The sequence below is a fragment of the Tetrao urogallus genome (assembly GCF_951394365.1).
Source record: "Tetrao urogallus genome assembly, chromosome: 5".
NCBI lineage: Eukaryota > Metazoa > Chordata > Aves > Galliformes > Phasianidae > Tetrao > Tetrao urogallus.
The window spans coordinates 50058830-50203008 of NC_136818.1; the positions used below are offsets into that span (position 1 = coordinate 50058830).

The 144179-nt window shown below is 39.8% G+C and overlaps 3 protein-coding genes across 4 annotated transcripts; all 3 read right to left on the bottom strand.

The window, feature by feature from the left end:
• Positions 1-9598: 9598 nt before the first annotated feature.
• Positions 9599-12237, bottom strand: CYP26A1 (cytochrome P450 family 26 subfamily A member 1; the record flags this gene model as incomplete). Its single annotated transcript, XM_079535424.1, has 7 exons — positions 9599-9940; positions 10116-10268; positions 10469-10603; positions 10942-11091; positions 11223-11507; positions 11615-11839; positions 12049-12237. The coding sequence occupies 7 exons, from the start codon at positions 12235-12237 to the stop codon at positions 9599-9601; spliced, it is 1479 nt and encodes a 492-aa protein (XP_079391550.1).
• A 2950-nt stretch (positions 12238-15187) lies between these two features.
• On the bottom strand, positions 15188-20619 carry CYP26C1 (cytochrome P450 family 26 subfamily C member 1; the record flags this gene model as incomplete). Its single annotated transcript, XM_079536132.1, has 6 exons — positions 15188-15547; positions 15633-16115; positions 18266-18421; positions 19738-20013; positions 20127-20351; positions 20428-20619. 6 exons carry the CDS (start codon positions 20617-20619, stop codon positions 15188-15190), a joined length of 1692 nt encoding a protein of 563 aa, XP_079392258.1.
• Positions 20620-22271: 1652 nt separating this feature from the next.
• Positions 22272-103991, bottom strand: EXOC6 (exocyst complex component 6; the record flags this gene model as incomplete). 2 transcript variants are annotated; one of them, XM_079536177.1, is made up of 22 exons in its annotated part: positions 22272-22404; positions 23142-23254; positions 44590-44663; positions 52810-52951; positions 62799-62978; positions 66285-66419; positions 68083-68194; positions 69395-69504; positions 70438-70543; positions 71640-71737; positions 72410-72481; positions 73801-73921; positions 74284-74330; positions 74424-74507; positions 75266-75334; positions 76250-76405; positions 77213-77417; positions 84986-85031; positions 85930-86020; positions 86122-86169; positions 87479-87650; positions 103909-103991. In XM_079536177.1, the coding sequence occupies 22 exons, from the start codon at positions 103989-103991 to the stop codon at positions 22272-22274; spliced, it is 2397 nt and encodes a 798-aa protein (XP_079392303.1). The 2 variants fall into 2 exon arrangements, with proteins under 2 accessions (XP_079392303.1, XP_079392304.1); XM_079536178.1 differs by lacking the exon at positions 103909-103991 and adding an exon at positions 22871-22882 and having other exon boundaries at positions 87479-87610.
• Positions 103992-144179: the final 40188 nt, after the last annotated feature.

The following is a 144179-nucleotide window of genomic DNA, read 5'->3' on the forward strand; positions in this document are numbered from 1 at the left end:
CCTCTCAGGGAATATGGAAACAGCCATCTTCCATATCAGTCGAGAAGATGTACCTGTAGGCAATCTTAGACACATTATCTTCCCCTTAGAGGTCACTGGTGATTTATTACAGCATATTTACTTCCCACCAGCCACATGGATTTGCTTCAATGAATCAGTAACACTCAATTTCTGACTAACAAAGTCTTACTCATATTCCAAATTGCTGGCCACAACAAAAACACTGTTAGCCTCTCAGGTAGGCTTACTGCTTATGAAGAATTAAATACTGAAGCCAGCATTTGTGAGATAGACAGAGATGGAATGAGAGAAAAAAAAAATGGGAAAGGATGAAAATGTAAGCTATTTCCAAGTCTTCAGACAGCAGAACTGAAGATGTGAGCTACAGCAATTCAGATTGCTACCAAAAGATAGCCCTCTGGAAAGTGGAAGAAATGCAACAGTGAATGATTTTTGGTGTAAAAGCCCGAGTTAAGTTATAATTTACTCTTTCAAATTATTTGACTGTGTTCAATACAGAATTAAAGCAAATTTGTACAGAAGCACAGAGACTGAATCAAATAAGCACACTTGGAGTACACGGTTGACACACACCTGCTGAAAGCTCAGTGTCTACCTATGAAAAATGCAACGTGGTATTTTTTTTTTTTCATGGCATATTTGAACACTCGAGAAAGTGAGGGCCCAAGCCCTCTCTCCACACAGCCAACAAGTGCTCAGCTTGCTCCAAGAAGACATGTTGAGTCCTGTCTGCTCTGTCCTTCCCAGAGTAGCTCCTGCCCTCTCCAAAGCCAGGCCCTTTAGTCACTGATGGCACACTGTAAGGCCTTTGCTCAAGGTGTGGTGTGTTGTGACTACCCCATCCAATCCATTAAGAAATGCCAAGGACTTGTGTAGACTGGTACCAGATCCCTCCTCAGCTGGGAAAAACAGAACAAAACAAAACAAAACAAAAACTACCAGAAATCTGGGAGGGGAGAAGTGCCCTGGGCAGCATAGGCACGGCTTAAGGGACTTCTGCCACGGTCTGTAGATCACACAAGTGTATGGTGGCACCCATTAACTGCTTTCCACCTAACAATGGCTCTTTCTCATCTCTGCCCATCTTCCCTGTCCCAGTTAAATGAGCTGTTTCCCAGACAAATAAAGGCTGAAGAGGCTGCCTTCAGCAGGGGTAGAAGGCTGGGGATTTGGATGGGAGCCTGGGGGCACTGCTGGGCCACCCATGGGTGACCAGGGGACAGGAAAGAGAAGCAGGAAAATGCTACAGGAAATAGAAAAGCAGGGAGCATGAGACAGTGTGAAACCCACATTCACCCTCTGCCCAGGGGTCTGTGGGAGCAGGGGGAAACCACTGGCAGCACAGCGCAGAGCCAGCCCTGGGGACAAGAGGACAGCAAAAGAGGCCCAGAAGCCAACATGAGGTGGGCCCTCACACCATCCCAAATCTGCTTCAGGAGCCACAAAGTCTGCAAGTGCCATGTTTCTGCTGTCCTCACTTGCTATTTCCTCAGTTTACCTGTGTAAAGGCACTGAGCAGGCAAGAGGGCAGCCTGACCCCACTCCTGCACCTTCCTTGCTCTGGCTGCAAGGGCAACACATCTGAGCTGGAAGATTCTTATGAAATCTTGGTGTCTTCTCCAGTCTTTGGGGAAAACAAGTCTCCCTCTCAGCCAGAGGGCTCGCGGGGATCATAGCATGAACCCCACAACAATGGCACTATTCCTTCACCTCAGGGTAGAGCTGTAGGATGTATGGTAGCAGTCTGACTTGTTGAGGATAGTGAGGCAAACTGCTCAGCTCTGTGGAAATGAGATGCAATTATATATCCTGCCCAGAACCATGGTACAAATCCTTTCCTTCCTTTCCTATGCTCACTACTGCTCCAATGCAGAGCCCAGCTACACAGTGGGATCTTTTGGAGTGAAAGATAGCATCACACTAATAGTGTGGCCTCACACAACACTGCAAGGAAAATTCTGTTTTAACAGGAATAGCTCATATACTGGAACTAGAAAATAGATGTACTGATGTATTGTTGCAACCTACAGAGGGCAGAGAGCTTCAAGAAAATATATTTTGAAACATCTCAAGCGTAGACCTCCTCAGACGTAATTCTCTGCTGAAAGGATGAAGCTAAGAACATTACCGGCAGGCACCAAATCAGCCTTGCTCAGCTATCTCCTCTCCTGGTGCAGCTGCCAGTTATCTCACCACTACATATACACTGATGCTGCTGTGCACTGAGATGAGACCAGCTTGCTCATAGACTTAGCTCTGCTGGCAGGCTGTGGTAACACAGAAGCTAGCTGGAACAGGGCATGCTCAAGATAACCCTTGCGGGAGAGTTTGCAGCATGGTTTCACCATTTCTCTTCAAAGTGCACTCTCTTCTATATGTCCCTTCCCTATGACTTTTGCTTTCATAATGAATTTTGATGAGAGAAAAACAGGTGCAGCCCATGCCATTTATTTATTTAGAAGCAAATGCAACTTTCTAGGGGAACCAGGTAGATGCTTTAGAGTTATTGTAGGTCAGCTGCTTCCAGAATGAGTACATATACATTTATGCAGTCAATTAAAGGAAGGACTTGCCTTGAATGCACAACTGCATTTTCTCTTTTAGATATTCCAGACACTTTTGGTCTTATGCTGAAGTTAACATTATTTCCTTATATAATTCATACAGTAGACACAGGCAGAGAAAAAAAAAAAAGTTAATTTCTTAACTGTAGCTTTCCTCTTTTTATGTTTGCAATTTCAATTAACTGTTCTAAATAACTGACAACATGGAATATAAAACATTCCTGCAACAATGTAGGTCTAACAGCAATTACATTGATTTACTCTGGACCATGTTAAGTTCAGGGAGTAAGATAAAGAGACAAGAGTTTAAAACTTCTTTCACACTGATGTAATAAATTCAGTACATTGCTTTAAAGTTAGGGCAAAATAGCTGGTAACTGAGAGTCAGAAAAAACCCTTGTTTTGTTTTCCACTGTGATGGAAAACAATAGATTATGGGAAAGTTCTTCAGAAGGTGATCAGAGGAAAAGTTCACCAGCATCTATCATGGGCTGTGTCTCTGTGGCCTGCTGGGATAGGAGGGAGGGACATAAAGGTGTCAGCAGTTGAGCTGATACGGTAAATCACACTCGTGCTAGTAAAGTGCAATGGCAGTCTAGTGTAAATGCCTTTAGACTTCTATTTCTTTTTCCGAGGTTGTGCCCAGGACACGTCCCCGCTTTGTGACCTTATCCGTGGGGCAGTGGGTTGTGCAGTAGTTTCTCCTCTTTAGTTTACAAGGACTAATCCATTTGCAGGTTAATAAAAGGTGAAAAGAACAATCACCATGGAGCCACCAAAATAAACACATAATACCTCTGACTGAGTAAGGATTCTCATTTTTCCTCACCCAGCATGCTCTGCCCATGTTCTCTCTCTACTTCTGAATGCTCTGATAGTAAGTGCATACAAAAAACTATTAAAAAAAAAAAAAAATTGCCACTGTGAAAAACAGGAGAACAGTCATTCCATAAAATGCGGATAGTTCCACTTTGTGGGCATGTAACTTGTCTCTGTGAAATGTACTTCTTTCTGTCCAGTCCTGTGGTTAGAATTTGTAATTATTTCTTGAGATGCTGGCTAATAATTAGTGTCCTTAAGTGATCAGCACTCTCCCACTTCCAGCTACAGGAAAGATTCCCTCAGAAATGACACAAACCAGAGCTGTTCCATTTCATAAATGAGCAAAAAGGTCACAACTTGATGTTACAATCTGTTGATAAGACTAATGAACTTTTTAACTGTGAGATTTATAATGCATGCAGCAGCTTGCTACAGCGCTGTACATGGCATCAGTACCATTAATAATATATATTTACTGTAACAACAACCAAGAATGCAAGAAGTCAGGACAAGAAGGATGACACCAGAGTAGAAATCACCTGTGCACTTGCAGCCCGGGCAATGGAGCAGGACTGTACACTGGGGTCACTTGCATCCCTGTGTGCAGAGTGCCTTTCCCTTTGTTTCCATCCTGTCTCTTTCCATTCCTCTGGAAGTTCAGACTAATTCACAAAGAGGAGGCTATTGCCAGGGTCTGAGGCTGGTTTCCAATTACTCTGCAATCCCCAGACTTCCAAGGGAAGCATATGAGAGAAGTGTGGTAGTTTACAAACTTGTAAGCAATAGGAAACAAAACAATTCCATTCAGTAGGCTGGCTCTGACATAGTAGCAGGGCATGCTCATTCCTCCTTCCTCTCTCCTGAGATACAGACAGGTTAATACAGGGAGGTCTTGTTACGAGATAAAGGCTATTAGAGCAAAGCATGCCACAGCCTTTTGCTTCTTTCAGTCAATTAAGTCAGTCAGCCAAGATCTACCATCATCTCTCTGCGAATTCAAATCTGATCCTGAAAAGATGCTTTTCCTGCTAAAATGTAAAAGATGCTTTTACATTTTACTGTAAAAGCAGCATATTTCTGAGATCCCAGACACATTAACCTAATGTTGACCTTATACATCAAATTAAAAAGCAGAAAATAAAGCCACGTTTCTGCTTTTCCCTCAAAATAATGTTTCCTGGAGAAAGCTATTTTATTTAAAGCAGCATTAACGAAGAGCTTTTTTTTTGGTGTAAGTGTCACATCTCCACACATCTTCCTGAACTGTCTCAGCTCTTCACTGTGGGCAGAACCCAACCATTGCAAACAGGGCCTGCCCTGCCTCCCGCCCCGATGTGTGCAAAGTGACTGCCTTTTGGTTACTTTTATCTCTTCAGAGATCCCGTGAGGGGCCCTCAGCTCTGGAATTTATTCCCCACTTTGCTCAAAAACAACCTCTCATAATCTTTGACCTTCTGCGTAAGCTGTGAGGCCCAAATCCAAGGACTTGTTTTGGGAAAGGCATACAAAAGGTTGGCATTTGTGGGTGTGGTAGGGAAAGCATGTTGTCAACAGCTGATTTAGCCCTTGGTTTATAATTTCCTCACATTGCGGCAGTTCTGCAGTATGGCAGTGTAAACTTAACCAGTAGAGACTTGAGCTTTCTTAAATGGTCATAAATTGAAAAACAAAAATGCATTGAAACCAACCGGTGTGTGAATGATTGTGCGTTTGTGAACAAAGTGACCTTGCAAACAAGTACATCATAAGTCACTTTTGCTAAAGGGATCCTTCTAGCCTTGCAAATCATGCAAGTTGTGCATGTATTCTCGGAGTACCATCAACATATGCAAGCTAAACGGAATTGTTGGGACTGCTGATAAAGGAGTGAATAGCGCTCTAATTAGCTGAAAATATGTAAAATACAGCCTTGGCAATGATGCAACTGAAAGGCTGGCAGCAAAAATCTATTAAAACAGCACTACTATGCCATACTACTAAAGTTCTCGTCTATCACCTTTAAATATTTTAATTTGAGATTCATTAAAAGCTGTCTCTGCTGCTCTTACTCTTTGGATATAAACGGATTTGTTAATATTTTATTTCGAACCCACCCACGAAGTTACGTTCATTTACATAACTTAATGAAAGCTGCATTATTCATTGAACTTCTCATATAACATTTTTCATAAGACATTATTAAACAAGTGAAGCAAGCTGGTCTAGTAATGAGCCTTCTCTAAACTTGCTGCCAGTTATGTTTCCTTTCTCCTAATCTATCACTCTAATGGTTGCAACTAATAAACTTTTCGAATCTTTGCTGCTAATCTGTATATGTTTTGCATTGCATGCTGGATGTATAACTTGACAGAGAATTTACAATACAAACCACCTGGCAAACAAAACTATCTGCATTAACAACGGCTATCCAAACCTAGCCACTCTTTTTTGTTATAATAGAGAAGACAACTACATGTGACTTAGTACATTTAAGCCATAAATGACATAACCCATTTGGGACTGGAGTGTATCCTACAAAGTAGTATGTCCCAAACACAGGATTTGTGACTACCCTTTATATTGCAGAAGCGTTACCAGAAATCAATAGAAGCATTACCAAGAAAGAATAGATTGAACTTTAACTTATGCGAATGTACAGCAGAGACATAGTATTGCACAGAAGAGACTGTTCCAACAAAGATCTGTGTAACAATTACAAGGTAAAAACTTTAGGAATGGGTGGCTTGCTTAATTTGGGACCAATCCAAAAGTAGCTGGATTTTCAAGAATCCTCAGCAGTGCAGCTCTTTGAGATACACAGCATTATTTGAGTGTTTGTAATTCACAAAAAAAGGAACATTGAAGTGCAGACTTAGAGGTCCATTTTCATGCACATTAATTTTTAACTGTACTGGGCCATACTCTTTCATCAGCACCCACATTGAAAACTAATACCAACATGCAGAATTAACACAGCACAGCAGCATTCTGTTTTCTAAGCTAATTAGATACAGATCTATAAAACCAGTTTAATAAACTTCCCATGCCCTTTAGGTAGGCAAGTGCTTCTTGAAAGCCAAGGTTGGAATATTTTACGTATTAGGAAGCATTTTTCTTGGTACCCTTCTAAAACTCATTCTAAATCACTAGCCAGATGAAAACATGAAAACACACAAACAATTAAATGGGGTAGAAAGAAAGGCAACTGTCTGTCAGTCTCATTTTGCAAGATCCAGGAAAAGACTCCTGTAGAAAAGTCAAAACAAACAAAAAATAAAAAACATTAGAAAAGTGCAAAACCTTAATGTCCCTTCAATGGGTGTTTTAATGAACCAGAACAGAAAGAAATCCTTTCTTGTCTTGTCTGCTGAAAGTAATATGACTGTTTTTAAATTCTACTAGGACAAAATGAAATAAATTTGATTAAACAATTAAAAAAATCAAGCAACACTGTTGTATTTCCACTGAAACTATAGTGTTTGTTTGCAATTTTTTTCCTTGCTCATATAACCATTTTCAAGTCAGCATTACCTGTCCTAGCCTGATCTGGAAATACTAATGCCTTTCAACCAGGAACTGATTTACCCAGTAGCATTCTTCAATGTCAGTTCACACCAAAGTCATTCTTTGATGTCATTTTATCCGAGGATAGCTATAACTACATGCTGTTAACAAGAACCACGCATCAAGCACTGCATGGAGGCTTCAGAAACTCTTAAGTGCTTGGCTGCTGCAACCTTAGCCCATAGCTGCCCAGCACTGCTGGGTGGTTAGAGCCATGTAACCATGGTAGAGCTCACCTGGGGCTGGGCTGCACACCCACCCTGCCACATACAGCTGCTCGGAGAGATTAGCAGGGCTGTAAAACCTGCTCAAGAAGTAGGGCAAATATTTTAGCAATTAGCCCACACTGAGCCCTGCATTACTGCAGCTACACTGCTACCAGTTTTGGGAGTTGCTTGTTGAAAGCTAGCTCCTGGATGCCTAAATTACACAGCAGTGACAGACCATTGAACTCCAAGGATGAATTATATGGGGGCAGTGCCTAACATGGGTTATGCTGTCATGATTTACAACAGCTGAGGATGTGCCCCCAGATGTTCAGACAAAATCAAATTAATTGTATGATCCTTTTTTTCTCCAAACATAGAATCCTTGCGACTCTGAATGAAAAATATAAAAGGAAACAGGGAAATGTATGGAAGATAATAGTCTTATACCATTAAATAGGTATGTATTCTCCAGAGACCACTAGATTCTCATTCTTTATGAAAACAAAGTGTAAACTAAAATAATGAAAGACCATTCAAGACATTCCCACATATGAAGAACTTTAGTTGAGAATAATAAAGCATTTCTAAAATATTAGCTCCTATCAGGATCTGCAGGATGTTGTCACATTAACAAGGACAACGTTAAAGAATACCAAAGCAAGAGATTTACTGTTCTCTAGACTTCTGGATCATCTCCAAATTGGGATCAGGGTTTGCAACTTTCTACTACTACACTGGTGATAAATGGGTCTTAAGCTGAGATCATTGATCAAATGCCTGAAGAGCATAATTGTACAGGACACTGGCACAGTGAAAATTATTTAACATTCTAACCTAAATACTGCCAAGAAGACCTAGGCACAATCTAAAATGAATGTCTCTTTCATTTTAAGACTACAGCAGCTATGCTCATCTTTAAATGGAAGTCATAAATAAGGTCTTGTATGAGAAGTTTGTGTTTGAAGCTAGCATTTTAAAAACGTATCAAATATATCATAGAAACATCTCCTAAAATAAACCCAAACCTCATAGGGGCAATCAAAAAGCTGCAGTGATTTTGATCAGCTTAACACCATCCAGAATTTTGACCTTGGGAGACCATAATGAAAAAGTGAGCTACAGAAGCAAAAGAAAAAAAAATTACATGTTTCTAGAAGTGATCATGACACCAAATTACATGAGTTTACTTTGTAGATGTTTATAGAGCTACCCAATGTTGTTTGACTTTTGAAGGAAGACTAATCGATGTAGTAATGGGGCAGTGGGGGTGGGGGGGGGGCAGGAAGGCAGAAAAAACCTTATGGTTAAGTCAAAACAGGGGTCATGCCCAGGGCATTTTATCTGCCCTGCTTACACAGCCCTAGGGAATTGCATCTCAACAGTTGATTCCCTGTTAATCAATTCACATTAGTGCCTGCCTTTTAGTTTTCACTTTGCTGAATTCCAGGAAAGAAGTTCTTAAACCAAATGCACACTCTATCTCTGACCTACGCAGAACTGTTGCATTTTAACAAGAAATCATAGCAGATTTTATTTGCTCTAACAGCTGATAAGAGACACCTTTGTAAGTAAAGGCTCATGGACTGCAGACTCAACATAGAACAAGAGCCAGTGCTCTGTTTATACAGGTCAGCAGTAACACAGGAGGAGAGAACCTTCATGGAGTTTTTTCTCCCTACCTGTTTTCTCCATTTCCAGATAAACACTCGTGTTACGTGCTGTTCTTCTGTTTCCCTTTACTTCCTTATTTACTATGTCTCAACATTATGATAAAGAGACGCATAGCAGTTACTGTCATATCACAGTGCTGAAACAGTTTACTGTGCACAAGTGAGAAGCACATGTGGGGCAAGAGGGTAGGGGAGAGGTGTGAGCATAAAAACAGCAAACAGCATATCCACAAAAGCAAGCCTGATTGATATTCAAACCCTTTAGACTCATTTATCTGGCTAAGCTACCCTCTAGTATGTAGGCAGATCTTCATACAGAGGATCTTCAAAAATAAACTTTATTATCAAACTTAAAATTCACACATTAGACATGAGGTCTAGACACAAATAATACTGAAAACCTCAAACCATAATGATTTAGATAATTTGGATGATAGCTACTTGCCGTTCCAAATGCCTTTGAGAATATTTCTGAATGCATACACCATGGTGAAATGTCTTGTCAAACATGTATCTGGCCAGCTTGCAGTAAGATTTTTAAATAGGGGAAAACTTATTTCTATAGAAATAAAATTATCTAATTATGAATCAGCGACCCATAATTGTAGTGCTTGGGGAAAAAAATCACAAGCCTTTTGAAATACTTAGACATAAATAACTACTGTACATTTACAAGTTTAAATATTTAAAGGCCTTCGTTACAATAAAAAGTTACTATGTACATATGAGATGTTATACAGAAATCCAGCCGGAGGGAAGCATTGAGCACTCAGATTTGGCCGTTGAAACCTATGAATTTGGCAGGCAGATTGTCCACAGGGTACACTATGGGGCCCGTTTTCATTGTAGGAGGTCCATTTAGCAGCTGCCAGTCACAGCTTCGCGCCAGCTCCACCGTAAATATTTTTAGAAGGACTTTTGCAAACTCTTTGCCTACGCAGCTCCTCAAGCCCCCACCAAAAGGAATGAAACTGAACCTAGAGGAGTCCTCCGGAGATGGAGACATGAAGCGGTCTGGGTTGAACTCGTCCTTGTCAGTAAAGAGATCGGCCACATCGTGGGTATCACAGATACTGTAAATAACGTTCCAGCCTTTGGGGATCTGGTATCCCTACCAAAAGAAGAGAGAGGAGACATGAAGCACATTGTTTTGTTAAGGAAGCTGAAGATTCAGCATGTGACATGCAGGTGCACCTTCTGATTCCCCCCACTCACTAAGGCAGGTACCTACAGAAGCACATTCATACTTGGCAGTGCTACGAGGAGCTGAGCCCAGCCCTACTTACATTCAGCTCAAGGGTCTTGAGTGCTATTCGGAATCCTCCAGGAACGGGAGGGCTCAGCCTGAGGGTCTCCTTGATAACACAGCCTGTGTACTTCAGCTGCTCCAAGACCTCCATGTCCAATTGCTTCTCTTGGTTGGGACCAGACAGTAACCCCTAGGTAGGAAGATGCTGCCATGACATTTATAGAACAGGCTCCAGGCACTGCAAGACAGCTGTCCCTCAGCTAATGGTATTTCCCTGCCCTCCTATAAGTAGGGAACCTCCTATGTCAAGGGGAACCCATCCTGGGACACCTCTCTGAGGCACCTTTCTACTGCCTGCTCATGGGAAGTGGCTGTGGAAAAGACACTCACCTTTACTTGCAGCTCCTTCCTCACTTTCTGCAGAACATCATGGTGGAGCCCCAGGAAGGCGATCAGCGATGTGGCAGCACTGGCAGTGGTTTCATGGCCCCCAAACAGCAGCTCTGTGGCAGACTCCTTCAGCTCCTTACTCGCAGGACAGGAGAGAGAAAATATGCCTTGAGTGTGGTATCCCCATTGGGCCCACTCCACCACCAATGCGGCTTGGTGATCTTAGGCTGGAGCGGGCACCCAGGAGCCAGAGTGGGAGGTGGTCCCCACAAGCACAACCCTACACCCCTCATCCAGCAGCCTGGCTGCATCCTCTATCCCCAGGACTCTCGTGCACTACACAGGCTGCTTTATGACCTGGCAAAGGAACAGCAACTCCTGCTCTCTGTTTTCAGTCCCGAAGATAAACATGCTGCTGACTGAGGGAGAGAAGCAGGGTGGGAAGAGATGGATTTGGATGGGGGGAACCTCACCTGCATATTGAGCTGCTCTCCATTACCCTGTGTGTGCTCCATCAGCAGCTGCAGCGCGTCCTTGTAACCACTCTCAGGCTCCTTGCGGGCCATCTTGGCACGGATGTTCTCCTCAATCTTGGCATGGATGATGTTGCGTGCCCTCAAGCCCTGTGCAAGCAGGGGGAGAGTGAGCTGGGACTTGTGCCACCCCAGCAACTTACGCCATGCTGCCAACTTACACCACACCGCCATCCCTCCCTGCTGCCCTGGGAGCACCCCTAGCTGGCCTGGAGTCTCACCCGGTAGAGCCCACTGAAAGGCACGTCGATGGGGAGGGAGAAGAGGTTGCGGATCATCTCCTCAAAGGCCTCCACCAGCTGCTGCTCGCTGTCAGGGCCGGCCTGGCGGGGCTGGAAGCCCAGCAGGATGCGCATGGCGATGCGGAACATGAGGCGCTTCACCTCAGGGTACACCAGCAGGCAGGGCCCGGCGCCCAGCCACTGTGCCAGGCAGGCACTCACCTCCTCTTGGATGACGGGCACATAGTGCTGCAGGGCGTCCCGGGAGAAGGCCCGCATGATCACCTGCCCAGGGGACAAGGAGGAGAAGGAGGAGTAGAGGAAGGGGATACAGGCTCAGCCACCACATGCAGGACAGCTGCCCCGTTCCCAGCCCGCCTTTGGGGCTGTACCTTTTTGCGGTGTTTGTGCTGCCCATTGTGGAGGTTGGAGAGGCAGCCTGAGCCCAGGATGGTGCGCACCGAGGCGGGCCACTGCACGGAGACCAGGCGGTGCTCACCCAGCAGGATGTGCCGCACGTTCTCGGCGCCCATCACCCGCACCGTGGGCCGCCCGAAGAGATGAGTCTTGTAGATGAAGCCGTATTTCCTGCGCTTCATCTGCAGGAATTTCCGCCGCTGGACAGGGAAGGGAAGTAAGTAAATTGAAAAAAAATAAATAAGTTTTAAATAAATAAATGGGGGTCAGGGGGGAGAGAAGACGAAAAAAAAAAAAAAAAAAAAAAAAAAAAGAGAAGAATGAGCTCATCCACACCTGAGCTCAGAAGCCCGGCGCAGCCCTGCTCAGCCTCGTCCCTTGCGGGGAGAGGGGAAGCTGCCCGCCTTACCTGCAGCACCATCTGCAACGTCTCCCCAAAGAAGGGGAGCCCCATGGTACCCGGGGGCAACGGCAGCGGGCAGCTGGGGTCGCGGCCGCTGGCGCAGTACAGGTCCCAGAGCCGAACGGCGGCCAGGAAGAGCAGCAGGGGCAGCAGGAAGGTGCACAGGGCGCTGGCGACCAGGGCGGAAAAGCCCATGGTGGGGCAGCGGGACAGCGGGACAGCGAGCCCGGTCCGGTCCGGCCCGGCCCCCCGGGAGCTCCGAGTGTGCAGCCCGGGCTCTCCGCGGGCCGTCTTTTATACCCTTCCCAGGTTGCTGCCCACCCTACCTTACCATCCGATAAATTAGTTCACCCAAAGTTCATCTTTAATTGCGGATTGCGGCCTGGCTCCTCCCCCCGAAATCTTTAACCGTTTGCTTTGCGCGGCACATCTCGCCCGCTGCAGACGGCCGCCGGGCAGACGGACGGGGTGCTGCGGGACCAATCGCCCCTTCGGATTTACCGCCGCGCTCCTTGGGGACCGGCAGCACCGAGGCGGAGACGTGCCCCGTCGCGGCGGCACGGAGCCTGCCGCCGGGAGGTACCCACGCTCGGGGCGCTCCCAGCCGCCGTGGGTCTCCGTCGCCGGCCCTCTCATCGCCCATCGGGACCCCTTGGTAGCCGGGCTGAGGGCTCCCCGGGCAGAGCCGCGTCGGCGGAGGTGGCTCCGCCGTCCTCCGGCTCACCTCGGAAGGCCCGGCTCGTGTTTCTGCCCGGTCTCGGAAGAAGGAACGGCGGGCAGCGCTCCGTCTCGGCCTCCCGATGCAGGTTCAACCGCGGGTCACCGACGGAAAGGGAGGTGAGCGCGGAAAGGGAACACCCTGCCCGCTGCGCTCGGCTCCGATCTCCGCTGCCCGCCCTCGCCCGGGGCTCGCCGGGGCTACCGCGGCCGGGGAGAGGCGCTCGGCACGGCCGTACCCGCCGGGCGGGCTATGCTCCCCTCCGGCGCAGCCCCGGGGTTCGACGTGCGGGAGTAGCGCGGCCCCGGGGCTGCAGGAGCTGACCCCGATGGGCTCCGCTGGGGCCCGTGCAGAATAAGCTCCGAAGGACGCGGCCGCCGGGCATTGCGGGGATGCGGAGGGAAGGATAAGGCTGCGGACCGCTCCGCAGCTACCAATAAACTATCGTGATCGCTTCCCTTTTATCCCTCCATTTTCCTATCCTTTTTACTTTTGCTTTCTTACTCCTACCACGACCTCAATAAACGCTGGAAGTTGCGTGTGTGTGTGTTTGTGTCTACAGGGGTGGTGGCGCTGGCGAGGCGTCATTTTAAATTAGTACTTTTCTGACGCTCGGCGCGCCGGACAGGACCTTCCCTCCCCCCCATGTGGCCGCCCGCCCCTCGCAGCCCCTGCCCGGGCGGACCCTCGGGGCAGCCCTGCGGCGCTCGGCCCGGAGCGGCGGCCGCGCCCTGACCCGGCGCTCTCCCCTCGCCGGGCGCTGACCCGCTCGTGACCTACAACACGGACCGTGACATCTGCGTGAACCCGGCCGGCAACCGCGCCAAGTTCACTGTCTGTCAAAATAACGAGATACGGTGGCCTGAGCACCGATAATTGCCGCAGGAAGGCTTTATTATCTCCCCAGCTGTGTATTCCGCAGCCATCGGCTCGAAAAGAATCAAATGGTAAAGAGTGAAAGGGATAATTAAAAACATCTTGGAAGGAGGTCAAGAAATTAACAGCCTAATATGAACAAACTTTGATTACAAGTAACAATTATTACACTTCATTTGTAAATGCTCATGTTTATCTGAAAACAAAATCAGTTTCAGGTCTTTTTTTTTTTAACTAGATCTACGTTACACATTTCAGTGGGTGACTGCGGGGCTCGTTAGCGCTCGGGGTAATTTTTAAGTGCGCTGATGGAGGAACCCCGGTGCTCCCATGGCTGGAGCCCACACGTCCCTCATGTCCCCCAGGTCACTGCCACACCGGCGGCCTCGCAGCAGTCACCCAGTTCCACCTGCAGCCACCACTTTCCTTCCGATAGCCAGGGAGACACACTTCTCAGGACAAGGTCAGGAGGGGCAGAGGCTCTGGTTCACAATGGGGTCGAGCTGCCAACAGCACTTAACTTAGTCCCGTGGTTCAACCTCTTCCAGATCTGACTCGCCACATTTGGGAGCCACATTTTTGCCCCAGGCAGTACTGCACCCCGCTGCATGCCTCAGCATAGATGTGTGATGGGGACCAGCCCAGGCAGGGTGGCTTTTAGCCTGGCACTGACACCAGACATTCTGGCACTCAAAATGTGCCACCTGAAAATGTGTCCCCAGCTCCTGGGCTCAACCCCAGGTACCACTGTAGTGCCCCAGAGCCACCAATCAGAGCTTACACATAGGGCAGTGCTAGGGCAGGGCTGAGGCAGGGTCACGGCTGCCCTGTGACAGCCACCATAGCACTATGCAGATGTCCTTCCACCATGTGCCAGCACCAGCAGGAGCACAGGATGTGCCCTCACTAAGCAGACCTGTTCAGAAATGAACATTTCCCAGACATTTATTCACGACAGGTCTGTGCCCCGTGCCAGGCTGCTCTCTGCATCCTGCAGGAACTTGGGATAAGGCTACATGTCAGGCCCCAGGCAGCAGTATGGCACTCAGGCACTGCACACACAGCCACTGGGTCAACAAATGTCTCATTTGTGGTGGCTCTAATAGGAAGTGAAGGAAAGAGATGAAATATTTACAATAGAAACCTCTTGACACAGTTATCCTACCTAGAGCTAATACTGTGAATTGGGCAGACCTAGCGTGTGTTTTCCTGCAGAGCCCTCGTCTTCCCTCTTTTCCACTTCTAGAAAGCTGTGCTGTGCAGGACAGAGTGTGCAGGACGGGGTGTGCAGGACGGGGTGTGCAGGATGCTCTTGCCTTTCCTTCACACACCCGTGAGAGAAAGCCCTGCGGCAGGAATGGGGCTTTGCTCCTGGGAATGTGTGTGGGGCTGGGCTGGTGGGGGTGAGGCTCCCCTTGGTGCTCAGGGCTCTGTGGGACCATTCCTAATGCACTGAGCATCAGAAAGGGGAAAAACAACAAGCCTTTGGGGCTTTGCTCTGTAGTACCTCAGCCATGACCACCGCCACCGGGCTGAGCTCAGCGTCCTGGCTCAGGCCTCACCGCCACGACGGGGCTGCAGGGGGTGGAAGAAGAGCTGCAGCCCGTCGACGGGGTGCACGATGGGCACGGTCTGCATGGCGGGGAAGGTCGGCGTGGCCAGTTCCCAGCGGGCCGTGGTGACCAGCTCGATGGCCAGCAGCTTCAGGATGGCCTGCGCCAGCTCCTTGCCGATGCAGCTCCGTGCCCCGCCACCAAAAGGGATGTAGTGGAAGCGGCCAGCAGCCTCTGGCTGGGTGACATTGAAGCGGTCAGGATCAAAGCCACCTGGGGGGCTCTGGTAGATGGCAGCCGTCTCATGCGTGTCACGGATGCTGTACATCACGCTCCAGCCCTTGGGGATCTGGTAACCCTGTGAGAGGAATAGAGGGGAGAGTTAGGGCCCAGCAGAAGCACCTGGGGGCAGCCCCCCTTCTCCCTTTTCCGCAGGCACTTACATCCAGCTCGAAGGTCTGTAGTGCAGTCCTGTACCCCCCAGAGACAGGCGGCAGTACCCGCAGCACCTCCTTGACCACGCAGTCCAGGTAGCGCAGGCGGCTCAGCTGCTCCAGGCTGATGTCCGAGGGGCAGCGGCAGCCCCGGGGCTGGGGGGTGCTCAAGGGGTGTGTGGGCTCCAGCGGGGCTGGGAGATGGGGGAAGCAGCCACCCCCCAGCTCTGTCTCCTCAATGGGGTCAGGCGGCTGGTTCTGGTCCTCATGAGCATCGCTGGCTGTGCTAAGGAGTTGCTGCTTGCCGTCCCTGCCTGCTGCTGGGTAGGGTGCCATGGGGCAGTTCTGCTGGTGTGGGTACAGCTCATGGGATGCCAGCTCCTGACGGATTTTTTCGATTGCTGAGGGGTGCTTTAGCAGCAGGAGGATGAGGGAGGTGCTGGCACTGGCCGTGGTGAAAAAAGCAGCAAATATGAGCTCAATGGCTGACTCCTGGCAGGGAAGGAAAGTGACAAGTTTGAATGCCACTTTGAGCTTGTTGTGATAGGATTTTCAGACTGTTCTCAGCTTTCACAGGTTTTGTCCCTGTGCAGAGAGCCCTACCTCTGCCTCCATTCTCTCCAGCCTGCACCCCCCCAGTGCTGGCAGGGATCTGTATGCGACATATCCATGCTCATCCACCTCCACACAGAGCAGACATCCACCTGCCTAGGAACTGATGCCAAAACAACTAAGCACACATCTTTTCCATTCTGGCTCTTCTCAGCTTCCTGCCCAAAATTTACAAACCTTAACAAGAATTTCAACATGCATTTTATCATAAAGGCTGAAGTTCACTTTAAGCATTATGTTTTTTACCTTCATCAGCACTTTCCCCTGCCTCCCCTGCAGCTTTTGCCTCTCTGGCCAGCCAGGAGCAATGAGGTTGCAAGTTTATGTACAGATCACACTGGCAGCTAAAATGGGCTCCATTCAATCCATCTTGTTGTAATTGACCATTTGCTTGTGTGGGAGGGGACTCAGACCAATGCTCAGAAGCAGAAAGTTAAGAGTTACTGGAGCTAGGTCTGGAGGGTGAGGCCAGAAGCACAGAGAAGGACACCTGATGTCTTAAGTCTCCTGGAGCCAATTCTGGTAAGGTCAAGAGTAATGAAGCAAAGATTTGCAACCATCACCAGCAACATAAGTTGTCTGGACTGCAGGCTTTTGCCAAAATGCAGCTTTCAAGGGCATCTTTCAGGTGAAATAACAGGTCCCTGCTGACCCCTGCACACCTCCTGCAGGCGGCAGCAGGAATCTTTACACCCACAAGACAGCAGACACAGATGAAAATAAATCTGTGAGTTCCACAGCTTGCAATTAAAAGCCAGGACATTACAATATAGCACAAGAAAATTAGAGCAGGCTCTGTATTTTGAAATAATAGCCCTTATGACTGCCTGCATCAGCCTCTGATGGTGCTGCCATGTAAATTGTGACACTGAGAAGCTTACTTTCTCTCCCTGTTTTTACAGTGCCAACACAACCGGTGACAGTGAGGCTGCGTTCTCCCACAGCTGCCTCAGTGTGTTCCAGTGCTGCAGCTCAACTGGGAGCCGGACCACTGAGCCGGGGACAGCCAGCCCCAGGTCACTGCCATGTCACCCCACACTGTCTTCAATATCTGTGTATTCCTGCTGTTGTCATCTCACCTGTCATCAGAGCCAGGGACACGATGAGAGGTCATGTAGTTATTCTTGTGCAATACACACATGAATACTCACAAAGTTCAATCCAGACTAACTGATCACATTTTGAGTCTGGGAATTAGTTTTAGTTATCTTGAAATAAACCAGTTCTAATTGCACCTAAGAACCTCTGTAATGTCTCCCAAACACTTCAGAATTTGGAGATTACACTTCTACAAAATATGTACGAAACATTTAGCATTGGATCACTATCCTTGAATATCTAAATAAACAGTAAAGCCATGTGTCCTGTATGTTTAAACTGCACCCATGCAAAACTGCTTCAAAACTTGCCACGTAGATGCAGTGTCATGTCCCTGCCTCACCTGGAATGACCTGGAGGTATGAATGATGCAGCACTAACGACAATTTTTTTTCCCTAGACCTTTGGCAAAGTGCTCTTCACCGCATTTTGTCCCAGTGAGGACTGCTGGGTTCATCCCTAAGTCACAGCAGTGAATCATATTGCATCACACAGTCCTCAAGCTCCTCAATGTAATTAATAAGGAGATGATAGGGTATGTCCCAGAACCCATCATTCCAGCCCAGAGCCCGTTTTGATGAGTTCTCTGGGCTCCCAGCCCTGAGGAATGGAGTGACATGATCTACAAGCACACTGCCCTGGGTGCAGCTCTATGTATTTCCAGGACAGCATCCTGGAGGTTATCGAGTGCACACTGATGTACAGAATCTGAGCACAGCCATGTAAGTCTACATGCCAGGTTTGTCTAAGCCAGGTTGAGGCCAGATGCCTGTGAAGAGGACAGGCAGAGAGGCATTTGTTTCCATTTTAGGCTCCAGCTCTGTTGTAAGGTAGAGCCCCACCAGCAGTCCTGCACAGCCCTCTCCTGCCACCCCTCCACCCCACGCTCACAGCCACCAGCTCAGGAGGGAACTGCGCGGGGCTGCGGTTACCTTCAGCTCCTGCATAGTGAACTCTTTGCCGTGCTCCTTGGCACTGTTTATTATGAAATCCAGAGCATCGCTGTGTTCTTCTGACATGGCTCGCTGCAGTTTCTCCTGTATGGCCCTCTCCATGAACTCATGCAGCATGTCCCGTGCTTTGATGCCCTGTGGGATGCAGACACGGGTCAGGAGAGCCTTGGGCACATCCCCCTCTCTGGAGAGGCTGGGGACTCCCACTGTGGTCATCTTTAATTCCAGAATCTGCAACAGCAAAGCGGAGTTAGCCCACTGCCAGGCCCCAGGGCCTTGCAGCAGGCAGCAGGTTGTGAGAACTGCTGAGGATTCATTGGCTTCCTGCTGTGAGTCAGTATAAGCCCTAGGAAAGGCTTTGGGATGAGTTGACAGCAGCAAACTTGTGGGACTGAATCCAGAGAGGTCTGCACCAGACAACTCCTGGCCTGGCCAGGTCCAATAGGAGCCTGTCCCATGGAGAGGGTGAGGTCACTTAATAAAGACGAGCCCTGGAAGCAAGGCACTGACAGTGACAAATGAGGGGATTTTCCAGATTGGGAACATGTTAATCACGCCTGGCTAATCTCTGGCTGTGCAGCAAAACCAACTGAGGAGCAATGTCCTTGCAGAGCAGGAATGGATGGAGGCAGGAGGCCTCCAGCAAAGCTAGAAGGAACAGGTGGTTGGGGGCAGAAATGGCCACAGCCAGCAGCTTGAAAGTAGTTACAAAGGAGAACCCAGACAGGAAGGACTTGAGTAAAGGAAAAGGGGCAGTGAGCAGGAGGAGGTGAAGAGATTGGTCTGGGGTCAGACTGGCCATGGCTGAGCTGAGGAGGCAGGAAGGGACAGGTGGGTGGTAGAAGCTCACGATGGTGACAGCGGGGGGTGGTGGGGAAGGTGATGGCAAGCAGAGTTCATAGAGGAAATGAGGTTGGGCAATGCCTTGATGGAAAAGGCAGGCAATTTGGGCTGTGGAACCCAAAGCCAGATGAGAAAGAGCAGATTGAAAAGGGACAGGTGGCAAGAATGGGCAGGGCAGCAGAGAATGAATGGAGACTATGAGAGGCAGAACGGGCTGTCCCACTGCCATGTTCCCCTCCAGCACTGCACCAGGCACCAAAAAGGGGTCTCCAATGCTCAGCCTGCCCAAAGTGCACAGGGAGGTTCCTCTGTGCCTGCTGCTCTCTGCTCACACACAGACCTCTGCCACAAGTGGGCTTGAACCCAGGAGGAATGCAGTTGGCACAGCAGCAGGCATTGGGTAAGCATAGTTGAGGAAAAGGCTCCAGCCATGCATGTGGCAACTCCATGCTGTACCAGAGTCTATGCAGGCAGGTGCTGGAGGCACCCAGCAGCGGGGTGGGCAGTGCCCTGGACTCATTGGGGTGCTCCTTGTCAGGCCTGAGGAAGGGATCTGTGCAGCCACAGCCTGGCCCAGCCACGGGCAGGAGCGGGGCAGGCAGCAGTACCTTGCGCAGCCCGCTGAAGGGCACATTGAGGGGCAGGGAGAAGAGGTTCTCCACCAGCTGTTCAAAGGTTTTGGCCAGGTCCTTGAACTGCTTTTCCTCCAGACGGAGTCCCAGCAGAATCCGAGCTGCAATGCGGAAAGTTAAGGTTTTAGCAGAGGAATAAACGGCGATGGAGCCCGGCTGCATGCACCAGCCCCGCAGCTCCCAGCTCACAACCTTCTGAATCCGTGGCAGGTAGCTTTCCAGGGCAGCTCGGCAGAACACTCTGGCCAGGATCTAGAAGCAGAAGGGGGGAAACAGAGGCAGGCGGTTAAAGCACGGGTCCTCCGCATGGTGCTGAGAGCTGAGCATGGGCAGGAGTTGCCCAGCCGCACACCCATGGGGCTCACCTTGCGGCGCTGGCGGTGCAGGTCGCCTGTAGAGCTGAGCAGGGTATGGGAGCCTAGGAGGATCTGGGTGCTCTGGGGCCACTGTGCGCTGACCAGTGTGTGCTCGCCCAGCAGGATCTTGCGGACGTTCTCAGCACCCGTCACCCGCACCACCGGGCGGCCCAGCAGGTGGGTCTTGAACACGTTGCCGTAGCGCTCCCGCCGGGAGCTGTGGAAGCGGGAGCCCTAGGGATGCGCCGTGAGTCAGCTCGGGGCTCCCGCCGGCCCCCGTCCCGTCCCATCCCGTCACCCCGCACCTCACCTGCAGCAGCCAATGCAGGGTCTCCCCGAAGAAAGGCCAGCCCATGGAGCCCTTGGGCAGCGGCAGGGCGTTGGTACGATCTCGGCTGAGGCTCCAGCGCAGCGCCCACAGGTGCCGACACAGGGCGAGCAGCAGCGCCAGGAACAGCAGCGCCAGGGCGGCCGCCGCGGTCCAGCAGAGCCCGGCCGGCATCCTCCCTCCTGCGGCGCACCGCGGGTCCCGCTCCCTGCCCCGCGCCGGGAGGGCGGGGAGCGGCGGCGGTGCCCGCCCCGGCGGTTGCCACGCGCGGGGCCGGGAAGGAGACGGCGAGCGGAAAGGCCCTCCCGGCTGCGGCTGCGGCTGCGGCTGCGGCCCGCCCGGCCCCGCTCGCCTCCTGCACCCGCTTCTCCCTTCGGCCACATTTATATAGATATTGGCCACTTAACGCCCGATCCACCTTCGCAGATGACGTCTGCCCTGCATATTTAAGCAGCGCAGCTAAGTGCGGTGATTGGAGCCGGAGAGCCGGGATTGATGGAAGGGGCGCGGGGCGATCGGGGGCGGCAGTGGCTGCTCCCTGCGGGCTGGCCCCTCGGGGGTCTCCCCCCACAGCCCGACCCGACCCGGCCCGGCCCGGCCCAGCCCAGCTTTCCCGTCTCAACCAGAACCGGGACGGTTCCCCGCTACGCCCCGCCGCCGCACGGCATCGCGGCCCGACCCCATAACGCCCCGGTCCCACTCCGCAGGCGCGGTCCCGCCGTCGCGCTCCGAGGTAAATGACCGGGAGCCGCGCGGCTCCCACCGAAGCGCAGGGCCGAGTGCGTGTAAACACATGAAATCAAAGGCAAACACGGGTAAGGTTTATATTACTGTATTTAGACGGTCAATAACTTAAAAATACAGCGAAATGTACATTATTTTTACATTTGGTTTGTATCTGTTAGACATTTTCCTCATGTCTAAAATTGCCAGGAGGTGACTGCACGGCGCCTGGCCTGGGCACTCCATGCTGGGATGGGGCGTTGGGACCAACAGAGGCAGCACAGAACCAACAGTGGCAAATCTATTCCCTACCCGCGCCCTGGGGAGAGCCCAGGATCTTAAAAAGTACGGTTAGAAATGGTCACCCTGAGGAACAGAACCCAGAAAGTCACATTATAAAGAACTCAAATGGTTATTTACAATCAGAAACTCAAGATTAAACTCTTTCAGAGAACAAAGCCTAGAAGTCCTAACACTAAATAAATACCAAGCCTAGCACTTGGGGAGTTCTTAAAGGTACCAAAAATCAGAAGATTTTCTCATACCTCCAGACTACACAATTCGGTAGATAAAATGATGTCCAATCACCTTAAGGCTACTATACATTTAATGCAGGAAAGTGACAGGCAGTACCTGAATGCGGGGATCTCAGCACTTAAAAAAAAAAAAAAGAAAGAAAGAAAAAAAAAAGAAAAAAGAAAGCAAAACAAAAAACCCAACACATTAAATTAGGATTCATCCTGAAACCAGCCATAAGGGATCACTTCTCAGATAATTCCTGCCCAGAGCAACACTGCAAACATCTTGTCTGCAGACACTTATAAATAATGTATTTACAGTTCAGCTGCCCCATGTTCAATGTGATAGAGCTGGTTTTATTGTACAGTCTCATTTTTCACCATTTGTTTACAATATACAAAATAGTTTTCGATCCGTTAAAAATTCGTACAAAGAACATTTGCTGAGGGCCCCACATCTCTGCCGTGGGCTGCGCTTTTCCTTTACCAGTCAAACAAATGTCCCAACTGAGAGCACTGCTGGGCAGAACGGGTGGCTCTGAAATACCTCTTGGTGGGGCAAGGGTCAGTTCTGCAGCAGCAGGCCTATGTGTGCTGGGACATGCCATTCACCAGGCTCCTGAGCTGCTTCACCACAGTCTCAATCAGCTTCTGCTTGTCACGATCGTTCTTCCTGAACTGAGCAAAAATGTTGTTCTTTTTGCTAGAGTCTCTCATTCTGGAGGAAAAAAAAAAGAGGGTGAGGGGAGGGAATGGTACTGACATGTTAGAAACACCATTTGAAAAGGGAAAACCTGACTACTAAAATAGGTTTCCTTTCTACTTCAATAGGTTTACTCTCGTTCCTTTTCTGATCTCTGTACTATAACAAACTGAAAGGTTACAAAGTCCATTATCTGTATGTTCTTAAATTAAACCTCCGGCACTCAGAGCTCGCAGTAACAAATATTACTTCCCAAATCACATTAGGCAAATCCCACTTCAGCGGTGCTGCCCCTACAGCTGCGTAAAGAGGGAGGAAAACAAAGATCCGAGTGGAACGGTGGCTCTGGGCCGAGCTCAGGCTGCACGAACCGCCCCCGAGCTCTACTACTGAGCTTCGTTATTGATGGATTTTAAAACGAAGTTCGGAAAACGTAATAAACTGAAGAAAAAATATTCGATAAGAGATAAGCGGTACATACCCTCTATGCACTCTGCAAAGCGCAGATCGTCACAGGGAGGAGAGAAAAGAGAACACCGTTAGAAAAGCCCTTCAAGCCCGCGCACGCTCCCATCCCATCGCCGCTTCCCCGCGTCTCCCGGCGCGGCAGCAGCTCCGGCTCCACAGCGGCTCCGCGGCTCCCGGCCCCCGGCAGCGCCGCAGCCGCCGGGAGGGCGGCCCCGTTCCCGGCTCCGCAGCCGCCCCGTCGGGGCCGGGCTGAGCCCCGCGGCCGGCACAGCGCATGCACTTACTTCTCCAGGAGCGTGAGGGCCGTGCTGGGGTTGACCCGCAGGTACTTGGAGGTGGCCTGCCCGTAGTCGGCCAGGTAGGTGGACCAGTCCCACACCATGAAGAGGTCCAAGAGCTGCGGGAGAAGAAGCGGTGAGCGGGCGGCAGCCGCCGGCCGCTCTCTCCCCGGGGCCCCCTCCTCGCCCTCCGCACGGCGGGAGGCGGCGGCTCGGGGCCAGGCCCAGCGGGGGATGCCGGCGGCCCCAGCCCGGGTGATTCGCCGCGGGGAGGGAGAAAGGGATCGCTGCTCCCGGCCACCTAAAGGAGAAGCTCAGGTAGTCTCAATTAAGTGAATTAAAGAACCCCCGCGCGGGACTCTCTGCGGTGACCGATCCCTACACCTCTGTCCCGAGCGCACTTTTGGATCGAAAAACTCAACTGCTTCAACGGTGAAAGAAGAAAAACCCTCCAAGTAGAGATAAGCACGCAGGGCCGGCCTTTCGCTCGCAGCCCAGGAGCCGCCGCTCGGCACCGCCGCCCGATGCCGGCCCGCAGCAGCAGCCGATGCCAACGGGGCACCGCCGCGTTCTCCCGCAGCCGGCGCCCGGCCTCCTCGTCCCGCGGCTGGAGGCTGCTCCGGGCTGCCCTGCGCCACAGCAGCACCGGTTTGCTGTTGGAAGGAACACCCCTCCCGTTCAGCATTTGCTTCTTCTGCCTGTAAGCCAGAGCAGGGCCGCTGCAGTAAGGATCCAAGCACCAAGCACTGCCCCCTCAAACTTGCATGCTTCCGTTCTCCTCTCCTTTCTGAACCTTTAAGTTATTTTCAAATAAAGTGTCTAATTTAATTATTTTCTAATTAATATATGTAATAAAATGCTTTCTGAACACAGAGTAACACTTCCTGTGGCACAGGTACTGCAAAGTCCTTTCAAATTCCTACAAAAACATTACAGACTTCAGCGACGTCCAGATTTTACATCTGAACATCTCACTTGGGTGAAAGGCATATAAAAAGCAGGAAGGCTGTTCCATTCTCTGCTGACTACACATCCACCATAGCTGTCAAGGTCGAATGCAATCAGTTCTTTCTCATAACTGCTTTCTCAGTATGGTCACCATCAATTTTCCTATTGATCTGTGGAGAATATGCTGTCAGTCACTAAGCAAACAGAGCTGGTGTGAGCTATCAGGCTCTGATAACCCAGGAATTAGCGGTATTTGTGAAGCCCCCGCCCTCACCACTGTGCGTTACCTATCCCTTACTACCTGTGCTGAGACAGCCAGCAGTGCCCAGTCCTCACAGAGGCTGTGCAGTAAACTCCAAACCATGATCAAAAGAGCAGAAAGTGGGACAGTTGGACAGACAACATGAGGGGAAGATAAAGCTGACAGCCACAGGCACACAGGCTACATAAACTGGAGACTTCATGTTTCCTCTCTCTCACAAAGAAGCAAACAGAACGCATGAATCAATTACCACCAACTACAGAGCCACTTGCCACTTGGGATCCACATGGAGAAGGTCTTTATAAAAGGACCACACTGATGTTCTTGCAGCAGCTGTGTTCAGTAAACCAAATTTGTAGGGGTAGGAAATATCCCCATTGCAGCACTGACACTGTGGTCTTCGTACCATCGGTGTTTGAGTCACTCAGTGACAGTGAGGGTGGAAGGTCAGACTTACCGACCAAACACAGTCTGGCACGTATGGCTCCAAAGGGGCTGCAGACACTGCAGAAGGTCGCAGGCTGCTGCTGTGCACAATTAGGTACGGTGGTTCAGTCCCCCTGACAGCCACAGTGCCATACTGTGGCACACTGCTGCACTAACGGCTCTGACAGCGGTACTGTACTGCAGGTGGGCAGGAACTGCTTGGTTCTCTCACGTCTGTGTTCCCCTGCATCTGATGTGATGCTCGGCAGCATACAGCCCATGTGGGCAGAAAGGCCTCTCTTAAGGTGGGATTGTCTCGAGCACACACACGAGCTGGAAGACAGCCCATCCATCCAAAGATGCTGACAAGTGTTTGGACTACTTCATATAATTCCAGCTGGCCTACCTAATCCTGTGGTAGTTATAGAGGGTAAAGATACCTTGATCTTTATGTACAAGACTCTTGAAAGATAACAGAAGAGCATGAAGATGCAATAAATAAATTTTTTTACCACATGCAAACTGAAAGCTGTGTGGAATTTATCATGAAAATTAACACTTGGCCATCTTCCTCAACAGAAGGAAAAAAACACCAAATTCTTCCCTGTATTTATGCTGTAATTTCACTTACAATAGATTTACATTGAAATGATCTTACGATGTGACAGGGACTGGGCGTGGGCAAAACCACAGGGAGAGGGAACTGCCTTTGGTGGTATTACAGCGTTCAAGGTGAAGGTATAATGGAAAGATTTTGTGGATTTGGCTCGATGTGCTGACATATTGCAGAGATGTAACATTGGGCAGATGTTAAATTCCACTGAAATAAAAGAAGGCTGTAAATCTATGATGTTTTAAAAACTGTGATTATTACTAATGCGAAAAAAAAAGTATTGAGGGCAAGTCTAACTGTAAAGGTATTAATTTTGCCAACATGTATCAGCTACAGTAACACAAAACAATTTGGGGATAAAAGGTGAGGTGAGCTTGTCACAAGGGCCTCTCCATTGGTCCTGTGATAGTTCTTGTTGTGGCAACCAAAATCAAGCTGTTAGAGGCCAAATGAAAGCAATCACTCCCTATTGCTATTTTATCCACTAAAACTGCTATTACTGTGACAATAACTGAAAACAGGATGTGCTGTCCAGCAAGCAGTATCCCATAATGGCATGCTCTGTAGTAAGAGCATCGGCAATAAATACATTTCTGCCTTAAAATAAGTCAAAATCCATGCTGTAGCACAGCACACTCACACTGCTGGCTGCTACTTCCTTGAGGTTAGAATGTGCACTGTTTGCACTTAAATTACAGTAAAAAATAACATTTTATTTTGTACATGCATCTCTTCATACTTAACATGTACAAGAAATCCTTCAAACAGGACAGAACCAAACCTTTCCCTCTGCTCTCAGGGGCAGGGCAGACCATGGGCTGTTAGCCAACCACCTGCTCACACCCAAGGATCCACCCATGTCAGAACCAACTTATACAGCTAAGACACGGTGAAGCACCTATTAAGGCAGATATAGGTGCTCTGCTACACAAGAACAAAGGTGCTCTTGTACTCTCTTTATCTTGTACTCTCTTTATCCCATAACAACCATGGAAAATAAGAATAAGCTAAGACAGGCAATGCTATACCTGATAATTTTATAATGAAGCAGAATATGTTTCCCTAGGAGCATGGGAATAGTTCTTAAAGCCTTTCTGACTGCAAGCAACTAACTAGAATTTGCAGATAAGTGTGCGCATTGGTGAATCATTACCAAGAAAGAAACACAGGAAAAGCTCTACCCACACTCAAATGCAGTGTCAATCGACTGTCCCCTGCTAACATTTACAAGTAGGCAGGCTGTACACCTATTCTAAAAGTGAGACAGAAGGGGAAATTTCACCCGGCATCTTGGGAACATCAGAGCTGATGATCCCAAGGACAACATCTTCTTTTCACTGCATATTAAAGTGCTGCCCTCTCCACTACATTATTAGCCATGTATACACAGATCTATACACCTCAACTTGAGGCCTTTTGTTGCCATGCTACACTTGAGTGATGCCCTACAAGCCTTGGATTTTCTAACTTTCTGTACTTGCCTAAGTGCTTCCTAAATACCTTTTTACAAGTCTAACATAAGCTTTCTCTGTTGGAAATAAATACCACCTCAAAAAAAAGGTGCTTATTCATACTTTTGCTTACATAAAAGTAATACTACATAATTTCTTATAATTCTATATAATCATATACTTTGTTTTACAACAGACAATGTTGCCTTTTTCTATAAAAATTGTTTTAAACACAATGATATTGTTGTAAAGGACACTAAATTACTTTTCAGTCAAAAGAGGTCTTACTTCAAGACTTTGATAACTACTGGCTTTGGTTAACACAACACAACACAATATTGATGCCACGTGGGAAAAAATGTCTTAAGATTTAAGGGGCAGAATTCAGGTTTCAAATGGGTTGCATCTATAATTCAAGTTCAGAACTCTTCCTTCCCCCAAGGTTTCTCCAGGGTGATAGGACCATCTTAGGGTAGAAATTAATGATAATCATTAGTCAGTAAAGTTTTGTTCTGTATCACCCGTACCCAAAGCCCTCAGTAGCTCACTCTTATTCCTGTATTTAGGCCATCTTGTAATTACATGAGAATTTTAGGCACTTGGTAACGGTCAGACTCACCCATCCGGCCCTTTCAGTCCTGTTTGAGCCTCTGTCACATCCTCAGATATCATACAGATGCCCTTTCCTTTTTACTGTGGGGCAACTGTCAGGAATAATCTTGGGAGATAATGCGACTTTGAGAGCCAGCTGTCCGCAGAGCCAACACCGCGGCAGAGATGGGAGATGACGATGAGGGCTTTGCAGGAGGAAATGGGGTCAGTGTCCATTCAAATTTTTTCTAGACAACACACAATGTTGTCTAATTTAAAGTTCTCAAGATAGCTTAGTATGAGATGGAGTGGTGCTGTTATCTCTTCTGAAGTGTCACGAGTGTCAGCAAGTAGCTCTGGCTGGGCAGCAAAGCACCCACGGATCAGGAGGTGGAGATAAAAATGAGAAGTTGTGCATCTAACATCCAGCTCACCTTCCTGTAAATTCCAATATTCCACCAAAAAAAGAGTAATTTTGAATTCAAAAAAATAATTCTGAAACACGTCACTGTTGGTTATGTCCTTCAGACTTCCTTTCCACACTCACAAGCGGAATATTTTGCATGCTGAGCAGCTTATTAACCCCTAATCACCCAGTTACTTCTGGACTCCACTGCATGTGTAATTACCTTCTCTCAGGTACAATTTGCCTGACAAAATGTCAGAACACTTGCAGCTTAGTTTGCTGATATTGATAAATGCTGTCTTTCCACAGCCCAGGGGCATAATGAACAGGAAAAAAAGGCACTTATGGAAACACACAGAAGTGGATTCATGCCAGCAGAGCTCCAGGCCGGGGCCACATCGCGGCCCTCTAAGTGCGAATGTGCATTCGGCCTGCTGGGATGGGGCAGCCACAAACCTGCCACCCACAGCAAGATTGCATGTGAATTTCAAATTAAGGGTGGGATTAGATCCGTCTGGGAAAAAAGTATCCCCCCCAAAACGACCGACAAATGAAAAAAGCAAGGGTGAAGCAACGCAGTGGAAGATGATATTGTAAAAGGCCATCATACGTGCTCAAGTAGAAGCAATACTACTGAGACTCTCCGGGAAAGGGGCGAAAAATCAAAAGCAGATCCGGACAAAATTCAGGAAAAGCAAAAAGGGCAGGATTGTTTTTTTTAACAGCTTTGCGGTATCCGTGGGCTCAGTTGCTCCTGATTTCTGCTCTATGGTGTTTTCAGGTTATGCACCCGCACACTATGGGGAGTGCAAAAAAAGAAATCCTTACCTGACCTCTGGATAACCCAAACAGGAGATTAGCCCATTTCCAAGCAAAGCAGGTTGTCACACTGTTAGGCCAATTGCTTCTATTGACACTTTGCATAAACATCTTACACAGGGTGATCAGAAAGGACTGTTATGCCATTAACGCTCTTTTTATTTTTTTATACCTAAGCCTTACAGAATAAAGGCCTTTCTGAGCAAGGGATAACAAAAGGGTCAAAAGGTCACAAACATTCTTTTAAGTAGGTAAAAATCTGGGAAGTTTGGATTCGTTGAAAAGTGCAAATTAGAACTTTTCTGCATTCTGCGGCATTCCAGCACCATCAGCTTTTTCTGATTTTACTTCTATCAAATTCGTTAATCTTCTTAATTGCGCATTTCTACTTTTACTTTTAAATACGCAAATGCTAAAAACTTAACTTCAGGAAATAGCAAGCTGTCTAATCTTCTCAGCTAATCGGTGATCTGAACAGATTTAGACAGTGCTGTTAAAATCCACACAGGGATCGGTGTGAAAATATAGAGAGCTTTTGCTGAAGTGGTACAACTGAGCAGTCTCCTAATGTACGGTTTGCACCTACAATTTACACTGCCTGAGGTTTGCACTGTGTACAGCAAAATATTCTATATTTTCCTTTGTTTTGTTTTTGCTTTGATCAGAGATGGAAACAATCTCCCTTTAATAGCATAAAAGCCACCTGCTGGGCATTGCAGACTACAACTAATTGGTAAATTCTTTGAAATTTAGATATAATGGATTTTGACCTCTTTAATTAAAAAAATCCCAAAGGTTCGAACACTGGTGAGCTCTGCTAGGAAAGCAGTGGTGCCAAGCATACGCAGCTGCAGGCTATGGCAAACCTCTTTAAGAGAGAATACTGAAATAACATTACACATTTTTCCTAGAGGATGCACAGCTTTTGACCTAGAAAAAAAAAGCCTCGTGACCATTGGCTAAGTAAGTCACTGAGATAAAATAATAGCAAGTATATTAATAATACTGTTAGTAGTGCTGGAATTGGGAGGGGACTTTTTCATTTTAGAGACAGTAAACTCACAGAAGCCATTCACAACCATCCCACTCCTCAAAATCCCTGCCAGGAGCTCACAATGTACCTACAGACACCTTCTATTCAGAAGAGCAAATGAGTTTGCTGACTGAAGAGAAAGCATGCCAATCAGAGTCCTTGTTTCATAATTTCTGACATAATGCTAACCTTTCAGTGGAGCTATAATCTCATCAGCTTGTGAACTCTGAGGCAACACTGTCTTCCTTTTGTTAAAACCCTTATTTATACTCTGCCCAGCAAAACGGGGCCATGGGCTACGGCTGGGACTCACTGCAGTAACATCACTATGAAACAAAGTCGCTTTCTTTTTAGAAAGACAAGCACACGTGAACATACATTCCACAGGTACACACTTATTTGCAACGAATTAACAAAACCCCTGCAGGAACAGTAAGATAACATGCCCACTAGTTCACAACATGCTATCTCCATTTATTAAAGCATGCGGCCCATGAAAACACTAGATTGGAACTAAAACGCAAAGGACCGAAGTCAGAGCGGCACAAAGACAAGCCTTGTTCGTGCTAAACATTCCCCGTTTGCAAAGGAACAACGGAAGTATTTAAGATACAGGTATCTAAGTCTGGCAAACAAGGAGAAAAGGCAGCGCCTGCGAACCGTGGGCTACCAGCGCACCAACCGAACGCAATTAGCACTCCATCAGTCGGTGCTCCTCACTGCTGACAAATACCTTGTTAGTCTGGTTAGCAAGTCTGCCTGCCACTTGCCAAAATATTTGGTTTTATTTACTCCTGGTGACTTATTTTGTGAACGTGGTGAATTTTAAAATCCCCCCTACCGATCACATAACTGGAATAACACACTCGGGTCTTGTATTTCAAAGTGTAAATTGATCTCTTGATCTGCGAATGTCTCCCTATAGTTCATGCTGCCCTTTTTCTGGATTGATAGAACAAATGCATTTTCAAAGCGATGGTATGGGGACTTAACTATGCAATTCCCATTAGTGTCAATGGGGGTCGCAGGCTAAATTCCTACGCGATGCTTTGAAAACTGAGCCCCGGATTTTCAAAGGAAGGATAGTTTGTGTTAGAAAGGCGGTGTCTTTCAGTTTTTAAGCCCACCGCGTTTCAACGCGCTTGCTTTCTCTGTCTTTCTTTTTCTAAGCACTAAGCACTCGGAAATTGTGCCTAAACTGGGTACACTTAAACATTCACAAGAATGAGGCAGTTTTATATCTAAACACTTACATCTGTTTCAAATTTATACGTGAAAATTGTATCTGTTGGGGTACAATCTTTGACACATTTGTAAGTGTGTAACAAGTAAACGCCGGGGCTATGACAGCTGGACCTCTGGGAATTGTTGTTATGCTAAGAAAAAAGAGAAGTTTCCTGTTTTTGAATATATCCTTTATAGCCTAAATTCTCCCCAAGGGCTTCCCTAAAACCTGGACCTTCAGGCACACTCTGAGATGCCTGGTCTTGTCATGTATGTAAGCCAAATGCATTCTGGATTTTTTGGCGCTGAAATGAATGTAGGCTTGCCTGCATACACTGCTGAGGCCACGTAAGCAAGCTTGTTGCTGTTATAACAAAAAAACCACTCCTGTCGTATAGCTTTAACAAATCTCATTAAGACATCAAGGAGCCAAAGCTGTAACTTGCAAAGAAAGTCACTGAAGTAGTCATTGAGGCAAATAGCCAAGCCCTATGCAACATACAATATCACAAAAAGTAATAGATACTCGAAGAACCTTTGCTTGATTACAGTGCAAATGTTTATTGTAAAGCTTGTTTCTCCTCATCATTAATGAGTAAGCTGGCCAGTAGCAAAAGAGCAAAACAGGCCAGAGTTTGAAAAGCAGAAGCCTGGCAGGCAGTCAGGCTCCAGAGGGCACAGCTCTGGCCAAATTGCTCCTGTCCATCCCATCAGCCTGTACACGCAGTCCCTTCAGACAAAGCATAATCTATGTCAGTGGCAGAATGTGCGTGGATTAAACACTGTGCATTATGCAGTGTTTGGGTTGGTCAACAGTTTTTTATTTTTGAGCTCCTGACGCAGAGGCACACTGGCAAATGGCATGCAGGGAGTCACAAGTGCAGCCCCAAAAACAGAGCTTCTGCCTCTGATCTAAGCAGGTATTGAAAATATCATTTTAGCTGTAAGAATCAAGAAGTCCTTAATATATCACAGTTGCTTTTACAGCTGTCGTTTTCATTTTGCTCCTGTTTTTTTCTTCCTTTTTTAAAATACGGGTGTGTAAGTAACACTTAAACACTGAAACTTACCGGGAATGCAATGAACTTGAGGTAATTTTTACATCACAGTTTAAAAAACACAAATCCTTTATTAGCAGTTTTTTCCAATAGCACGAGACTTATAACAGTCTTGTTTTCAACCATGTGCTCGTCTAGAATCACAAAACTTTGTGTAACTGCAATAAAATTTAAATATAGAACACCTGCCATGGTGTGTTCTGGAATTGAACTCTCTTGTCCCATCTGCCATATTTCCAATGCAGCAGTATCCACATGAGTAACTATTCACCAAAGCTCAGTACATATACTATGCTACGAAAACTCATTACTTGACAAATGCTGTTTAGAACTATTCTAAACTGCCCTTGTGTACATGCACATTTAATCTAAACCATCAAGCTGCTGTACTCTGGGACTAAACATCTGCAGCGTTCTGCTCAAGCATAATTGCAGCTGCAAGTTTAAATGTCAATCTGATTACTTTTAGGTTTGAAGGAAGGAGTTTCTACAGCCTGTGAATGCAAACGGATATCTACAGGAAGACAAGGAAGTATGGCACAGCTCCATGGCATCAGACCTGCAAAGATGAGCAACTTCAGCTCTTTGTATGAAACTGCAATTCACAAAACAGACCCAGGAAGCATCCAGTCTAGCTCCTCAGCTATTGACTGGTAGGACTGAGTGTTTCCTTTTCCCAGCTTTCAAGTCATCCCTTGTCGTGGACAAAAACACCAGATCAAATAGCATCTCAGGAAAATACTGAAATTACACTGTTGAGAATATTGAGGCTTTCAACCTGACAGGAGGCTATACATAGTTTATAGTATCTCTTGACTGCACAGCACTTGGTTTCAACAGAGTTCAGTCCTCTCTAGTGGGCACTGACAGAGGACACCTCTGCCATCCTCTGTTAGGCAGCCATCAAAGACTCCAGTATTTTACATCAGAGTTGATGTAATGTTCTAGTGTGGCTGTATTTGCTCTACCCTTGGTCCCCCTTCAAAGGCTGTGCCTCAGAACATGATCACAACATCCATGTTACATAGGGTCTACGTCTCAATATTAAAGAACATCTAGCACAGCAATGATAGTTGCAATTGTAAAAACACGTACAGCAGTAACACAAGTAGAAGTTTTAACCACATCTGAAATCTAAGACACCAGAGGCCAGAAAACAGCAACTTTTTTTCTTTGTTTGTTTGCATCAAAAAGAAAAAAAAAAATCCAATGCAATCTGTAAGGCACAGACACTTATAGATGTCCTCACCATGAGTTTACTGTAAACAGATAATTATTTCTTCCAAAGTAGTGCATTCAGGGTATGCCTGCACACCCACCCTTCATAGCAGATGAGGTTACATCCCTGAGGGAAAGCTATACTAGACCTGGGAACCACTGGACAAGGAATTTCACAATCAGTAGCTCAGGAATGTAAATATAGACAAGTTAAGAGCAAAGCCCAAACCACTGAAGTTTCCTATTCTTTCACAGACAACCTTCACTTTCTTTTTCAGCTACTACAAGTTTACCTCCACATTTATATCAGTCAAATGGCTCTAAATGCATTTTAACAAACACTGCAGTCCATATAAAATCACAGTATTTGTTGGGTTCTTTGTTTGTTTTGTTTTGCTTTTCTTGCCTAGATAATTTGGTTTAGCAAAGGTCTCTAAGCCTAGTAAGCTGCAGTAACAAGAAACCCGGATAACCCAGACTTTGTTTTTGTAGGCTATTTGTGAAAGATCTTGCTTTTCCTGATGCTATGTTTGCAAATGTTTTAGGAAAAATCCTTCCTGCTCAATGTCAATATTCCAATACTACTACTTTTCTAAGAAACATGCCTTCAAGAAATTATTCTTCCTAGAAGTCAATCTTTTTCCTTAGAATATGTTGTTTCTCATCACTTTTCAGGTGACAGTATTTCCTTAAAATGTCTCATCTGAAAAATTATTTTTACAATTGCTCTGGAAGAGAGAGAAAAAAATCCAAGCTATGTAATACACAATTCTTAGCAATTACTCTTTATTCCTTAGCTCCAATAGATCTTAATATACACAGAACCTTGATGGGTAGGTATGGCACAATTCAGCCTCAAATGTCTCCTGCAATTTGAAAAGCTCTTCCCCCGATTTTATTTGCCACTTTGAAATGTTATCCCTTTCTGGTGAGTAATCCTGTGCTAGATTCTTTTGCTTCTTAAATGAACATTATTCTCACCCTTTATTGACTGACCACATCTATTATCACATGTAAGCAGTGTTAATCCTCCAGTAATTAACACCCTTATTAAAGTAATTTTAACTCAAAGAAGTTTAAATCACATTATTGGTTTTATTTAATTAAGTTACAGAGACTGTTTTACATTGTCATTCGAGGTTTCAACCTGTGTCTTTTCAATCTACCAGATAGGCAGCCTTTCCCCATTACCTACATATTTCCATCTAGGAACTAGTCAAGGTTACTCTTTTCACAATTCACTTTTTAAGCCATACTGTGTGTCAACAGATGCAAGACTTACACATTACACTGAACTCATGACCATTCTCTAAACTACCATTTGGATACGTATTTCAGTGACATTATCAAATTTAGGATGAAATCTATACTTCCACAAGACTCAATATCCTTTAGTGCTTAAAATGAATGAGCAGCTTTTACTGTCTTCAGAGACACTAAACAAGAGCAAAGCTTTTTTGTTTAAAATTTAGGCTGGCAAAAAGAAAGGAGAATCTGAATGCACAGAATTGTTCAGCACATGCTACTTGCAAACGTTTGGCACTTTTCCTGTTGTCTAGAAAATGCGTCAGTTTTTAAACCAGCATTTTTTTGTGTGTCTACTGCATGTTCCTCTCTATGGGAAAGTATCTGGTAGCCTATGTGCTCTTACAGAGCTCAGGTAAACTGCTCAATTGACGTGTTTGACACAAGGTCAAAAGATGAAAACTGTCTTCTGGTTTAACTGCATCATGTTACACTGTGCCCTCTGGAGGAGCGTGGGCTAATTGTGTGCGCTCCTGGAACAATTCCTGGAGTCACGTTGTTGAAACCAGGAAAGCTTGCATTCTCCAGGTAATAAGGCAAGCTCATGTCTATGTGGACTCTATACATCGTTAACTGTGCACTGCAAGTCCTTTCTTTCCTCCAGTGAAAACACCTTTTCGAACTTCCATTGTTTAAAAAAATGTCTGTTCTTAATGGGTCTCAGCATAAAGCACAAAAATGATAAACACAGAAAGAAAAAAGGATGAGAACAATAAAGTGCCTTTATAGAGGCACAGCATTTTTTCTCTCTCTTTATTACATCCTTCATGCTATTTCTTCATTTTTTTCATCTTTTCATCTTCCAAAATCCATTCTTTCCTTTTTCCCATTTCTTTGCATTTCTGTTCTTATTTATTCTTCCCCTTCCCCTCCCCCCCCATCTTCACTCTATTATTGTGGAGTTCTCTAATTGTGCTGTTCTTTCACCAATAATACGTGGGGGGTAAATCCTCTCTGAGAGTTTTTATAGTTATTATTGAGGTGAAATATATATTATATTGCATAGTGTATTATATTGTATGATATATTATATTGTGAAGGCACTTTTGAAGACACAGTTATTTGTTCTAAGACACTATGGTCCAAATGAATATATAGTCATTTCTGAATGTATGGAAATGTATATTCCAAATGAACACTCTATCTATGTAAAGGTTTGTAAGCCTTGAATTGTGAAGGCATATAAAACAAAGAAACAGAAAAAAACCCTCCCTGCCTCCTTTCATTCATTGCTGTTGTTCTGAAGCAGAGAATTCCTTGGCTTCCTGGATTCCTTGTTGTATAAATTCTTGATTTTACAGAATTTTCAACTGTCCCTATAGTGACTCTCAAAGAATAGATGGATTATCTTTCTCATTTTACAGAAGAATCTGTTGCAAAATGAGAAACAAAAAAAAAAAGGGGGGGGGTAGGGAAGGGCAGGATATTCTATTCTGCCTTTTGCCTGTGCTGGACAGGGAATTTACAGAAGGGTTGGAATCTAAACATATTGATTGAAGCAACTAAAAACTGAGGGTAAAGCTGTAGGTTTAGGTGGCTACTAGTGCAGCCCAGTATGTACTACTAATAATGAGGATATTACCTGCTTAGCTAAGGCTGGAGCATGTAAACAATTTTGAGGCAGAAATTACTGATTACACTGAAGCAGCTAGCAGCTCCATGGCTCCTTGATGGGTGACTAGAGCTCATAGATGCTAAGAACACAAATAACAACCTGAAAAGCAACAATTTTCTTGTGTTGTTCATTTAACAATGCTCATTCATTAGTCATAGGAACCACATACCACCCACAGGATTCAGAGGAAGTCCTGTGGAGCTGGGGGCTCCCACACTGAACTCCATCCATCAGCTCAGAGCCATAGAAGGGCCCAGACACAATGGCAGAGATCCTGCAGCAACTGGCTGTCAGCAGAAAGACAACAGCTTGATATAATGTATTCCCAGACTCTAGGAAAGTCAGGCATTCAAATCTTGCTACAAGTAAAGCCTTCAGTTTGCATTTATAGCATTTCTGGTAGGACAAAGATAAAGGCAAGCTTGAGCTGGTGAGCAAAGCTGCCAGGAAAAAATGCCAGAGAAATGCTTCATTCCACTAAATAGCTTCCACTGCATGGAATCTACATCAGTGACTCAAATAAAGGATAAGCAAGGGTTAATAAATTCAATAGACAAATGGATCATTTTTTTATATTTCAAGTAAAAGATTGAGAAATTATCTGAAAGTGAGCCCAGTGACAACTTTCTACTAACAGGTATTTGTGCAAAAGAACAGAAAAGACTTCTAATGGAAATCTTTTTTTTACCTTTTTTCCAATGGAAAACCTTTTCCATATAAGGTTCATTTTTTTTGCTTTCTCTCATAACATCCTTGGAGATGCTGCAGACTAAAACTTGACTACTCCATAAGTAGTTTCCCAGAGACATAGCATGAAAGTTATTGAAGGAATCTAATATTTCATTTGAGCAAACAGAGGCTTTTTGGTGCTGGTATTACAGACAAGGCATAACTGGTATACGCACTTCAACTTCTGAGGATACAGCTATAGTGCCATTTATATCATAATCTCAGAGAGAATTCATCTGCAACTAAGGGATGAACTTTCTTGAACCAAAAGTTCTCCAGAGATATGGAGTATCATCATAATAACAGCTCTGTAGGTTTTGAATGGATTGATTCCTTCTAAACATTGTCTTGTGAAAGTATTATTGATTCTGAAAGATGATTAATTCTGACAGCTGGTACTTATCAGACAGGGACTCAGATATATCCATCTAAAGAGTCTTGACAAGGAACTTTTGATATCTGCCTTGATTAACTGCTCCAGTGAAGTTTTTATTAATTTATGTGATGGCAGTATTTACAAGCTGGAACTCCGCTGCACTGCTTATGAAAAATCAAGTGTTCCACCTGCACGTGGCAAAAAGATCAACAAAACCCTTTGCTATCTCAGCTCTAAAAACTGTACATTCGACTAACTACAGCAACCTTAAGCCTTGCTTAACATACTATCTGCTGCAAACATACTATTTCCTGGTCTCAACATCAAGCTTCATGAATTCTAACATTTTCTAAATGATTTCTTGGCAGCTCATCTAACCTGTGCGTATATCTGGTTTTGCAAGTGGACAACTTAGAGAACTGTGTCCCTTAAATGAACTAGGCCAAAGGAACAAGAAGGAATATTTTTTATTTTTGATAACTTACACAGTTACAGATACCTAGAGCATTCTTTACTGTCAGTTAGGAGATGCCATTTATTTTATGCATTGCAGACTTCAGTACATAGTCTTTAGTGCATATTCTTTTGCACTTTTTTTCTGGAGAAATTCTCTGCTATTTGACAGAGATGGAGTAGTGTATCTTGTAGCTAAACAGCCACTTGTACATTGTTTTAGTAAGGTAAGCTATTGATAGGTCTCCTGAAGGGAAGTAGTAGAATTCATACATTGAAATTTTAAAATCTATTTTCAGGTATGCTCCTCATGCCAGTAAGCCAGGATCTAGCATGAAAACTTGGTGCAGTATCAGTGTGTTATTTGCACTCCTCTGATTAAACAGGGGCATTCAGAAGCTGAACTGGATACAGACCATTTTGCAATGGATTTGATGAACGATTTAGTGTCCCAAAGAACACAGATGTAATAACTGGCACGTGTGCCTTTAGCTCCTGACAGCAATGGGGCAGGAATACCTACTGCCAGGAAACGACTGACTTGCCATTGTGCTTTGATTATCCAAATTCTTATCAAGATAGTGTATCTAAAGCTGTGCTTGGTGTTGACCCTCCCCACTGCTAATTTCTGTGCATTTGTTTCCAAAGCTTCCTAATTCTTACCAGCTGGCAAGTATAAATCCCATCCCAGTAATGAGCTGGCTTTTGTGTACAGAGCACTGATTGAGATCTTCCTCAAAGATATCTACACACACAATTTGCCCTACTGTGATTACCTACAGGCTTTGCAGAGCCTAGGCAAAAATTCAAAAGCAGGAGTTTCCTTTGGGAAATATAAATGCATACAAATTCTTATGTTTGTCAGACTAATTCTCATTTAATTGTAAGACTACAGTACTCAGAAAATGCACTGTGTATTCTCTCGCAAGCTGGATAACATATTTATCACACAGTCATATTCATAACTGTGTTATTTGGAACACAAGTATGTATATGCACGTTACCCAAGTATGACACAAATAGATGAAAAATTGAGCCATGCAGTGTCTCTGCACTGTTCAATGTGTGGACTAAAGTCCTCTTTCTTGCTTTAGTAGGGATCCAATTAATGGAGAAGAAGGCCAAGAAGACTTGCTTCCTTCTCCAGCAAAGCGAGGGTCTGAAATCCGGAGAGGTGCAGCTCCTGTTTTGTTGCTGTCTGAAACTTGAGCTCCTTTCTTTAGCTGAATAAGCAGCATTGCACTGAAAACTAGAGAAGTGCAAATCCCATTACATAGCACCCTGAGGCTGGGCTTCATGTTACAGATGTAACATGCTCCTCTGCTTGTTCAGAGAAGCTGGGGAGTGAAGGTGGGGGGAGAAAGGGATCAGTACGCATTGTGAAAGAGCCTCTGTGAAGATGAAAGTCTCAACAACAATTTCCCTCAGGAAGGGGAAGATGAAATATTCAATACTACCTGATAATTAAAAATTCAAACCACTGCCTTATGAAAGAGAGGCTTACTTTTATCTTTAAACCATGAGGATTTTAAAGTCTTATTCCTGCACATACAGTTAGTGACTTCTCCCTCCTGGAAAAACCTAATGGTTTCTCTGGTTAAGACTTGTGGAGCAGGGCCCAGGGGTAGCTAACTCATTTCAAAGCCAAGGCAATCTGCAGGAACAGGATGCCTGTAGAACCCATGCCCTAAAAGAATAATGGTAGACTCTTCTGGCAACAGCCTGCAACTTATTCTTTGACATCTACTGAAGGGCAGACAACCCAGTGGCTGAGATTGAAGTTCAGCAATCTGTTCCACATTTTCTACTCATGAGTCACTACTGAGTTTATCAGGACAGCTCTCACTGATGAATGAGAAGCAAATTTGGGTAACAGAAGAAAAGAAAGGTTATTAATAAGAATTTTCAGTTTGAAATAAACTTACATCTGTTGCATGCAGCTCTACTGTTCAGAAGTTTAGCAGTATTTCTTGCACACCAGAAAATGCATTACAAAGTAACTGGACAAACAGCCCAAGAAACTATTAATCCAGTTTCCATTGTGCTTTGCAAACAAAAGAAAATGCACTATGCTGTTAAATATGATATAAATTTTTAGAAGAAAAAGTGTATTGTGCATTGAAAATTACTTATGCTTATGGAAATGCATGCTTATTCACACACATATATAGAAGTCTGAGAAATGTATCTGCTAATGTTTCCACGGCACATTATTCTGTATATTAACTGCATTGATCACATTACAATTTTACATCTAATGTGTGCCTAATATTATCAGAACGTTAACATATACAGCTGAAAAATACTTCCCTCATCACCTCTGAGGAATTTAGGGACTGTAAACTACATTACCACATGGGTGGTGACTCCTGTGGTGGTTCCTCAACTTGGAACTTCCTAACCTGGTGGTTACCTACAACACCTGATTCTGCTTCATTTCAGATGGCTATTCTAAGTTGCAGGAACAGCACTGACAGCAACTAGGGAATACTAATGTCACCTCCTAAATTGCCAAGAGAAAACACAGTTATCTTCACACCCCTGCTGAAACAAGAAAATTTCACAGTCATCAAACTAGCCTAGTACTTGTCTGACATGAATCAGCAGAGGAAGACCTGTCTGAAACTGAAGTAATGGTCACGTTGGAGAGAAGCACGAGAAATCACTTGTGAAGTCTATGGTAAAAAAAAATAAAATGAAATCGGCAGCTTAGGCTGTAACTGTGCAGGCAATGATTTTATTTCAAGAACAGGCATTTATTTCCTCTCAGTTAGTTAAGAAGCATGAAATTTGCCCTGGGAAATTACAGCTACTGATACAACATACAACCGGATCTGTAAGGTTACTACGAGGTTATCATTATTGTCCACTGCACACTGCATGGGCTCTCCAAAGAGGAGCACACACATTCTAATATTGAGGCCTTCTCCCCACAGAGTTTAAATGTGCAGGACATCCAAGAAGCAGCTGCCTCACATTCCAGAACAGTAACGCTAATTTTTGGACACTAAAGAACAGAGCATAACTAGGACAAAACTAATTCATGGAGAAGGCAGAGACTAATTCAGGTAGGATGAACTAAGACTTTTTTACTTTCAAAAGTTAATTCCAATTGACCTAGGATCTGAAATGGTAGTAAAATCCCCGAAGTTCATTCCACTTCATTTTGGGCCAGTGCACTATTTACCCAGGCTCCCTATATAGTCAGTAGCAAGAGATTATCTTCAGAGAGCAATGCAGGTCACAGGTGAGCTGGGTCATCTTCACAAGATGCCAAAGAGCATTCTCTTTAAAGAGTCACATGCCACTTTGATAATCGCCTTGATGAGCTGGCTTGCTCCTCAATGCTTTAAGTAAGGGAGATGAAATGGTGCACCCAGGTATGACCTCAAGTCAAACCTCAAAACAAAAAGCATATGACACAATTACAGCTGTACAGAGATGTGTAAATGTGGACAGAAATGTTTATGTATATAAATTTTCTTAACAGCTGCTTGCTGCTTTAGTAGCTGCTAAATTAGCTGGAGCTTCAAGTTTTTGTATCATGGTCATTGGATTCTTAATTAGTAGAGGGGATTGTATATTAGTATTCTCTCTGCAGTAAACTTTAGGTAGCTCTCTAAGAAGTTTCTGTATGTTATTCTATGGTTCTATAGCCACTGCCCGTGTTAACAGGTCTGAAGTACAACACCTTCTTATCAGCACAGGGATGATACTACATAGTTACATATATCCTTTGGAGGATAATTCATAGGCCGTCATGCAATGACTTACATCTTAAGTCAATCACTTGCACAAAGCGGATTGTCTGAATGTGAAACTATCCTGGATTAATTTTTCTAGATTACATCATGTGACATATAAGTTCTTAAATTCCTCAGAAACTGTGCCCTGCTCCAAAAGGTTTCTGTTTTGTCTGCCAAAAATAAATAGCAGAATACAACCAAAACATTTAAATTAGAAAGAAGTCTATGCACGCAAAAGTCTTCCTCCAGGCAGAAGAAAATAGAATGGCGAACAAATGCACCTTTTGTGATTAGCCAACTGCATGGGATAAGTCATCTCTGTAAGATGCCGGGATACTGAAGTTATGGGAAGAGAACAAAAATCTTTATTGACCAGGATTTCTCCAGATTACTAAGCTTCTTTAAGGAACACATTAAGTATTTACGGAAGTGTAAGAGGAGACAGTATAAGAAGAAATAGCTGCTCAGAGAGGACGCTGGGAAGTGCCTGCCCCATTGCTATTCTCAGCTTCTTGCAACTTTCTGCAAATACTGTGTTTTTTGTTTTTTCAGAAGCAACTCTCTCATGTCAACTTTCTGTTTGCTCTTTTGCATTTGTGGGAAGAAGGAAGGAAGCCTTGCAGGGAACAACGTACTGTTCGTACATTGCCTTCAGGAACTGTTAGGATGAAAATTCTAATGGCAATTCTTTTCAAATCTGCTTCTCTCCCTGTAGTAATCATTCAAATGTAGCTCTTCCCTCTCTTTCTTCCAAGCTTGTTCCTCGTAAGTCGCTTTACCTCTTTAGGAAAATGTGCTACAATATCCTACTGCCCAATCCTCATTAATCTTACACATTGTCTTAGTACAACACAGAGAGAGTAAGCTGTTGTTGAGATAACTGGCTTCCATTAGCAAGCATGTGATTGGCAGGACGATAAAGTCTTTTCCCTTGCAGGTCAGCTGCTTTTTAAGAAGAGGGCAATCCTGCTGATCCATCTTTTAGTTACAGTCTCTCACTGAGTCCCAAATCTCTTGCCTTTTAGCTTTGATACGGTTCAAGCTTTCCCCCTTGTATCAGCCCCTACCTGTCATCAGCTCCTCTGTACCAAACAGCCAATATCAGGAGTTTGACCTCAGGGCACAGTCCGGGTGGGCAGGTAAAACCTGACCACTGGACCTACTTCCTTATCTTTCATATCCTGCAATTCATGAAGAAGTATCAAATTCAAACTAAAAAACAGAAGCATGACCTTTTATAAGAACTTTCTGAAAAAGGCTCTGTTGCTTTTCTAAGTATTCTTGAAAAGAACTGTCATCCACTCTATTAAGATAGAAATGGATCACAAATAAGAAAGAGATGGAAAACACTGCAAATGCTTATGAAATGCTAAGTGTTATTTTTAATGTGGTCTTGCAGTATCTAACCACTTTTGGTAAAACATGCAATGATATGGTAAAAACAAAACAAAACAAATATACCAGACCTGTTTATACGTACATGCTTAGATTGCAACCTACACTTTTGCTGTTTATAAAGCTTTCAAAATCAATACGATTTCCATGGGATATAGAGTGTTCTCTACAAAATGTTATTTGCATCAAGAGAATTCTAAATGTAAATTGCTAACATAAACTGACTGCTATCACAGGCAATATAATCCTTATTTACATGATATGCTCAACAGCTGGTACTTAATACATACAGAATATTATTTATTTCCCATAGCAAGTATGTGCATACCCTGCATGGCTGCATATGCTTCTGCATAGCTGGAAATCACATTTTCCCTTGGAACACACATAGGCTCCACAAAGATTTATAATGCTCTGGCAGATGAAAGAAATGATGCCAAAAATCTCTCAACATTCTTTCCCTTTAAGTAAATTGTCTTTGTACAAATTGGAATATGTTTAGTCAGTTCTAACACTGATAATAAAAGGAGAATAAAAGAGAAACCAAAAGAGGAAGGTCGTTAGTCAAGGCAAGATTTGTACTTTGCCAGACTTAAATCAAATGTTAAATTCAAATATGTTGAAGTCTGGTGCTCCTAATATTTAGGTATCTCATTAATGAATCTTATGGCCATGATCCTACATTCTTCTCAGACAGGCCAGGCTTATCCCGTTGTAGATATTCTTAGCAGAGCATAACATAATGAAAAATATAATGGGCAAATCGAGCTTTAAACTTTCTCATTTAAAAATATACTTAGTCCTTTCCAATTATCAGGAGAAATCGGAACACTGTTGCCAAGGGAACTTTCCCTTCTGAAATGCCTTTCTATTATCTTACTGTGAAAAAGAAACTACCATACTATTAAAAGCAAACATGTTCTTACTACATAGATAATTTTGCATTTCTACTCTTTTCTGATGACTATGACAGACACATAATGGTGCTGAAAAATCTTATCAGCATCTGCAGAAAGCTAAAGAGCCTCCTTGCGCAGCTAATGTTCCATTTCACTATTTAAATAACACTTTGTACTTGAAATTTTGTGAAACAAATTCTTTAAAATTTACTTCAAGTGTGAAAGGTTTATGAAAATGAATTACTATGGTTGGATATATTATCAGAATTTAGAGAGCAGGGAATAGAAATGACTACATGAAATTAAGATAAGTTAACTTTAGTCTGGAAAACATCCTTCCTTTAGACAAGAGCTGAGAAAAAGTGTTTTCAATAGCAAGGCACTTTAACTTAATTTTGGTATAGAATAAAGATCAGCTGGCTGGAATAAAGTGACTTTCTAACTGTTTAAAAGAATATGTACTAAGTAAAGGAAACATTAATACTATGCTTGATTCTACTCTCCAGGGAGTCATTCCCTAGAAAGGAACAATTGCTCAGAATGAAACAACAGTAACAGCACACCAGGGTAACGTGTACTCTTTCAAAACAACAACAAAAAAAAACAACAACAAAAAAAAAAAAGCATTGCAGGATCTTTACTAAACAGTCAGGACCAAAATTCAATGTTACATCCATGTAATAATACCACCAGTACAACGGTGCCCCCCAACACCACCTTGAAAAAATAGTTTTATACTAAGTAACACGGAGTAGTGCCACTAGTAACTGCTTTTCAAAACCAATTACATGGGAATGCTAAAACATGAAAGGTTCTCAAATTAAATAACTCCAGCATTGGTCAAAAGGGGAAATTAGTAGGATAAAAAACAACAACTAGTGTCTTACTTGTCTGAGGTCGATGAAAGCTAACTGCAGGGTGTCTCCCTGGAATCCTGGCACAGGCTCAGAACTAGCAAACACTGCAAGAAAAAGATCAAAATTATGGATGTATATTTTTTATAATCTAACATAAAAATTAGCACTATGCATTATAAATGATAGCTAGCATTAAAATGAAATCAGTTTGATGCAAGCACATTACAACTATTTAACCCACCCTAATTAAAAACAAAAGAACCAACAAACAAAGCGTTCCAAGAACAATGTCTTTAGGAAGACATTTAGGTTACAATTCTAAACCAGCAATAATCTTACAAACATTAAAGCCAACAACTTCACATTTTCAGCCTGAGGTGAGTGATTACTGAGATATTTTGAAATAACACCAATTCCATGGCTGTCAACATATTTTCAAACATCTGCTTTTGTTACAGCATCTGCTCTACAAAACACCACCTCTATCCAAACAGCAATAAAAGACAATAAGGTGAGAGCTTGTTAAATGTGTGGACGACAGGTGGAAAGCTCTAAGTGCCACAGTCAGAACAGAACTGAAATGTCTGTTCATGATAATGAACTTCTGCTCTTCTTGAACCCAAAAACAGACTGACAAAATTGGAAGGTAAAGCTATCAGCTAAGTAAAAAAAATAACACATATGTATGAAACAAACCAGCTATTTATTTAAGTTAGGAAACCTCAAAGATTTTCAAACCTAAAAATTAATGATTTTATTATTTATTTTATTTTCATATGCAATTTGAAGGCAATTAAAGAAAAGTCAATAATCTATAAAAGAAGGGTAACATCACAGATTTCTGTTATTATTAAGTGAAAATAGTAAAATTAGAAATTCATTAAAACTACAAATCCCCAAAGTAGTACATCATAGCTAAACTAATAATCAAGAAATATCAGAAAGCATTGATGCACTGTAAAGAAGTTCAATGCTTTCAGGAAAGAGAAAACAACAAAGCTTTCCATCATGCCCCCTCCTTTGTTCATGTCACAGAGAGCTATCAAATTAAGACTTCGGCAGTTTCCCACTTCCTTCTATGAAAATCACATGAACACAAGCTCAGCAAAATGTCCTGACATTTCAGGTGGCTTCAGGATGTACTCAAAAGAAGCACTGATGGGATGGAATTTTATAGCCGACATATTGAAAAGTATCCATGTCCAGGCACTGCCTTCTCTTAAACGTAAAGAAGTAAAAAGCTGTATGATGATAACATTTAAAAAGTTGGAGATCAGGCACAATATGGCACATGCTATGTAATCAGTAGTCTTATATATGATCAGAAGGCCTGCTCATGAACTCCATCCAGCCCTTCAGACAGCAGTACTTCAGTAGACTAATAACCAAAGTCAAGGAAGTCATTAACTGTGTGCAAAAAGATGAAAAGGAAACTATCATTGACTTACTGCTTCTCTTAACACAAGAAATAATGGACAATGAAATAAATGGAGAGAATATTACAAATCAAAATACTTTTTCATAGAACACAGTAAATTATGGGACTCATTCTCAAGACAGGTTGTGCGTAACAGAAATACAAATGAGAAACAAGTATAAATGTAAAAAATGTATATTTGTAATACAGGCTGCTCCACAACAATTAAACAGAATAGTCTGAATACACTGTTCATTAAATCCCTATGTACTGCTGGAAGATGGATCTGCAAAGGGAGGGGCCACTCAATAAACAGCTGGTGTTTTATGATCTCTAAATACTGTCACTGATCATTGCTAGGGACAGGATGCTTGGTTAAAGGGAGCCTTAGCCTCACTCAATTGGTAGTTCTCATGTTCTTATCCCAGTCGCACATTCATAAGGGACATTTACAGAAACACCCACTGCCTTATACATCCACTCACGTAAGACATTCTACTTCAAAAGAGTTGAAGAGAATTTTTCTTATGCTTATTGTCTTAAGCAATCAACAAACTAGATACTGCTCATGCAGCTAACATAGTTGGGAATTTACCCTAATATATTTAATAATGCAATATTTTTTTCACTAGAAAGCACCTACTACTCAGGTAGCTACAGAGCAAGCATGAAAGGCCTCAAACTAAACTACTGTCTATGCTCCATTCTCTTTAATTACAATTTTCTGTTATAAACTTATTTATGACACTGGGGGCATTCATGATAACAACAATATTTATTCTTATATTTGGGTCATTTTTGACAGGTGACTACAGCAGAATTTTCTTCATTATTAAAATTTCATGAGTTCAAAGGGCAAAAAGATAATCTGCTTATAGTAACAGTCAGACAGTCCCACTCCCTCAGCTCAGGGCTTTTAAGTTTTGCTAACAATTTTACAAAGCTAATTAAATATTTTCTACTGCACAGCATTTTAGGAAGATATTATAAGAACAGGATTAACATTCTTAATGTCTTTGTCCTAAGGGTCCTTTTCCAGATAGTAATGAAACATTGTCATATATAGATCTTTAAAAATATTTACCTCCTACATTCATGTTAATCTTAAAGAGGATTTGGAGGGGTAGGGGGCTACTTGTTTGTTTACCTTAGCATGCATAAAGACATTCAGGAATTTTACAATATCTGAGAGTGAAAATGCAAAGATCACCATCAAGACTATTGAATGCAATGGCAAACAACTAACTGCTTGGCAGTTTGAATTAGAAACTTCAATGCTTTCAGAAAAATAAGCTGAATATATGCATTAGATGAATCCGCTCTTCACAAAGATATTGCTATAACCATTTTCCTTGCGCTTTGTTAACATCATGTTGTCCTTTTCTGAGTATCTAAGGCTGGATATGTGGTAAAATGTGTGGTCACAGCACACCCAAGCTCCTCACTGTTAAGCACAGAAATACAGTCCTTGTAACAGCCAGTTTGGAATTTACAGGAGGCAGAATCCAATGGGAAAAAAAAAAGAAAAAAAAAAGATTTAACAATACAAAATGGGCTATGAGTTAACAGGTACACAAGTATGGTAAACTTAAATGTTGCAAAGATGGCTTTACTCTATTTTAAGCATTTCATTTGCTCTTCTCATTACATTTTGTATACAGGCTATATGTGAACTGATATATATATGTATATATATATATATGATATATATATATATATATATATATATATATATATATATATGATGGATATCTTACGAGAAAGTTTGTGTCTGCTAAAATAGAATTGAAGACATCTGTGAGTAGTAATGAATTTCTATGCACTTCTAGATTTATTAACAGGTCCCTTCATTGTATTCTCTCAAAACACAGTCCTTTGGCTATCATTCATGTATGCTCTGCTGGTCTGGGAATTCAGTACTTATCTTACTTTCTGACAGTTTGCAGCTCAATTACAGAAATTAAAATCAGGGCCAGACTTTGGATCAAAAGCTGAATTAGAGCTTTCCTCATGTCATAGTATCAATTTTCAAGTAAAAGGCAGAGCTGCAACTATACTTTTAAATGAAGAGCAGAGAATAGGCAAATATTGGAGCAGTCTTTGGCCACTTTGCAGCCCTGCTGGATGCTCCAGCTGTTCAAACAGGCTGAGGAGAGCCACACTGAGAGGGCCACCAGCTGCCAAGCCCCAGCCCTCCCCCAGCACTGCCAGGCATCACTGCTTCTCCTGCTCCTCTGCTGCCATATGTGGCCAGCAGATGAAGGATGGTCTCAAGTGAGCCTAGTTGACCTGGCCTTGTAGATGGAAGACAAGCAGGTAAAGTGAGGGGCCTCTGGAGGAGAGAACTATGTTTTTTCAAGAGAAAACAGGATTTGAGTTCCTCAGCTTCTGGCATACTCACCTGGAGATCACCTCTATGTATGGTCAACAGAGAGCGCATGGGTCAAGAATCCCACTTGCTCTTGGACACCGCAACTCTCAATACAGTGCACTGGTTGGAAGGTATATTGCAACCTGCCTTGCACTAATTGTCTGCTAATTGATGCTGTCCCAGAATTTCTTTCACCCTCACTGACAGTCAAAGTTAAAAACCTTCCCATCATTGCATAGACTCGTGGCTGGATGAAAAAGGAAGCCTACTCAATTGTCTCTCCTGCTAATTGATCCTTTCTCTTCAACTATAGAGTTCAACTATATTAAAACGCACGCAAGTATTACAAAAGCTACTAATAAATTTTCCAACAATTAGAATTTCTGAACAGTCCTACTTAAGGTATCTAGATCTGGTAAATTAAAGCAAATTATGTTCACTTAAATTGCAGTGTGAACTTTAAAGCAAAAGGAAGTTATCTACACTTGTATTTATAGAATCACAGGATCAGAATTGCTCAGGTTGGAAAAGATCTTAAAGATCATCAAGTCCAACCCCAACCTAACCATACTACCCCGACAACCCCCCACTAAATCATGTCCCTGAGCATGTACCAACTGGATAAAAAAACATGTCTTTATTTCTGTGAAAGCAGAAAACACAGTGTAAAAACTATCTGTGTGGAGAAGAAGCCAACATATTTTTGTATGTTTGGATCTCTTCAGCAAAATGACTGGGTAATAATACAGCTGTGAAGCATATTGTCTGAGTCAGAGAAATATATACAATCACTTTGTAATACAACATTCTACATAAAATTTTCATATTTTAAAATCTATATTAAATTGCATACAGTATTTTACCAACATATGTCTTTGACAATCAGAAAGATATTTCTATATCCCCGTATTTCACAAATATCACTGCTCAAAGGCTTTTGGATTGTTGTAGATTTTTGATTCCTTAACACAAACAGCACACATTCCCAAAGTCATCTCTGTGTCTAGAAAGCTCTCATGAAGTGAGATACACCAACACATATCTGAATTCCAAAGAAATGGCAAATGCCTCTCCTTCCCAACCCATTTTCGTCTTTTGCACACTGAAGTGCAATGTACAGGCAAAGGCATGTTCACTGGGTTATCTTCAATGGAAACTAATACATACACATATTTTTCTGAACACTGTTGTAAGAAATCAATTATCCTAATGGAAGATCATTATTAAGAAAGAATGACATGAAAAGCAAAAGTAAAACACTGTTCCAGTTCATAAATATGTAGAGAGCGTGGAAAATACTTCAATTAGAACAAGATATTCTGAAATCAAACTTTTAGCTTTTGTAATGTTTGGAAGGAATATGCAAAACTGAAGAACAGCGCAAGACGATCAATACTATTTTTAAATCAACCAAGAAGACCATCTGATACTACTGTTATGCAAAAGCATCATGAAGATACTTTCAGATTTTCTGCTCTGCCTCTTAAATTCAGGTACTTTTCATAGAAATGAAGTGCAGAATAATGAAATCCCAGTGATCACCACAAGATAAACTCCTTCTCTTCCACCTTAATTTCCTGGAAGTCCAATTATCATTTTACCTGGTTACTACGATTCTTATGAATTTTAAGATTTACTGACTTCAGAGCTTATTAACGGATCGTTGCGTTGGTTATCAGACTGCCGATTGCCTTTTCTGACTAGTAATCACATTTTCCTGCATTTATCTAGATCTCCCCCATTTCATACTAGAAATAATAAAAATGCAATCTTAAAGATCAAAACAAATATCTAGAACATTGTCAAAAATGTATTAAAATGCATCTTCAAATATTCAGAACTTTCTATATTCACATGAATTTTTAATTCAGAATGCATCTCAGTATACTCTGCCTTGCCTATAACTAAAATGTCAAATCCATGTATACAATACAGTAGAAAACTACCTGATATTTGTGAATTATTCGCACACACTAAGCACTAATTGAAATGTCTCTGTTGTACCCATTAATCTCAAAGTGTCAAAGAATAAAGCTGGGAGAGAGTGATGAACAAGAACATAAATCACAGGCATCACAGTGAGGCCTGGAATGTGCCTGTGATGGACCTTATGAATGAAACTGCAACAGCAAAGCAGTCTCTGAACAACACCCAGTGCCAATCCCTTATTCCACAGAATCATAGAATCAGAAGGTAAGACATCATTTACTGCAGAGTATTATTTGGCTAAGCTGCCACAGTTATCTTTAAGCATCCCAAAGGGTTTCTGTGTGAAACCATTTTCCTTTTCTACTATGCTTTAAAAGCATTGTAAAAAGAAATAATTACAGTTTAATCTATTTGCAGTTGTACATATTTCAGACATTAGAAACAGAATAACAAGGCAGAGGGCAAGCACTCTCTGCTATTATGCTGTTTGTTCAGAAGGCAAATGACTGTGTAGTGGATGCACCAGTTCAGCCTGTCTAGGTGAACTATTCAGTGTCAGCACTATGAATATTATGCAGTTTGCTTTCACAGCCACAGTCTTTTTTTAAAATTGGGAATGCAGATGAATGCACATGCACATAGCCCTACCCATCTACTAGAAAAGAACACTTACATTTGCATTATCAAATGCACTAAGAATCAAACATCAAAACATCATCTGCGGCCAACTGGTGCAATCACATCCTAGGACAAACCTTAACGTCATGATCGCAAATATTATCGGTTGTTCCGAAAGTAATGCCTCTTATTTAGAAACTACAACAGATACAAAGAGTACAAAATGGGTAAATACTCTGCTACAAAACACTGTTTTTCAACATAGTTACCATCATTAGTTATGCATTTTCACCAGCTGTGAACAAGAGCCTGCATGCCATGCTTGTAAACATCTGCATGGCCATCCAGAGCATGGCTTGTATTTCACACTGCTATTGCCACTGCTGAAATACACCACCCCCACCTCACTCACATCCACTGTTTGGTCTCCATAAACATTCAGCAAGCATTGACTAATATCAGTGGGTGCCATTTTTTCTGCATGGAGGAATTCAGTTTCACACTTTTGCTTCATATGCACTTCCATGTCAGATGCCATGGTATCAGTGCCCCTCTGCTGCCATCTGTCACATGGCAACAACACTTAAAGGAATACTAGTGGGAAAGTTTAATCTCTATTGCCATACCACCAATATTCACCTCTGATGTCGTGGGCCAACAGAATAAAATCTGAGGCATTACTTTCAAAGCAGCCCTTGTATTTTTTTTTCAAACAGATCCTGATAATCCTGTCAGTTCACCTCATGCACTGAAAAGCCGTAAGTCTGTAATACGAAGGGCCTGTCAGAAAGGTGCCTTCATTTCTTGCTGCAGAGTTTTAAATGGAATGTAACAAATAGAGTAGGAAGTGGAAAGATGTGCATGTGGGCATCAAAAATTTCTATTACCTTTGCCCCTGGAATCCCACAAGAATCCTTCGTGATTCTAACTAAATTGCTTGAAAACAAATTTCCAATTACCCATAGCTGGCTGTTAATTGAGCAGACATCAGGTTTCTTTTTCATGTGCCCAAGCTAAACACAAGAAGATACACAGAACTGCCACATTCTAGAGAGGTCGCTAAAATCAGTGAGATCTGTGCCTCAAACATATAAGAGGAAAGATAATTTGGGGAAAAAATACAAAACAACAACAAACAGAGCATGAGAGACTAAAGATATGCATTAAAGAAGTCCTAGCGAGCCTTCTTAGTGAACCTCAGCCATCAACGAAAATAGGCATAAAATCTACGCACATCAGAACGTTATGAAATTACTTCCTTAATGCAGAGTAAAAGCTCATCTTACAGTTGTGAATTCCATGTAGAACATGGGGAAATTAATCCCGTCATTGGTGCTAGATTCAACCAGTTTTATTAAATAATTCTGATACTATATTTTGAATAGTGAGTTGATGTCTACTAAATGAGCACTACCACTGCACAGTGAGCAAGCATTGGTTCTAGGAAGGAGGAAACTCTTTGTAACAGCACAATTAAAATTTGTATTGTAATAAATACTGTAATAAATCATCTCAAGTGGGAAAATTAAAATTTCACAGACATTTGACGTTTTTGTGCCTAACTTTACAATCGTAATATTTATGTAGTACTTCTGGTCAATTCTGTGCTAGACCATAGTCATCTTTTTACTGGATGTAGTGACCATGATTCCATTAGAAGTAGCAAAGGTTGTATACTTCAATCAGATACTAAAGTTTAAAAAAAAAAATCTTAATTTTTTTCCCAAAGTTGTTAGCCTACTTACTTGTAAGTACTTTTAAAGGAAATTGTAACTAAATCATATTAAAAACAGCAACAACAAACTGGCAAAACTTTAGTAGATTATAGAAAAAGATGACTATATGGTTAACATTAAATACTTTCTTTTGTAATTTTAAGACAGACATAGGTAAGAATACCAGAACATCTACTTACATTCACACTGTATCACATCTAAATTAAACTGCTGAATTGCTCCCATGCTTATTTGTTTTAATTCAGTGTCCAGTAGCATCTGCATTAGAGATGTTGAAAGATGCTGGCAGGCTGACATGCAAGCTGTCTGGGCCACTTTTCCCTAATAGAAAGAGCAACACATTTTTAGATAGAAACAAATGATATATTACTAAGGAACAGCTTATCTGATTTGATTTTATTATATGCTCAAAGTCTTAATGATGCAGGACTTAGATTAGAAGAAGAATGATCACACTTTTGGCTGTTTCTCTGGCCTGTTAGCTTTGTTTCTATGAAATCAATTAGGAAACTAAATTAAATGGATGTCAAACAATTATTGATACGTCTTCCAGAAATCCAACAGCCTTCAAGGATACAAGGACATTTCCAAATAAAGAAGAGCATAATAACAATATAAGCTGTGGATGCATGAGTATGAATTTTTTTTTTTTTTTTTCACTCAGATAGAATGAAAGCAAAAAAGTATATCAACCTGCTACATATTTTTAACAATAGCCATTAAAAAAAAAAAAAAAAAAAAAAAGAGATATTAACTAAAACCATTGATTTCAATTGGGGCATTTCTCATAGCAGCTTACTCTAATCATGGACACTTTAGTTGCCTGAACTTCATCTCAAAGATTGTTGATAAATTATTGAAAATGTTCATGATATCTATCATCTTTTTGGGTGCTTAATAAATCAGTGCTGTCAGTAATCAACCATGTACAAAATGAAACACAGCCCTCTGCTGTACAGAATAGAAATAATTTTTCAATCATAGGCTAGTTAGTAACATTTCTCTTCACAACATATGAGTAATTGAGACAAATCATTTCCAGACCAGAGAACAATAAAACAAATCACAAAAATCAGAAATTAATTTTACGAATTATTAACATTTTAGTACATAAAATTATAAAAAATATGGAAATTCTGCTATAGAAGAAAAACCAATTAAGAGCAGATACTCAATCAGATGCCAACATTCTATTCATAGCACTGCAAACTTCAAAAGCACAGAGATCTTGGCTTGCAAATGGAATTATAATAAACTATGGTTTTATGTGCTTACACCATGCTTTTCAATTAATGCAAATGTTTACAATGTGCACTGAAACAAAGGTAACTATTTACATGCTTACATGAAAGAAATCATAAATATGTACTCCACCTACGGGGACATAAACCACTGCCATTTTACTACTACCCAACAGTAAAGTGATGACAACTATTCTCTAAAGCAATGGTTCCCCAACTGCTTTGTGCAAGATCAGGATGGTCAATTCAGTGTTGCCTCACAGAAACACACATAAGCCATGAGAAGTGCTAAGGACTGACAGCAGTTCACTGTTCAAAAAGTTTGTGAAGTTCTACTCTAGCATCTGAAGATCTCATCCTTAACAGGAAGAATTGTACATATTATTTAATTTTCATGCACACATTAAATGGCTTTTGCTAATACCTCTTTAAAATAAAAAGCTTTAAAATACCTCGAACTGCTAGGAGCTTTATATCTAAAATGAGATGTCAGTTTCTTAGTTGAACACCTCAGAAAAGCAAATAACATTCTTGACCAAAACAGATGAACTGACAACAAGGAATGTAAGAAACAATGCAAGAACAGCATGCTTAAAAGTCTCCCAAATCCAATGGTAATTACACTGGGAGACATGCAGCTCTATTCCCCAAGCAGAACAATATCAATATGAATGGGGGAAAAAAAAAGACAGAAAAAAAAACAGAAAATGAAGAAAAAAAGAGGTGAGGAGGGCAATCAATGGGCCACAGTTCATTTAATTATTGTGTAGTAGGTTTCAAATACTTAATGGAAATGTCATTTTGATTTAATGGAACATCTAGTGCATCTCTGTTTAATGTACTGCTCCATCAAATCAGCTCCATGTCCTATTTATGCTGCCTCTATACTGTAATAAAAGTTCAATCAGATTAATAGGTTGTCAGAAAAAAATTAACATTTACTTTTTATATGCAAACAAAGTGTATTCCTCCTATTATTATTAGTCAAAAACAGAATTTTATCTTTCTGATAAGCATCTGTAGTTAATTGTTGCAATCTGGCAAATATCAATAGTACTGGAGCACAAGACAATGGTTACAATACAAAAATGACATGATAAAGTCTCTTAGACTTTAAATAAATATCAATACATGTACATTGAATGTTTCTTGTAAGACTTTGTAAGATGGAAACATCCTAACATTTCAACTACTTTCAACTATGCAACTTGAACTACAGGCTTATTGTTCACATAGCAGGTAATGGAAGATTACCACACATAGTTTATACTTAACACAATCACTCAATTTTTTGTAATCTGGAGAAAGCTAGACACATCAACCTAAATGCTGAATTTTACCTCAGATAAATATGAACTTTATTGTTACCCTCCTCAAAATTCAGTACACCATTTCTGAATGTACAACATTCAGAAAAGAATAAATTCCAAATTTGTGTTCAACAAACAAGTTCCAGTTAAAATCCCTCTGCAAATTTCCCTCATCCACCAATTAATGAATTACTTTTTTTTCATAAGGCATTTTAAAGAGAAAATTTGAGGATTTATGAACATATAAAAATCACATATTTCTTTTCCACGGTGAAATAAATTTCATTTAGTTTTAAAACACTTTTTTTTTTTCTTTTTTTTGAGAGTGGGTGGCTGTGCCAACTTTTTGTATCAAAGAAATATCAATATTCAATAGCATGCAGAGATTCAGCAGCCTTCTCACATTTGCTTCAGTATTGCCTCCTATTATTTCCACTATGCCTATGTTAATTGCTGCTATCTACAAAACCTATTCTTCCACTCAACCAATGCAAAGTTTAGGAAACAAGGACCCTATTCTATAAGCAAAAACACCTGCTAACAGTGTTAAGGGCAACCGTTTTTTTTCCTTTTTTTTTTTTCTTTTTCTTTTTTGACCCAGCCTTCACATTTTGCTGAAATACAATTTTCAAAAAAAGAAAACCCTTAGACAAACTTCTTATATTTCAAAGGAGCTTATAAAGAGAATCTGCTGACATATTAAATCCTTTTTATGGGACCCAAAGGCTTTTCTCTTAAGAACAATTGCAGTGAAGAGACATTTGGCTCCTAGGAAATTCCCAAAGGGTCAGCCATATGCATCCTTGCATGGCACCTCCGCAGCACTGCTTTCTAAGACCCACGCTAGTGTCTCAAAAGCACCTTTCATCATTCACTATGGTGTCAGTCAATATGATTTATGGACTGCATTCAACAAAGTCAAAGCATACAGAAAGAGAAATATGACTACAATCTTCTAATTTGTTTTGCATTGAGCCACTTAAGAGTCAAAGACCTGATGTCAGGCTGAGACCAGCAACACAATTAACTGACCAGTGACAGATTCATCCATCCTCCCTGCCAGGCTGTGCCAATCAAAGACAGCATGAAGCAGCATTTGGAGAAATCAGTAAGAAAACCCATTCTCTAAGTAGCCTATGGAGGCTTTTGATTGACAGTTTTTGAATATAGTTGCAGAAAACCACCACCCCTTTACCCTTACTGCAAGCTGTGAAATTAGGCTTCTGCTGTCAATCACAGAAACAATAAAAAAACACAAACCACCATCCTCAGCACAAAAGGAAATAGCAAAACTTATCTGTTAAATCTAAGAAGTTAAGATTAAGAATTAATTTCACAGTATGACATGTCCAGCAAAAAAAAAAAAAAAAATTGAAATTAAAAAAAAAAACAAAAGAAGCAACAACCCAACCCATAAACATATGGATTTCATCAGTTATAAAAACTAAAGCAGGACTAACATCCAACTTTTGAATTATCAATAAAGAAACAAGGATATAAAAAACCTAATAGAACTTTAGGACTCCATTTTACTTCAAGTATCCGTACCAAATTCTACTGAAAATAGCATCTAATTGAAAATAATTTGTATTTGTAACTTTTTACTAGCTATTCTTTCCTAAAGGGATGTCCAATACTAACTTAGTACTTACAAAGCACATAAACTGTAAAAACCTTTATACGCATCCTCTATGTTTTCAAACAAACTAATTAAAAATAAAAGGCTTGATTACTCTTAAGCTGTTCAAAATATGAACTTAAAAAATGCAGGTCCTCAACAAGCTTTATCATTCAATTGTCTTTATGAAGTTAACAGCTGTGTGATGAAAACTGGATTTTCTTTTTGATTAGAAGTATCTAATGACACCATACATTGCAGCATGAATCTAAAACAGGCTGTTTTATATAAAAGAAACTGAAAACAACAATAATCTCAAAAAAATAAATTCTTGTGACTTCAGAAATCAGAATCCTTAAAAGCTACATGACTCAGAAGTTATAAGCTTTCAAAAGCAATGTATCTTCTGTGCCATTCACCCCTGGAATGTTAGCAGCACTCAGTCATGATACAACCAGCATACTGATGCCTACCCAACAGTAACAGGAAATATTTCTAAATAAAACAGTCAATGTTCCCAGTGCTCATGTCACCTCGATAGTTCATCATGAGTATTCCATTAACAGAAATTTTCACTGGAATACACAACTAGCATTATTCAGTCCAAACTCCTACTTTATGGACTACCTCCTACTCTACTAGTTCAGGTTCATTGGCTTTTTACTTGGTTGATCTAGAAAAAGTTTTGAAGTAGCAAGCTTTGTCTTCTTTATTCCTCTTCTCAAAAGGCCTCTGCCTACAGATCGGAACTATATGTGATCTAACACAGTGCAGTGAAACACTGTAGTGATGGGGAGGCAATTGGAAATTTCCATAATCTGCTAAAGCAGCTGGGTAAAGTTAGGAAAAAAATCATTCTGTTCATCTCTCTTTTCATCAGTGAAGCACATGTGTAGAGGAACATCTTTCAATGAAACAGACAAACTTTTCCCACTTGGAAAGGTGGCGTGGGAACTATTTTTAAAGGAGTTCTTGTATGGAACCCTTATCCTCTCAGTTATCTGGAGAGAGGAGAGAAGCTCTCCAGACTGTGAAAGGAAGAGATGAAGATGTAAGTACATGAACACCATCAGATTCTAGAATAAAACCACAGCTGGAAGTCACTCTTACAGGGAGAACACTGACATTGCTTCAAAAACAAAGCTCTTCCAGGTGACTCCCAGCTGCAGAACATCAGCTTCCCTGCTCTGCCCTCCATATGACACGGCATGCCCATCCTGGAGCTGATGGCACTTCTTAACAAGATCACCAATCTCAAGTCCAATGGAAGTAGGGAAGAACTGAGAACATCAGTGAGGATTTTACATGCTGGAAATATATCCTTTATTTAAAGTACCTTTCTTTAAAGTACACTCTTCTGCTGAGTCTTTAGATGAGGTGTTTTATTTAGATGTGTCCATGTAGGTTAAGTCACAAATCAAGCTTTAGTTTTATCTTTTGTCAAATTTCAGGGTAAATTTAGTAGCAAACTAAAAATCCTAAAAAAAAAAACCAAAAAACAAAAACCAACACCAAAAAAAAAAAAAAAAAAAAAAATCAAACATTTAAACCATCTCATATTAAAACAAAATAGAACAAACCTAACAATTTAATTTATGTCCAATGTATTTTTTTGGCAGTCAGGAGTAAAATTAACTATTTAATGGATGCTACTCAGCTTTGCAGACACTCTCTGCACATTTAAACACAAACTACTTCAGATCCACTTCCAGCTTTCCTGGTAATTAAGACATTGAGATTCCCCCAATTATTTTTGGCACCTAATCCTAAGAGTATTGTTCTGTAACAAAATTGTCTAGATGTCTGGCTGCTCTTGATACAAAATCTAATCTACACTACAAATACAACAACTGAAGTTTTCTGACATTACTATTGAAAATTGAAAAATAGAGCAAAGAATCTTAAATAACAACATTGATTCTACAATTTTTTCCCCTTTTAACAGATATATTTTATTTTAATTCCAAATTGTTATGGTTATTACTGACAGTTGTTTCAACACAAACTGAAGGCTTTAACTAATAGAATAAAATGCCTCTTTCATATTTGTCCACCTCTTGCACATGTATTTGAAGCTTATGCTCTATTGACTACTAGAACACATCTGTGGACCAGTTAGATACTGAGTATTAAAGCTTTTACTCTGATCACTAACATTAAATTATATATAATTATCATTATTAAACTCTAATTATTCTTTTCCCTGAGAAGATCGTTTTAACTGTAAATTTTACATCTTTCATAGCATTAATTCCCACACTGTATACAGTAAGTGCATTATATGCTTGTTCACTTAGTGAATGGCACAGTGTACATTTGTTCAATTAAGCAGCATACAGTAATAAGATTCAATTAACTGGAGATGATAAACCAAAATTATATGTTCACAGAAAATTAGTGAAGTAATAATTTCAACATTTTTGTTATAATAGAAATGTTACGCTAAATCAAAATAAAGTGCTTGTACAAAAATTCATGACCTGAACATAATCAGAACTTGGAAGAATTGCAATCCATCATCTTCTAAAAAATATACGTATTTGGGCAAACACACTCCCTAGATACCAGACAGATGTAGCAGAGAAAAGACGGACCTTTCATTAATACTTTATTCTGTTATATCACTCCACCTCAATTCTGGATGCCTCACCGCTGCATTTTGATACCTGACCTCACTCTTGAAAGGCTTCAGAGCCTCCTCTGAATGATCTCATTTGGGATGCAATGCACACCCACCTGCTTTCTGCAAGGCTTTTAGGGCTGCTGCCATTCTAGTGTACGAAAGCCCTGTGTTAGTCATTAACCTGATTCCTGCATGCAATCACACAAGGTACACAGCAAAACATCAGCAAAACAAAAATATCTTTTTATTAAATGATTAAAAATTGAAGCAATAAGCCTGCAGGCAGTTCATAGTTTTTTCAGTTCACATGCTTTTTCTTCATCTTGCATCTACTTACCGACATAGCTGCATGGTCATTGTTGTTATTCTGAGAAGGAAACCAGTAAGGCAATCAAATCAAAACAAAAAATTAAGATGTACTGTCAACATCAAAAAAAAAAAAAAAAAAAAAAAAAAAAAAAGAATAAAAAATTGGTAGCAATAAAAGATAAGGAAACGTTTCCAAAAAATAACATTTATATAATTGCTTAAAAAAAAAAAAAAATAGCACACCTTTGAAATTATACAGTATTTTGCCATTGTACAACAAAGAGATTATAATTGAAATAATACTGGTTCAGCAATAAAATGTTTTTCTGTAATAAAGAACAGTATGCCAAAATATTAAAACAGCAAACTTCAGATTGGGAAACATCTGTTCTTATGCCTTTCCAAAAAGTTTTCTATATAACAATTAATACATTCCAAAATACTTGTGCCATGTTTACTGTCTCGGCCTATGAAGGCTATCTGTATGGTATAAACATACTTAGGCAAAATTTAGAATGGCTTAGGACAGTAATAATTGAAATGTTAACCAGTCCTTAAATAACTGTTAATGCAAAGGTAATGGTGCTATAACTGGAAGATGGAATGAGTATATTTTCTTTTCCAAAACTGATGCTAAAGCACAGTACATATATACAGAGGAGAAAACTAAGATGTAAAACTTAACTGAAAAAAAAAACATTCAAAGACATGTTTGCAGTGATTCCATGGGTCTAGCAGACTCCAGCAAACTTGTGCCATGAAATGTGCAAGTTCAAAAACATTGAGATCATGGTCTGATTTAGATCTCTAATGTTCCAATTATAATAATACACAAATTTCACAAAACATTTAACAGAGAAAGTATGTTTTTAAAACTTATGTCTACACCGTTACAGAAATAATTCAGTATAGCCTCAGGTGAGAGCGTAAAAGGAGACCTGCAGGTGTGTTTCCACAGCTTACACATATACCTGAGACAAGACAGGGCTCTAATGACAGGAATCCAACATCCACCAAAAAGTAAACAGATTGTAACACCCCTACTGGAAAACTGAGTTTGAAACAATATTAGATAGAATGTCAATGACCCTTTAACCAGACTATGGAGGATGAACATAGCAAACTGATGCTCAAGCTCCAGCAAAAACCCCTTCAATACCACAGGATATACCATGATAGGAAATGATTCCTCCATTTGTCCTGCTTTTTTTTTTTTTTTTTTTCCTAAAATTACAACCACTGCTCAGGATTTTTTTTGATTTCCAGTTACAGACATGGTTCTGACAAACCATTTTGTGCAGTAGGATTGCTTCTGCCAGCAATACAAACTGTTATAGAAATGACACAGCGACAGTCTTATTCTGCTAATGGAAATACATACTAAAACTCTTCCAGTTTTAACTGTGGCATAAGCTAATCCAGTTTTGGTTAGGACTCCATAGCACTAGTATTTTACTGAGCTATGGAATCTAGTTCTGAGCTTGCCATTGAAAATCTTTATTATACATTTTCTCTTGATAAAATAACTTACTACTACATATCTAACAAGAACCACCACAATTACACTGTTCACGCATTTTCATACAGTCTCCACAGCACATACACAACATTTATAGGACTGCACGTTTCCACAATCTGCCAAGCCAGAGTGATACAGAGGGAAATCCAAAAGCAACAAAAAACCTCCTGCCAGACCAGACTGCTCAGCCATACAGCTCCAGCTTGTTAACTGGTCAGAGTTTAAATTACAAAATAAACAGTTCATAGGAACAACCTTTCTCCAAAGGTTGGCTTGCATCCTCAGGCACTTATTTCTATGCCTTTAATGTTTTTCAAGTCTCTTAATGCCATAGATGCTACTTTCCAACCCTTCTAACAAATTATCTCATTCAAGAAACCTACAACTTCCTTTCAGCAGATAGTAGGACATTTAAATTTCTGTCTGTACTCTATTTTAGGAGACCTATATCACAAGCTGTACATCATTGATCACAGCTGCTATACACAAATAGCCATTGAGGAGCAGTGCCATTTGTTCAATGAGTAACAAAAAGGTTACAGTGAATTTAACCAACAAGCATGTTATCCTTTATTTAAAAAAAGTGCTCAGTTGACTTGGCTTGGAAACATGTGCTGCATACTTCCCATTCACACCAACACTGAATGGGCCATGTCTTTGAGTAATTAAAAAAAGACAAAAGAATCACAGCCACTTAACATAATTTGGAAGATCTGATAAGCCCACTATGTCAGCAACTTCAGCACCTTGCTGTGAATGTAAATAAATTTATCTACCAGTCTGGAGCCTCGAAATATTTATGCATTGAGAACTGATTCCTGACAGGCATTGCATGTGGGTAAAGCAATCAGACATCAGCATGACAGCAGCAACAAAGGACAAACCGAGGAAAAGCAGATGCATCTTGAAAGACTTGCTGAAGTTACTCCACATTTACAAAGGTATAAACTATTATGACCATAGCTTGAACTAGAAAATCTTGTTTTTTTTTTTGTCTTAAAGAAAGGGGAAAGTGAACAATGGAATGTAACAAGAAGTACATCAAACATGTTACTAGTGCCCCTTCAAGTGGTACAAAGTAAAGGATATATTTGAATAAGAACAGGGAGTTGTTTCCATGATGCTCAATTAACAAGAATTAAGTGATTTATTTTTTTAAATCAGAGTTACTTAACTGAAAAGAACCAAATCCAAGGCCTCCAGAATCTGCAAAAATGAAGGACTTGCACCAATTCAGTGCCCTCTGAATCAATGAATGTGTACAATGAAGGACATCTGAGGACTTGCCTGCTCTAGCTAACTTCTTAGACTATTTGTAAATCAGCTGTTGTTTGCATTACTTCTAGAGTATTCAAAAGCATTTTCTAAGAATTCTCATAGGTAAGCATCATCAACATACTGAAACATCTGAAGCACATCTATACTGAAAATACTGATATATTCCTTGCTAGCATGCATTCAATTAAAAAATTGCATATTTTTTCAAAATCTTATAAAATAAAATAATGCTCCAATGGATTGAAATTACACTTAATTTTGAAAACTTACAGGTAAATGAGTAAAAACTTGAAATGTGCTTCTCAAGAAGTTAATGAGGTCCATTAAGTACCCACTGGCTCTTCCATCTGATTCAGACATTGTCCAGTCATAGTCAGCGATCTGAATAAATTCATCTATTTTTTGGTTTAGTTTTGTATATATTTCTCCTTCTGCAGCATGCCTTGCATCCTGAGGGGAAAAAAAAAATTGCACAACTACCAGAATTCTAAAATATTACTAGAACATAGATTAAATATTTTTAATCAACGAAACTGAAGTCTTACAGATAATTGTTTTTTAGGGTTAAAAAAAAAGTTTGTTAGCTTGTGTCTTGACGCAATAAGTCTGAAGTTAGTTTTTAAAAATTCCTACGATGTATGCTATAAGTATACATAAGTACACGTAAGAGAAAATGTAAATCAGCAGTATTCGGATATGGGATGACTTCTAGAGGCAGAGGAAATACTCCATCTTTTATGTTGGTGACATAATCGCACCAAAAAACTTTCAAAAGTTCACCAGACTTTCCCCCATAAGAAATACGACCAAGGCAAATGGGGCAGTTTTGTTAAATGGCTTTTTTCTAATAGGAAAATTACGTTTAGAAACAAACTTTTTTTTCCTTTGTGGGCGAAGGATTCAATGCTGTGTATCTGGCTCTTGAACAGCCTTTACACAGTCTAATCCTGAGACCCTGGGTTCAAGGAATTCTACCAATTAGATCTCCAAATTTATCTATTTTTGTTTAGAGTGACTGCTGATTTAAAGAGGCAAGGGAATACAATGGTATCCACAACTGCACTCAGCCATCCAAAGCTGAAAAGTATGTTGTAAACACTGAAAGCTACGTAGCTTTTTAATATGATAAAATGAATAAAGATGGTGCTGTTTTGACGGCAGAGAGGTTGTTTATTTGTTTTTAATTTGTACTTGGCTTTACTTTTACATTGTTACAAAAGAATGCTAAGACAGTTTGAATGGTATTTTAAAGTGGCACCTTACATCCAATAACAAAAGGGGAAAAGCAGCCCTCAGATACAGAAGCAATGAAACAGGATTGTATAAAAAAAAAAAAAAAAAAAGAGAGAGAAACAAGAAAAACAACAGTATAGGTGTATTTTTGAGATCATCTCATGGAATGCAAACACTGCTAATAAAGGAGATTTTTGATCAGTCAGAAAGAATGGGAGTGACATGATTTGCCACCAGGAGATGAATTTAATAACTGTGAACATACCAAACCCTATGAGGGCCCAGCTGGGGAACTACATGCAGTTTTTCATTAAATATAAATTTAAAAAAAAAAAAAAAAGGATTAATGAGAAAAGAATTTTCTGCTATAGGTAGAGAATGTTGTGCTAGCAGGTTCTCCAGGGAAGGAGATAGGAGAGAAAACAGACCATTTTCCTTGTATGTTTGTTACTTGTTCACTCTGTACTTTGCTGAATGGCTTAGGTATTAAGCTCAGCTCTAATACACAGCTATAATATTCTGCAATTATCTCCAATGAAACTTAAATAGTTTATATAGTAGTTAAACATAAATTTTAAAAAAAAAGCCATTAGCACAAAATGTAATGTAAACTCTAAGCTGTCATTTATTAGATGAAATTCAAGGACAGAGAACGTTTTACCTCTTAATGAAATCAGACTATGGCTGCACTGAGTGTTTTGTTACAAATGTTAGAAAAAGCATGAATTGTCCTTACAAGAAAATATCCACTGACATGAAAATTCAAACGCACACATACACTACTACTGTTATACTACTGCATAACAAACAACATAGCCTAGATCTATACAATAGGCCAAAATTTAGTAAGGTTGTACTGACAGGGCAGTATTAATCTCACTACAGCTGCTGTGCCTTTTCTGCTTTGTCTTAAGTCAAGAAATTCTTAGCCAACAACAACAACAAATAGGAAAATCACTGGCAATCAATTGGAAATATAAAATGTATTGCAAGGATGATGATGTCTTATTCCACCTTAACAATCTTTTAACATATGCCAGAGGGGATATCAATACAGAATAAGCCACATATTATACCAAGGGGAAAAAAATGCAGTGCAGAAAACAGAACTACTCTCAATTGGATTAATCCTCCTCATCCCATCTGTCTTTGTTCCACTGTATACTATAAAAAAATCCACATACCTAAAGTTCAAGTTACAGTTGCTCTGGAATCTCTTGTGACTTTTTTGGATGTTTTGTTTCTTTTCCAAAAATCTCTACTTAGGAGTCCCAGGTGACTGGGAAGGCAACGCACTTGCTGAAATTACTGGATAAAATGACCCATACAGGATTATTCTTCTGTAGGAATGTTTTCTTCATAAAGAAAACCTGAAATCCCTTTCCTCCTCACAAGGCACACAGATTTGCTTCTGTTCTAAACCCCCAAAAAAGCTACTTGGCTAGACCTGGTTGATGAAGTAATTTTTGTCTTATTTTACATGTATGAATTCCAAAACTTGGTTTTGCAATATATGCAAACCATTCATTGCATTCTTTGTCTATGGAGAGTTTCTACTATTAGTAATTTATGGCAGTTCAGAAATTATTTTACGACAGGTCATTTGAGTTCTTGCTTACAAACAGACAGAAAGTGAGAAATGCAGAGGCTAGGTGACAGATTTCTGATCTCTTAGCCAGCAGCAAACCTTGACAGAGAACACTGCTCCTTTAAGTGCCATCCCAATGCCCTCCCACAGAGTACCATATTTCTCATGAGAAGGCTTTGAAACCTTTGATGTGAATACCTGTGATTCCATATAGTATACAGGTTTGCCTTCTGAATGAACAGTGCTGAAGATAATAATCTCAACCATTCAGTCATGGAGATAAAAGTGATAAAAATAATAAGTTGTGGAAAAATACTTCTCTGAGGATACTTATTATTTAAAGATAAAAATAAAGCTTTTTTGTTGATAATTATACACCAATATCATTGATCATATCTAGCCCTATTTCCATTTTAACAACCATCACCGTGCAAATAAATGTAAAGGATATTAAATCAAAATATGAATTCTAAATACAATTGAATAAGCTGTGCTTTGTAACATGTATTACTAAATACTGCTTTTATATTATCATTACACAGTCTGAGAATATACCACAAACATAAAACATGTCAGATTACAGTAGCTGTTTTGCTTGATTCCATTCAGAAATGCAAAGATGTCACACTGCTTGGAACTTAATCCACTGAAAACTTCTGATGTAGTCAAACTTTGTTTGTCATTCTGTAACTTATAAAAGAGGCATCTGTGGGAATGTGGATGCTTCTCATATACTGAATTCCCAGACCAATAACATAAAAAACAGTGTTTATCTGCTGTGTTAAAATTCAATTCCCAACAGATTTTTTTTAGAGTCAAAATGAGAAAATACACAGCTTTCCCCTCAATCTCCTTTTGTTTTCAGATACATTAAAATCAGTGCAAATTAATTAACTTTTCATATGTGGTTGCATAACAGATGATATATACCATACCTTAAATGTAGAAAGTCCATACAACCTCGCAGTGTGAACAGTCACTTGCGAAATGTTCGTGATGTTAGAGATAAAATCCTCAAGGTATTTACAGGCTAATTCCAGGTGTGTTGTGTTTATGATGATTTGAACAAGCTACAAGAAACAAATAATTATCATAAAAAGCCTTTTTCTATTACCCACCAACACTTGAATTTTGTAAATGGGGGCTTCTTTCAGAAACCCTGTTGCTAGAAGTTTATTGCAGTATGTCAGGTTATCAGCTATTAACTGACAACTTTCAAGTTAGCTGTCAAATACCAGTAAGGAATAACACCAGAGTTTACATACAAATGCCATTTAAAAAATGAAGATTGCAGACACTTACTCAGTGACATTAATTCAATTGTTATTTTAGAATTAAAGAAAGGGAAAATAAAGGATAACATATTGCCAAAATCAAATCACTAATTTGTACTACATAAACACGGAAACAAGAAAGCAAACATCATTGCTGCAGTTAAAATAAAGAAAAATCTAAATAAATACATAAATGCATAAAAACAATGCATAAAGTAGTTAGAAAATTTCAAAAATACTATTGCATCTCCCCCTAAATGGTAACGTAACTGCTCTAGATATAAATATACATGATAAAGATACAATTTACCTCTTCTTATAGGCTGGACCTTCATTCATATTCAGTTCATAAATCAGACAACACAGGTAATGCATAATAACTGAAACAATGGTGTATGATTTCTGATATCCTCACTACTTGCACTCTGGCTCCAACACCTTTTAGTGATCACTAATGTAACGTTTGGAGAAGTAACAACTTTACCTTATAAACTTTTTTATGATAACATACCATCCTGATATTTAAATACCTAAAAAATATTAGTGATTTTTTTCATATCCTGCACCAATTTCAAGAATGTAGAAAACTTTCTCAGAAAAATTTTACGGCTTCACATATAAATATGGCAATATACGAATTAGAGCTTTTCCCTCCTCATGATCGTCTTCTTATTTCATCTACACAAGAGATTCTTGCAATTTTTAAAGAAAAATAAAATGTGAAAATGGCACTGCACTAGTGGCAGCAGTCTAACTCCTTTCCAGTAGCATCATGCATCATCTTTCAGCTACTACTCCTGACCTCGTACGTACCTGCAGTGAATGTTCACGGCATGATTTGCTATTTCACCCTATTGCATTTCACCCAATAAATACATTAAACAGTTTTGAAAAAGAAACAATATGTGTAAATGTTTTACTAACAATTAATATAAAAATCATTCATGTCTCAACTTCAGATTTTGGACATGCTCATCTGACAGGTTTACTCAGCGACTTCACTCACATGGCTCACATGAGAACCATTTTTTAATTATAATTCTATTTTAAGGACGAAAAAGAAACTCAGCAATGTCTCGCTAATTGCTGGGCAGAAGTAGCTCACATGAACTGTGCCTTGCATGCAAGCAGAGTTGCAAGGGTGGTTTCTCACAACTCCCTGTTTATTGTACAGGAGGCAGAAATTGTTCATTGCCATCTATCTGTCAGTAAGCATTCTTATGTAAATACACTTCCAACTAGATCCACATTGTTTTTGATAGTTTGGTTGTTTTTTCATTTATGTCACAGCCACTGACACATTTTTATACAATTATAATCTCTTTAAAATTTCAATTTTAAACACTGCTTACTTTTCTTACATAGTCTCGATACTAAATTATATTCACATTTACAGGAATCATTTTAGCACTAATTTCCTCAGAAGAACACAGTTTTGGGGGCATATTTTAAAACTTACCTCTGTTAAGCCTATATGAGGTTTCTTAATTAGGTTCTGTAAACAACTACTGAGAGTTCTTGTTAGCAGCAAATTTGTCGATTTTCTAAGCATGTCATCTATTTCTGTTGAGCTGAAATAAAAGTGCATTTTTAAAACATGACAATACTTGACAGCAAAACTCAATTTCTTCCTTACAAAGACAACTTTTAGTGTTCAGAATTATCCATGTGCATTGAATTTCTGGTTGCTTCAAGTCATCTGTGATCTAATACACAAAACACCTCTTTCATTTACCAAATTATCCATTAACTACATTTCAACATTGAAGCAAAACCTGTTATTTTTAGATTTTGGACATGTTCATTGACACAGCAGTTAGGAAAGAGTAATTTGTGTTTTGTAATGAGTTACCACGGAGGTCAACATGCACCAATTAGTACGTGTAAATTATAAACAGTAACAATTAAGAATGTGTGAAAGCGATTCATTTACATCCTTAACGGAGCAGAAGTGGGTGAGCAGCCACAAATAACTCCCAGATTTCAGACCTACCACGTTATTTAACATAATTACAACTAAGCTTTAGAAGTTCACAAGAGAACAGAAGAATGTCAGAAAAGTTACATTTTCCTTTAGGAAAAGGTAGGAAAGAAGAGGGAATTAGCACACAGGCAGCACATTCTATTGCAGGAAAAATAATTACTAAGGAACCTCAAAGCACTGAAAAAGGTAAGGTGTTTAAAGTAATCAGGGATGCTACACAATTATTTCTGAAATGATCATTATTAAAGTATATTTTTGAAATCATACAGGCTTAACAAAAAATGAAACATTAATAATCCCCAGATTATCCAAATCAGTCAATACTGCTAAAAACAGGAGTTTTATATATATATATTTTATATATATTTTATATATAGCTCCTATATAATAGGAGCTATTGGGAATAGGTGAACGGTTGGACTGGGTGATCTTTTAGGTCTTTTCCAACCTTAGTGATTCTATGATTCTATGATTCTATGAAAAAAGCCCTAGCACTGCTTTGGTGAGTTAATTACCCAAGCTAAATTCATCTACACATTTCTGCATTCCATACGTACATGTATGCATACATACATACATGAAATATATATTATAGCACTGGGAATCACAGATAAAATATAAAGAATTACACATGTAACTTATGAAACAAACGTAGGAAGTAAGCACCCAGGAAAACACATTTCCAAGTTAATATAAATTGTTAGTTCACCTGGAAGTTATAGGATAGTTTATACTATAATATAGTTTATACTATAGTTTATTCACATTCACAGTACTTATAGATTACCTGCGATGAAGTGATTCTGAAAACTTAAGGCTTGCATAAATGAATTCCTTAACCTGGATATATATCTGAGGCACTGACTGAGACATTGGGAGCTTCTTTGGAAAGGTTTGCTGTAAAAATAAAGATAATCCTCTGATTCTAAGGAGAGATTGGTATTAAACATTGGAAAATCCCTTAACACTGCTAATATTTTCATTTATCAGAAGTTTTTCTATTTTTAACCAAATATATTTAGTGGTGTAATTGAGCTGACGTCTGTATCTGTTTAAACACCTCATAAACAAAATGTACCATAACCCCTTATTTAAATTACAATAAAGTTTGGAGTGTTTATTGTTCTCTATCAGCTATATTCCTGCTGAATCAATAAGAGTCCCTTTTCAGGACAGTGGTGGATTTTGAATAAACCAGTTTCCCTCTACACCAGTTACTGCCACTTCCTTATGTAAATTCTACCATAGGTTTGATATTACTTGATCAGTTCCATCAAAAAGAGAAGAAGGTAGAACATACTAATCACCTTCTAGGAAAGAAAATTTTAAAGAGAATGGCTGACACTCTGAAAGAATATCCCACTGGATGCCAGTACAGCAGAATTATTTACAGTCCTTTCATATCTACTTTGCCCCACATATTCAGATAATAAATAACTAACTTACAAAGTGAAATAATGAAGTTGCTATCTCTAATATATCCCTGATGATCATTACCCGTATTTCTGCAAAACTACAGCATATAACATACCATGGGTTACAAAACCCAATGGTGGCAACAAAATCTAAGCTAACTCATTAAATAAAGCCTGTATTAATTAAAATGAATTATTAATTTGTTTACAAAACACTAGGTCTCATTATTCACTCAAACATCAGAGCAAGTGATTAGAGCTTTAATTTTCATATTTATTTATGAATACATAATTACACTCTTAATCTACCTAGCTTTTCTATTTTTAATTACTTTCTAATTACAAATATAATTTCTGTTCTAACCATTCCAAATTGGACTTTGGCAAATCTTAATAACATAAAACTTTTCCTTACCTTATCAAGTTCTGAATCTTGAAAAGGAAATTTGCTTATAACTATTTTGTATTCCTCTTCATTTGCTACAGGAATAGGGCTGTAGTTATCTGCTTCAAAAATATCCCTGGCAAATTAGTTAAAAAAGTGACAAAAATAAGGATATGTAATCTACTAACGGTACTTTACAATAACAAAAAATGTTAATGAACATATATTTTACTACCACATTTATATGTGCAATGTCAAAATATTATGAACTGGAATCATTCTGATTTCAGAAGTCTGATTATGTTTAAATGAATTTGGAAGTAATTATTATATGGTAACTCTTTAAGCTATGTCCAATCACAGAGTAAAAAAAAGCTGCAAACATTTACTGTGCATGCCCAAAAGCACAACATAGTAAATGAACTTCAGAACAAGTCTATTCCAGAAAAAAAATGTAAGGAGATCTTTACCTACACTTTGCCTACACTAAAGCTAGATACTCAGCATCCAGCTTCAGTATCACAGCTACGTGTGCTAATGGAGATGATTCAGAGAACTTAAATAGGCAAATGTGCACAGATTTACTAAGTACCCTCTGGACTTCTTTACTTGAAGTCTAGAGAGTGTGAGAATACTAAGTGGTCAATTTAATTTTAAGATTTTCTGTAATATGATTAAACATATTTTATGGTAAACAATATCTGCACATTTACTCTACACATCATACTCTGTATCTACAAACAGGCTTTGGAGCTCTACTCCTGGGTTAATAATTTGTTCAAAAAAATGATTCCAAAGAACATGTGGAAACCCACTTGCATTGAAAGAACATGAAGATATATTGGCAACATCAGAATCGTGTCAGTAATATACATGTAACGTCTGACTTTAAACATTAAGACAATCTAAATTAGGAACAGATTGGCAACAACCTATTGCAGTTGCCTAGGCTGATTAGGTTACTAATGAAGAAAAACAGGTGTCCTTCTCTTGGTATTTCTCCAGTGAAGTCCCAAGAGGGAAGGTTTCTTCTCACTAATTACAGAAGCAGTCCTCAATGGCTCTTCTCCTAAATATTAGTTACATGCAATGAATACATTACTTCTACCTAATCCAGACTTCATATGCAATACTGACTCAGTCAATTTTTCCAGAATTACAACTGCAACAAAATTTAAAGACAAAAAGAAAGAAATGCAATATGAAAGCCACAATTATTTTGAAATACTAACCTGAACAATCCAGACCACTTTTTAAGAAGTGTTTCATTATACTGGTCTCTTATCTCAAATAAAAGATCAAAGAGTCGATTCACAGGAAAACCATAACCCTAAAGTATAAAAATGAAAAGGATGGATAATTCAAGAACTAACTTGTTTATTCTTATTACATCTTCAAGACTCTGAAGTGAGACTGATCAATCTATTCTACAAATCAGATTATACTACTTCAAACACACAAGTAGAAGATCATTTATTACATTCTTACAAAATATTGTTTACCATGGTTTCAGCTGTCAAGCAGAAATCTCTCCCATTTATCTGTAACATTTTATCTTTATATTTATGCAAATAATCTTTTTTATCAGTCTGTGATAAAGTGTTAAAAGTTAAAGGTAAGTGTTAAAAGAATATTTGCCAATGATATTCATTTGGTCATCCCCCTAGACAGTTAATGATAGCTGGACTGTTAATTCATGTTTAAGTTCAGAAGTAAAGCATTTACAAAAGACAAAAATGTTCACAAGGTACGAAGCTAACAGTAGCATGGATATGAATATCCTGATGCTAACTGGATCACCCAAAATACATACATTCAGTTGGTAATAGTGAAAAGGGGCTAAAGGGCATAAAGTACAGACATCTTTATTATTTAAATCATTATTCTGTAATTTTACTCTTGACTTATATATACGACATCAGGGGGATCCAAAACATTGTACTCACCTAAAGTTCAAATTTGGCTCTATGAATTTCAGTTGAATTGCAAATATAATACCTACCTGTAAAGTATCAGCAAATACCACAATGAGATTCTTCAGTTCCAGAACAAGGTCAGGATCATTGCAATATGACTGAAAGCGAGAAATTTTGGTTTTGTTAAAATTATTCAAAATACTGGCCATATGTTTTCAAAGAACATTAGCACAGAAGGAGGGTTGAACTCTCCAGCCTTACCTGTGTCCCTGACTGACTGCCTTGGTTAAAACAGCTTAGACTCACTTACCTTCAATGCAGTGCAGTTACATTAAAGTATTTGTTTAATTTCTTATATGAACTACCACTAACATAAAAGCTCAGAAAAAAACTAAACTAAAACATGAGATAGAATAAATGTTAGTGTTGTACTGAGATTAAAAACTAGCAAATTACATTTATTTTAATGGCATATAAGCACACATCAAAATACTCTGCTAAACCAACATCACAGATTTCGACAGGACATTCTTTCGAACACTAAGCCTGGGTCTAACTAGAATTAAAAAGCATTAGTACATCTGACGTAACACTGATGTGTAAAGTTCCTGTGATAAAACTACAGTTGCAATTTGAATTCTTCCCCATTCTTTTCTACATATACATGAGTTGTAAGATATTACATGTTAAATATGTAACTGCTACTTGCAAACATCAAAAAGAGAAAGGTAAAATTCTTCAACATTTTCTGATAGAAAAAATTATGCTCAACCAGCCTGGTAAGTTCTGAAACAACTTGCAGGCATTCTCAGCAAATAGCAATATTCCACAGGTTGCCACAGAGGAATAAGAAATATCAAGCAGCACCATTTGAGCTAGAGTTGAAATGTAACTTCAGAAGATGCACTTTGAATAAACTGAAATACTCAAATGATAGAGAATTACATTCTAACATCATGAAATTTTTTCTACTATCTTTACTAGAACATAAACATACTACTACCATAGCATTGAAGAGATAGCTTGGAGGGTTTTGCTGGTAGAGTTTATTTTGGAAACACAGCATTTGGAATGATAATTAGGAACTATTTCCTGGTGGTGCTTTCAGCGCTGAACTATTCAATCTGATCTAATGAAGAGGTCAGTTGAGACTAATGAGGAAGGATTGCAATAATAACAGCAGATTAACTCTGCATATTCTAAACTGCTGGACTAAGAGAAGTTTGGAAGACCCAGTGAGTTGTAAATCAGTGGAGGATTATGCAAATAGCCCATGGCTGTGGATCACAGCCTGATACTGTCAGGAACAACAAAAGCTTGGCAGGCTCCCTCCCAAATCTGAGCAATTTTTAATCACAAGGAAAAGAAAACACCAGAGAGGTTTAATTTTTCACTTTGTCATCATCTCAGTTTTAAATACCCAGAGCTTTTAAGTAAAAGGATTTAAACTGAAGTACTGATAAATCTTCCCACTTACCGAGTGTGTTCTCAGAACAGCAATGATCTTTGAAAGGGCCATGTTCCAGAGTTCATCAGTATAAGTTCTAGTTACCAGTCCTTGGGTTACATGTAAAATATGGTCTTCTACTACAAAGAAACTAAAACAAAGCAATCCTTCAATTAAGTTTTCAGTGACAGAGTAGAATTTGCTCTAATATTAAGAGACAAGTATAGTCAAGCCCTTCCCTATTGGAGCACTGACACTTGGGTAGATTTGGATCAGCTCTGCCCAGTATGAAGTCAAAATGAGAAAAACTTGCTTTATGCTAGCTGGAGCCCAGGTTATCGGACGGTCTTTTTGGGGTACTGTAATGGTAGGATGTGAATGCTCAGATACAGCTACCAACACCCACATCATTTATGCAGAAACTAAAGAAAGTGTTTGGACAATGGGAGAATAAAGGATGAATTAAGAATCAGTACAGTAAAACTGAAGTAAATCTCCATTTAGGAAACTTACCCTACAATTTGACTGAAGTATCTTCTATAGCCTTCTACTGTTTCATGCTTGCAGTGAAAAAGAAAATAAGTTTAGGAATAAAAATACCACTAAGTATTAGGTACAATCTAAGTCTGTGTAGAAAGTAAAGTATTGGTTACCATGCTTGATTGCGGCTGCAGAACTAGTCTCGCTTGTTTCCTTCTTTGCTTTCTGTAATAATTTTCAAATATTTCTCCATCACCCTAAAAAAACCACAAAAGTAGTTAAAACAAGGTCATTCTCTCAGTATTAAAAATCACTTATTAACCTAAGTGTAAAATAATCTGTTTTAAATTAAGACACATATTATGCATTTGTTTCTCACAGACTTCTTGCTGACATTAATGAAGTTTAAAATACATAAAATATTCAGATCACATATATGTATTTAAAAGAGAAAAATATATATAGAAAAATGTTGCTCACTTCTACATATTGTCATACAATATTATGCATTTGAATAAATATTTATGTTCATGCATAAGGCATGTTCTCTATTGTTCTACAGCTGAAACTGTGTCTTAAAATGCATCTTCAGGTTAGTCAAGAAACTGACTGCACTGCAAAGTTACAACAGCATTTCTGTGTTTATATGATACACTTGAACAATGCATGCAAGAGCTTTGCTGGAGAAAAATAAACACTGGAGAAAAATAAACAATTTATTTAATATTCACTTCTCTTTGGAATTGTTAAATACAAAGACTAATGATCTGGATTTTTCTCCTATCACAGCCCTTGAAATACAACGCCCTTCTATGCCTAATGATTACATTGCAAGGAATTCAAGTGACATCCTGGCCATCTCATTAGGATGACCATTCAGTAGAAACCATCTGTCCACTTGAAATTGGTGCTACACTGACTCATCTACCTGACACTTGTTCTGTATGTATTGGAGAAATAAAATAAGGGACATTCAACTCAGAAAAGATCTTTTTAAAGCCACCTTAATACATACCAAAACTGAGTAGATGTGCAAACATCTATAGACTGGAGAAAAATCCACAAGATCTTGAGCAGTTAAAACCTGTGGACAGGAAAAAGTTATAAAGCTTAAAACTCATAATCTGCTGATATATTACCAACAGAACTTGCCCACTTAATAAATACTTGATAAATTATCTTACTTTAAAGGAATTGCCTTGTGTCATCAACTTTAAAACTGCACGATTTAGTTAATAGACTGATAAATTTAAGATTAAAATGAATATGGAAATACACGGGGATTGAAGACAAAAGCAAGACCAAATTAAGGTCAGCAAAATTAACTACGTTGACAGATTTTATGGCTAAAAAAAACTGTTACTTTGGTAGAAAGTGGAAGGAGCTTGCATTAATGACTTCAAGAGCAACTGCATCAGTTCCTTTGCCAGCAACTTTAGGAAAAACCGTTCTATCACAGAAGCTCCCTCCTCTCTCTGCCTTACAGTATTAGATTGCATTTCTGTTGCAAAAACATTCTATTCACCGTGTTTTCAGAGCACCAAATACAAATATCTAAATATTTGCTAGTTTATTTAATCTATGGATAGTGAATATTCAGTAGCTGAAAGACTGCTAACACAAGCTAAGGTTCACAACAAAGAAACACCCACTTTAGCAACAGAGGAATATTCCAGGGCACCACATACAGTTTGCAGTGGGCAGGTAGTGTATTATGTAACTTGCAACTGAATTCCTGAATAATTACAAGTTGAATTCAGTTGAATAATTACATACTCTATTCAACTGAATGGCCCCAAACTTGACACTCTATTTTAGCATTAATGAAATTAATATTTTGCACTTTGTTTTCCTCCTCCAAATAAAGATCTGGGCATTGTCCATTGAAGATGTTCTCTTCTTATTCCATCTATATTATTCCATCTACAGACAGCACACTGCAAGTTTTGTTTGATAAAACTGCAAAATTCACTTTAAATAAGATTTAGTAAAAGGCTACCTCTTCATCATGATCATCATCTTCTTCAAGCGTTCGCTTCAATGTCATTTCATTCTTAGAGTCCAAAATTCTGCTTCTACCTAAATGCATATTCCGACCATAGTTTACATTACTATGCTTCTGAAGAGTGGTACTAAAGGTTTTCTGCTGTTGTGCCTGTTTTGAAAGTAGCACCAATTAAGAGGGATATAATTCAAATTTCATCACTTATAAATATATGCTATGTCATGAAAAAGAGGTGGTCGTATATAACGCAAATCAGTGTAATTGCAAGCTGTTTGCTCTCAGCCCACTCTGATGGTTTTGCCCTCAATTAATTTGGGATGACAAACGAATTCAACAGCTTCTTTTTGCATAATTCTTCCCTAATCCCCAGAATGCAACAGAAAAAAATGCAGAACTTATCTGTAATTTTCCCAATAATAACCTGCAAGCACATAATTAATACTCAAGTACAGTTATCAAAACAGAATTTGCCAGCTATTTGTTTTCTGTCTTCAACTAAGCCCCAGTGAACAGACAGCTGCAGAAGTCAAATGCATTCAAATGTACTGTATTGTCCATATAGCTGAAAGAAATGCACCAAGTTAGCATAGTATTATTTTGTGATTGGGATGCACAGGGCTGGCATGGGACAATAGAACGTCCAGTAGTCTTGCTGAGAGACACACTTAATTTTCATTTATACTCATCAGCTCTGCATTTTACAAGATTTTTTTTTCTGAAAGACAAAACAAAATTCTGAAAACTTTAGAAGAAAATGAGGCAGTCCAACAGTAAAATCAAATCAAAATTTTACTTGCTGCAGCAAGAAAGCTGCAGCATTCATTAGTAATACTCAATCTAGTAATAAAGAAATATCATGAACTATGTTAATTAACGAAGTTCTTGAAGAATATTTGAAGCTTTAGGTCAGTTTTCAGTAGGTAATGGGGCTGAAATCATCCTGGTATGTAGGCTTACCTGCTTCATTGCAGTTTCCCCAATTCTGTCAGAATGCTTTCTAATACTTTCTAAGAAATCCTTCAGATCTGACATAGAAATTTCTTTTATTTCTTCACGTAGTTTTGGAAGATTTTCTATCATTATTTGGCAAAATCGATATTGGCTAACTCTGGGAAGATACAGATTTTCTAGTTGTTCCATTGTCTTCAAAGCAGAGTAATATCTACAAAGAGATTAAATCAAATTACATAGCTTTCTTATCAAATTTAAATAAAATACATTCTTTGTTATATATAAGATATCAATATAATACAAGCAATCAATAGGCATCTAACGAAATTACTGAAATTAATATTAGTCAAATGAACAATGTGAAACAAAAGGTCATCAGTACAATGTTTATTTTGGGAAAATAAAAAACAGTGAGCTGTCAGAGTGACTCAGTCAAGTCAAGATTTTAAGTAGGCTTCTGTGGTATTAGTTGTATTGATCAATAGACTCCTAATGCCACATGCAGTAGCTTGTGGAATGGAGGCAGTAAAACGGTAACAACAATCTGTTTCTAGATCACTTTCATTGCTGGTGTTTAAATTAGTTTCATCTTTGAAATGCAAATTACCAGTCACTCAGTGTTGGAGTATATGCACCAAACAAAGAAAACAATCTTGGAAGTGTGTGCCTGTACGTATCTGGCTTCTTTCGACTTATGTCTACACACACATCCGTACTCACTCTCCTTTCACCACCCGTAGCTGGAAAAGACATGTATAAGCTTATCTCCAGCCTACTGTAAATGATGCATCTAATCTGCTGTTCTGACAAAATACAGTATGCCTCACCAACAAAATGATTACACTGAACAAGCTTTAAGGTCAAAGAAAGAAAAAAAACAACAAAGATCAGATTATTTTCACTGTTTTCAGTTTACTGTTAGACTATAGACTATATGTATCAGAAATATGGAAGAAATGGCCTGAGATAGAGTGTTAGTGAATAAAACACAAAGAAGTATTTCTTCTCCTGTCCATAAGATGCTGTACCATACATTAAAAGCTATTTTGTGAAAATTTTCATAAGTGACAATGAGTCTAAAAAAAATACTCCAGTTAAAAGTAAGTATAAAATATGATTCCATACTAATTTCAGAGTATTTCAAGTATTAAGAAAATAGCAAAGGTTGGTAAATGTAGGTGAAGGAGCAAAACAAGCCATATCATGTGCCATTTCAGGAAAAATGAAAAAGATTTGTTTCCATCAAATAAAACAAAGACTGTGACATTGAAAATGCTACACAATCAAGATCTGAACTCTCAGTACATTACTACAAAACACTTTGAATTAATATTACAGAAAATTTTTTTTTGGTACAGAAACTACATGTAGTAAGTAATAATTTAACTCAAGTTCTGATGAAAAAGCATTACAAATGACTTTTGTCATATTAACAAAGGTATCACAAACTCAGTTCTTGTTCTGATTTCTAAATCACTGCTGCAAAAATGTCTGGGAGATGTACTGCTATTACAAAAATGCAACACAGATGACAACCAAATGAAAAAGTCCTTTCCAAAAAATGTTAAACTAAAGGAACAATCAGATTTACAACTATGTCATACATAGCACAACACCCATTGAATCAGTAACCTGTCATCTTATTTCTTCAATAAGAATACTAAATAAATGCAATTTTGAGAACACAGATCTTCCAAATACTGACATCAACCCTATCTTTTACTACAGTTCCTTTCTGGTCTTCAGTTTCAGTTCTCTTTTACAGGTATTCTGGGCCAATACTTAATAGAACTATTTATTGACTTTAGGCCTGTAGGACATAAGTAAAGTTTTGATGCTTCCAACTGATTTGGGGCAAAATTTACAGATGGAATTTGGTTCTCCTATGCTTCCTCTTAAGTGGAGAGATGAGCACCACAAGGAGCTCTGAATCATGCCCATTCGTGGAATCAATAGCTCTCTCTATATCATTTTCAAGCGTCACATCAGCTTCTGACTGTGAAAATTTATTGAAAAAAATTAAGCAAAATAGAAGTGTACTAATTTTGAAATAGACAACCAAACTAAGAAGGCAATAAATGGAGCCATGATCATCAAAACTGTGATGACAACATTTTAAAGAGATGTGCAGGAAAGAGGTTAACTGTGGATAGGACAGCAATTATTTGTAGATGTAATTACACAGTATTCTCACCAGCCATTCAGTCTGGGAGGCTTAGAAAAACGCCTGTTTGGTTTTTTTTTTTTTTTTTTGTTGGTTTTTTTCTTTTTAGTCTATCGTAACAGATTAAGGTGAATCAATGAATGGGAAAAAGAGAAACTGATATGAGACTGTCAACTTCCTGTTCAGTTCCAAATCTTTCCACAAATACAAAGGGCAAAATCCTTATCCCGTTTTTAGCTTTTCATATTACAGCCTTGGCTCTTTCTCTTTCTTGAATTCCTTACACAATCAGAAATGCAAAATTACTGAATTATTTTGAAAATGGAAAACAGAGCATGTGCAAAGTCTCTTTAAAATGTTCAAGAAAAACTGTAAAAGTGTACTTTTCAGTTCAGGTGCTTCTTACTATTACTTTGTAGGTATAGTAGGCAAACATGTTCCAACTGAAATAAAATTCAAGCTGATGGTTCTCTTCTGTCGACAAGAAATAGCAAATTGTTAATAACTCAGTTGCAACTTAGTGTTCTATTCTGAAATAAAAGCATTTCTTAATTATTTTTTTTTTTTTTTTTTTTTTTTTAAGATTTTCTCAATAAAAGTATTTCTAAACTAAGCTAGCAATTCAGCATAGCCAGAGTATGGGAAAAGCCTTCTCTTTTATTCCAGAACACAACTGCTTTCAGAAGACTGCAAATAAAGAGGTTTCAAGTGTAAATTAGCAGCTTTTGTTTATTATATACTTGGTTTATATAAAATATACATAAGGCAATAGGAATGTTGCAGATAAGAAAGGGTCTGGGGGGGTTTGTGTGTGTGGTTTTGTGTTTTGTTGTTTTTTTTTTTAACTCGCAAATGACCAAGGGGCCCACATGGTGAGACTTCTGGGAAATAAAACCGTAATAGTATCAAAATTGTATAAAAGATTTGTATTTAAATTATACAGATCAGCTTATCAGAACACTATTGGTTTATCTGGAAGGTTTTTGACTGCTGTTTCTAAGATGGGAATTAACATAATCCATTTAAAATCCATTCTAGAGTCCCTTACTAATTATATACATATGGAGCTCAGGACCTTGCCCTTTTAACATCTGTTCTGATAAAGCACTGAAATCTTATTAATTTGAAGGTCACCTGTAAGTCAGGATTTAAGCAAAAAAAAAATTGGCATATAATTTCAAGCAATGATGTAGTTGTATATTTTGCTTTAAAAACATTCCACAGACTTAATTCGATGTTTTGAATTAAGTTTTGACAATAATATTATTATATCATACATTATCTATCATATGAATGTGAAGATTGTCTATATGAACAATCTAAGGAATTATTTCTGTTATTTCTGTCATACAAATATACCAGTCCCTTGTCTATTCTTCCGGCATAATCTTTTAAGAAAACATTCTCCAACATAGATTTTATATTATAAGCTCAGAAACTGAAAACAGAAATCTGAAACACCAATAGAGTTCATAAGATAAAAGATTGTACAGAACTGATTCATCTTGTCATCAAGACCAGAATACTATAGGATAGATTGACCTATACTAACATGTTCTCTATAAAAAAGGAAACTTCTAAAGCCAGTATGAAGCAGGAAAAAATAAGCAAACAAAATCAGAAGATTAATATTAGTGTTTTGTATGATCCAAAGAAAAAGAAAACAATTATAACTTTGAATTATTACCTGTGCACATAAAGCAAGTTATATTTTAAATGACAGAGAACTTCTAAGATTTATCATGGAATTTCATTTGAAGGCAGTTAAAAGAAATACTGTAACTTACTTAACAAAGCTCCAGGTTAAACTAGAGAAGTAAAGCTGTACAGGACAGGAGCAACTCAAATGCCATGAGTTTTATTAAGCAGAAAGCATTTACATGCACGATAACATAAAGAAATGCATATTTATGTACTAAAATTCCCTGCTAGATTAAAAAAAAAACAAAACACAACCCTTGAAATTCTTATTTAAATTTTAAGGAAAAAAAACTTAATTTACAAATTAAAAAAAAAATGTTTTCTGACTTCTGTGCTTCCTCTCAGACAAATACCATATATCCCTGCTTATTACATTTCCACTGAGCAAATATTAAATACTTTCTGTTCCCTATCAAAACAAGACAAATTTGAGGGAGTTCAACTAGAATTTTTCAATAATACTGTGAAAGAGTCAAATTCACACAGATGCTGAAGAGAAATTGCAATTGAAAACAAATCACTGCACAAACAATTTTTTTATTTACAGTTGCCTTTACAATTCAACAGTTTCTCTATGTTCTGTTTGTTTTGTGTGAAAGAAGACCTGCAAAGCCATCAATTTCAATAATTCCCAATTAGACTGTTGATCTACAGTCTCCTGAAGAAGCTGGGATATTTCTACAGATACATATAACCAAACCCAAACACAGTAGCCATGCCAAGAGAGCTGCATGAAGCATGGTGATCTTATCTCTGACTTAAAACTAAAGATGGAGAAAGTACTGCCGAAATACATAATAATCTCAACAGGTCTTTAGGAGAGCAGTGGAGAAACTACGCCTCTCCCTTGTGCTTCCTCATTTAAGACTTTAAACCCTTCATAAATCTTTCCAGCCAATTGTGTCTGTTCAGAGCAGATTCGTCAATTATTTTCTCTCACAACCATAGTTCTTGTCAACTTGTGTTATGCATGGCTCAGGAAACAGATAAATAGGATACAGAGCCTTTCACCTCTAGGTCATCAGTTCAAACATAACCCATGTTGGCAGAGACCAAAAGTTTCTACCAATCGATAGCTTTTTGGACTCCTCAGTAGATCTTCTTTCTGTCTCCATAAAAAAGAATATATTCCAGATGCCAAACCCCACATTATCTTATTAATCTGGCTGTCTTTGAGAAAACAGAATCCTAATCTTTACCATAAAATAACTACCCCCAAAAGTGTAGAGCATCCATGCTTTCTTCTTCCCTTTCTTAAGCATAAGAAATGTTAGTTTTATTCACAGCGAAAGATTTAAAGAGAGTGGAATAATGAAGTTATTACTAAAAGGCTGCAAAACAAAACAAACACAAACAAAAAGAGATTTTTTTTTTTTTTTAATAAGTACAAACGAAAGCTTAGCTGCATTAACAAACCTCACTGAAGGTTTATGAGAAAAACGATCTTTGTGCAAAATAAACTCTCCCACCATTTTGTTTTGACAGGTGTTATGAATGCTCATATCCCCAGTTGTTCCAAGAAAGCATCACAGCAAAGATTAAGAAGGTCAGTTTTTAAATTCTTCGTACTTGCACATATCAGCTACGAGGGGTGTTCTGGATGTCCTTGCCACTGCAGAATCACTTAATGATAAAGACCAAAATGCATTCATCCTTTGGACTTGTTGCTTGGTAAGCCACAAGTAAATTATCATTTGAACTAATCGCAAGTGCCGTGAAATATCCACCTCTAGCTAATATTATAGGAATTGTAAGTCACAGGCCAAGTAGTAAGTGTACTATAACTAATGAAAGAGATACTTGAGCTGTAGCAGTAGCCTGCAGCAGAACCTAAACTTTCCGTACTTTGTGTGACTTCAAGGTATGGTACACCAAAGCTACAGCATCTCCCCTTTCCCTTAGATCTTTTTATGGTATGACAATGACACGTCTAAACCCTTCAATTCAGTACACCATCACTTGACTTGTAACATTTAAGATTTCCTGTCTGGCAAGCAACTCCTTCCATGGGAAAATTATCAGATCTATACCTCCTAAAGAATGGAAATTTAGATTGAAAGAGTACTGATAATTTTTTCAAAAATCCCATGAACCAACAGTAGACTACAAACCTATTAGTAAACATGGAGTCAAAGCACTAAGAGCCATCTGCTATTTTATCTCACCAGGTGATCTTTCATGATGATGTTAGGAACTATAACATCTCTTACTGGCCAGAAAATGTTATTTGCCTTGTCTGACAGAAGAAGGGAATGGCAGAATGTAGACTCTCATCCCAGCATTTCCACATCAACAACATGCAAAATGTAGCAGATTCTGCAGACCAGGAAGGAAGTGGTGCAGCTCAGACAGCATGCTCTGCACTACAATCTCTGAGCAGAGTAGCTGGGACACTGGACTGTTTACATATTTCTTCTCAGGTGCTCCAAGAACACTGCTACAGCACACTGCCAGCTACTTTGAACTACTGCCGTGTCAGTGTCCTGTTCAGAGGAAGCAGTGTAGAGCAGTCAAGTTGATGAGATCTACCAAACTGGTTCCCATCAGCAAGTTTTGATTGTAATGCAAAAGCACAGGTTCAAATTTTTGCTGAAGCACTGATATTTCTGCAAAAGCCTCCCAGATAGCACATGTACACAAGTACCATGTAGCACACCCACTAGTGCAGAAGATGCAACACATTCGCTGCAGCTCTGCTTGATCAGCAGTGTATGGTATACCTGATGTGTTTTGGACATGTCTGCACCCAGGCTTTAGAGCTGATTTGCTCTTGCACGGCAGCTGTTGTTTAGGATTTTCAGATGTCCAGCTTTATGGCAAGAGGTGTTGGATATTCATATAATAGAAATCCAGATAAGAGAAATGCAGACATAAAGTCAAAAAGCAATTTTATATTGTTGTCTAGAATATACACATCTGACTATGCACAGACAGTTCCAAATGGAGAAAGTTAGGTCCAGACAGACTTAGTGGGAGCTTCCTGCAGTGGTGCCAGGCACACAAATACATGATGACAGCGATCACAAGTACAGCAGGGAAGAGAAAGAGCAATCAGCGTCGAAGGCTGCGTGAAAAGCAGCTGCGGGTAAGGTGGACAAGATCCTGTATAAAGCAGGAAGAAGAAAGTTGTGGCGCTGCTGGGGTGGGTGTGCATAAGATACACAATGCTGCAGCAGCAGCCCCTGGGGGACAGGGACAGCAGAGCAGCCTCAGAGAGAACTGGGAACGCTGGGGCTGCAGCAACAGTGAGTGGCTCCCTCAGAAGACGGAAAGTGAAGAAACAACAGAGGAAGAAAGTACCTATTAAAGAACATTATTCTAGAATTCTGTTTTTCAAAATGTTTGTTGTTTTTTTTACCCTTAAGACAGTCGAAAAGACACAACACTTTTTCTCCATGTCCTTCCCACAGTCTCACATACACAAAAGATCTGTGTAAATATATCAGACAAGTCTGAAGAAACATATATGGAGTGAAATGTCCTTTTCCCTTGGTTTATAAATTTGATTCAAATATATAATGACAGACTAAGCAGATATTAATGTATTATGTAAAGATCTCTATTCCCTAAGGGTCTTGTTATCACATCTTAAATTGTCTCAAATATTTTTTTTAAAAAAAGCAAACCTAAAACCCATTTTGCTTCACGTTTTATAATCATATTGTCACTGCATTTAATGCTATTCAACTAACCATTATTTTCTATAGCAATCAGTAAGCTTTTAGAAGTTCTTATATTTAGTACACTATTTGTTCACTTGTAATGGAATGGCATTCTTGAAACAGACCAGGTATTATGAAGAATGTAAGTCTATATGATAGGACTTTTACATTTATTTGTCTACACCAGTTTTTGATAATCTATCAGTTTATTTACAGAAGGTGTATTTTGCTAATAAAAATAAATTCACTCACCTTTTCACTTTCATCTGTTCTTTTAGTTTGCTGTACATTTCCAGCACTGCATAAAAACAAGCAGATTAACCCATGCATCTTATTGTGGTTTTAGTTAATAAAAAAGGAAATATAACTGAAAAGAACAAAATAAACCATGAAAAAGGGTATGCTAAATTTGTCTAATTCATTTCCTTCTACAATGGTACGAAGAACAAAGATTCTAAAATGCAGGTAAGAGAAAGAAAAAGGAACTGACCTCATAATATCTTTTAAAAGAAAAAATAACTAAGATTAAACAGAACAGCAGACAATATTTCAAGCATACTTATTCACTTACCACTACTTTATCTATTTCACAAGTCTACGATCTGTTACCACTAAATGACAACAGTACCCTCTACTGTAATCAGAATAAGTCAGCAAGACTTTACAAAAAAAATTCTCAAATCCGCAGTACCATATCCTCAAGTCCTACAAGCAGAAAATCCTTATAGAGCTGTGTGCAATCCCACAATATCACTTTTCTGAAATGTTATTTGGAGCCTTTATGCTTTATAATAAAAGACTGCAATGAACTGGAACTGAAACAAAGTACAATGTCCAAACAGAAAAATTCATAACTTTTGAAGAATTCAAATAGTTTAAAAAAATAAGGAACAAATTTATTGTTTAGCAAATTAAAAGTATGACTACAATTAAAAGTACATGTAGGTACTTCATTTGCACTATTTATATCTTTCACAATGTTTTTTCAAAAAGTGGCAAAATTACCCAATGTCAAATACTATAAATTCACAGAATCTATATGTGGACAACTTTCCAAAACATCACAATACTTTTGCTACACTGGTTTTTACAGGGCCACTACTTAAAAAATAAAATTCTTTTGTATTTTAGCCACCATGACTTACTTTTTTGTTACTATTATTATTTGTAACCATCTTTAGCCATCTGTCACTCACCTGGAAGACACAACTGTAGTTTTTCCACAACTGTTGTAATATTCCTTTGCTGAACTCTACATCGGATGATTTCCTCTGTTTGGGCTATCACCTTGGAGGTTTTTTAACAGAAAATTACAATTAAATTATGCAAACACATTTGATTTGCTACAAATATTCATAATGCCCATATAGGAAGCACCATTTTCTCACCTCTTTCCCAGCATCCTGAAGCCTTCGGTTGGTATCAGTAACTTGGACCTTAAAAATAATTTCACCTTTGTTAGACAAATATGCATATATTGCCCTGATGTGACTGCTCACCCTTGTAATCAGATCATGCTTCATGAGAAACTTGGAACAAAGAAATGCAAATTCAAATTAACTCTACAGCTTGAACTTGAACTTTTGATCGCAAAGGGCTTTCGTTAACTTCAATTACTTATGACAGTTCTTTCTAACAGATTCTGTGGCAAACTTCTCAAATTTACTTGGGATTTTTGAACTTTCCTTGTTTCTGCAGGTCTGTCAAACAATTCAAATCATTGACCCAATTGACCACTGGTCCCTTTTTGATAACCTCAATGAGCTCTATGGGCCATTCATTGTCTGTAAGAAATGGTGATTGCATTTTATGGTAATTAAACATTCATACTTTGCTGAATGCAAACACTGGGTGGTTGATTAACATCAAACGTGGAAATCTCCAAACCACAGCAACATTTTAATGCTGCAGGTGCAGGCAAAGCTCGACCTCAGATTTTCCCACATAGTAAGTGACTCATTAGGTCATCATAATAAGGAAGCACATTCTAGTTTATTAAAAATCTCATTAATTTCTGAACAAAGATGCTCAATGACCTCATTGACGCTGTATTTGGTCTCTTGTTATCTGAATATCCTTTATATAATGCTCTTCTAATCATAACCTCTGATGAACTATACTCTTTCTGTCTGGTGTGCATATTTTGCTCTCAAAAGTGTAAAGAGAGCTAAAAGGGACGGATCTCATAATTCACTATAATGCATTCTGATTTGTGAGTAAATCTTAGTTCTCGTTTCTAAAGAAAACTACTAACTCCACCTACTCTCCTACTCATTTACAGTGTAAATAGAACATATTTTTCAGGGATAATTGCAGTCGTCTTACTATTCTAATCAAAATTTGAAACTTTCTAAGGTCTGACATGTAAACACATGATTAGAAAAAGCAGACCTACATAAGAAATTATGGTTTTGCCAATACTTTGCTATTTGTTGCCATGTGAGAAAGCCTCTAGAAACCACAAAACTATTTTGCTACCATTTTCTGCAAGTGCATGAGAAAATGAGAATTAGACCTAATAAAATATTTAACTTTAAAATAAATGCATTACTGCCTCAGACAAAACAGTATTCATCATAAATCCTACAAATTCCACTTTTAAAAAGGTTTCAAATAACAGAATGTTTGTGATAGGTCATGAAAATTCTATTTCTTCAGTAGAAAAGTTGAGTCCCTCCTTTTTTTTTTTTTTTAATTTAAAATTCAAAGTCAATAATATAAAACCCTGACAAACTAGCTCCTTACCTTTAATTTTTCTGCATCAGCTCTAACTTTAAGAAGTTCTGTGATAGCATCCACAAAGCCCTGATGGTGAAAATTGCACATCTTCTCTATCTCCCTGTCATGGTTACGTATGCAGGCATCTAGTTTTTCCATAAACCTCTGATGTGCATTTGGTTGGTCATCATATACAGACCTGTTAAATACAAATAAGAAAATCAAAGTTTACTTCCTCCCCATCACTTAAATGCAGTACGCAAGAATCTTTATTGAAATCTCTCTTAGAAAAAAAAAGTAAAAGCATGCAAGCTTGATGTTATGGTACCATTATTTGTGATGCATTCCACCAAAATCAGCATTAAAACAAAGAGGTAGTACAAAACTGAGAACTGAACCCAGCCCTTACGGCATTAATCCAGGTACTTAACCAGTTACATCATGGTTGACCTCAGCCTCACTGGTCTGTTGTTTATGCCCTAATGCTCAAACACAGATACAAAAGATTGTTTCTCTGACCACCTCAAATGGCATGGATCGCTTTTCTAACAAATTCCACTTTTCCCTAAATATAAGAAAGTGCAAACGTACAAATCTAACACTTCTAAGAGCAGAGTTATCCAACTGCATCCATGTCAGATGCCCCCAGCCAAAATGTCCAGAGCAGCTGCCAGAGCCAGGCCTGTCTGCTCCCAGAGCAGCCTCTGTACCACCCTCCTCCAGCACCCCAAACATGCCCGAGGGCAAAGAGAGAGAAAGAGGGAACTGCATGGGAAATCAAAGGTACAAAGTCTCCCTGGACAGGGAGCATTCAATAATAAAATAAAAAACAGGAGCGTGAAAATCTTGAAATTGCATTTTTTTAGCCTCTAATCTCCTCCATTATTACAAAGATTTCTCCATAAATCTGTAAGGCAAAGCTGTTTAAAAACAAATAAATTGAAATCTGAAGACAGAGGAAAAGGAGGCTGAAGTTCCAATGGAGTTGATGCTGTCTGTATCAGATTTTGGTCTGAAGTTTAAGAGCCAGAGAACAGTGAGCCAAAGCCCCCAGAACTGCTGAGCAGAGGGAAAGACATCCAGGCCTGGAGCTCCAAATATGGAAAGGCTACAGAGTGTTGGAGCAGGTCCAGAAGAGGGCCACAAAGATGGCCAGAGGGCTGGAGCACCTCTCCTATGAAGAAAGGTTGAGGGAGTTAGATTTGTTTAGCTTGAAGAAGGGAAGGCTTGGAGGGCTTCTTGTAGCCTTCCAGTACTTGAGGGGAGTTTACAGATAGGAGAGACTGACTTATTACAGTCTGATATTGATAAGACAAGTAGAATGGCTATCAAGTAAAAGAGGAGAGGTTTTGGTTAGACGTTAGAAAGAAATTTTTTACTCAGAGGATGGTGAGGTGCAGGCACAGGCTGCCCAGAGAAGCTGTGAACACCCCATCCCTGGAGGCACAAAATCTGGGTCAGATGGGGTGCTGGGCAGTTTGATCTGGAGGGTGGCACCCAACCCATGGCACAGGGGTTGGAACTGTGTGGTCCTTAAGGTCCCCTCCAACCTAAGCCATTCTGTGATTTTATGATCTACAATTCTATGAAAGCACTTTCTTTTCTACCTTCTCACAGAAGTTTGACTTCCCACAGTCTTCAAGATCCTCTGTTCTAAACAGACAGCTGAGTTCTGCCAGTCCCTGGTCATCAGTGCCTGCTCAACAACACTATGACAGAGTGCCTGGTAAGAACCTGACCTTTCACAGAAGATTAAAACACTCCTAAATACATTCTTGATGCTTTTTTAGTTCCTTTTGACCTTGGGCAATATACTGAGAGAAGGAATTGAATCTGGAGAAGTAAGGAAGGCAACAAGCTGTCCCCCACAGCAAAGGAAGAAAGCCAGTTCCTGAGAGCCTGCTTGCTTACAAATATTCTCTTAGAATAAAATCCACACAGTAAAATATTCCTGCTTGCCTGATGAATCAATCCCTGAAAGCCATGGATTATCCTCCTTTGCTTATGATAGGAAAATAAGGGTAACGTGCTGAAAGGTGGGCTCCTTCCTCCTAAGTGCACCAGAGGAAAATGCACAGCTGCTGACCTGTGAAATGGTTCACAAAGGGGAAAATGCCCCTGACCCTTTCTGCCACTGCAGTGTGATAAGACAGCTGGAAGGAGCACAGTGTGACAAGCAGGCAATCTCCCCCTGTGGTGCCTGGCAGGCTGCCTGCAAGAGACACCTCGCATGCCCAGAGCGGCTGGGCCATGAGGACTGTGGTTGGAGATGAGGAGTGACCCCAGCTGCCAGCAGGAACACTCACGCCAAGGGCAAGCACTCGTCAGAGTGGGAAGCAGAACTGGCTATGGTAATGAAAAGTGCCAGGTGTATTCCTATTAAGTGAGCTCATTGGGCAGGTTGTTGGCATCTGAGGAAACGAGGAGAGACATGTAGGCTGTATCACTTATACCTTCAGAAGAATGGAGAAGGGATGAGAGAAAGGTGTGACAACTGATGTTGAGTGCTCTGAAACGCCACAAGCTGGTTGTATGAGCATTGCTAGAAGAAAAGGTCAGAGGTGCTGAAACCTGCAGGGTGGGCACAGAGGGACACCCACCTGCCCCAGAGTGCCATTTCTGGAGCAGAAATAAAGAGTAAAAGGACTAGAGGCACCTGACTGAGCCTTCAAAGATACTGTGCACGCACAAGTCCTCCCTGCATGGGCCACATACAATGTCCATGCCGGATGCAAAACCAAAATGAGAAAAAAACTCTATTTGTTGCTACTTGCCTCCAAGTTTAGGTCTCCTTACACTGTTCTCAAAGAAAAGTGGAAAAAGAGTATCACTGTCACAAAAGTAGAATTGTATCAGTGTGTACTCACACTCTTCAACATACTCATAAGTGAAAACAGTAGTAAAACACCACAAGCCAAATATACCTAAAATGAGAACAAGACTGTAAAAAGATGCCACCAGGGGAACTCCACCACTGGGTTTGTACTGCCTGAGTGTCTGCTTGTGGTCATAGCAGTGCCTTTGGATTTAGCTGCTCCCTGGTGTTCTGGGGCTTTCCAGTAGCTGCAGTTCAACACTCCTGATACTTTTGCATCACATTCAAATCTACCATCACTGGCAGACATGTTTATGAAACACTGAGTGACATAATTAGCTTGCTATCAGATTTCTTATGCATTTAAAATGTTATCAAATAACTCCAGACAACACAAATTCTGGAACTGCATACAGTGTAGCAAAGGCTGTGCAGTATTCACCATTATAAGAATCAGTATTTGTTATTTTTTCTTAGTATTAAAATTAAAACTTACATCTCAGGGTAATGAAAATAAAAATGTACTGATTGTTAATTCACAAAAGTATTAACATAATATTTAATTCGAACCCGTAAGTGCTTAAAATTACAAAATAATAATAATATTCACAATTAATGCACTGCCTTCACCAATACCTACTGTATTAAAACAGTAGTTGCTATTTTATGTTGTACATAATACTGCTTTCTGGAAGGACGCGAACTAAAGATGACCTAATTGACGATCTACGATCTGAACTTGGATTTCGACAGAGCTCCTTGAGATTCACCAATGATACACATTCCACGTTCATTACCTATGTCAAGAGCTCCACCTGGTGGAGTAACAGTAACACATCACCCTCCCGCAGCACTCCATGGAAAACAAAAAATCCTGAGACAGAACTGCTTATGTTTGAAAGGAAAAAAATCAGCACTGTTACTAGGAAAATAAATAAATAAATAATCACACTTTGAGTCACAAATCTCTGAGATCCACGGGAAGAAAGAAAAGGAATTAAAAAGTTCACCAACTTTCTCAGTGCTTTGTACTCTTAGGACGCATACAGATTTCATCTGCCTGCTATTTCCGAGGCTTCAGAAATAAGTCTGACCAAAAGCACTGCCCTTTTTAAAAGTATACACCTACTTGAGAGAGCCATCCCATTTCTGTCCATGGGCAGAAATTATACGTCTACTCAGAACTGTAAACAGAACTGAATAACGTGTGCCTGATTCACCCATCAGGCAATGTTACAAATGCTAGACTGTGGTTTGTTTTCTATTCTGCAGCTTATTTTCCCCACACACATTTCAAAAATGACCTAGATCTAGCTAAATGAAGTCATTACTAACTGATAGCCATTAATCTGAAGATTAAGGCACTGCAAACAATCCTGATAACAATTCTGTGCGTTTCCAATTAAACAGTCCTGCTGATAGATGGCCGCACTGCAATAAACCAGAAAGAAATGGAGTTCTGCAAAAAGGAATGCCTGCAATTCTACCTGCCATTATGCCTGCCCTAAAAACATCTATCTTTATGTTGCTTCACATATTTCAGAATAAAGTACCTTAAAAAGGGCATAAGCACATCTAGGCTACCAAACATATTTTACATGTGTAACATCTAGTTCTTTCAATCTTTGTCTACATTTACACACTTCTGATGGGAAGAGCAGGGCATCCATGAAGAGCGCAAGCAGAAGTGGAGAATGTCTTTCTGTTAATGAGAGTAGCAGGTTATTTCTTCCCAGAACTCAATATGCAGATGGTTCTCTGACTCATCTCAACAACTGGACAATATGAGTCACATATGTGTTGTTAGTGGCAGGTACAAGATAGTGCAGAAAGTACTCAAAAGAAGAAAAAAAAAAAGAAAAATAAACCAGGGAAAGTCAATTCTCGAGGCAGCTTAACCTAATTTGTTTTCAAGTATCATACCTAGGTACAGGTTAGCATACTGCAGTAGTGCAGGTTATTTTAATAATTCAGTGATCACAATGATTAAAGAAAGAGAAAGATGTCTCCGTCGCTCACTCAATATTATTGCAGTAGGGATATTTTTGCCTAGGTCCTTTCTTACCGGCTGAACTGAAGGCACAAAGGTGACACATACATGAATTGAGTTATTAATAAATAAATGATGGAGAATTTTCAGATACACAACCATCTACCATTGAAGACAACTAAACAAGTTTACTGGACATCCTACTAACAACCATAAAGAAATTCTTAGCAATTTTATTTTCGGAACTGAAGCACACAATGTAAAACATAATTCAGTGCATCCTATATTGAAACTATGTGCGTTTATCTGCAAAAATCGATTGTAACACCAGAGGGCACCATTCAACACACACGCAAAAAAAAAAAACAAATCCTGCCATCTACTGAGCAAAAACAGTCATCTCCAGAGAGCTAAAACTCAGCCAACACTCATAAAGACTAACCTGCCACGAATCTCACCTGACTCTTTATAATAAACAAATAAATAAGTAATTCTCATATTATCTGATCTATAATAATACCAATTTCCATACCTACTCATTGTCACTCGAAGATGCTATCAAAAACCTCTTCACAAATGGTTACAGTATAGTTTAAAAAATATGTTTCTGCTACAGATGTATGCAGATAATTTCTGTAGGTGCAACCAGGATGCAATCTATTAAATGCCCAACTGCAAACCGGATTAAAAGAATAACAGCACAGGGTTTTGTTTTGTTTTTTAAAGTTACAGTTTGAAGAATGGTCATAGGTTAATTTAATACATTGACAGGACTGCTGGGCTTGTAAGTATAAAAGGAGAGGAGACAAACAATACTTCTGAGTATTCAGCAAACACCCCAAACTTCCTTTTCACAACACATACCTGGTTTTCACCTCTACACCAGCTTACCACCACGGAGTGAGGATAATCAGAAATCCAAACAACACAGCTTCCACTGCAATCTATCTGGTGGGAGTTTAGCTTGGAAGAGTGAATTACAAGAGTAATCAGAATGAAGCAATTTTTTCCTTATATTTATGGCAATAGATATAACTTTATAATGGTAGTGAGAACTGCCCAGGTATTCAGTCTTCAGGCAAAAGTGAACTTGAAAAGGGGAAAAAAAAACCAAACCATAAAACAAGTAACAAAAAAACATCACAAGCATTATTTCTTGAAGTTATGTGGTCTTTTTTGCTTGTTTGTTGTTTAAACAGGTAATGATTTGACTTTTAATAACTACACATTCAGAATAAATATCTCTAAGCTTATGCAGCACTACCTTAAGTTTGAGTGAACAATTCTCTTCCTAGTAATGAAATCATTTATAATAACGTGCTCTCACAGCATTAAAGAGGAGATAGACTATGCAAAAAATAGCAAAAATTGATGTCAACAAAGAGAGAAAATCCCACGTATTTACAAGGGGTAGACCGTGGAAATGCAGAGTAGAGTTTGATGGCAGCATGGCTCGGGTAGAGCTCTGGAGTAAACAAAAGGCCTAAAAGTGTGAGTCTCTGTTACAAATGCTCAGGTATGAAACACACCAGAGGTCTCAAATACTTTCAATTCTTATTTTGAGCAAGGACCATCCCTCAGACCACAAGCACGATGCTCTCCCTCACTTCTGCTTGGCACTGAGCTGAAATACCTACGCCAACACATAACTATCAGAAAACTACAATCCTAATTCTCCACACACCAAACTTTCTGCTCCTAATTTCTGTCCCATTCAGTTTCAAGGCGGTTAGAAAGCCAACAGATACTGCTGATGAAAGAATTCATAAAGCTGGGTCCAGCATGAGGAGCAAGGCTGAGGTTGAAGCTCAGCTGTTGGGACAGCAGAGCTGTCAGTGCTGCAGGTCATCACCAACCAATGTCTGCTGCTGCCATGTTCACCCCACGCCCAGCCCATCCCGTCCCATTTCTAGGAAGAATTGCACATTCCCCACCCATTCCTGCATTGCTACAGTCTTTCATTTCCTGATTGCACAAGACAAATGAAGCAATTCAAACTGTATACACGTGTTCCTGTCAGTGTACTGATAACTGTCCAGTAGGTGTTACATCTCCATGAGTGCTGTTACAATAATGGGAATCACACCTGCACAATAGTTGTACAAGTCTGACTTAAGCTGTGCAACTTCTAGAATTGCAAAGGATGCAACAGAAACATTCACTTGTAGAACTTCAGATTTAAAAACGCGGCGGGGAAATAATTTTAATTGATCAAAGTGAGCAGTTAAATCAAGTCACACACACACAAAAAAAGAAATTCAGGCACACAATTTGTATTCCATTTTTCAAAGCAGTAATTAACGCACACAAAGAATCCTCAATCTAACAGATACAAATAAACCAACCCCCACATGAAGAAGCAGCGCTTGTGGAAAATCATGTTTTTAGAATTAACTGCTTGCTGCCAAAGCTAATTTTGTATGGCGATCAGAGATGCTCCCAACTAACTCCTATAAACACACTGCACAAAATGGCCAAGTAGATGAGAGAGAGAATACAGCTGTAAAATAGTATTTACAATTCAAATTTGCACAATGAGTTCAGTGGGATCCATGCAAGCACACACACAAAAAAAACTGATCATGCAAATTAAGACTTTAAAACAGAACAGCCATTTTGACTACAACCGTGGCATCCCTAAACACGACCCTACAACACATGTTCAGCTTAAGCTGCAATTTCACAGGAAACGCTGCAGAAATTTCCTTTGTCTGGCAATATATAAAGATATTTTGTGTTTATACAAACTACAAACTTTGTATGGGTTTTTCCATGGAGTAATTTCATATAGGTTGCCATGTACACCCTTAAAAAGCTTTATAAAATAATGTCCAGGTGTTTCCTGTAATTCAACTTGAGTTATGGCAATAAGCACATTTCTTAAAACCTAACCAGACTTTCTTTGCCAGACACTACCTAGGGTCCAGTTCTACCATCCTTATTTATAATCACCTCTCAATGCACTATTTAAAAGATCTTATTACATGCCAGAACAATGCAGAATCCAAGCCCTCGCCTAATCAGAGAAAAGATTTTATTAATCTTAGTTTAGCTGGTATGCTTCACTTGCCTGGTTTTCCTGTATGTGCAATTTCTGTGAATTGTTCTCACTAATAGTATCCTGTTTCTATGAGCAGGAAAGGGCTGAGTACAGTTTGTTAGTTAACATTACTTCCTATAACCAGGGTCCACATTCTGTGGCAGCAACACTACAGCAGTCATTGTTCACCCTGGATAAGCAATGGAGCACACCGATGGCTGTTAATGGACATCCTCTGCAGCAAAACAAGAGCTGATAATCAGCAAACCCAGATTTGCAATAGACTTCCTCCTTCCTGTTTTTACACTGCTGACCAAGGAGATGCCGCTTCCTGCTGAGCCTTTGTGCTACTTACTGATGTATGAAGCAAGAAACTGAAAAACAAGTGCTGTGCTACTTTTTTTTTTTTTTTTCTTTCAAATTTGAGTTTTAATGGTAGATTTACAAAAAAAAAAAAACAAAAAAAACAAAAAAAAAAAACACAAGGCAAAGAAAGTGAGTGGAGTTGGCACTTTGGTACTGCTGACATGCAGCAAAATGCCAAGTCTGGCCATCTGCTTCACATATCATTCAAATAATACAGTGAACGTAGCTGGAACTGATGCTATTTCATGGAAAATATAACCAGAAACAAGTCCATATATATCAATATTCTTATTTTCCCTTTTTATTTCCACAGACCATAACAGTAATTGATCACTCTGAAGAGAAATGGGGAATTTACCTAGAAATGACAATTTGAACTTCTGGGATGTTTTTAAAGGTTTGATCAGACTTCTGTTGTGCATGTCCCAGAAACTGTCAGCCATCTCCTACAGCTCACATGTCATCTGTATCTGGGATGCTTTATACGTAATCTACAAGATAACTACATACCAATTGTTTTTGTACAGCCTTCATGACACATACAAAGATTGAACAGAGCATTTAAAGTAACAAAGGCCCACTGACATAACTAATATGCCTAAGTAACTTGCTTCAATTCATTTTGAATACCAGTGCCACACAGATGTGAATATATTTAGAAATAAGAAGTTCCAGACTAAATAAAATATCCAGTAATGTAACTTTCACAACAATTTGATTAAGAATGGATTTTATTCAATATAAAAAGAACAGATGATAACTCTTAAATGTATCACATTAAATGTATAATTAAAGCATACATTTTCCAATAATTTGATATTATTTGTGTTAACTTTATGAGCTCACATAGCCTACAAGTAGGACATAAAATTTTGATTTTTCTCACACAAATCCACAAGCTATGCTACAATCCTGTTACAAGCACATCTCCCAGGTCACTGAAGAAAACGGAAGATGACTTTTGAGAAGCCTGTGTAATTCCAAAGCCCATCTTTCTGTTGGGAAATATTTTGTATATGTATGTGTATGTGTTACCTGACTTTACTAATATTTGATAAGTTCCTCCAATACTCTATCTTCTTGACAAACAGACTAAGTGGCAGAAAAATTTGTTCAAGGCTTCAGGAAAGCTAACACTGGCAACCTCACATTAATGCCATTTTTGAGAGAAGATGGTGCATTTTGGTCACCTGGTTATAATTCCTTCAGTTTAAAAAGCAACATAGCACAAAACAATAAGAATTACATTAACTTCATGCTGAAATTAACCTAAAAACAAAGCTAAAAAAAAAAAAATGCTGTCTCACTGATACCAGTGGGATAGTGACAGCCCACAAGCACCCCTAGGCATAAGGAAGTTGGCAAACTGAAAACCCCCGTGACAGCTGCTACCAACAGAAAAACCCAACGCTCTGTGACAGAAGGAGAGCAGAGGATATCGACACTCAACCACACGATACTTGGATGTTTGAAGCTGAAATGTCTCAGGAGACCCCTTAGATATATGTACTACAGCATAGGCATCATTCTGTACTGCTCTGATTAATGGAGAATTGCAAGACTTGCGCTCAATGCAGTTTTGCAAGTAAATTTACTTTCTCTGAGACAGTGAAAATATCACTTAGTTGCAATTAATATTAAAAAAAAAAAATAAAATCCTTGCTCTCTTCAGGTCACCTAAACCAAACACATAAGTCGGAGGGTGATGCACTCTAATACAAACCTGCCCTTCCCTTCTTCACCCCTCCTCCAGCCATGAGGCCCCCGACTGCGCTGTGTTACTGGCAGGACAGGTCCGCGGCAGCTTCTGCACAGGACCCAGCCAGTCAGGAACACAAATAACTCCTCAGCACACACAGACAAGATGAGGAAAAGACATGTTGCTGAGCAGACTTCAAGGGGAACATCAAACCGACCATGATGTCATTGTTTTACCAAGGTCTGCAGTGACAGGGATAAGGTTTGGGCATTTCATTCACTGTCAGATAGTAGCCAGAGAGACTGGCAGCACCTGGATGATATAGCTAGCCATAGCAAGTCCTTAAGTAAGATAAGATCTAATTTGACTATTTGATGTCAATGCAAAACTAGCTTGATGTTTTTGAACAAGTTAGAACTGAATATTGTACTACAGCACATTGAAATATTTTCCTATTTGCACACCCATTTCTGGCATTATTTAAGAAAGATCAGTCCTCATAGATTTCCACATTATTTCTGAAGTATAATGTGTGATGTAGAATGTGAAAAAACCCACTGAACTGCATGTAGCTGCTATAGCTGCAGCTTTATATGTGCAAATACTCTAGAACTTACGGGTCAAAAAGAGGCTTATGTTTAGTTGTCAGGTAGACAGCTGCACTGAGAAAACTGCAAAGTCACAGAGCAATGGTTCAGAAATGCACACAGAAGGCTAGAGAACAGCGCATGCCACTGGCTTCCAAAAAAGAAAAAAAAAAGAAAAAAAAAAGAAAGAAAGAAAAACCAGATGAACCACAAATATTGCAAGAGAGTGCCCATATGACTGATATTTGTGTAGGATGTAAAATTAATGCACCTCCTATGCATATTGCAGGTCCAAACATCTGGGTCAACAGACACTACATAAAATCAGCTTGAGGAATAATTCGGTAAAGAAGCTACCTAAATAACAGACGAGTTTCCTGAATTTAACAATGTAACAGTGAATAGGCTATGACCATGGTCAGTCAGGTTAAATTCAGATGAGACATGATGTGACAGACCACAACAGCCACCTATTAAGTACACCCCTGTGGATCTGTCAGCAGATGATGTCTTTCTTTTAAAAACTTTCAGGTATTTTGAAACATGTTTCCTGAACATAGGAACAATTTCAAGCTCTTTGGTAATGCTCATGGAATTACAGAGAACTCTTTCAAAAGCATTCTTCTCACAGGTTAGGGGTTAGGTCGAAGCCTCACTCAGCAGTTCCCATTTGGAAAACACTGCAAGGACTGAGTCAGGAGCTGACGCATAAACACTTACAAAGATTGAGATAACCTGATTTGCAGACACATATTTCATGACAGACTTAATCAGCATGGAACATAAAGATTTTTGTACAACCAGAAATGCGATGCAGACGTGATTATCCACCAGTTTCAGGCTTTGTAAAAGCAAAGCACTGTGCTGAAACTTGCAGCAATTGAAGTGAATCCTCACCTTCTAAAGATCTTACATGCAACCAGTGGCAAATCTGAAGAATTTCTGAAATATCAGGCTAGCCTACAGAATAAAGAAAAAACTGCAGTTCTACCACTGAATATATAAATGAGAAATAATTAGCCCATAGCATACAGTATTATTATGCTGTTCTCATGCTATATAATGGGCTAGTGACCAAAAAAATATTGTTCCAAAAAATACATATTGTGACAATCTTGTTCACACAGATATTTGCTTTATCCGTCTCTTCCCTTTCCACTTAAATACTCTGAATATTACCCTGCTCCAAGCGCAAAGCTCGCAGCAAACACAACACAGGCAAGCCACTGGTTTACCAGGACACCTCCAACCCAATGAGGAGGCAGTTCTCTTCACTTTACAGACCCAGCTGCAATGTACAAGGTAGCTACTATAATAAAGATAAACTGATACATACATATATATCAAAGCATGCTCTACGACCTGATCCAGAAGTTAGAGCATTCCTGAAGACACGGACCAATTCTTGAACCAGAAAAATAGCTTATAACACTGTGAAATATCCTATTTTTTGAAATTAAGATACATTATTAGACCAATTCAGTTCTGATTCAAAACGCTGGCTGATGACCTAAGAGTGCTTTTGCATTTGCTCTGCATTAAGAACAAGACTGAGTTACAGACAAGAAGAGAATTGCTGCCTCATAACCCAAAACCAAAATATGAGAACACAGAAAAATGCCTTTAGATAACAATACCTGACAAACACAACCATGGGGCAAAAATGAGGGCAACCACATTTTGCCATTGGATAACCACACTGCAAATCCCAGCAGCCCAAAGGCAAGCACTCAGAAAATGCATTTCCCAGCCTGAGAGTGTGTAATGCTGCTCTGCTTCCAATAGCCAGAGAAATCACTCACCCTGCTTGTACTGCTGCTTACCACCTGTGCTGCTAGAGACAGAACCACATAGCCAAAGTGTGCCTACCAGTGATAGCACACACTCTCAATAAATCAGGTTACACTAAAGTTTCAGAGCATCCTGTCACACTGCAGAAAGCATTTCAGGCATTCAATTACTCGGCTTTGGACAGACCCCTCAGAGGATATAGGAATCTCTCCCCCACATGACCACAGAACATTGCAAACTCAGCAACACGAAGGTCATGAGACAAAGCGTTCAGAAAAGTAGTCCCACATGCTTATGCTAGATGCTGTCAAGCTAGAATTTAAGAGTTCATTCATTTATTTTTTAGAAAAGACCTTTGAAATATAACACGTGGTAAACAAGCCAAAAAAGACTCTTAAATCTTCTTCATCAGGATACAGCTAGAACAGCATCTCCTGCTTCGCTGAGCTGCTTGACCTTTGTTGATCAACATATCACTAACCAGAAGATTTGGTCAATCAGACTCTGAACAGAATTTATCTTATTAATTACCCTGGTGTTTACAACAGAATATTCAAGAATTATTAAGACACTTTAAAAAGTTGACCATTGAAATGCCGTTAGTATATATTTATACAAAGTTCAATGACAGCCTGAAAGGTTTTTTTGTTTTGTTTTGGGTTTTTTTGTTTTTTTTTTTTGATGGGAATAAGGGAGTTGTCTCCTTCGTTGTCTTTTATCTTTTCTTTCTGACACCTCTTCCTGGTTTTGCAAACAGCTTGTATATGACATGAATTACAAGGTATTAACACATTATATAAAAAGGTGTGTGTGAGGAGCCTCTAACAGATGCTGTCATTAATCACTTTCAGTTGGCCATTAAAGCTAGACAGATGTTGATAAAGCAGTCTCACAGAGCCTGCAGGAAAAAAAAAAAAAAGAAAAAAAGAAAAAAAAAAACACCAACAAATAAATCCTGGCCTGCTCTATGCGCAGTGTATGTACTTAATGCAAGGAGTGTTATGCAGTTCATTTAAGTTGCATTTGTAGTGACTTGGTGCACATCACTAAGTTCAGACATGTAAGTCAAATACCAGCAGTTTTTTGCTTTCAAAATCATCCAGTTAACACTTATAATATTAATAATTATCAATATAATCAAACACAGTCTATGCATTTGATATCTATAAAGGTGCACAGCAATCTTCAGAATCTAACTTTCTGTCCTAAATAATAAGCAATGCCTCTGTACCTTCATTCCTCCTGTAAAGGACCTGGCTTCCCCACAGGGGTGCATCTTAGTACTATAAATCCCACACAGAACCAATCCACGCACTGTTCCCTACCTGGCAATTATCACAAAACCATTACATATCAATATCCTACGCATCGGCACGGCCCCTCCTCTGCTGGAACAGACAACCTTGTGCCAGCAGAGAGAGATACACCGAGCTGGCAACAAAATGCTGGGGGAAAACGAAAGCTACATAGAGCCTACATATTATCCCCCTGCATCTCCTCTCCCTCTCCTCCCAGCCCCCCCCCCCCAAAAAAAAACCACCAAAACCAAAAAACTACTTGCTTGTAAAGCATTAGGAAAACATTAAGATCTTGACAGGAGCAATTGGAGATAAGTCAGATCTTGCATATCCTATGATCTCTGGCATTAAGCATTACCTCATGCTTCCCATCCAAAGCACTCGCCTTAAGCCCCTTCCTTTGTTCTGCTGTTTAAATAGCAATATTATTTCTGCACCTCATGTCATAGTGCTGTAAATGTTCTTCAAGCACTGAAGATTAGTAAAATATTCCATGTTATATAATGAAGTGAATGTAATTTCAGTCATCACGTGAAACAACAGTATCAGTGGATTCCTCGACTGAGAATCAATGGGCCACTTGATGTGGTGTGGCTTAGGCACTGCACATACAATTATCCATCTTATTTCTTTCATTTATATTGCTTAGCAAGTAAAAGCTGTGCCTTGTGCAGATAATAATGCTCCCTTTTATGTTCAAGTTTTTGTTTATCGAAATAGACTTTGAAATCAGAAGTGGGGTTTTAGGCTTTTCAGACTCTCATAGCAACTTACCAATTTTAACAGGCTGCTAAGCAGACCTCTCAGTCTTGGTTTTAAACATTTCTGATTCTATAAAACAGCCAAATATTTCTGTGGTGTCAGTCAGGCTTCTTTCAAAGTGCTCAGCCAGATATAAATGTTTTTCAGTCCAAGTTACTGGTTTGTATGTAAGTATTAAGTGCTACATCACACAAACCCACACTGCTTTTCTACCAATTCTAAGTCACCAACGCAAAACTCCCTCTCTGGCAAGTCAGTGAGATAACAAGAAATCCCTATATGCTCATTTCAACAAAAAGGACAGGAACCATGTGCAAAAATCATGACTCTAAATATATTTATTAAAGCTTTGACATTTTAAACGTATAACACAGGTAAGAGATTGACATTGTCCCTTTCATATTTTATGTCTTTCCACTATCCACACTTGTATTCCCCAAACACATCATCTTCCTCTGCTCAATCCTATTTTCTCTATGTCCTTCACATAAGTTGCTCTAATAAAAGCTCTATTTTGGAGATTGTAGCAAAGCTGCAATTGTACTTAGTATTTTGCTGCTATGTCTTTTGGGTTCGCAGCACTTTTTACAGACGTCAGCTTCACTGTGCCTGGGCTTGTCAGCTCAAGCACGGCTGAAGCGCCTCCAGGGCCAACTCAAGCCTGAAAACACCTCAGTTGCCTTCTCTCAGCCAGAACTCATGAACTCTCAGGTGAAACTCCCCATCACACTCAGCTTCAGCACCTGTGCATGCATGTCTGGTACTGGCTGAGTTGCAGGAGCAGTAAGGGGAGACCGAAGCAGCCTCGCACAGCTTGTTCTGAGCTGGCTAAGACCAAGGTGGTGCCTGGGCCGCTCCACCACCACCACGCTCCTGTTCAGTCCTGCCAGGACTGACGAGCCCTGGCCCTGCTCAAGTTCCCATACTGCAAACACCCACGCTCAGTGCTGGAGGGCAGCAGCCATATAGAGTCAACTGTATCAACATCACTCACTGTGAAGTACAAAATGACCCATTTTGCATCCAGCAAGCACTTCTGTTCCTTAAGCGCCCGGTATATAGCTCCTCAGCATCCCAATTCATTTGCCATTTCCTATACCCCAGCACACAGCACCCATCAAGAAACCCGGTGGTGCACTCCCAGCCCTGCAAACCGCCTCTTCCAGTTTTGTGCATATCAAATCTCCACATCTTCCCAAAGAGAAAACCACCAATGGGCTGCCGCCCATACCTCCTCACTTCAGACATCTCTCACCCACTGGCAGTGGAGTTCAATGTGAGTCCTCTCCTCGTTATAACGATACCATATCCGACCCACTGCCCCCAAGCCTTCCCTTCCCTTCCCTGAGCAGCCCGGGCTGAGGGCACCACTTGCCTCCCCCAGGCAGCACAGATCAAGCAAAATCCTTTCTTTGATGCTTCAATTACGCCATTTGCCAGTACCTAGATTAAAAAAGAACAGCCATTGAGGGCACGGCATGAATACTGTCAAACGCCCAGGACAGGAATACGAACACCGTGGTGAATTTTAGACGACCGCTTCCACTCACACTGAATTATCAGTCTATCGACTGTGCATCGACCGGCCTTACACAAACCCCCACCCGAAACCAGTTTTCGCTCCGGCTCCCAGCGCAGACCCCCACGAAGGATGTTCCCGGCGAGTGCCGGGAGCCCAGCCCGCCGCACAGCCCACACCCAGCAGGTCCCGGCTCCACGTCCCGGCCGGTGGCCACAGCCCCAGCGCCGGCCCCGCCGGAAGCCGTGCAACGCGCCGCTCCCCCGCACACAATAACCGGGGGCGGGGGCACGGCCGCACCGCCGCTCTGCCCTGCCGTCAGCGCTGCCTGCCCGGAGCCGCAGCCGCCCGCGGCCGTTTTTTGTCGGGAGTCCCGACGGGAAGCGGCGGTCGGGCCTCTGCGGGGCCCCCGCAGAGGCCACACGTCCCCGGGGCCCGAGGCTGCCGCTCCCGCCGGAGGCGCCGCGGGCAGCCCAGCGCCGTCTCCGGGGAGGAGCTGTCAGCCGGGCCGCGCCGGGCCCGGGCTTTACGGGGCGGGAGGGGAGAAACCTTCGCCCGGCGGCGGCACCTCAACGCCCGCCACCCCTCACCTCAGGGTGGGCCCGACGCAGGCCGTGTCGGTGCTCTCGATCTCCTGCAGGATCCGATCATGCTCCGGGAGGCTCTCCGCCATCTTGGATGGGAGGGACCCGGCAGCCGCGCCGCTGCGGGAGGCTCCGGGGAGGGACCGAGGGCGGGGGCGGTCGCGGTGCCGAGCGGGGGGTACCGGGGGAGACCGGCGGCGGAGCCGTGTCGCCCGCGGCAAGACGAGGTCCCGCTGCCTGAGCCCCGCGCTGCTCCGGCGGTGCCGCACGGCGCAGACCTCCGTCCCGCAGCACCTCGCGGCGGACGCGGGCGACAGGCTCAAGAGCGGCCTTGCTGTAATGGGGAGTTCTGCTCTGCTTGTTGGGCCTCGGTTTGTTTGTTTACTCGCCGCATTGGCTCTTTGTTTGTTTATTTGTTTGTTTGAGCTTCCCAATGCCGAAAGCACTGCCTTGCTGCCTTTCAGGAGCTGATCTGGAGCACTGCAAGCGGGCATTGTATTTCTACATTGCTGCTGCTTGTGTGCTAGTGTCCTTGGGCACCAGTGCCATAAAACCTCCTTTTTCAGTCAAGTGAAAAAGAAGAAGAGGAATAGCTCCTCTTCTATTTAAATCGCATATATTGCGGTCTGTGGCCAAAGATGAGCTACTCCTTGTGTCTGCATGCTCAGGAGACAGGATACACCTGTGTTCTTGTCTGTGCACAGGTGGGAAGCCAGCACTGACTTAACTGAAGGTGTTGATGACACCTACTGAAACAACAAGGAATATTCTAAATGTAGAACACGAAGTGTGTGCTGCAGAAAGAAAATTGGGGAAAATGCTACAGGATATCACTGCAGAAGATTTCCTTCAAGAAATACAGTATTTCCTTTTTAAAAAAATGCAGTAACGATCTTCCCACATTCCTTCTTTTCTCCCTCGGCCCCACACTCCCCCATCAACAAACTACTCAAGTAATACATCAACACATACATTTTTCAGGGTAAATGAAATTCTCTTTCTTTAGCCTGATAGTCACTGCAACCTGATGCCCACAGCAGCAGGCGGGCTATTTTTAAAGCTCTTCTACAGCTACTGACAATATATTTAGGCACATAACATCATGATCTTTTACATATTACCTATTTTTTTGTAAGTGTGGATATGCAGAAGAATTTTTTCAGTTATACCCTCACCACTGAAGTGTTTCCATAAACTGCACATGAAAAAAATTATTTACATTTTCAGATATTTAGGGATATCAACAGTAAAATTTTAAGCATTGTTTTTAGTGATTAAAAATGAAGTCACATTTATTACAAATTTAAGAATAAGAAGCAATTAATTCAATAGAAATATAGCTGTTAAGCTAAAGCCCTGCTACACGAAAGAGCGATTCTTCCCTGATTTTCATGCTTAAGTGCAATATATTTATTTCTGGAGAACACAAAGCCAGCCAAAGACAGCTTTCTCCCAGTAAAGAGTTGCACAAGTGTCCTTGGTTTGTATTTTTCCAACCAGGCCCAATTACACCCAAGTTAAATCCCACTACCCAATAGATTTCAATGTCAAGTTAACAAAGTTTGTGATACACTGGGCTGACTGAAGTCAGAACAGCTGAAGAGTGGAACAAATCAACCATGAACGATATAGCTGTATCTAAATGATGCATACCTTAGGGTGGTTCCAAGAGGCAGCTCAAAGGACTCGATCTCAGCAAGGGCATTTTCATATATCTGATCTTTGTTTTCTTCTAGATACATTTCAGACATATTTGGCCTGCTCTTCCTAGCCATAGGAAGGCCATAAAAACTGCTCTAATTTTAGGAGAGGACTTTTATTCTGATCATTATCGTTGACTAAGCGACTCTGCAGTCAGCAGAACCAGGCGTGAAAAAACAGATCCTGCACTAACCTCGTGACTCCTGAGGACTTTGTGTCCAAGAATGGTGCACAGCTGCTGTTTTCCTGTCTCTGCTGGTAACATTTGCCTTGTGTGCAGTACTCAGGCCAGTACAGTCATTTTTCTCTGTGTGTCTGATTTATCCTTATAGGAAATTTGTTGGCAAAAATAATATGTCTACATCCTTGTAATAGTTCACCAGTAATAAACATTAAGCCTGAAATTATGTTCAAGTTATTTCAGACACTAGGTGTCAATGCTTGGTTTCTTTGTTAAGTATTATGAGACTTAAAAAATAAAAAATTTAAAAAAAAAAAATAGTGTTCTTAAAAAGAGAGCAAGTTTATGGACCTTGAAAAGCAGACTGGAAAAGCAGAGAAACTCTCACATTCTCACCTTTTTCATTCTGTGCATTAACAGATGCTGGTTTTAATATAAAAACATACTGAAAGTGTTCTGGGACAACAATAATTTTTATATGAGTGTGTGCCCTTATGCAACAAATAGAACTGTTACTACTCATTACCCGCTTGGTAACCTGCAGTGTTCAGAGCAATACTAGGCTCACGTCATTGTCATACTTTGCACAACTTAATGTCAGGCAGCTATTTCAGACATGAGACTGGCGTTCTAGTGCTTTCAATTTAAACCGGTTTTTGGAAATATAATTCTATACTGAGTGGCATATCAGTCTTGTTATACTGGATTATTTTTGATATTTCAAAAGTCTCAACCAAAATTATCCCAGTACTGTGCCAGACAAAATTAATACAGGTCTTGACACCAATGGTGCAGTTAAGAATTCAGTACAGGAAAACATTAATTACTCATTTCTGACAGGGGTGATGAGTTGTTCCAGCAGGTGCATAGAGGAGGAGAGCTCACTCCAGAGGCAGGCACAGGGAATTCTAAGGGCTGCACTGTGTTACATATGTACAAGTCCAAAAGGCACTCCCTGGAGCTTCTTTAATCATTTGTTTATTTTTAAACTAAAATTAAGCAATTGCTCTGTTAGCATTCATAGCCAGTACTTTTATTTCTTTAGTGTTCCGAATGGTTTTTATACCTTTGGTAAGAAATTGGTGCCTGTGATTGACCCATCCAGCCACTGGATGTCACACAAATGCAGATGAAATGATACTGTAACTACTCAGCCTGATTTTACCAGACACTAGATTAAAAGATAATTTATCAAGTTTGGAGTGAACATGTGAAAATAAAATTACTACTAGAAAGAATTATTACATTTAATGAGTTTGGTACCTACCTTGTAACTTGTATGTTTGAGTTTTGCCATTCTGATTGAAAGTTTAAAAGTTCTGAACTAAATCACAGTACTATAACTTCCTCTGGGTTTTACCCCTTCCTACCAGTCATATCACTACTGATAAATACTGGGTATTTTGAGGTGCTCCTTGCAACTATCCTTTCTTCACAGCTAAGAGCAGGTCGTACCTGAAGGTAAGTTATTAATTACCAATGAATTAAATTCCTGCATATGATGTAAGTGACATACATTAAAAATGAAAAATACCAGCCTGATGCAATGGCACCTTAACAAAGGCTGGGCTGTAGACTTAGTATAGGCAGTTTAAGAGCCATCAGCCCTCTCCTGAGCAACACAGAGCAGAACTCAGCTCCTGTCACCTGAGGTATCTGACCCTGCTCTCCAAATTCTGGCCATAGTCTAAGGGGAAAGAAGGAGTCCTCCTGAGAGTGAGGTACATCTTGCAGACTGATCTCTGCCTTGATCTTGTGCCACAGCAGCCTGATCACTTCACCTTTCTTCAGTCCAATCTTTGCAACACAAAGATGTGAGGGATTAAATTGTTTTCCCCAGGGAGCACTTAAAATGATCAACTGTTGCCAACACATATTGCAAAGGCTGGTCAACTAAATAGGTTAACTCACTCTTGGTCAGAGGTCTTGGAAAGATGCAGAGCAGTTATTTGGTGAGGACATTTACCTACTGATGTCAAACTTATTTGGGGGCAAAATTTCCAATAATTTCTTTGAATTTCAGTAACAGACTTCTGAGGATTTTATTATTCCCAAATAACATGGATATCAGTGCAGTATGTCTACCCACTTTCATCTGGATCATCTTTCATCTTTCATCTTTCCCCATTGCAGTGGCTCATGATAACATGACATAGGATAGAAGAAAGGACATCTGCAGCCATGTGGCAGAGCACAGCCAACCCAGGTAGATCAGCAACGTCTTAGACATCCACACCTCGTGCCATCACACACCGTAACACGCAAAAAAAAAAAAAAAAAAAAAAAAAAAGGATTCAACAATGGCAGCATGATATGGAGTGCTTTCATGAACGTTTTTGTGTGATTTTTAGCGAGTTTGATACTTTGATACAAGGATTTTGGATGCAATTACTTCTCACTCCTTTTTCAAACATGCAGGAGCTTCCTTTAGATGTGAACCAACAAAAAATCTCAATCTGCTGTGTAAATGTTGCTGTAGCTATCACAGCTGCCTATAAATATACATTTAACCACAATAAATCAAAATTGCCCCTGGCTCGGCTTCTTGGCTCTCTGGAGAAGTTTACACCCATATTGAAACTATGTTAGATCATGACATCTGAAGAAAGACCTAATAACTAGTTGTGGATCTATAGCCAGCTGCATGCACAGAAGTCCATTAGTGTCAGTACAGGACAAAAGCCCATCCTGCTGTAGGTGCTCCTGCCCAGTGCTGCTCTTCATCCTGCTCCCTTCTCTCCATCTCTGGACTTCACCCACCAAAGCTGAAAGGGAAAGGAGGAAATGCCTCTCCTACAGCATCGTACTTGTACTAGTTAGGCTTTAACCACGCCAAGAACCTTGGGAAAGTTCTCCTGTGCTGGGAGAGCTCCTGTGCTGAGAAACTGACATCACTAGAAGTGAGCTGCTACTGTGTCTCTGCATAAAACATCCCTGTAGCAAGCATCTGATAAAATGTATTCCTTTAAGGCTGTAAACTTTCCTGATCGCTTGCTGCTGTATTCCTTGCCAAGAGGGAAATGACTCTGTCTTTTCAGAACATTTAAGTAAATTATGCTTCCTGAATTACAGAAAAAATCTGTAAATACATTGCTTTCTGTTTTAATTACACTGGATTTCAAAATAAGACAGCATGTACAAATACTCACCAGATTACAGAGGTAACAACATTTGATAGCACACTTGTATCTGCTATTTCTATAGCTAATTGTTCAAAACATTACACATCTCTCCTAGGAGGGAAGTTCATCACCAACTCCTTTTGACATTTTATTGACATCTTACAAGTGCCTAAGCATATTAGGAGAGATCCTCACTGGCACTGATGTTATCTCTGTAAAAGTCAGTAGAGCCACAGAAACTATTTGTTTGATGGAGGTACTCCTGAGTGACAGCAAGAGGAGCACATTTCATTCTCTGTGCTTACATAATGTTGGTGCCATCAAGGAACAAGTACTATGTTGTTCTCCCTGCCTTAAGGATCAGGCACTGGGTAAGACCCCAAGCCAGCAGCTGCCCAGGAGCATGGGGAAGCTTTGCTTCTTCCCTGAAAGATGCTGTGTGTGTCAGTGGCACAGAACAGGTTAGAAATGGAAATGACATTTAAGGTCAAGAGCCTGTGCCCAACGGACATGTCAAAGGAGGTGACCTCTGCCTGGCAAGGGTAGACAGGGGTAGACAGACACTGTTCCACCTGAGCCTGTCCTCGCTGCAAAGTAATGCCCTGCAGAATCACTAGAACAACCTACTGGATCACTTTTATCATGACCTGTATTATTTAAATAATTTAGGGAAAAGAAATCCCTTGCTTGAACATAAGCTTGAATCACTCTGGCTACCAATTAATTAAATTAAATGTCTCTAGGCACTTATCTCCTCCCAGGTTCTTATTTCAGCTTAGTTTAAACTCTATCTAATTGATACAAATCAAGTAACTACCAGAAAAATAAAAAGGAAATGAAAAAGAAAAAAAAAAAAAAAGGAAAAAAAAAAGGAAAAAAAAAAGGAAAAAAAAAAGAAAAAAAAAAAAGGAAAAAAAAAAAGGAAAAAAAAAAAGGAAAAAAAAAAAGGAAAAAAAAAAAGGAAAAAAAGAAGAAAGAAAAAAAAAAAAAAAAAAGAAAAAGAGAGAAAGAAAAAAGAAATGATCAGAAAGCTTCTTGCACCAGCTCTCTGTGGGTCAGGCTTCTGCTGCATTCTTCATGCTTGCTCCACTGAAGTTTGCAAGAGGGGATCATTAACATTAGCAAACCACTCTGTGGTGGTTATTTTAATTAATTTAATTATTTAATTACTGGCCAGAGGGAACCTTCAGGGCTGCTGTTTCCAAAGAACCTGGTTATACCTGTGACAGCAACGTGGCTACTTTAGTAATAACGAGAAGTGCGAGAGGAAGTGTTTGAAATTAACAATATTTAGCTAATCTAGCTTTTTGTTTTGTATTACTTTGAAAGGTCAGGAAAATAACAGAAGACTTACATAGGCAAAGTATTGTACTTCAAGATAAAACTTTTTTTTTTTTTTTTTTTTTTTTTCCCCCCCCCCCCAGTAAATGAGGGCAGGAACCATTTCTCAACCCTATCTGACAATAGTAGCTGCATACTGGTACTATCTCCCAGTTATACTCAATGAACACAGCAGGTTAAATCTTGTAAACCAGCACCAATGGCTCTGAAAGGAACCACTTGTTTTTTAAGAACATTCCAGCAGTCCACAAACACTTTTTTTTCCAGTGAAAACTGAACAATTACAGTAAGACTCTGTTTTGGTAAGAAAATAGGAAATGATGCTAAACAAAAGGGTATGTTTATTTAGAGATTCCAAGGCCATTAATTTATATTAAGTAACAGTTTGTGCTCAGAGACTAATCAGAGGGTGATGTGAATCATTGATCACAAACGAACTTTATAGATAAGGACCAAGCGCGGTGCTGGATGATTGTATTATATATTAACAACTTTCAGGGGCAGCTTTTGCTGATTCATTTGGCAGGAAGTGAGTCGCCAAGAGAGATTTCTAGGGAAGGAACAATCAACAATATTTTCATATTAAATAACCTCCAGTTACTGTATTGTTCTCACAACATTTGATAATGAATGCTTTCCTGTTAAAAAAAAAAAAAAAAAAAAAAAAAAAAAAAAAAAAAATGTATGTATCACAAAAACAAAGAGATCTGGTTACATGGCTAAAAATACACAGACAGCTCGGCAAAGCCAGGGGAGGGGCTGATCAATTCAGAAATTGGGAAGTGTGTGTTCCCTGTAAAGTTCACTGTGAAGCCATTGCGCAGCTGGCAATTCATGATACAGTAACAGCTATTCTTTTTTGAAGGAAAAAAGGTTGTCCTGTTATCCACCTTCTCAGCAGAAAGCCCACAGCGTGGTGGAGTTAGGTCTAGGAGCAGGGCTTGCTTCCCATGAGCTCTGCGCCACACTTCATATATTGTCCTGTAGTGCCACAGGGGTCACAGAAGTGCTAATTCCCAAGTCCTGTGCCACCCAGCCCAGGCCAAGGAGGTGTTGTCCACAATGCCAGCAGTGGTCATTTGACTTTCATAAATACTTTCATAGCTACCACTAATACAAACATTCATAGACATTCAAATAATAACAATAATAATATAATGAGCTTGAATTACAGCTTGATCTGTGATGAACTGAGTCAGCTACAAATCCGTTCCCTCTAAAAAACAAATGGGAATGTGTGGTAGCAAATAGAGGAGTAAAAGGTTCTGCAGTATCTAATTAGGAGGCTGGTCCCTTATGTCTCCTCTGCTTTCACAAGGAAACCTTTAAAGAGAAAACACCTGCAAGTGCTGTGTAAGTCACAAAACAGAGAAAGAAAGCAGAGGCTCTTATTGTAGGTACTGCTCCCGCTGGACAGCACTTAGATTTTTTCATGACCAATTGTGGAGGTCTTTAACAGCCTTCTCTCCTGCAAGGTTTTCTGCAGTACCTGTCTTTTAGTGCATAGTAAGCCTAAGTGGTGTATGTTGGAAGCAATCTTTATCAGAGTGACTTATAAAGATTTATGCAGAATAAGAAAGAAAGAAAATAAATCCAAATAAGTATGATGCAGTACTTTGAAATTTTTTGGTTCAGTAACATTATTTTTTTCTATACAATATGCCTAACTCTTCTCCAACTCAGGCAGTAATTATCAAGCAATATGAAAATACAGCACTGCAAAGGATAAGCATCATGAAATAGAAAATTCCCCTAATTTTTACCAAAAAGGACCACCTGATAAAATACTGAATATCAAAATCCTGTCATTTGAACAGTTAAAAAAAAAAAAAAAAAATCATATTACAGCATCTTGAATGTTGTGGTGAGTCAGCAAAATTCATTAACAGAACTGTAACCCAAAATCGAGATACAGCTTGTGCATTCAATATAAACAGAGTCTGCACAGAACGATTTAAAACACCAGACAGGAATGCCAAATAAATACTTACTCTCTCACCTCTGCCAGTTGATCTCATCATGGGAATTCAAGCAGCACAGCTCTCAGTAACAACACATTACAAGATTTTGGCTGTCCTGATAACACAACTCATCTAAATGACAGCTTAAACAATGTGTAGCTACAGTCTGCCTGAACCAGAAAGAAGAGCTTAATTAACTAATCATGGCAAAATGCAGACAGGGGGAGCCTGAGAATTTCCTGGCTTGAGATTCAGTTGTTAAAATGTCTGAGTTTATTCGCTGTAACATACAAAAAAAAAAAAAAAAAAGAAAAAAAAAAAAAGATACCCATAAGGAAATAAAATGCTTAATTTTGAAGAGGAACAAATTGCATTCAACAGAGTAAGCAGATTGTGATATCTGAAAATCCCTGATTTTAAGTCCAAACAGTTATTTAAATCATATTTTCTCCTCTACATACAAAAATTAGTGTAAGCCATAGAGAGGCTTTGGAAAAGATCTCAGGAAGTACCTATTAAGTGGAATTAATTAATAATAAAGGTGGAGATTTAACAGCCTCTTGTCTCCATTTACCCAGGAAAGCCAATAAAGATACATGGGCTGTGGTAAGAACAAAGCCAAAGCACTTGTCTGCCAAGCATTGCGCTAAGCAGTGAGGAGAACACTTTGAATACACCGATTCCTCCACACATTAGCTAGACATACATTTATAAGACAGATCAACAAAAGAGACTTGCAAGATGTAACCCATGGAAAATATGGTGACACCCAATCAATACTGGTCAGATCTAGACCTGTGTTGAGTGTGCCAACAGTAAAGAAGTTAGAAAGCAAACAACTATCTGATAGAATTGATAATGAATATTCGTATTTTCATGCATTTTTATTACTAGTGTAAGATACAGCCCTACAGTCAAAAAAAAAAAAAAAAAAAAAAAAAAGGAAGTTAAATAAAGGATGGTTTTATGTGTTACATATTTACATACTTTAACGTATTTAATAATTTATCAAACTTTTTTTTTTTTTTTTTTTTCTGTTGACAAGCACGAGAGAAACATTTAACTGTGGTGGGTGTCACTTTCTAGCAAGACTTGCTTGCTTCATAATTTCAAGTAAAGGAGGAGGAGTCTTTCACAGTTAATCTCAGTGACTTGTAGTGCCTGGAGGTGCTGCCCCACCAGGAGAGAGAGAAAAAGTTGTTCAGACTTTTCATCAGCCATTGCCTGTCACCCTCTCCCCCACCTACATAAGCCTTACATTTATGGTTCTGTTTTTCTCCTAAAGGACACGTGTTTCATTCCGAGGTTATGAACCCAGTGGGGTAAATTCTGCCAGCTGGAACTTTGCCTGCAGAATTTCCCCCCCATCTCTTCTTAAAGACCTTAGGGCAAAATTTCCTCACTCGAACACAGAGTAAGACTTCACATTTTTATATATATATACATATATATATATGTATGTATATGTATAAATATGTATGTATATGTATATATGTATATATATATATGTATGTATGTATCTTAAATTCTTCAACTACAAACTTGTTTTCAAAAGACCTGCAGGTGTTTTCCTTGCCCTGCAGGAGCTGCTGGCAGGCTCACAGCCCACCACAGACAGCCCAGGAGCCATGGAAAGGAAAACCACTCCAGAGCTGTGGCCTTCACTCTGAATTTCCCTGGTTTGTGTATTTAACTCCGATGCTTAATGATTTTTTTAAATGTAGGTTTTGAGTCTGAATAGTACTTTAAGCACTAAACTGTCTCCTTAGTGTTTGGAGGGGATTAAGTTTAGAGTTCATTGTGTTGTCTGTCATTTTAAAAAGATTAGATAGTTCAGTTCGGCTCCTACCGGCAATGTAAAAGTCTCCGTATTTATTGACTGTCTGGAGTCATTATCAAAGCTTCTAAAACCAATCGACACCTTGTAAACAAAAATCCCATTATTTGATGATCTCGATAAGAATTACATGGTATCTGCACTTCTGTTATGATCGATCAAATTGTTAGAGAGATTCTTACTGTAATAATTACAAGACAAGTAATTACAAATTCAATTAGAAAATTAAGATTTACGCGGTTTTGAAAACACAAGTGAACATAGCACTTTGTGGTCTGTCAGGCATGATTAGCAGCTTTGGGTTTGGAATGGGAAGGTTCTGAGACTACAAGGGTTTCAAATTTTCTTCCAGCAGAATGATCCTTTCAGATGGAGGAAATGATATTTACACCTGGAGATTTGTGCCCTGACTCTTTGTACACTGATAGAGAGTATCACATAAAGGAATGTGAAGTACTAAAATATTACCATGTGGGTGCGGAGTAGGAAAGTTGTATAGCTTTGGACTATAGCCATAGTATTTTTAAACTGTATGAACTATTTATTTTTCAAATAGTATTGAAATCAGGTTGAATTAGAAGCCTAGCAATTGAAGAGGCATCCCTGAGATATTACAGGAGATTTTTGACTGATTTTAAGGCAGTACAGAGTGCTGCATCAGGGCTGGCAGCTGAACAGTCCACAGCTGTAACTATTACTGGGACAAGCAGTTCTGCTGACATGCCCACGACTAGCATTTGTAAGTCAGATGCTATAAATGCAGCAATGTATCTCTGAAATAAGACACCTTATTTCACGGTTGGTATTTAAAAGGTGATCCTTTGTAAAACTATAAAGAATAACTGACAGGCTGAGTTCAATTTAATTTGAGAAGTTTGGCATCTTTTTTTGCAATCATACTATCATAGCAATGTTATTTTTCACTGTGATTCAGACAGGAGATAAATTGAGGTACTTCAGAAGAGGTGAGAGTTCTCTTACACTTAATGCTCTCATTGGTTATTAAAAAAGAAGTTTTGGAATGCACAACTTGTGCTTAGCACACCACAGAGAGTTCTGACAGACTGCTATTAAGAAAAGCCTGTTCCCATTGGATTTCAACTCCCATTGTGCAGCAAGTCATTGTCCGCTGTGCTCCTTCTGACAGACTTCTGTTTGCTGACACTCACTAAATACTTGCTACTGCAGATGTTAATAAATCAAACCTGTTTGTTGAAACTTTGTATCTTGACAGTGCCAAGGTATCCTGTAATCTACAACAAAAGAATCAATAGAAACACATGAAAACTTTACCACTGTGGGACAATATTGATTTTTGTCTTAGAAATACTTGGCTCCAAATCATTAAAATCAATGGAAGTCTCACACTGACTTCATTGAGTTTGGGATCAGGTTTCCAGACTGATAGTTCCTCATGCAGTTATTGCTTCTTAAGTTTGCAGGTGTGGATTAGAACAGCACTTTCCAGACATAGCTGTGATGCAAATAACAGTAAGTCCTTTCCTTAGCAAAGTTAGGATAAATCCTTACCCTCACCACCATTCATTCAACCGCAACTATATCCCAAGGATGAGCTTAGTATATATTTATCTTAATAACCATTATTCCCACTACATATTTTCTTGGGAAATACAAATCAGATGCTCTTCATGGCAGGCAGCCTGCGTGTCTTGGTTCTTCAAATTTAAATCCTCCCCTATTTTGTCACACTTAAACACAAAGCATTAAGCAGTGTCCTTTCCCATTAGGATACTTTCTCGAAGAATTTGTAACCTTCAAGACAGAGGTCTGTGTAATGGGATTATAACCATAACAACTACACAATAGCATCATTAAAAGCACTTCACTTACATTTACTTTCCCGGTGCTTGAATTTATTGCTACACTGTAAAGTCTCTATTCAGGAAAAAGAAACCAAAAACGTTTAGCTCAATTTATGGAGCTGACTTTGCTCGAGAGAGATTAGAACTAAAATGATTTGAGATAGAATCAAAGAATTCCATCTTTTTAATTAGTCTGTTAAAGGCAGGAGCATCTAATACAAATATTTAACTCTGTTGTTGAGCACTACTGCCAAAGGCATCAAGAGGAAATTTATAGGGAGTTCTAAAGTCACTTGACAATGATTTTCTTGTGTTATGACTTCTCAAATTGCTGTTTATTGCCAATAGCACTACATTTCAGCATAAACAGGATTCATGGGATTAGTGCACTGTCCTGGTAAAGATGTTAAATCTTCACTTTGAATGAGCTACGGTAATTGAACTCCTTTCTTTTTGTGTAAGAAGTGCCTTTAAACAAGGTTAGCTATTTTTATACACGCTAATGAATCACTAGCTAAAAAACCTTTTTGGTCAGATGCCAGGCTTGCCTTGTTACCTGCTGTTCTCAGTAAATATAATGCATAAGGTGAAGTGCGGGGTGGGGGAGGAAAGGAAATTACTACTTAATGTTCTAATAAGAAAGAAGACATTAAGCAATACTGGTTACAATATTTCCGCATCAATAGGATTACACTTGTATAAGGGATAAAAGTCTCTTGCCCTCCTCAGAGGTAGCTAATTCAAGTCTGTCCAGTTCAGTGTTTCAAACATTGCATGAACATTTTTTATGAGTTTGATTAACTCTCTATTTCTGTGATTGGACTGAGGCACAGAAAATCTTAGCAGACAGCTGGAGCCTGGAGTACCTCGCTGTTATAAGAATAGTCCAATTCATCTGAAATTCTCTTTTCAAGAAGGGCTGAAGAGTTCTCACTGATTGATATTGGGATTCTCTGTGTCAGAGCTCAAATGATTCCTAAACTTCTGAAAAAATAAGGGACTCAGATTCCCTGCCTGTTACTTCATCAGTCCACTCTGTTTCAAGATAACAAGCATTTTAAGTACAACACACTGCTTCTAATGTTAAAGTCTTCAAGTCCCATACCATAGACAGTCAGCATCTTCAGGATAGGTTTGGGAGCATCTGGCTGAGCCATTCACTTCTCTTTCCTTGGCTACAGGGGTCATCGCAGCACCACTTGCAGGCCGGTTTCCCGGGAGGATGAGCACACCATACCTATCAGCAGAAGCTTTCCTTCAGGGACATACGCATTTTGAAAGAGGAGAAATTAAAATGACAGATTATGCCATTTTACGTGCTGTTTTCAGCTAACGAAATATGGAACTTTGTTTTTGTGTCTTACCTCACAGCCTGAGTACAGCAACTTCCATTTCAGCATGGTATCAGAGGCTACACATCTTCTAGGAAACTAATCAGGACTGGCACCCATTCTATGGCTGGGTCAGCAAATGGCATACATAGCACATATCCAATCCACGCAGCGAGACAGTCACTTGTCTGGGATGGCCTCATCCTTCCTGACTGCTGGGAATGAGCTGGTGGCTTCTACCATGCCCTGAGACGTGCCCAAGCACTGCAACAAGGACAGCTGGTTGTTAGGGCAAATACCAGAAGAGAGATGACAAAATAAAGCAGACATCCCAGCCCTGACACTATTCCTTCTGTTCACCCATATGGATGCAGCCAGACAGACGACCACAGATGCTGTGGCCTACTTGGGGACCCAACTGCACCTGAGAGAGTATGACAACCACTATCCCTCACAAGTGTAAATTTTTCAAAGGGTCAGAAAGTCAGAGAAATCCCCAGACAGGCACCATTTCCCAAAGGCAAATGGGAGGAGGATTAGCTGGGGATGCACCCTCACGACACCTGGCCCTAAACATTCCACCAGACTAAGAACTTTCACAAGGTCCCAGCACAAAGTAAGAGGGCTCTCCTCATTGCAGAGTTCTCCCAAAAAAGGAAAGGTTTGCCCAGGCTTATTTAGAATCCCCTCACAGCATCAAGAGAAGCCTGCGAGGTGGGCAGCAGGAAAGGGAGGTGGCTGCTCTTTTGGTGGGGAAACCAGGCCTGCACAGCAGCCCCCTGCCCGCAGCCTCTGGGCCTGGCAGGGACTGCCCTGGGTGAGGAATTGCTTGGTTTACACAGTCTCAAAGCTTTGACAACAGAAAAGCATTCTCCTTGCTGGGTTGCTTCCTAGAAGAAAAATAACGTAAAGCCATCTGATTATGTGCAACTGCCAGGAAGCTGCCAAGCAACTTTCGGGTGCCTTTAGTAACCTTCCCTATAGCATGCAAGTTCATCAACGTAAGACCCTAGGCACAAATAAAAGCTTTCATCATCTCTTTCTTCTTTTGGGAAGTGATTTCATCTCCTTCTTCCTTATTTTAATTCACAGATTTTGAGACAGAGAAATTTACATTTATTGGCCAATAATTTCATTTATTTAATTCTCGTTAACATAAATTCATATGTTTCTCAGAAGAAAAACATGAAAGCACTTGATCAAGTTTAGGAATGCCTGCTTAGCAAAGTAGAAACATCATATTTCTGATCTTCATTCTCTCTATGCTCCCTGTGACAATTCCACCTAAATTGCACTGCAACTGCAATTTTCTCTGCCATAACATTGTAACGACTTTCTGAAAAATGGTGAATGATCATTAAACTTCATCCAAAGTATTTCACAAACACAGAAAAAATTTCAAGAGAAAACATTCAGATTACATTGGTAATATATCCAGTAGTCAATACTACTCTTCACCTGTCTAAAATGTCTTTTTCTTTTTTTTTTTTTTTAATTACAATTCTCATAAAAATAAAAGCCTGTCTGGTTTTATGACAGCCAAATCAGTGACACTCTAGCAATGATTGATGCAACCACTAAGTCATGCATACGGATCCCAGATTTTTCAGTACTCATTGAATGTTTGTTTTCATATGTGAGAGTTTATATAATTTTTCCCCGTCTGAATACCACAGTGTACCAGAATCACAATTTTCAAACTCAGAAAGAGAACTTCACACATATTTTCAAATGCATTAACACATCTATCAGTAAGAACTAAACTGTTCTACTTTCAAAAGGTTAGGAATGGATTCTCACAGCCAGGCTACAGAGTATACATGGGGCAGACCTCTCTTAGATGAGAACAGGACAGTTCCACTATGCTATAGTTCATTACAGGTATTTAGTGGGCATATTTTCATTTGCTTTTAATGTCATACTTGATCACAGTTGTGCTAGGAGACACAGCTGGTGTCCCATATAAAGAGGGAAAATATGAAGTCCTGTACCAGATATAATGAAGCATAACAAAAGACAATTGCATCACTGTGACTGATGCAGTTTGTATCTACCTTTTACTACAGAAATGGTAAAGCAGACTTGGTGAAATATTCCTCATTGAATTTTCTAATTAAAGAGCCAACCTAATCAATCATCCATTGACTAGTGCCAATAATTCAGAGATGGAGATAATGAGTTGTTTATAGCATTTGTGCAGCTAACCAAGACTAACCTACACAACCAGCCACTTGTGGTTAAAGTTCTAGGAGGTAAGAGGTCACTAGACACTCCCAGTTTCTAAAGTTCTAGACAGGCGGTTAAGAAGGGAGAGTATAGCAGAATCATGGCTTTTATAGTCAGGAGATTTTTACTTACAAGCTAGAAGTACAGAGATCTACTCTAAAGTGAGAAGAACCAAAACCACCATTCAACCCCCCAAAAAAATAACCATCACCAAATCAGCTTTCCACCTCAGCCGCTTAGAACAGCTCTGAAAGATTTTGAAACAGTGGTTGAGGTGAAGAACAATTGTGTGCTACCAACAGAAACTCCTTTGACAGCAGAAAACAACAAAAATTTCATAGATCAGATTCTACATAACTATACAGAGTATGTATATTCTTCTGTCCTTAAGAACAGAACTGACCCATCTAAATCAAATACATAGTTCACTGTGTAAAGACTTAAGGACGCTAATTTACTCAGATAACGGTTATTATCAAGGTCTCTAGAAGTATGCAACTGAACTTGAATTCTTTAAAATTGTACTGTATTTGATATTAAATCCTCTCTTGGAAAGTCATCCATTATTTAATCCAATGCAGCTATTTTGAAAACTGTGCCTAGATAACATATCCTATCACACACAAAAACAGCTTGGATATGCTTTTAAAAGCCTTTTGTCAATTATATATGTCAACACAGTAACCAGTAATCACAACTGTCCTTGACAAACATTCTTTTAAGAACTATAAATGTACCAAACACTGCAAGCTGCATCTTCTTACTCCAACTCCTTTACTTACTCAGCTGCTGGATTTCTTAAAACTTCCAAAGCAGCCAGTGTCAATTCCAGTTCTTAGCTTATGCATATTAGTTAGTGAGTTTTTTAGATTTCCAATTATCTTTAAGTTCAAAACAATTTTTTATTAATTCTTAGAACATACTGAAATGACAATGTCATTGAGTTCAACTTCAGGTATTCTTTTGGATTGTAGATGGACTTTGTGAGACCCTTTGATGTAAAAGCACAAGGTATCATGGAAAAAAAAAAACAAAAGTGGAATAGCAAAGTATCTGTATCATCATAGTATAATTACCTAAGTATGTAGTTATGATTAAAGAGACAGCTAACTCACTGTGTAACGACAAAAAAAAACATGAGCCTTTCAGTGCATATAAACCTACTTAAAGAAGAGCTGCTATTTGCTTGAGAATAAATTTAAGAGCCTAGAATCTTACTGAACAAAATAGAGAAGCAAATACATAAATGAACTACTACGTAATTGATACTTGATGATGTTTTCATAGCATTTAATACTTGTCATTTTTTGATCAGGCATCTGACAGCTGCTCAGGAAGCTGTGATTAAATTTTTCTTGGGAATCTAATTACTTATAAAGCTTTCTTTGACAATGTATTTTGCAGAGTACTACACTATAAATAATCTTATTTATATAGTTTGCATTTCTAATCAATGGCAAGTATACAAAATTCAGGATTAATTTGTGTGTGCGCTTATTTAGCCCCTTCAAAAATTTGACTTATAAAATCTTGCAACATAATCAAAGAGCCCAATCATGAAGAGGGATACTGTATTATTAACTAATTGTCTACACTTATCTATAGTGATATGATGAGTTTTATCATTGCCTTTTAATATATTTTGACTGAAGCAGCATCATGGGATGTGGTCTTAATGCAATAGCTGCCAGTTCTCATGACACTGAAGAGTCCTCAGCACCCAGCCGTGTGCTGCACATATTCTGCTCACTTTCTTAATTTAAGGGCATGAAGAGGAAAACCCCTTTTATTAAGGCTGACAGATGAATTCAATCACCATTTTCTAGCCAAACAGGCATAGTCTTCAGATCATTAACATAGGAGTTGGTTAGACTCGTGGCTGCCTTCAGATGAAGTCAATTCTCTTAAATACACCTTGCTCCCATTCATCTAGGAATAAAGTTTTATATGTGCAGAAGAATCAGAGAGGGTCACCAGGAACTGAACATGTGAGATGCTGTGTTGATCCACCAGGCCAGGATCTAAGCTTAAACTGATCAAAGTCAAATCCTTCCTTCCTTGCTCAAATACATTGTCATAAATACAGTACATACTTGCACTGCCTACTAAGTCACACTACTAAATAAAGCATTACTATGCTTATAGCAAAAGATTTGCTAACTTTCAGGTCTCAAAAGGAAAAGAGAAAAAAAAAAAAAAAAAAAAAGAAGTTAAGAATGTCTTAGTGAGAATAGAAAGCCTTCAGGAATTCTCTGTAAAACACTACTGGATGATCTGTCCCACCCCTCAAGTTCCAGGTTAGCTGCTCAGGAGCAACACCGCCACAGCAAGCACATCCAGAGCTGCTGGGAACAGGGTGGTGCATGTGTCCAGGAACAAACACAGCAGCTTGTCATTAGGTTAAAACAAGATAAAGATAATGATTTGAGAAACAAAGACAAATGTGGCATGACAGCAATTTACTGTTATTCTAAAAGAGCCTGTATTCACAAACGATCCCTACGATCCCTATAGCATCTGAGCATCACAGAAACACAAATGAACATATTGCTGCCCTCTTAAGGAAATATGAACTGCTTCACAGGTGGGATATTGAAGCACAGACTTAATTAACTACATGACTTACATAACAATTTTAAACTGAAAACAAGTGGCAAAGCAGAAAATTGAATCCAGGTTTCCTAAATACCAGCTCAGAGCCTTCAACAAAAGAACACTCATCCTGTGCAAAACTGGGTGCATATTTCTAGTACTTCCAGGTGGAAGTACACCAACAAAAAAAATGAAGTGGAGAAGAGCATGAAAAAATGAAACAAAAGCAAGCGTTACCAAAGTTTGTATGTATGTTTTTGGTTTTTTGTTCTGTTTTGTTTCATTTGTTTTTTGCTTTTACAGCCTCAAACTTGGTTTAAATTGATGGTAAGTCTCTATAATTTTTTTCCAAAGCAAGCCTATGTCTGCAGAAAAGCCTATGAGTTGCAATCTGAATTTTATTTTTAAAGCAGTTTAATGACTATATCTAGAAATACAAAAGAGAGGAAAACAGTTTGAAAGTTAGACAGTTAGGGTTCAATTTTATGGATGAGCGCAGTCTCATAGGAATTTATTGCCTAAAATGTGGGATCTTCTGTTTCCTCAATCCCTCCCTGAACTGAATCAAGAAATGAGAATGAAAGAAAATAAACCATTTTTCAGACTTCTACTATCATGGCTGTGCAAATGTTGTATTCTTCTGAACAGATAAAAATTCTGTGGGGCAGAGAAGCTCACCTCTGACAGTCATTGAGTTCAGACCTGATCAAGCATAAAAACATGGTCACAAACATAGCTGATTGACCAAGATATTCATCAGTTAAGCAAATAAACAAACAAACAATCTTGAAGAAAGACTGTGTGCAGTGCTTAGTGTCATGCAACCCTGCATTTCCCTAAAAAACAGATTCACCATCCATTGAAAACACATCCAAAAGCTTACAACATTTGTACAGAAGCTTGTTTGCAACCTATAGCATAATTACTTCAACTTCCAAAAGGCGAAAAGTGGTCAAGGTAGGTGTTGCTTTTCAGTTTGGCACCAGGCTCCCAACAAGAGGAAAACAACCTAACAAGACAGAAACAGCTTGTGGTAAATATAATAGCTGGTTGCCTGAACAATAGCAATTAGGACAACAGCCTAAATCCTGTGGTGTCTCTGAAAAATGCGTGAATGATCTTGCTAGTCTGCTGATAAAGAGTTTAAATTAACATGCATTAGCATCCCTAGGAGTCCCAAAGCAGACTCAAAATGAGAAATTGTTCAACTGGTCGTTTTTAATAAAGCAGAACTTTAAATTTTTCATTGTTTTATGTGTGCTCTTGAGTGTGGCCTCAAGGACAGAGGTCCAAAATGGGCATTTAGGGGGTTAGAGGAAGGTCAGGAGCAAGTGGGAGAAGTAACAGGTAGAAGGAATTCTGTTTAAAAAGTCTTGCCCTAACTGGATAAGGGAATTTATTAATTCAATTGATTCAACTTTTCCTGCTCATTAGAAAGCATACACCATAGACAGTTATGAGAGGTGCACCCTTCCAATGTCTCCAGTGGCACGGTGTACCACCACCTACTAGAACATGTAATATTTTGTACTATACATGTATGTTAATCAGTACATTTATGAACATCTACATTTGAAATAGCAAAGAAAGGTCAACCTTTTCTAAACAGTAACTGCAAACACTCCCCCTTTTCACCCACCAAATCCAAAAAAGCTTTTTGAGTGCACTTTTAGCGTGGTGCCATATTCCACAAAGCAGAACTATACAAAACTTCCAGTTTTCACAGTGTAAATGTCTACGTGTGAAGTGCTGTATGACTGATTCATATCTACAAACTTGACTCAGAGCACTGATTATCCATATCGAGTAACTAAAGACATTTTCCCTCCACTACCACAGTGAAAATTGAGGCATTCCTCATAAGGCAACTTTCTTCAAAATATAGTTATTTTCAAAGTGGAAGAATTTCGGACTGGCATGACAGTTGAGATCGAATCCTGACTTTCATTTTTGCTGTATAATCAAATTGAAAGAGAAGGGGAAGAAAGTTTGGCTTTAGTTAAACAAACAAACCCTCACTTTTGAGAAATGTCTTGTTTTCTGCCTGGTAGCAAGAGTTTGCTTGCAACTTAAAGCTCTGACAAAACTCAAGATCAAAGCCCAGAGCAGTATGTCCTACGTCCTCAGAAAATTTCCTTAGCTACACCAAGTGACTGGTAGGGCTTATACAGCCTCTTCTATGGGAAACACAGTCAGAGGAAGGAATTGACGACGAGAAGACAACAAAACACCTCTCGGGTTTCCTTGGCATGACAAAGCAGATTGGCCAGCGACAGAATAAGAAATGCATTATTTCAGTTCACTGAAGGACCTTCAGAAAAGGATCATAGAATGATTTGGGTTGGAAAGGACCTCAAACCCTCTCTAATCATCCGCACATGTTCAGCCTCTGTACCTCCCTTCTGTCTCTAGGACATCTTCTCTCTGATCACAACACTGGCTCCTACAGCAGTTGTTTGATGTAGTTCGGAGTAATCTGTGGGCAAATGAGCATTTAAAATGAGGAAGAAAAAAAAAAAGGAAAAAGTTGTTTTTACCCATGTTATATTGACATATTATTTCACAAGTAAGAAAGAGAGCAGACATCATTTACTGCCAAATATATATATATATATTTAACAGATGTTAGTAAGCAGGAAGAGTGTTACGTCATGGATCTGAGGGCAGATACCAACATAAAATTCACGTTCTCAGTTTTGCATCACCTGTGTCATTAAAACACACACCTTAAGCACATGGGAAGGGGCAGAAATGGGTATTGGGCTCCACAGCAAACAGACATTTACGAGCCACCATGAAAGCAGCCTGCGCTGAGTAAAAAGGCCAATATAAACAAATCAGATACACAAGGGGCGTGGAAGAGAGTGGTATTGAAACCCAGAGTCAGCACAGAGGAGCTGTTGCTCAGAAGAGAAGTATTGCTACACAGTTTGAATAGGCTTCCTGTGGCTGCCCATGAAGACTAACATCTGGCAAGGCAGCCTGCTGTACTGAAAAGGGAACTCCTTTATCAGGGCTACAGAAAACAGAAACAGCCGCAAAGGTGGGAGAGCAGGTTCACAAGCCCTAGCTGAACTTTTACTGCTGCTCTTATGCTCTTGGACATGGTATCTCAATCTTTTTTGACACACAATTCTGTGGGTAGCCTCATCTCATATCAGATTTTCTCAAGTTGACTAAAATATACGAATTCAAAGCTCTAAAGGGTGTTTTTGCAATGCAAGCATGCATAGCACTAACTTCTACCAAGTGAATCTCTGTTGGGTTTGACATACAGTATACAATTAAAAAAAAAAAAAACAAGTAATATTTTGGTTTTTCAACGTAGTTTACATAGTAAAAACAGGCAAACCATGTCACTTTTTAAAAAAGTGATAAATTTAAAAACAAGAAGTGAAACAGTGCAGATACCTGAAACTACACCAATTCTGCTTGCTTTGCTACACTACCAACAGAAATAGCTCTGTCCTGTTTAGATAGACTTTGTTTTGTTACATGACTGCATATGCAGCGAAGTGATATCAAGTCCTGAGGGTCCACTCCTTTGATGAGTTAAGCACACAAAGGCCCACATTTTGATGCAATCTGATATCATATATTTAAGTCCTAGACAAACTGCAACTGTGAGGAAGTGATAAACAGAACTTCCTGCACAAAGCTGCCTGAGATAACACTTTCCATGGACTGGAAAAAAAGAGACATGATTGCTACAGAACTAAAAGGGAACTGTTCTGCTCTTAATAAATAACCCTTTCTTTTTCACGTGGCTATTGCAAAAGCCAAGGCACAAGTGACTAAGATTCAGCAAGCAGCTGAGTGGTGCTACTCACACATTTCTGAAGTGATTCTTTGAGGAACTACGGCCAACTTTTTGCTCTTCAGAGACGTGTTCTCCTGAAAACTCCTATGCTGCAGCTGGAGGCTTGTAACTCAGAAACCATCCAGCTAGTAATAGTCTTACTTACATTTAAAAAAAAAAAAAAAAAAAAAATCTCTGAAGGAAGCCAACCACAAAATGTTTAACTCATAAGGAGGAATAAAGAGTAACTGCTTAAAGAATAAGTCTATGTTGCCTCCAGTGTAGGAAAAATCCTGTAGAAAACATGACGTGTTCCCACAGTTTCCCCTCAATTTTTCACCAGCATCAACTCAAAATGCAAGAAATTTAATATATTTATAATTGTTTTGATTTTACTTTGTGAATATTTGAGCAGCTGAATTTTCCTCACAGTAGAGTTTGTGGGGGAAATGAGCTTCAACTTGTTCTGGTATAAAGAGTCTTTGAGAATTTTTGCCTTGAAGCCGTTATTCTTTTTCTTTCATTTAGTTCTGTGCACATCTTGCTATATTTTCAGCTCATATTGTTTTTTCAAAAGCACAGGCTGTGTAACCAGTCCAGAGAGAAGCAACTGCAGCATATTAAAAAGCAATCAAGCGCTACCAATAGCTGAAGAGTTTTACAACTTCTGCTTCTGTTGCAAATTTATGAAGTAATAGGGGAAACACAACAACAGGCTAAATTAATGCAACAGCTCTGTGGTGATATTCCCAGAGATCTGCCCTGCACTGTGTTCCTGAACACATAAAGAGTCCTAGTGTGAACATTGCTTCTGGTCCCATTGGACCCTGTGTACTGGAGATCAGACCTAAAGCTGACCATGAAGCATGCACCAAGCTTATGATCTCATCACTGTTGAAGCTGCCATTAGCGTGCTTGTGCTGAGCCTGAACAAACCAAGACAGAGCCACAAATAACTCCAAATTACTACATATATCACCAAAACTCTTTAGAAGAGTCTAAGTGGATCGTTTCACCAGTCTGAGTTAGATCACAACCATGGCAGCAATCTGTATGGCAGGCAGAAAAAGGACAGGAGAATCAGATTTGCCCCTGAAGAAACTGTAAGTGGGAACACAACCCAGCAAATGCTAATGACTATGCAACCAGAGTAATATACTGCAGAAAATCCCAAGCCTTAAACTGAAATCTTTCACACCCTCAATAGATTCACCATAGCAGGAGCTAATTTTCTGGATAGCCTCTTTGTTGTATACTTGAGAAAAGAACCAAAAGTTGTGGCTGACTATGTGCTCTCTATGCTTTAAGACAGAATAACTGCCATGGTGACAGCAACAGGTTAAATAAAGTAAATTAAGCAAACGAAAAAATAAACACGCTTGCCAATTTTGTCCTACTTTCATTCCTTCTACAGTATCTTGCGAATACTGAGAGTTTGTAATTAAAAATTGTTTGCTTTACCTTTAATCTTCTAACTTTGTTAGTTTTACTCTGAGCATTTGTACATTCCCACCCCTCAGAGCGATACCTCCAGCAGGTGAGTTAATATAAATCAGTTGGACAGCAATTTGCCTTTTTCAGGTATGGGATGTTACTGAATTACTAAACACACTTCATGAGCTCATGGGCTTCTTGTTCACTTGGGAATTATGGTAGAAAGTCATTGAACAAACATTTTTATCATTATCAGAAAGTTTCATTCTCATTACATTGAGTTATCTTGAAAGCACTATTCAGTACAACATTTGAGTAACTAGTTTATTGTTACTGAGATAGCCTGGTGATAGGCACCTTAGGAAAAAAAAAAACAAAAAAACTGGAGCAGTAGACCAAACCAGAAGCAGCAAATGCCCTCAGTCTCCTCCTCTTTTAATACAAATATAATTGAAAACCTTCACAGTGGCAGCAATCTCATAATGGGATTGAGTTCTCCATCTCAGCTATGAATTAATTATTGATTTTTCATTTGCAAAAACAATTCAGCAAAGCAGACACTTGTGACTGCACGGCGTGCTCATATGATGTGAATCAGTGGACAGAGGAGACTTGTGCGTCAGCAACTAAATCTTAAAACAAATAGAATGTCACTTAAATAGTGCAAAAATAACAAATAAGAAACTATTTGATTTTTAGCATTGCTAATGGGATACTGTGCCAACTTTGCTCTGCCTAACAAGTCTCAAGAAGCTTCTCCTGGGAATGTTTACATTGTGTTTCTATCCAGGCCTCATATTTGCTTTGAATTGTGACAACAGTTTGACCGTTTTCATGTTAAAAGCTTCCTGCCTTTGTCATGAAAAGGGCTTTTCATCAATATCTGTAGACAACAGTCAAAACAGGAATTCAGGAATACTGCTGCAAACTGTATGAGGACATATCTGGAAACACTTGTTTCCCAGTACCATGTCCACAGCACCCCCTGAGCACAGCTTCAGCACGTGCTGGGACCATGAACCATACCAAGAACGAAGTAAGAGAGCCTTGGGGCCCAAATCCAACTGCTGCTGCCTGCTTGGAAGGAGGTAGGGTGAGCAGGTGGTGCTGCAGGAGCCTGAAAACAAAGGACAGAGGAAGCATGGAGAGAGACCTAGAGCAGAAGGACAGGAGGAGAAGGATCTCTCATTCCAACCCATTTTGGCCAATGTTTGTAGTTATGAAGAGTTATGTTCGGGGTATAGCCTGAGGAATTCAGGATGAACAGTGGGATCTGCCCCATTAACCTTTTTTCAGAGCCCCTGAGAATGTGGGAGTAGTGCAAAAAATACAAAGTCAGCTATGCTGGCAGTTACAGAAGGTATTTATGCATTTAAAACTTTCAAAAATTATCCGTTTTCTGGTATAATAGATGAAGAATATTGGCAAGAACACTCACATCTTGTTAAGGTATGAAAAGTAATCAGTACAAAACATTTCAAAGAAGTCTCTATGCCTATAACATGTGCATACACGTGTGTGTATGGTAAATGTATGTGATGAAATTTTCACATCTGATATTAGTCTGTTTGGGTTTTGATGTTTCTCATTTAACACTGCAGAACAACTTAGAATTTTCACCACTCCCAAGTCAAATAGATTATTTATGTCAAAGGAACTTGGAATATAATACCTCCCACCTATGTGAAACTCTGCATAAAGGTAAGACCACGTACGAGACCAAAATAAAAACTGGTCAGGCAGAAGTCTGAGTGTCTTTCCCTGGAAGAATTATTTACCTCAAAATTTTAGAGCACTGTAGAGAAATCGGAAAGTCTGATTCGCATCTCAGATTGTCTTAGTTGAGTAATGAATAGTCTGAACTTCCTTTTTTTTTTTTTCTTCAGTGTAGTCAAATAATGATTATGCAAAGTGTACAATTCTAAACAGCTAATTAAACAGCAGCCCTGAATCTTTACAGCTGAATAAGCTGCTTTAAAAAAAAAAAAAAAAAGCCAGAAACAGTGCTACTTGTATAACTTCTTCTAAAAAACAGGACCAGCTACTTGTAGTTGTTCACCTCTCCACACATTTTACCTGAGCAAATAGTCACCACCTACAAGACTCTGAGCATTTTTCTATTAGAGCATTTTCCATTTGAAGGTTTCAGGGAAGGTACTCTATTTTTTAATGGAAGCCATCAAGAAAGTAAAAAGAGTAATGCAAACAACTGCAATAGGTACCAGAGAGCCAAGATGCATCTTCACTCAGAATGAAAGCATAACCAAATTACATAGTACCAAAGAGACAAGAAAGCCTTACCCTTTTCCAATGGTAATTTTAGAACAGCCTTCAAATCAATTGTGCCTTCTTCCCAGCAGATAAGTACAGAAACTTATGCAATATATTTATTCCCATTTAACTAAGATTCGTATACTTTGAGACTCGTGGCAATATCTCCCAATAGCTACTAAGTAAAAGGCTGCTATTTTAACACTGTCCTTGAGTTAAGCTTGACACCTGGGATTATATAATTGCAGCAGCCTTATAGTGCAACAGCAGAAACATTCTCCAAAATCAGTGCATTTGTCTGCAGTTCGTAAGCAGTGATCTTGACAGTTACTACAATCTACTCTGGAACAAACAAAAGCAGTAGCAGGAGTTATTTTAATGCCTATTTGAAAAGCTCTGTGATCTTCTGGACATCCATTAGTCAAGCATCATTTCTTCAAAGTTCATTAAAAAACAACCAAATGTTGCGATAAGAGTCACCTTTCAGTAGTTTTTAGTACTTTTTTTTTTTTTTTTTGAAACCTGGAGAGAACCTGAAATAAAACAATTCTCATTCAAGCACCACATTAGTCCAGTCACAGAAGGTTGGTTCCTCAACAATGTAATTTAATGCCTTTAGCTGCTCTTTATACACTCTAATGGATGCACTTAACTATGAAAAAACAGACATGGATACCTATGAACTGTTTTAGTAGGAGCAGCACCCATGATAGCATTTTAATTAGATGTGGAGCTGTTTCTCTTTCTAGTTGCCATTATTGTAGACAGTTATATTTAAACTTGAACTCTGAACAAAGTTATCAGGCACCTAAAGAATAAAGCATTTTGTCTATAAACTTATAGGAGTAATACTTGACTCATATGGAAAAAAAAAAAACCAAAACAACATAAAACCTTACTTTGTTAGGAAATACTTGTTAATATCTTATTTGGATTTGGACACCATCTTCTTAAACCCATCATAACAATTTCATTTTCAGAAACGTTTTAACATTTAATTTTTTGTCCACATTTGCATATACTTAATGGTGCATATCACCTATTACTTTTGGGATATACACTAAAAATAATCAAAATGTGAAAGCATGAGGTGATTTAGAAATAACAAAGACAGCGTAAAGCTTTTCATATCTTTTATGACATCAGTGCTACTTTGTGCAATGGGATCAAATATCAGATTTGTACTCTGACAGCCAGCTGACTCAAGTACTTAGTATTTATTGTCCTGTTATCTCTAAGTGGGCTCCTCAACAGCAGAGAAAACTATGTGAGACATTCTTGAGACTGTGTTTGACTAACTTGCTTGCCTATGTCTCCAGGGTGTTAAGTGAAGTCTGTCACTATCCCAGAAAAGTTATTTAGCTCCTCAGCTTTCACAAACTTATATATCCTCATTATCTGCCATTTCACTTGAGGACTGCAGAAGACCTGAGCCATAGCAGCTAATGAGTTTATGCAGAGCAGAGGGATGAGGTGCCAAGCTTGCTCTTCCCCTGAAAAACCATCACTCAGGTGTGGATACAAAGATGGCTGTCAGAGCATAATCTGGACATAGTTTTTCCACTAATTCAAACCACTTCATCAGAAAAAGGCTGACTAGAGGATTTCTGCAAATTGTTGTTTCCTGAGACACCGATTTTCAGGTCACAAAACTTTCATCACAGGCAAAATTCAGTGTTAAAGAGCATGGTTAACTGGAGCATCATGAGGTTACACAGGTCACAGGGCTCACTGATGTTACTTACCAATCTCTGGAGATGCACTGTTGAAACTTAGGCTTCCTGAAAATGTTGGCTAGTGTGCAGAGATGCTGTGGCTGAAAGGAGCAGCTTTGCCATTGTTCAGGTGTGTGATCTTACTGCATCTCTGAGAGTGAGCAGCCATGAAACCACATGACCAGTTAGATCAGGAAACTTCAGCTGAAATTAACCTGAAAAAAAAAAAACACAAATAAAGTGGTTAGTTTTCACTAGCATGAGTTATCACAAAGTGTATGGAGACAGTGACTGGGGAGAGAAGAACCAGAAAATCCCTTTTGACTGCAAAATGTCTTACAGCAATGCCAGAACAATTGGAAAGGGATTGTAAGCTACCACAAGCTAGTAGGAGCATTTGCAAGAATATAGAACTGGGCTGTTTAGAAATAATATACTGGCCATATCCTTCTACACTGTTTCCTGATGAGGATTCTAAAAGCTCAGTGAAGCTCACAAACAGCTCCTTGATAGATATCATCACTCCAGCTTTACAGGAATGAATCTAAGGGTGAAACACGGGCCATTTATTTGAAACAAAAAGCAAGTTTGTGGAAGGCAAATGGAAACAAAAAAAATCAAAAACAGCAATTCTTGTTTCCCATCACTATGTTAATCAATATACCAATTGTGACCAACTTGCGGAACATTAAGAAATGCCCCCCTGAGTATTTGCTATGAGTTAGGCAAATGAGCAGCTGTGTCACCACACCAGCACTCGCATGGCTGCACTGAACAGCACATCCCACAGTGGCTGGTGAGCTGAAAGCCCAGAGGGGAAAAGACAGGAACAGAGGAGGAAAGGCAAATCAGGAAAGACACAGGATAGGAATTAGACATGGAAATGAAACCAAGAGATTTTAACAGCAGGTTCTCAGATGTTGACGAGCTTGCACAGGATCTTCCTTGTCATGAGATTTAGAAGGGAGCCACTGGTTATTGTGTTGTCTGTCAGCAAGTCAATAAGAATGATTATCGGCCCATGTGCCTACTGCTTGGTTATAAGAGGGAAAAAAATAATACTACCAAACTAATAGTATTGGAGAAGGAAAAGAGATTTTACTTTACTCCACTTCAAAAATGACACATTACATAATGGTAAAATGATCTTTTTCCCCTCTTCAGAGCTTGTACGAAGCCATGCAAAAATATATATTGTAGACTCTGGCATTTCCTTAAGCATTATACACAAATGTAAAACACTGCTTTCTCTATAGAGTAACAGAAAACAGATTAACACAATTTGAAATGGTTCCTAACTCTGACGTTCCTTTACACCACTTTGGATTTGCACAAATGATGGCAGAAGATGTGGGGCAATGGATATTCATACCTCACCTGTTTATGTTGCAGATGCTAGTTGGCTGTTAAGTATTTTTATCTTGTGGTTTTATAGCCTCCTCTACAACAAACGAGCAAGAAGCCTCTGTCCTCAAAACCATGAAGACTGGAGAGTTTACACAGGCCTGTGAAAGATAGCAAGATCTGATGAGCACACAGAAAACAGGTCCACCAAGTAAGATTCAGTATGTACTGACTCGTTTTCATCTGTCTTACATATTAAAAATGTTGTTTATAAAGTGATCTTTTCTGAGTTAGAGAAGTCAACTTGACTTAAATTGTAGTAAATTCTATTTTAACCTCTTCAATATTTCTAGTTGCAGTGCAAATATACTCAATTTTAAAGAGGCCCAAACTCTTCCTTCAGTAAGCTACAAATGAACCATGTTTTTTTCCTCCAGACCTTAGGTGGTCTCTACTGCTCACTTTAAAAAAAAAAAAAAAAAAGAAACCACAAAATTCATTACAGGAGAGTCTTGGGAAGAATTGAAGGTTATAAACCCAGCTGCCATCCAGCTCCTTCCCCTCACACTGGGGACAGATCTGAAGTGATTTAATTTCCCTGGCATTTACTGTTTGCTGTGCATGAGCAGACAGGTCTACTCCAATATGAGCACTAGGGAGCCAGAAGATATTCCAGATATCTGGCCCAGCTAACTATCCAGCCCATTATGTGCACAGGCTTATTTCTTCTTCCTCTCCTCAGAAGCATTTCTAACCACAAATAGAAGAGCTGTTTCATTGAGGTAGGCAGCCAAGAGGTTCTCAGCGAGGAAATGGCAGGGCAATAGCGGCAGTCACTGCCACAGGACAAGCCTGTGGGCTCTGGCAGGGCCTTGCACCATGGCTTCTGCTCAGCTGCTGCAGAGGAGCTCTCTCAGTGGCATGCAGATCTGTGATCAGTTGTTAAGTGTCAGCAGAAGCCCTGGGAAAGGGAATTGGGTTGGCAGTGGTGACAAGGATGGGACAGAAGCTTTATAGAAAAGAAGGGTGTCCTGAGAAGATATCAGTCCTTCAGTGTTTCACAGACTCCAAGGAAATATCAGTCTAGAAATTCTAATCAAGGAAGCATCTGGATATCTACTTTTAATGCCTTTCCCAACCAGCTGCTTTGCCAACAGCTTCCTCTCCATTCCTACACCAGGATATGCATTTAACTGATCTGTGACATTTAGACAAAATAAGGTCATAAAAGGGAGTTGGGCAATGTTAAAGCCATTTGCCAGGCATGTGATTCCATTGCAGGATAGATATGTTTAGAGGATTTCTCCTAGGCAGGAACAAGAGCTGGAAACGGGCTATAACAGCTCGTCACAGGACTTAGCAGCTGCTCTTTCATTAAGCTGCCTGCTGCATATATCCCAGCACAGCTATAATTTAAGATGCGCTAGCAAACATCGAGAGGTCGTGCCAGGATCTGTATAAGTCACAAAACATTATAGAATGAAAACATGCTCTAAGAGGAGTAATTTTTTATCCTCTGTGCTTTCCTGAGCTACTCGAAGTGAAATTTTTACAGGAACTTGCTATAACCTAATTTCAGGTGCATTTACACAAATTCAGAAGAAACATCCCAGAAACAACAGAGGATCTTTACACTGCCACCACCATTGCATACACCAGAACATAGCCCTCTGAAGAACATCCTGAGGCCAGACATGGGGAATGCTTAAAAGATTCAACACAACCCAACTGTTTCAGGCAGGAGTTTCTCCTGCACGCTATAAACAATAAACTAAAGGCAACTTCCTTAAAAGTTTGCTGGAAAGCCATTTATGTCATCATTACAGGCATTTCCCCCAATGTTTTCATCTTTGTTGTTTCAATCTTTGATAGTGCGGGAAGGAAATCAGACAACTTGTGGATATTGCTGCTACCCTTCAGTTCTACTGATAATGGTTGTGGAAACATACACACAAGAATAACTTCCTCAATGAAACAATATTTAGCACGTATAGAAGCTTTTGTTCTTGTTGTATAGAGAATACATATTTTTGCACACTTATGGTGACTTTTAAATGCCCACAAGGAATACCACTAGAACATATTAATATTCTCTTTGAGAAGAAAAAGAAAAAAGCAGTCAAATCAAGTGTCGGGTTCCCCCCTCTCCCGCCAAGCAGAAAGGACAAATAGATACACACTAGCTTCATTTTACTTAAGCCAGTTGTGTCATACAGGAAGCATTACTCATTCTAAATTTGATGTTGAATTATTTTTCAACAACCAAGATGAGCACTGGACATAACTTCACTCCTTTTTGCTTCATAATCTTGGATAGATTTTTCAAGACAAGAAGCTGGCACGTCTGCCAGCTGAAACACATTCATTTGCAGAAGTGAAAATACAAGGCTTTTATTTTCCTGCACTCCAAATTAAAGAAATTCTGAGTGATCTGGTTGAACACAAGCATTAAAAGAAAAGAAGTTCCTGAAGAGTATAGTGATAAAAATAAGAGTTTGCTTTGATTGTTGTTGTTGTTTTATTTTGCTTTAAAGTAAGATATGTTTCCTTAAGTGACTTATATTCTTATAAGATAACAATAACTTGAGAAATAAAAATAGCCACACTGCCAAAAATAGCAGATACCTACTATGGTGGATAACAAGGAAAGAGAGCAAAAATAAACCAAAATGATGGATAAAAAAAAAGGCAAATCAAATCAGTTTTTTACAACTTCTTACGCTTACCTGTTTCTTTAATCATAAATGTTAAAAAACAACAAGGACATCACTGCTGTTCATTTCAGGTCTTCAGAATAGAGGCAAGGAAACAAAGTGGGCCAGAGGAAGTAAATTAAGTAAGAACAACAAGATAACAGGTGTTTCTTATTTTTGTTCATGGTAGGTGAGTAGTAGGCTCGTCATTTCCTGAGTCAAAATTCAGACAGCGATTTCTAAGAAATCAGGGGCTTTGTAACTTTATTAAGCTTAACTTTTCCTTTCTCTGTGCTGGAATATGAAGAATTATTGGATAATCATACTACAGTACCTAATTAGCAATTTGGAGCTTTAGGATACATGGCAGTGAGCTCACAAAGCTTACTGCAAAGTGCTCTCTAATTTTGAACTTGTGCAAAATTGGCCTGGTACTGGTGTTTCATAATGGGTTAAAGACAGCAACATCTTTCCTTTTCAGGCCACTGTGTAATGTAGTTATCCAGCTCATCTGAACTGGGTTGAGTCTGACAATGAATGGAAACAAAGCATACAATCTGATGCAATAAACAATGCAATACATGGAGCTGGTGACACCTCTCTGTGACACCTGGGTCAAGTCTATGTCTCTTTGCTCACTTTCCACTGCATAAACAGATGCCAGAAAGGCGACTCTCTGTGTGTCAACCTCACACATGAAAGCTGCTGAGACAGTGAGATCACAGAGACTTTGCTTGGGTGTCATCCTGGAAAAACAGAAATACTGAATCAAAGGTGTCAGGACTTTCAAGTGCCAATCCCATGAGCTCAGTGGCCTCTGCTGACTAGCACTGATGAGTCCTCAAAATTTGATTTCGCAGCAGCTCAGCGAAGGAAAGATGCTGTGCCGCTGGTCCCATGGGCTCAGCAGGTTCTCATAAGGATGTCATGATAGCAGAAGTTCTTACCTTCAACCCACTACACTGCTATTTTTGCCTCAACAGCAGCTCAGGAAATTAAGCTGTGTTAGAGAAGTGGTAGCATCATCTGGAAGACCTGGGGCACAGGAACAACACAGCCACCTCACCTTGTCAAACACTGCACACAGGCTGGCAGAGGCAGGAGGGAAGCTCTTCTTACAGCATTTTGAATCACAGGTGCCTCCTTTTCTTCCAGGACTGACCCCCAGAAGACCTCTTCACTCCCTGCCAGGCCTTACAGGAAAGAGTGCTTGTTGCCACCTCATCGCTGCCACTGCATACAGTGAAGGCAGAACCTCTGTGCCCCTGGGGACAGCGCGGAGGGCGGAAGGCCGAGCCCAGGGAAGGAAGGAGTGGGTGGACTGAAGAAGGCACAAATATGTCTGACTTTCCTCCCACCTTCTAGTGGGGCGTACTGGGGAAATTGGTTTGTTTGCCCACTGTTTACTCTTCCTGAAGCAGAAGGAGAAATTAAAGCCTGTAGCTGAAATAGCCACTGGACAAAGCCAAGGATTATTGTGCCTGAAAGGCAATGGTGGGTAAATGCTGACAACAAGGAGCAGAGACATGTGGCAACTGAAGTGCTTAAAACACGTTGTGTCCTCAGCATTGGGACATCTTGGCAGAATATAAGCTGTCAGGATTAGAACTGTTTTTTTCTTTTGTTTTATAAAGGAAAGGGATCATCATGCCTGTGACATAAAAAGTATTGTTTTCAATCTCCTAAGCAGCTTATTTTCCACGTACTTCCTCTACCAAAAGTCAGTCACTAAAGCTGAATGCCCATCTTACTCGCAATGTTGCAAACATTGGCTCCCATGGGAGCAACCATACAAAAAGGAAGGATAAGCAGGATACATTTTCCATGTCACTGGACTGACTGTCCTTACAGTTCCGGACATAATTCAGACCTGATCTGAAGGTCTGCAATTCATTTCATTTTGGTAACCATAAGGCGTGCTTCCTAAACACACACCCATTTCTTATTTCTAAGAGAGTTGCCACACTGGGGCTGTCACATGGCTAATTCAGTAATTAGCCAGCATTTTTTCAATTAATCTAGTAGTAAATCCTTCATCTTCCAGAGCAGGTCAGTGACTGGGCACAGGACATCAGAGTAGCACTTCTTACTCATATTGCAGTCAGCTTTTCATTACCATTTTACCAATTCTGATAAAACTAGTCAAGCTTTCTGCAAGCAGTTTGACAAAACAAAAGATGCTACAGGGGAAATGGAAACCCCCTAGCCATAGTGCTTCAGCTCCCTCAGCAGTGGAGCAGCAGTTAGATAATTTTGAGCACTTAGTCAATTTATTTTTGTACCATCAAAACCTGGTTTACAGTCTGGAACTTATCTACTATGATACAGCCAAATGAACTTATGATCAACCTATTATAAAATGTTGAAAAACAAAGGTTTTAAGGAAATGACAACTGACTCCTCTCCATAGCAGCACAGTGCTACAAGAGACAGCTGTAATGGCACAAATGGGTGGTTTATCAGCCTTCTGCCAGCACTGACAAAATCATGTCAAATGAGGCATTAAAGCCCTGCTTTTGGAAACTGTGATAAATACCAGCTAATCTACTGACATAATATCTATTGAGTCAAATATTTAGTTTTGCATTAAATCTAAATCCAACATTAGAGCATTTCCTTTTGATTAAAAAGGATAAAATGTAGATGTTATTTTATGCTCCAGTTCCCATGTCTAATTAATGCTCTGCATTCAGAGCCATTTCTGACATTACAAATGTATCAGCAAACATGCCAAGGAAAGGGGGGAGGCACAAGGGAAACAAGTGCAAAATCTATATGCTTAATTCATATTTCTCCATTTGCAGTAGCTAACATGTTATTGCAGAGACTATTTGCAGACACTTGCCCTGCCAGTGAACAGCTAACTTCCCTGATTGCTTGTATAAACAGTTTTCTAGATGTGGAGACAGACACTGTATGAGAGCACACTGTTAATTTAATTTTAGTAGCATTGGGAATTAAACGTGGGACATCAATAGATTCACAGTAAACGTTGTCTAAGCAATATAAGCATTGTACAAAAGTACTAACAAGAGCTTTAATATTTATAAGATATCATATTAAAAGGTTTGCAAGAAAGATTATTGTCCTGGGAATGAGATGCATATAATTAGAGAAAAGGTTGCTGCCAAGATGACATAAAACACTTCACTGTTTTTGTATCATATATTACTGACCTTAATGGGCATGAGGAAATCCTGATTTTAAATTTATGTATATTTATAGGGTATTTACTACCTATTCACACCTAGAAATAGAAGGTGGTATATCCTCAAGAATCACTGAGATATCTCCATTCCTCATGAGTTATATTCACAGCATTACACGTGAACTGATTGTTGTGAAGAAACAATTTGTTAATTAGTTTTGTTATCAAATACTTTTACTGTCACACTCTTGTTGCAGTTTGACGAACTCTTCATCATAATTACTCCCTTTCTAGAGAACATTTTAGAGAGCTTAAGGGCAAGGAGGTTGTGGCGAAATGGGGGTCAGATAACAGCAATAGAATGAGAGATTATGTCCTTAAGTTGCATCAGGGGAGGTTCAGATTGGATATTAGGAAACATTTTTTCTCAGAGAGATAGTGGCAATGCACTGAAACACACTGCCTAGGAAGGTGGTGGGATCCCTGGAGGTGTTCGAGAAAAAGGTAGATGTGGCACTGATGGCCATGATCAGTGGGCATGGTGAGGGGAGGGAGTGATGGCTGGACTTGGTGATCTTAGAGGTCCTTTCTAACCTTAATGCTTCTATTCTATTTTGTAAAGTCCAAGATGTATAAGGCAGCGTGAGCTCAAATGAAATGAAATGGAACAAAACAAAGTAAGCAGCCACCCACCACCTTCATTTTGCATAATGTGTTGATTTATCGAATCAAGAAAAAGTCTCCATAGGATGACAACCCCAGCTAACTCTGCCACAAAAATCAGTAGTAGTACGTCCCAGGGCATCTGGTATATCTCAGAGTAATGGAGAATCAGCAACTTATGCAATAAAATAACAGGAGAAAGAAATAGAATACAAAACTTAACAGAGCTTAAAAACATGGACTTCAGAATTAAATGTTTTTTATATTCCAGAAAATAACACCCTGACTCTGCACCTTCTCCCCTCACTAAACTGCTCTACAAAGGATTCTTTTAAAGGCACAGCCATGTATCAAAACATACCCATCAGGTTCAGGCTAGAAAATATTTCAGAAGCTGTATGAACTCCACAACCCATGAACACCTTGCAATATACTCACAGACAGCAGAGGCAGCCCCTGCCACTCATGGGTCCATTGGGGAGGGTGGCTGCACACACAAGTGATATTCGGATACGACTCACTCTTTTGGTGAGTAGTTGCTTTTATTCTGTTTCCTCAGTATCTTATCTCAAAACCACAAAGAGTTTAAGCAGAATCATAGTTTAGAAAAGCTCCGCATATGCTTGGCCCTGGGCACTTTCCTGAGCTGGCTGTTCACAGAGCTTCCCTGTTCAAGGCAAACAAACAGAAAAGCATATCCCAAATAATTTTGTAGTCTAAGAAACCTAAATCAACAACATGTTACTGATACACCCTTCACATTTTCTTTCATGCCATAGCTCTGTGCTATGTGTTTAAAATAACTGCCAGCACATACCATGATATGCAGGAAGATTCCCTGTGAATTGTGTAGGTCTTCTAGTTTATCCTGGGGCTTTGTGCAGAACCCAGTTGCCAATTTGTATAATTGCAGAACACAGCACTGGTGGTTTCTTCTGCCTCACACTTTGCAATTCAACTGGGTATCTAAAAAAATAAGTAACAGGCATACAGGTGGCTCAGGGCTACTGAGACGTGGGAACTTGGAGTTATTCTAGACAGCTCTTGGAAGATACCAATTCCATTTCCTAAGAAGTCTGAAGGCTTGTAGGGTCGGGGTACTGGCACCTCTCCTCATCAGTGCAGTGTTCTTTTGTTAATTCTTAATTCTTCATAAAATAACAGTCATTTCTGACTACAGATAGACTGTAAGTGACACACGAATTGGCACAGAACCAAAACTATATGGCAGTGGGAATATTCAAAACACTTGAGAAGTCCAAGTCTCACTGTACTTGTTCTAAAGTAGTTATCAGCTTCTAATATCTATCGTTGTCCTTTTGTGGAGAGAAGAGAGAAAAAGGGAAGAAGAAACAATTCCTGCTAAATCTCTCATTTTGGGACTGATTCGTAACCGTTTGTTACATCTTCACACTGAGAAAAAAGCACATTATGCTCACTGAGAGAGTTCATCAGGTTGATGTGATTGGAGCCGTGTTGCTGGCAAGAATGATGCGAGGAAGGCAGTTGTCTTTCTATGAACTCACCTAAACATAAAACAAACAAACCAGATCAAAACACGAAGAAGCAGAGCTCTTACCAAGTGGCCTTTGGAAAGCAGATCTCACATTCCTGTATAAACCCTGTGTGGTTTACCTCCTTTGTGGCAGTCATCCTGCAAAGTGAAAACCCATTAACCTAGAAGAGTTTGTTCATGTGATGCTTGGAAACGTGTAAAATGGCACAATTTATGAGAATGTATATTTCGATGTTGCACACACAAGTTATGAGAACGTATATATCAGTGCTGCACACACTGTTGCACAAGGAGTCTGGAAGTTGGTACACAAATCCTCATGTGCAGCTCCCAAACTAATGGTGCCTGGCACAGGACAAGCAGTCTTTGCTGCACGATGCTCCAGATCACCCCTACCTGGTGTCCCTTCCCACCTCAGGGATGTCAACTTACATCTTAGTTTATGTTTATCCTTATAACAGTCTCTGTTTTCCGCCCAGTACCAAGCTTTTGATAAGTATATTTAAACAATATTAATGTCAAGAAATAGAGGTTTTTCTTCCATCTTCCACTTTGTTGATAAGGTTTGGATATTTAGAAGTTTACAGTTCATTTAAGCAAGCACAAAAGCACATTTCAGGTCCTTCCCTGTCTTCACCTGGTTGATGTTAGTCATTCGAGAGCTCTCACATGAGGAAAGCTTGTTCAGATGCTAAAAATATCACATGTTTACACTTGTAAATCACCATTAGCAAATGATTTTCCTAATGCTTCAGACAATATAATAGCAAAGTGCAGCTGCTTCAGCCAGAATGGTATTTTAGTGATTCTTAAGGACTTAATGAGATCGGGTAATTGACTAGTGAAGCTAAAAATTTTACCTTCAATTAAACAATCAACAGCTCCGTACATCAACATAATCATCTTCTCCCCTCCACCTCCCCGTTATCAAATCAATATGTGGGCAGCAGTTGTCTAAGAAACCACTTCCTCTGTGCTTCTAAACCAGTGTTCAGGACCCATTTTAAAGCGTTTATTCAATTAGTCTGGTGTAATTTGCAAATAATGGAAAGTATGTAGTAATGCAGATTCCATAAGCAACTAAGGAAGAATAAGGCCTTAATTCATTTGTTGTTTAACTACATTATTTACCCTACATTTGTTCTGGTGCTACCAACAAATAACTTAATACTCTACATTTTAAAGTATCAGGATCTATGCTTGAGTTGTCAGTGCCAGATATACTGATTATACAGGGAGAGAAAATAAGGTTGTACAGGTTGTGTTGGTGAATCAAGTGATTCACAGTTTAGGAGAAAACCATAAACGAAAGTATTATATTTTAAAAAATCTGCATGAGAATATAAAATAATTCCATCAAGAAACTACTTCCAAGGGCCATGTTACAATAAAGAAATCTCGTTTTCGAGCACTTGATTGTGAATTACTATAAACTGCTGTTCCTAATCACAACTGTGAGTGCAAAGTATTTGTTTCTTAAAGCACAGGGCACTTCTTCTGTCTTACAAAGGATTCTGCAACTAAGCACACTTGGACTGCCATGCATCACACTCGGAGGAGGGCTGGTACCATTTTTGACCAGGATTTTCAAAAGTGCCTAGTGATGTGATCTGGGTCCATCCCCAAGTTCCCAAGCAGAGCTGTAAATATGGGGAATAGTTTTCAGGAGCCCTGGGAAATGCAGCCTGCTCGAGCACCACCAGCCCTGCTGCTCTGTTGGATTATTTCAAGCTGCTCTCCTGGGGGTGGGATGCTTCTAATGGTTTGTGTGGGGTGGGTGTCACAGCACCAAGGAGGCCACATTGCACCAAGCACTGTGTTGGTGACAAAGACATGCTGGGTCAGCACCCAGGGCCAGAGCCAGAACTAATGCTATGGGACAGACCCCATCTGCCTCTTGGGCAGCACTTTTATTTCCAGTCCAGCACTGCTCCTCCCTACATTTGACTGGCATCGACATGCACACAGCCAAGATGAATTCAATATCTAATTTGACAAGAAGCCCAGGACCAACTAACCATACTACCAAAATAGGCAACATTTCTTCAGTATGCCAGCAGAGCTGCCTGGGCACCACGTTCCAGATACCCACTGAACAAAACAAACCAAGTTAGTGCAAAACTCTTCTTCAAAGACCATTATATTATAGACTCATAGAATCATTAATGTTGGAAAGACCACTAAGATCGCCTAATCCAACCACAAACCCATGTCTGTGACTGCTCCAGACCATGTCACTCAGTGCCCCTTCTACCCTTTTCTTGAAACACCTCCTGAGACAGTGTCTCCACCATCTCCCTGGGCAGCCTGTGCCAGTGCATCACCACTCTTTCCGAGAAGAAATATTTCCTAATATCCAATCTGAACCTCTCCTGGTTCAATGTAAGGCCATTACTTCCCGTCCCATCTCTGCTACCTGGGAGAAGATGTGGATGCCCATCTTACTACAACCTACATTCAGGGAGCTGTAGAGAGTGATAAAGCCTCCCTTCAACTTCCTCTTCTCTAGACTGAACAATCTCAGCGTGTCAGAAGTGGGATCCTGGGATTGTTTTGAACTATATTGTACTAGCCTGGGCAACGTTTGTTCCAAATGGGTGTAGAAAGGGCTCCCTGGCAGAACTGAAGGTTTGGTGACAGGACCAAGAGCGTGGGTCCCTACAGAGGCACCTCTGTAACTACCCAGCTTTGTGCATAATGTGTTCTGCTGCACCACAGGTGTGGGCAGGATCAGTTGCTCTGACCAACCCCATGTGCAGATGAGTAGTTCTTTGGGCTGGGTAGGAGGGTTCCTTCTCATACAGAAAGGGAAGTGGAAGAAGTGATGTACGTAAAAGTTACCTCTTCCCCTTTTAACCTGTGATCTTTACCCTAGTATCTGCAGTAAGTCATTGAGATAAACTACATGGTAGTGAGCAGCCCTGACTCATTGTACAACTGCCATCACTTCATGTGGGTGTACTCCAGGACAAACACCTTCTTTCAATATGTCTAGACTAGAATAGAAGTTGTGTTTTTAAGACATAAACTAAGGTGGCTTGACTACCACATTGTGAAACCTTGTATAGACAGGACAAATCAAATGCTTGAAGATGTTAAAAAGTGTTTGCTAAATAATTCTGAAAACACAACTTTTATAATTGTCTAGACAATGCCAGAATGTTTTCTAGAGTGACATACTGAGATCATGGAAAGCCTCACTGCTGCAGCCGAGGAGCGTGGAGCACAGGCAGATATCAATAAGGAGTTTCTCCACATAGGTTTTCAAAGCAACGACAACAATTGACAAGTGGAGGAACACTCTGAGGCCTCATCTCGGTGATAGGAGCGAAAGATCCTATTTCAGTACATTCAGTTTACTCAGAACCTCTTTTTTCAAAAGCAAAACTTAGAAAAAGTCCACTAAGATTGTGTTCTGCTCAGCTGTAGCAGGTCTGGAGTCCCAGCAGGCAATAGCAGCCTGCTAATACAACATTATGGACATTGAAATCTATGTGTTGTTGGATGAGATTCTTAGTCCTCAAATAAGCTTGATTGAATTACTTCTGGAAACGGTCCTTTCTCTAAGGCTGATAAGAT